At 41.7% G+C, this 144,179-nt stretch overlaps 1 protein-coding gene and 1 long non-coding RNA gene across 3 annotated transcripts; one reads left to right on the top strand and one right to left on the bottom strand.

Annotated features, from left to right (window-relative positions):
* Positions 1-33,009: 33,009 nt before the first annotated feature.
* On the top strand, positions 33,010-100,764 carry RIC8A (RIC8 guanine nucleotide exchange factor A). 2 transcript variants are annotated; one of them, XM_075840212.1, is made up of 10 exons: positions 33,010-33,201; positions 46,793-46,840; positions 65,902-66,516; positions 73,226-73,320; positions 73,814-73,964; positions 75,633-75,728; positions 76,208-76,352; positions 78,492-78,636; positions 79,454-79,573; positions 99,682-100,764. In XM_075840212.1, exons 1-10 carry the CDS (start codon positions 33,118-33,120, stop codon positions 99,800-99,802), a joined length of 1,620 nt encoding a protein of 539 aa, XP_075696327.1. In that variant the 5' UTR covers positions 33,010-33,117; the 3' UTR covers positions 99,803-100,764. The 2 variants fall into 2 exon arrangements, with proteins under 2 accessions (XP_075696327.1, XP_075696328.1); XM_075840213.1 differs by lacking the exon at positions 33,010-33,201 and adding an exon at positions 42,031-42,049.
* On the bottom strand, positions 69,184-133,118 carry LOC142662182 (uncharacterized). The gene is made up of 3 exons (XR_012850880.1): positions 132,976-133,118; positions 84,969-85,050; positions 69,184-70,077 (listed from the first exon to the last, which is right to left on the bottom strand). It is a non-coding gene; the product is annotated as an uncharacterized LOC142662182 (long non-coding RNA).
* Positions 133,119-144,179: the final 11,061 nt, after the last annotated feature.

Here is a 144,179-nt window from a genome sequence, read left to right as displayed (position 1 = left end):
TTACTATTATTTTCAAACTTTATGAATAAAAATTCTAAAATCGCAAAAAAGGTGTGTATAAAAACGATACAAAATGAAACCTGCATTGTCTACGGAAAAAACGTCGCAAAAACCACGTAGTTAGCCCAACAAATAAAAAAGTTATAGCCATTTAACTAACACGTGCTAAAAAGGGCTAAACAGTGTCTGGTCCTGAAGGAGCAAAATAGAGCAAAAGACATGTATCCCCTATCCACAGGACATGTATCCCCTCTCCACAGGACATGTATCCCCTCTCAACAGAATCTCCACAGGACATGTATCCCCTCTCCACAGGATCTCCACAGGACATGTATCCCCTCTCCACAGGACATGTATCCCCTCTCCACAGGATCTCCACAGGACATGTATCCCCTCTCCACAGGACATGTATCTCCTCTCCACAGGACATGTATCCCCTCTCCACAGGACATGTATCCCCCTCTCCACAGGACATGTATCCCCTCTCCACAGGACATGTATCCCCCCCCCCCCTCTCCACAGGACATGTATCCCCTCTCCACAGGACATGTATCCCCCTCTCCACAGGACATGTATCCCCTCTCCACAGGACATGTATCCCCTCTCCACAGGACATGTATCCCCTCTCCACAGGACATGTATCCCCCCCCCCCCTCTCCACAGGACATGTATCCCCCTCTCCACAGGACATGTATCCCCTCTCCACAGGACATGTATCCCCTCTCCACAGGACATGTATCCCCTCTCCACAGGACATGTATCCCCTCTCCACAGGATCTCCACAGGATAGGGTATACATGTGTGATCGCTGGCATTGATAGGGAGAACGGGGGACTGAAAGTCCCCTGAAGTTCTCCATCACAAACCTCAGACTTCCGGGGTCTGTGTCGGCAGCTCCGTAGAAATGAATGGAGCGCCGGTCGTGCTTGTGCGCATGCGTGACCAGCGCTCCTTTCATTTTTATTGAGCTGCGCAGACGCCGGAAGTCAGAGGTTAGTGATGGAGAAGTTCAGGGGACTTTCAGTCCCACGTTCTCCCTATCGCTGCCAGCGATCACTCATGTATCCCCTATCCTGTTGAGATCCTGTGGATAGGGGATACATGTATTTTGTAGGACACACTGTAGGTCGCATTTTTTTGGGATGGGGGACGCTGTATGGCGTTCTCTACAGGGGGGCTGTATGGCGTTCTCTACAGGGGGATGTATGGCGCTATCTACAGAGGGGGGGCTGTATGGCGTTATCTACAGGGGGGGGGCTGTAAAAAAGGCACTATCTACAAGGGGGGGGGGGTTGTGTGACACCCAGGGGAGGGGGGGCCCCAGTCAAAAGTTTGCTATGGGGCCCAGTCTTTCCTAGTTACGCCCCTGGTCCTGAGTAAAGCGCTAGCTGATGCTCCGCTTGGTACTCAAGAAATAGGCAATGTGACAGCCCCTTGCGGTCATGTTCACGAACAGCACATGAAGCAAGAGCTCCAGCACTTCCTGAATAATTCATGAGGTTTGAACTGCACCATTTAATACAGATTTTTTAATTAAAGTATATTAGTAGGTTACTTCGTTTCACATAAATATATTACTGCAATGCAATTTTTGGTCCCCGGATAACCACATTATAAGTGACCTATCTCCTACATAATCTTAGAGGCGCTGTAATGTAGATAACAGCAGTGGTTTTTATTTTGAAAAACTATCAATTTTGAGCAAGTTATGAGCAATTTTAGATTTATGCTAATTAGTTTCTTAATAGACAACTGGGTGTTTTTTTAACTTTTTACCAACTGGGCGTTGTAAAGAGAAGTGTATGACGCTGATTAATCAGTGACCAATCAGCATCATACACTTCTCTCCATTCATGTCCATTTGTATTCACTGCACAGCGTGATCTCGCTGTGCTTTCACATACACCCACGTTAACTTTACTGAAGTGTCTTGAGAGTGAATAGACATCACCTCCAGCCAGGACGCGATGTCTATTCACAATTCCGATACTTCGGTAAAGTTACTGTGAATGACAGCACAGTGTGATCTCGCGAGGTCACGCTGTGCAAGTAAGTCCCACAGAAACTTTACGTAAGTGTCGGGAGTGTGATTAGACATCGCATCCTGGCTGGTGGTGATGTCTATTCACTCTCAAGACACTTCAGTAAAGTTAATGTGGGTGTATGCGACAACACAACGTGATCTCGCGAGATCACGCTGTGCAGTGAATACAAATGGACATGAATGGAGTGAAGTGTATGACGCTGATTGGTCAGCGTCATACACTTCTCTTTACAACGCCCAGTTGTCTATTAATAAACAAATTAGCATAAATCTAAAATTGCTCATAACTTGCTCAAAATTTATTGTTTTTCAAAAGAAAAAACACTGTTGTTATCTACATTACAGCGCCAATCAGATTATGTAGGAGATAGGGCATTTATAATCTGGTGTCAGAGCCTCTTTAAGGAGAAGTCGGGCAGGATGGGTGTCAGCCAACAAATATTACATGTCTATGGCCTACTTCAAGGTGAAATTCCAGCTTCAACAATTAAATGTTATTCTTTATAGAAGGAAAAGTTGTACAATTTTCTAATATACTTTCTGTATCTATTTCAGCCAGTTTCAAGATCTCTGCTTGCTGTCATTCAATAGTTATCTTCATCATTTACTTCCTGTGGATAAAAATCTCTCCTGGTCATGTGATGATCACACAGGTGACAGCTCGTTACAGTATGTGTCTCAGAGCTGTGTCTTTTAATGACCCCAGCACCTGTGTATCCATCACGTGACAAGGACATAGTTATATCTATTGGGAGTAAACAATGAATGTTCCTACTGATTTTCAACAAGCAGAGATCTTGAAAACTGTGAGGAATTGATACATAAAATATATTGGAAAATTGTATAACTTTCCACTGTACAGAAATAACATTTATTTGCTGAAACTGGAATAAACTTTTAAATCCTTTAATTAAAGGCAATTTATCTTTATCTTTAACTTTTTTCCTAATTAAAACCAGATAGTGACACATATTCTTTATTTCTAATCTGTTTTTAGTTTTTTATTTGTACATTTTTTTATTAGATTTTCTGTACATGATTATGGGGGCAGCCATCTTGCCTGAGCTGCTGTTAAAGGGAATGTGTCGCTAGAAAAAACATTATTTTTTTTTTTAGTTAAACAATTAGTGTATGGGTGATTAAACATTGTTCTAATTTTTTTCATTTTTTCACGAGTCAGGAAATATTATAAATTAGATTCTAATTTATAACTCTTCCCAGCGCTGGTCACTAGATGGAGCAATTCCCAAAATTGCAGCATTGCATGTGGTAAAGCAACCACATTGCTTTATGCTGCAAAATTTGAGAAAACTCACTCTCTAGTGAGCTCTCAGAATCCCCCCTCCTTTATCCTGGCTAGTGCCGGAAGAAACAAAGGGATTGAATGGTCAAACCTCCTACACTGTGTGTCGCCTTTTTTGAGCTAACACACAGTGTAGTAGGTTAACATACAGTAGTAAACACACAGTAAAACACGAATATACACAGAAATAACTTACCTGCTCCTGCCGCCGCCGCTCCCTCCGGTCCGTCCGCTCCGTCTGCTGCCGCTGCTCCAAGTGCACAAGTCCGGAAGCCACGACCCGAAGTAGTAATCTTACTGTCCGGCCGCGACTTCCGGTCCACAAGAAAATGTCGCCGGACGTCGCACAGTTCAATTTGGACTGTGTGGGAGCGGCGCATGCGCTGTTCCCACACAGATGGCGTACAGCATAGTGGATGGAACGGGCCCCGTTCGCATTCACTATGGGACTGTATGTGCCGTATTCCATGTCTGTATGTGTCGTTAATCGACACATACAGAGATGGAAAAAAAATGGCAGCCCCCATGGACAAGAAAAAGTGAAAAAATAAAAAAAAGTAAAACACAAACACACAAATAAATATATTTTTTTTAAATAAAACACTAAAAGCAAATTGATATAAAATTTTTCTTTTTCGTGACACTGGTCCTTTAACAGCATTTAGAGATATTCTTCACAGTAGCCACATGGACTATAGAAACCTGTGAACAGGAGGTGACCCATTGACTTAGGCCCCATGCACACGACAGCAAAAAACCTCTGTTTTTGCGGACCGCAATTGCGGTCCGCAAAAACGGAGCCATTCACTTTCCTTGAACACTGACACCTTTCCGTAGCACTACGGAAGGGTGTCAGTACCGTGGAAATGTTCCGGGAATTATGGAACATGTCCGTTCTTTCGCATTTTGCGGGCTGTGCTCCCATACTTTGTATGGGAGCACGGCCCGAAAATGCGGCTGTCAGTCAGCGGCCGGCCGTGCCCGCAATCGCGGGCCGTGATTGCGGGCACGGTCGTGTGCATGGGGCCTTATATGGGAGTGTTTTCTAGGCATGTGATGTGACCTGTGTAGAGGTCATTGTGCAGGGAGGGGGAGCAGGGGAGCTGTGTCCATCACGTATTGTCACTGGTGGAACCTGTGTTATCTATATATAGGTGTTAACTGTCATTGTAATCCTGCCTGTGATGATAATGAGATGACTGCTGAGAAGTGATTTCTACAGAACAGGAAGGGTCAGTCTATTATGAATGGTTGATCATGTGTTATCTATCTATCTATCTATCTATCTATCTATCTATCTATCTATCTATCTATCTATCTATCTATCTATCTATCTATCTATCTATCTATCTATCTATCTATCTATATATGTTACCTGTCAGTGTAATCTTGCCTGTGATGATAATGAGATGACTGCTGAGAAGTGATCTCTACAGAACAGGAAGGGTTAGTCTATTATGAATGGTTGATCCTGTGTGATATATATATATATATATATATATATATATATAGGTGTTACCTGCCTTTGTAATCCTGCCTGTGATGATAATGAGATGACTGCTGCGAAGTGATCTCTACAGAAAAGGAAGGGTCAGACTATTGTGAGGCTCAGTGGCAAGAGTGAAAACTGCAAGATTTTAAGATCATTTTTTAATGAAGATAATGACATAGAAAATGTAAAAAAACTCATCAAAAATGTAATTTAAGCAATAGGTAATTTTCTGATGACACATCATCTTTAAAGCTTGTGTTGCCTAATGGAGGATAAATGTAATAAGGGAAATATAAAGGCGTTGGGATCATGGCTGCTGCTTCTCAATTCCTTGCTGAATAATAGAATGATGGACTGGTTTTTAGAGGAGACATTCATCTGGCTCAATAGCTTATTATCCTTTTGAGTTTCTTTTAGCATGGCGCCGCTTGCCTACCCTTATTAGCATTAGAGACTTCATGTTACTTGAGCTTGAATTTTCTATATAAACTGCTCAAATCCCAACAATGATGGAGATATAGTGAAATTCCTCCAGCATTCGATAATCCAAAAAATCTGGTAATCCGGCACTTGTTTCTGGCACAAAAACTGTGATGTAATGTAGAATGTCTCAGACTCAGAAGACTGAATAGAGGGAGCAAATTAGGAAATTCCTCTGATTTAAAAAACAAAGTTGTAGCAGCAAAATTTCTGTTCATATTCTATTGTAAAATTTCTTCTGATGGTTCAGTATTCTTGCAAGGGATTTATACACAGTGTAAGCAGAATACAAATCTTACCAGATGCCAGAGCCCACTAGGTTGGGGACGGATCCATGGTCATTTGGGTAAATATCCTCCACGCTAAACAAACTGAGCCTATGGTAGACAGGGTCACATATATCTGGGGCCAGCCTTGGGATTATATATTCTTATTTATGACCATCCAATAATCCAGAATATCAACAATCTGCCACCTATCCAGTCCTGTTAATCCTGGATTAAAGAAATCCAAGACCCAGACTGATATGTAATTAAAATAAGGACAAGCATGGAGCGCTATTATCGTATTTTATATCTCCAAGCATATAATAATGGAAGACAGAACATCAATTATACAATTCAGAACTAGAACTAGACTCATAAAGTGATTGGATAATTATTCTGACACATTTCTTTGAAATTCCTCAGGTGCATGAATATAGAAGAAAGAAGACAAAACTTCCAGTACAAATATAAGAACATCATAAATTGGTGCTTCAGTTTAGTGACTATGTCCTGCAGGGCAAAGAGAGGAAAAGCCCCTCAGGGTTATTATAGGAGTACACGAGACTTCCCATACTAAATAGCAACATGATATTGCTAGTAATTCCAATTCCTATTAAAATAATTAATAATAAGTGACTTTTTAGATAGAACTTCATTTTAAAGGGAATCGGTCATCAGAAAGAACCCCTTCATAAAAGCATTTACTAGATGCTTATAGAGTTTCTGCTTCAACAGGTGCTATCGGCCACTGCCACATGTGACGCTCAGCAAATAAGACCTGGAGGGGATGTAATTAGCATACAGCATTCACTGAATGGTGGATCGAACGGATTTTGGGGTCCCGCTTATTTTATAGATGTCACAGCAACATATCAGAAGGTTTGATCAGCAGGGGTCCTGGTGCTGAGAGCAACCACCATTGCTGAAACTAAGAGACAGAAGTTTTCGGCTGGGCACTCTACATATTCGGCGCTCGTCAATAGGCTGATGAGCTCATCTTCAGGCTCGCGAGAAGGGCCGATCACAGCCGATCACACTCGTAGGTGCAGATCGTTTGGCTGAGCACTTTTGCCCCTTCATTTAAGCATGGTGGTGGTCTTAGCATCCAGACCACCACGGGTCAAAACCTCTGAAATGTCACTTTGACATATCAAAAGTTTTCTGAAAGTTCACTTTTTAACTAATAATGCTTCTTCATGTTACCGAATAAACTCCTTTTACCTACGTTCGTCTGGTTATTGAAGATGAGGTGATTCGCACATTTCACATTAGTGTAGGGTATTGATCAATCACTTTGTGGGTGTGGATCAGCTGTTTACATGCATCCTCTTGATCGCTTCCATTCCATACCACAATGTCCCAACATTCTCAGCACCCTGTCACTTATTGTCACAAACAAATACACGGTAAACAGTGAGGTCCCTGTTCTTCCCAAACCTCTGTGCCTACCTACTTGTACGACCCGACCTAAACGAGGGCGCACAACTGGGCGACGTTCCCTATACTAGTACAAATGAAACTGACAAACGGATAAGACAGAGACAGTACGAAATAACAAAGGGTCACCTGTGAAGTACACGGAGGGAGAGGCAGGGCAATTGCGCCACGGACAAGTCCGGGCGCAAAAAGCGGAGTCAGGCAGGCAGGGTCAAACCGGGAGAGTGCGGAAAAACAAAAATCAGAAGGCAAAGAAAAGTCAGGAGTCCAGCCGGGGTCAGGGGTCACAAAGGAGTCAAAATGCAAGTCGCTCAGGGGAGTCTGAAACAAGGGAAAGCACTAAGGCTAGGTAACTCCTATTACAGGCAAAGTCCTACTACCCCAGGCTGAAATAAATAAGGAGAGAGCGGGTGCTCAGGAACATCAGCCAGGCTTTAATTGGCCTGACGTTCCTGAGCTCCTATTGGCTGCAGGCTGCCTCAGTTTGCCAGGCCGGGCGACGCCCGATCTAGGGACTCTCGACGTCCTGGAGACCGAGGGAGCCGAAGGAAGGGAGTACGTAACACTTATTTATTTTTTATTTGTTTTTATCAATCCCTTTTTAATAAATAGATTTTTATATTAACATGTAAAACCAAAGGCTACACGATAAATGAAGGAGGAGGTCAATCCAGAAATAAAAAAAAAACAAGGCAACGGACATGTAATACATAGTACAAGTAGTCAAGGATATTACACATCAGGTCATCACCTATAATATGGTCATTGATTATAATGGCCCTTTGTTTAGACTGTTGTGTCTGTTCTAGTAACAAAAATCTCTGAGCAGTGCCAAAGGGGATTTAGCGCCCTATAGAGCTCTTTCATTCTAGAGTTAAGTGGTAGCCCGAAACCTATTTGTACCCATATCACATTGCTATTTACAACTCCTAATAACATATAAGTCCAGTCTACCGCAGGGCTCAGTGCTAATAAGAATGTTGGACTATTGGTTGATTATTTTAATTGGATTTCCCCTTTGAGCTAAACATATGCGTTATACATGGTAGAACTATGGGCAAACACAAATATTTCCAACCAAGCTTTATCCAATTAGATATGACATCGTTTTGTCCAGTGAAATATAATAAAATATGATCTATATGCAGCTTTTTAATCCGATACATATATTTAGTGGGTTTATGGGGAGGGGGATCAGAATACCAATTGGGGTCTATACATTTACACTTACGTGAAATTAAAGGCACCATGTTGGGAACCAGGTTTGCCCATTGTTACCAATTAAGTATGGCTTCATTTATAGTACAAGTGAAACATTGTAGCTCCCATTCCGTGTTTGGTGGGTAGCAGGTGGGTGGCAGCAGATAGGTTTAGGACCCTTATTTGCCTGGCCCCCTGACACGAGTACCACCTGTGCTGCCCTGACGGCAGCCCTGACCTCACCGATTCAATTTGTGGTTCGTTTAAAGGCTTATGTACACTTCCATATCTCCGTAATACAATGCCATATGGAGGAAACATATGGAGGCACACAGATTGTCTACGGCACTGTAGTATGGAGCCGTGGGGACTCAATGTGCCATCGTACAGACTCCAAGGCATGGGAATAAATTGGGAAAATCTGATTTCAAGTATGATGCAACCTGCAGTGCTGTCCATTTATCTACATGTTGATGACTACCATTCTTACATTGCCTAACTCACTGACTGTTAAAGCTTGGCAGAGATTTTATGTGAAATAGTTGCTACTCTTGTAATGGCGGGGAAGGGAGACAGACAGTTGAGCCCTAATCTACCCGCCACTCAGTCCCTGCCTACTTGCAACGGCCCATCCTAGGCGACGGCGTATAACTGGGCGACGGTCCCTACGCTCAATAAGTGCATGACAGACAAACAGACAAGGGTACACAGAAGTTAAGGGAAATGGGGCAGTTGCCCACGGCAACACCGTGAGCAACAAGAGTAGTGAACGAGCCGAGTCAAACCAGGAGTGTACGAGGTACCAAACGCAGAGCAGGAGAGTAGTGAACGAGCCGAGTCAAACCAGGAGTGTACGAGGTACCAAACGCAGAGCAGGAGAGTAGTCAGTAAGCCAGGGTCAATATGAAGCAGGGACAAATAGTTCAAGCAGCAGCAGCAGAGCCAGGAAACAGGAGAATCACAGGCAAAGGAGGAGCAGGAAGTGAAGGTATAAATAGACAGAGGGCGGGAGCTAGCTCCGTCTGGCCAGGCTGTGATAGGCTCTCCCACTCCTCAGCCTCCCAGCCTGATTGGTAGAAGGAGGGGTCACTCGATCAGACTTAGGAGCAGGTGCAGACTGACTAACCACGGGCGTCGACACAGAAGCTGTGTCTGGCAGATCCTTTACAGTAACCCCCCTTTTATGAGGGGCCACTGGACCCTTTCTAGGTGGACCTGGCTTATTGGGGAACCGAAGATGGAACCTCCTGAGCAATACTGCAGCGTGAACATCCCGGGCGGGTACCCAAGTCCTCTCCTCAGGCCTGTATCCTCTCCAATGGACATGGTACTGGAGAGAGCCTTGGACCATCCTGCTGTCCACAATCTTGGCCACCTCGAATTCTACCCCTTCAGGGGTGAGAACAGGGACCAGAGGTTTCCTCGAGCGAGCCAAGGATGGGGAGCAGCGTTTCAGGAGGGAGGCATGAAACACGTCGTGTATTCGAAAAGACGGGGGTAACTCCATTCGGAAGGAGACAGGGTTAAGGACTTCAATGACCTTGTACGGCCCTATATACCGGGGAGCAAACTTTTTGGACGGGACTTTAAGGCGCAAATTTTTTGAAGACAGCCACACCAGATCCCCGACCACAAACAAGGGGTTAGCAGAACGTCTTCTATCTGCCTGAGTCTTTTGCATGCTCTGGGACTCCTCTAGGTTCTTCTGAACCTGGGCCCAGACTGTGCACAGTTCCCGATGAACGACATCTACCTCAGGATTGTTGGAACCACCAGGTAAAACGGAGGAGAACCGTGGATTAAACCCAAAATTACAGAAAAAGGGGGAGACCCCTGACGAGTTACTGACCCGGTTATTAAGGGAAAATTCGGAGAGGGAAATGAAGGAGACCAAATCATATTGACAGTCAGAGATAAAACACCTTAAATATTGTTCTAGAGACTGATTAGTCCTCTCCGTTTGGCCATTAGTTTTAGGGTATGTTCACACGGCCAAATTTCAGACGTATACGAGGCGTATTATGCCTCGTTTTACGTCTGAAAATATGGCTACAATACGTCGGCAAACATCTGCCCATTCATTTGAATGGGTTTGCCGACGTACTGTGCAGACGACCTGTTATTTACGCGTCGTCGTTTGACAGCTGTCAAACGACGACTCGTAAAAATACAGCCTCGTCAAAAGAAGTGCAGGACACTTCTTTCAGACGTTTTTGGAGCTGTTTTCTCATAGACTCCAATGAAAACAGCTCCAAAAACGAGTTGGTAAAAAAATGAGTTGGTAAAAATGCGAGTTGGTAAAAAACGTCTGAAAAGCAGGGTCTGTTTTCCCTTGAAAACAGCTCTGGATTTTCAGACGTTTTGGTTGACTACGTGTGAACATACCCTTAGGATGGAAGGCTGAGGAGAAGGAGAGATCAATCGATCAGACTTAGGAGCAGGTGCAGACTGACTAACCACGGGCGTCGACACAGAAGCTGTGTCTGGCAGATCCTTTACAACTCTAGATCAAGATTCAACCAATGGCACAAGAGACTCATATGACTCTCAGGCCCCCTTAATGTGGTTTCCTAGATGTTGGCAGCTGCAAATATTATTAAGCACCAATGACACCAAGGATTGCATCACTGAAATTTGGCGTCAGGGTCATAGTTTCAGCTGGACGGATCCTGTGGGTCCCTAAGACATAGGTATTGTAGCGTCCATGGCCGCGGACCGTCGGGATTACTCACCCCCGGCAGCCGCAGCCATGGATCTGTAAGTGCTGGCCCGCATCTGCTCCCCATGAGATGCCAGCGCTCACTTCCGCTCCGGTCCGCTGTGTCACGTAGGGTGCGTGCGCTCGCTCGTGCCCGGCCTTAAAGGGCCCACGCGCACACATGGGAATCATCATCAATTAGCTCATGATCACCCTGGACTATAAGAAGGACCCCGCCTTAGCGTTGTTAGTATTCCAATGTTAGTATTTGCAAATCGTCCCTTAGTGTTTGCCCTGTTCCCGTTGTTCCCGTGCCCTGCTGCCTGTTACCTGTATCCCGTGCTGTGTTGTTGTTCCTGAGCCTCTTAGAGATTGGAGTCTTGTCCTGCTGCTTTTGCTGCCATCTGCCACATCTGGCGCAACCTACTGCACCTACTGTCGTCCACCATGTTTTGCATCACCTGCCGCCAAGGTCCCATCTATGCCGTTGCTACTGTCTAGACTATTCAGGTACCTTTATGCTGGACTTTGTATTACTTGGGTGCTCTGTTGTTTGGCCAGCTGCCTCCCCGCTAGGGAGGTGCGACCTAGTGGTTCCACAAACCCACAGATCGTGACAGGTATCAACAGATTCTTATAACTTTTTACAGTAGTGCACGGACCTGAGCCTACAAGTTAGTTGTTTTGAAACAAGTCATGAAAAAGTAGATTTCAGTTTTAGGAACTTCAGAAAATGACTGAGATTAGGACCCTTACGTAAACTGTGCCGCTCAGCTGTCCATATAAACTAGAGTTTTGTTGGTAGATCCTGTTCTTTACGTTAGGATCTGTCAACAGTCATGCATTATCAAGATAAAGAAGGATCTGTCCCTCTTCTGTCCATAGTGATTAGATGTCAGTTCAGCTGAGTTGAATGTGCGTGTTAATGGCGGTATTTGGGGTATTGATACTGCACCGCTTTTTTCGGCCAACAGCTATTGAATGTGTTATCTGTTTTTTCCCCCACATTTACTATGATTGTATAATCGAAGTCATAAAGTTCCTCATTGAACAGAATTGTCATAACTGACTGCAGTCACTCCTAGTCTCAGAGGCTTCGGCATCCTGTATTCCCGATAACATATCATCAAGGCAGAGTATGTTAATTGATTGAGCAAATACCCCCTCACGCTTTACCAGGTAATTATGTTTGCAGAGGGTGGAGAAGATAAAAAAAATTAACTAGATGACCACATCAACATTACCGTATCGACCTGCGCCCTCCATATCACTCAGGTACCTTATCTGCTCCAGAACTGTATTAATGCTTAATTATAATGTAATGGCGCAATCATTGCACATATGACTAATTAATGCGGAGTGGGACGTGTGGTACCGAGAAGTAGAGCGCCATCCCCGATGATGCACCAGTCTGGTCTGTAAACTGTATAAATAGTGAAATATCTGCTGTCCTGTCATCCTCATTCATCTCAGAGACAAGTAGTGGAGCCTCAGAGGAGTAGTCCTTCATCTCCCAGTGAGTAAGTACCGTTTTTTTTTACACTTAGGGCTTATTCAGACGAGTGTATTATACGTCCGTGTGCTGTGCCTTAAAAAAATTAACAGCACACGGACCCATGTAATTCAATGGGGCTGTTCACACGGCCATTGTTTTAACGGACCGTGTGAAGGGCCTGTGAAAAAATATCACATGTCCTATGTTCGTCCGTTTTCACGGATCCCTCAATAGACTCAAATCTATGAGGGAACCGTGAAAACAGGTCTCGGGAAGTCTGCGACTTGGACGTGAAAAACGTCAGTTTCTCACATATTTTCATCTACTGTAGCACCTATAGCAATGTTCTTCCTGTTCTTCCTCGTTCTTTAAGGAGAATCTGTCATGAAGATAGACTTCTTTAAATTAGGAAATCTAATAGTGCTAATCACAGTGGTATTGGCAGAGTCTGGGGCACGGGTAGAGGTGAGAGAATGCATATACAATTATGTATGGTTATAGCTGGTGCCAAAAGACCCAGAACATCAGGAAAAAGACCCAGGGACTGTGTTTCTGGTGCCATGTCTAGCACAAGGTTTCTCAAAATAATTCTACTGGGGTCCCACTGGTCAGAACATGGTGATGCCTGGGCCTTCGCCACCTATGGTTAGTCAATGCTACTTGGGACACTTGTAGAGGGGAAGAACACAGATATAATTACATATGGTGATAGCGGGCGCCAAGAGACCAAGGACAATAGGCAAAAGACCCAGGGAATTTGTCTGGTGCCAAGTGCTAGAAATTATATTGTCTAGCACAGGGCTTCTCAAACTATTTCAACTGGGTACTCACCCGCCAGAACATGTTGATGCCTGGGCTTTGCCACCCATGGTTGAAGTCAATGTCAAAGTTAAAAATATTGCTCAATTTAACCCTCATTTGTTTCCTAACCCCTGTATAACCTTAGAATAAGCATCAAAGGAATCAATATGTTACTAAAACAAGAGATGGGTGCAGCCAGAGAAAGTCCTGTGCAGCTTTTGATGATCTGTCAAAACTGCCTGCCCAACAGTGCCACACCCACAACTGTGGGCCGCCTCACCGTTTGAGTAGCATTGGTCTAGTAGGTACAGCACTCATTAAACAGTGCCTATACTCCCAATTGTGGGGCAGTAAGAAAAAACAACGCATCTTTCTTGCTCATTGTCTTAGAGGGATTACATGACTGGTTCCTTGGCACCTTTCCAGGTCAAGGGGTCCCTCTGCTAAGGGTTCCAAATATGTACTGTTTTAATATACAGCGCTTGCATCCTTATCTACCCCATAAGGATTTTGCAGGGTCTGTCCATGGGTGCTATTTAAAGACAAATGCCCTTTTTTTTTTTTTTAAAGGAAATGTATCCAATAGATACATGTGAGATACATTATCTCGGAGCATAACTGAATACCAGAATGAATGAGCTAAATGCCCTTTGACACATCTCATAGATTTCTCTTACTTAAAATCTCACTTTTTAAGCAAAGGAGGATTTCAATAAATAGCAAGTTGCTACGTGTCAGTAATAGAAATCTCTGACTAGTACCAAAGGGGTTTGATCTCTCTAAAGAGCCTTTTGATTCTGGGAATCAGTGGTGGTCGGAGATCACACGGACCTCATCTATGTCATCTTCTCACATGTATCTATAACATATCAGATCATTTTACTTAGATTTCCTCTTTAATTGGATCTGTCACAGTCACTAATAATTTTTTATATAATTCTGTATTGTACAGAATTGCCAGAAATGGTGAGAGCCTGGCTGTTTACTGATTGAGGAAAGTTATGCACCTTGTAATTGCTGCCATTAGTGGTTGTCTCTCCGCCTCTGCAAGGATCCAGATGTTTTCTTCATTTGCCTGCCACTTAAAATGTATTTATTTTTCTCTTCTTAGAATCATGGCTGTAACAATGGTGTTCAAAGCATTGATGGTTCTTGTGTTCTTCCTGCAATTATCATGTTCATCTGCATTACCTGGCAGGTAAGTGTATACAAGACGAGCACATTTACTCACGCTACAAAAGAAAAATCCTTAACGAAAAAACAGGGTCAGTTCACACGGAGTTTTCTGGCACTGATTTTGACACGGAACTCACTCCAAAAAACATCTAAAAATCGCCCCCCATTGATTTCAATGGGAGGCAGAGATATTTTTCCCCGGGCGGCTTTTGGCTGCTTGCAGGAAAAAAAAAGTGGCATTTCCTTTCTTGCTGAGGTTTCCCCCTCTGACCTCCCATTGAATTAATGGGAGGCAGAAAAACCTGCGAGGCCCGTTTCTGAGCGTTTTTTTGCTGCGTTTTTTTGCCCTCGGTCCTCGCAGTAGCTTCAATTACCACAGGCAAAAAAAACAGTGAAAAAAAACATGGAAAAATATGTGCAGGCAGTTCAACATCTGCCTCAAAATTCCTGAAGGAATTCTGAGGCACATTTTTTCTGCCTGCAAAAACATTCTGTGTGAACATGGCCTAAAGCAGATCTCCAGGATCCTCTCATGTACAACAGTTACTTTATAGCCCTCTTTGTCTTTCTGGTGGTTTAGTTTCTTGTAATTTATAATAACTCTGCTATGGTTGGCCTTTTGGTAAACTCATGTTGAACTGGTACATATACACAGCAGCCAATCTAAGCAGTGTGTGTTGCAGTGTAAAGCATGGGCAAAAGACTGCGTACCACAGACTACCTTGGACATTAGACAATAAATACCTTAACGGTGTTATCTCATGACAGACAACTCCTTTAAACTGAGAGATGCCATCACGATTTGGTGATGATGCGGTCAGCTGCTCATTTCAGATGAATGGCCACCCATGTATTACAGAGCGCAGAGTCTGTTTGGGCTCATAGAGGGGACGAGGTCTGAGCAGGAGTCTTTCGTTTATGACGTCCATATGCCCTAATAAAGCATGAGAACAGAGGTTGAACTGATGGGACGATCCCTTTAATGGAGCAGAAGAAAAGAACGGTCAACACTTGAAAGAGTTTTCCAGAGAGTTAAAATGAATGGCCTATACTCAGGATAGGCCATCAATATCTGATCGGTGGAGGTCTGACTCTCAGTACCCACGTTGATCAGCTGTTTTGGAGGCGCGGCAGCGCTCATGCAAGTGCTGCTTCCCATTCATTGCTCACACTGCTCCATATTGTACAACACCATCACGCTTGTAGCGGCAGTTCACAGTATTACAGCCTTCTCTTACAAGTGAATAGGAGAAGGCTATAATACAGTGAATCGCCAATACAAGTATTTCAGCGTTACACAGTATGGAGCGCCGCGGCTCCTACAAAACAGCTGATTGGCGGGTTGCTCAAAGTCGGCAAATCCACCGATCAGATATTGATGTCCTATCCTGAAAATAGGCATTCAATTTTATATCTTTGGACAACCCTTTTAAGAAAATTATTTGCATCTAATTTTAGGACCATACCTAAAAAGCAACTTTTATTCAAAAATGAAGAAGCTAAGGGCCTGTTCACATCAGCGTTGGGCTTCTGTTCAACGGTTCCATTCAACCTTTCCGTCAGTGGAACCGATGAACGGAAAGCCGAACGGAAACTATCGCTTCCGTTTGCATTACAATTCATTTCAATGGTAATGCTTCTATTTCAGTTTGTTTCCGTTCCGTAAAGTTTCCGTCTTTTTTCACGTAAACAATAGTGCTGTCGACTGCACTGTTTCCGTGAAAATAACGGAAACTTTACAGAATATATACTGAAACGGAAGCATTACCATCAAAATCATTGGTAATGCAAACGGAAGCGATAATTTCCGTTCGGCTTTCCATTCATCGGTTCCTCTGACGGAAAGGTTGAAAGGAACCCGAACGCTGCTGATGTGAACAGCCTCTAAGAGGTGTGCGCCACAGATACCATATGAAAAAAATTCTCTAAAAACATTCACTGCCGTATGTACTATTATAAAATATATAGTCAATAAGAATGAGCTTCCTGTTGTCTGAGTGGGAGGGTCCTGAATCAATCTGTGCAGCACTGAAATGCAGTCTGTTGTATAGCAAACACAACCTCCGTACATGTACTCAAAGGATGGTCATCCAGACAAGCAGTCAGAGTAAGTCAAGTAAACTTTCCTGCATGTAAAATACATAGGGGGGGGGGGGGGTGTAAGAAAAGAAATAAATATAGATTCTGCAGCCGTATGTTATATCTACAGGAATTCTGTGTTTGCAAACAGGACCAGGAGACATGTAGATGGTATGTTCACCAGTGAATTCAGTCGGGCCAGAGGATCGGCAGCAATCAGGAAAATTATCAACTCTGCTTTAGCAGGAAAAAGGTAAATGTCAGCAGTTATATATTCAGATATACGCACTCACTTGTGAAGTAAAACTGTGTTGTGCTTAATGTGGGTGTGGGGCTAAGGCCAGGGGCGTAACTATAGGGGATGCAAAGGTAGCAGTCACACTTCGGCCCTGGACCCAGCAGAGGCCCTAAAGGTCTCTCTACCCCATATGAGAAAGCCAGTATTATAATTTACGGGTGATAGTTGGGGGGGCACTGTCAGAGATTTTCCATTGGGGCCCAGCAGCTTCAAATGATGCCTCTGGTTAAGGCTATGTTCAAACTGGTGTCATGGCCTAAGTTTTTCCAAGATTTTTGACAGATATGACAGATCCGTTTTCACTGTTGCAATAGATCCTAACAGATCCTGATGGATCCTATTGACTTATAGTGAATCACATTTTTGTTTTTTAATGAAGAACTACGCAAATCTGTCCACCAGGGACTGCAGAAACCTGTAGGAACGGAACCATGATGCCAGTGTGAACAGAGTACCAAATTTTAACTGTGATTTTGTTTTTTGTCATTTGGCGTTATCATAATTTTTTTGCAGTGTGACACAAAAAGTATTCAATGCATTTAATGTTCTTACCAAAAGACGGCGCTTTCGATTATTACACTGCATAAGCCAGAAAAAAATTGCTTTGTGCTCTAAAATTTCCATAAGCGGTTTCTCCCTAACAGCGCACCACGTGGTTAGGCATGGTATTGCAAGTAGAATTTACATTGTAGTCATGCTGTACATTATTACTTAATTATATCATGATAAATCACTGCATCCTAAATTTGATCTGGGTGTTATGTAACTATAAACACAGTTGAGTCTGCCATTATTCTATGGTTTTCCACAGCTGACTTTCAGTACAGATTATGAGGAAGCTTTAGATATCCCCCACTGCTTCTCCTTCTGTTTCCATTGAGAAGCTTTGCAGCCTACTGAGCTCTCATCATTTATTTACATCATTTGGTTATGCAGATGACTATGTCTCCCTAGAGTTATAAAGGCTAGACATTAATTATACATATATCCCATCAACGGAAATATTTTAATATCATGTTGTTGACGGAGGCGCTGCATGGGTGGTGATTATAAAATTTGCTGAAGGTTCATATCGGAAAAATTAGTTAAATTAGGTGAACATAATAAACCTTTCTTGAAGTCAAGGTCCTAAAAACTGAGATTGTTGAATTTTTTTTAAAAAAAATTTCAGTGCATTTACAAAATGCAGCAAAAAAGCACCATAAAAAAAGGCTTTATAAGAAATTTAGGTCTATGAGTGGAAAACGCCCTAAAAAATACCCCACCTAGAGCTTGTTACTTTTTGGAAAAAATGGCACAGGTCTAAAATCGCCAAAAACACACACGCATGGGCCTCATTTGTCCATAGAGCCGAACAGAAAAACTGACCTTGTTGCCCACAGCATAAATTAAAGAGGTCTATTAAATACTTCCCCGGTCCATCCCCAAGAGTTGTGTGCGACAGATTTATTAACAGGGCAAATGTTCTGGTGATGATTCCGGGGTAAGCTGAAAACAATGGCAGGTCGGATGTTAGTAAATGAGTTGTGTTCGATGCAACTCTAAAGCCCCACCCACTTTCCAGACACATTTGTTGGTGTCGGAAAAAGTGGCTTTATAAATTTATTTTTTTGCGGGTTTACCCCACACTGCGTGTAGAGAACTTTATAGTCATCTTTTGACTACCAGAAAACTTTTGGCTGCTGCGATTTTAGGAACCAAAAAAAACCACACTAAAACACATCAAAAACCTGACCTAAATGTTGTGCCTAAATCCAGCCTTTTAAAACCAGTGTTCAAAAAAGTGACTAAGGGGTTTTCATGCCATGAATGTGTGATCTGTGGGAATCCGACATTTGTGACCTCTCACTGATCCCAACAATGATTGTAGGCTTCCCAGTGACCAGATCACAACTAAAAGATGAGTGAATTTTTTGAAATTAGTTTCAATTGGATTTGGTCCGAATAAATTAGCTGCAAATCTCAAGTGCCCTGATTGCCCTGTCTGACTTTTTGATGTCTTGTAGGACTGTATCCAAGCTGGATACAGGCAGGACAATTGAGGTACTCGTAAAATAAAAAATACCATGCTTCTCCTCCCGTGGTCTTCCGTAGTGACGCCTCTCTGCCGGCCTCCTGAGATTACGTTGTTTTGTCGCATGTGACCGTTGCAGCCTGTGATTGGCTACAGGGCTCACATAGGACAAAATAACATCATCTCAGAAGGCCGGTAGGGACACATCGATATGGGATACCAGGGTGAGTAGTTTTTTTTTTTTTCAATCTGCTCTTCTCCACTTTTTTTCTATAATCAGTGAAATAGCAACCGGTACTCACCGGCAGCTGACATTTTAGTGATATGTGCGCTGCAAACCCCGAAAGTTTTGCATCTCGACCAATCCAAAACTTTTGGGGAATTCGGGCCGTATATCTCTAATCACCACCTATTTAATTTACATTCTACAATTATAGCTTCTAGTACAGCTCCTTCCACTACAACAGAGTCACCCATTATAAACAATGGACAACATGGGCATCCAATGATAAAAATGTGCGTCTTGTTATGTTTTAGTTCTGTGAGTATTATTATTACTATTATTATACCACACCTAACTCAGATGAATATTTATTGTGCCATCAGAGATGTGGAAGAGAATAGTTATCAAGCGGACACTGCAAATCTGAACCTACAAGATGATTCTCCAGCTCTGTCTGGATTGACTTACAAAACCGCATCAGAAGAAAGGTAAATTATTATAATTATTATATCGCAAACGTACTTGTAAAATACAACGGGGCACCCGCTTGGTTCAGACTTGAGTTTTTACTTTGTCTCTTTTGCTCTACAACCAGTGTCGGACTGGGGTTCCTTGGGCCCACCAGAGGAGATGATTCTGAGGGCCCACCCTCCATCTGTATAGGACATGGACATGTCTACTTTTCATTTCATCATAGTCCTTGTTGTTATCATTGTACACACAGGACATCAATAAGGTCTCTTAGGTTATTTGTGATCATCCCATAAGAATTAGACCCTAGTGACAAGTGCTTTGCTCCAACGAGCTACAGATAGGGTAGTCTTCTGCTGGACATTTAGGACCTATTATTGTGTTAGAGCCTGTGTGGAGGATCCTCTGGTTCTCTGGTAGGTCAGTCCAACCCTGTCTACAACTAATATACACAGATAGAAAAACGAGTAATACATATTGACATGCATTGCCGCAGAACACAGGTGTCACAGGTCAAGCTTTTATGATGAAACAATAAATAAAAGTGCCCCCCCCCCATTCAGCAGGCCCATAATCTCAGCCACAGTTACCCCATAGCAGTGTCGGCCATAGTTTCCCCATTACAATGGCAGCAATTATCATAGTCTTAAAGGGAAGGTGTCATGAGTTTTTTATTTTTATTATTATTATATTGCTTTTAATATGATATTAACGTAAATATTATTTATTTGTGTTCTCATGTTCTACTTTTTACTGTGTTCTTACTTTTACTTCTCTATGGGGGCCGCCATTTTTTTTTCATCTCTGTATGTGTCGATTAACGACATACAGAGATGCTATACGGCACATACAACCCCATAGAGAATGCGAACGGGAGCCGTTCCCTTCTCAGAAGCGTGCGCCGTCTGTGTGGGAACGGCGCACGGTGAAAAAAATTAAAAAAATGAAAACAATGTGTAATCACTTAAATACTAATTGTTTAACTGAAAAAATAATATAATAATTTCTAGCGACACATTCCCTTTAATACTAATGTCTATGGGGTAACCCCCCCCCCCTTCCTCCACGAGGATAAGCTTAAATATAAAAGCCGCTACCTAATTATGGCTTACACTTCTCCTCTGCACTAATCTATACATTTTCTCTTTTGCTCTATTTTCCAGTACAGGATTTGTCTGGTTTACAATCTATTTTACACATGAATAATCTAAATATTTTCTTCCTGTAGCAGATTACGAGATAAGACTCCCATTGATATAACAGATGGTCAGCTGTGCTCCGCAATCTTGGATCTTCTGTATAGGGCACCATATCCATCACAGCAGCAACGCAGGACCCAGGTAACGGAAATAGACCGGCTGTAAGACGTTCTTGATATGAGATAAACATTAGTAGGTTTTCCTAATGAATAATTGCAAGGGACAACCCTATAAATAACTGTATGAATAAAACATAAAGGCTGTGGAGGACATCGGGCCTTCCAGACGTCTCAGTGCAACTGCTTCGTGCCTAATGTAATTCCGCTGCTGGGTTATTATGGAGTTCCTCTGTGGCAGGCACTTAAGGTGGATTTCTGTTCTATCCATTTTAGGGGGTATACCGGTGTCTAGGTCAAATAGGGGGCAAACCTGTGTTGGGGCACTTAAAGGTGTTTTCCATATCACAAAAGGATCGAACAACGCTAGGATATGGCATCACTTTCTGATCGGTGGGTGTCCGACCTATGAGATTCCGCACACGGCACGGTAGCATGGCCGCATTCAAGTGAGGTTTTTGGCCAAGAGCGGCCCTGGTAAGGAAAAAACAGTGAAAGGGCCACAGTGCTATACCAGCGCTGTGGCTTCTTCATTTCCAGGATGTCAGGACTGTACCCCTGACATAGGTATATTCCATTAAGTGGTTGAAAAAGGTATACCACCTAAAGTGCCCGTCAGTGGGGAACCCCCCAATAGCCCAGCAGTGTGATTAGATTAACATCTCGGGATCGGAAGGGGTCCCTGGAGTCGGCCCGCCACATATCAGACAGTGATGGCATATCCTAGCGTCACATGGGCATATTCACATGTGCCATCGCTGCCTCATTGCTATCATACATTGCAAGTAATTTTAAAAAAAAACTGTCAATTATCTGCATTTGTTCAGCAGTGTGTGGGATGAATCAACAAACGCCAATTGTCTACACAGTTTTAAACATGCGTTTCTTTGTTAGCGTATTTCCTGTCATAAAAAATACCCCTTTACACAGCAGATAATGAGATTATTTTGTGACAAGTATGTCAAGGAAGCAGATAATGATATAAGGCGATAATCTGGTAGGCAGCAGCACCCCCCCCCCACCCATCTCTTGTAGATCGGACACGTGCCTTCTGCATTCTGTAATATAAGCCGGTAGGATTAATGTCTAAGTGGTGCCATGGGGCGGGCTGGATGCTGGGATAGCTTGCGTCTGTAACAACTGCTGGACAAGGGCCTGAATAATGAACATTACATGTGATCGGCAGATTGTGTATAGACACTATTGAGGAAAGACGAGTTGCAAACTATTTAGGAGCAATTCTAAGCAGATATAGAAATTCTTCTTCCTATCTACATTCATATTCTTGTCCATAAGGTGCAGTATTATAGTAGTTGTGCCCTATAGGAACCCCTATAAGTTGCCGTCTGGGTAATCATCCCATCCCATTAAAAGTCAAAGAGATCCGTCGGGCACCGGTGGTATACATCATATGACGGACTTGCCATGGTGTTCTGGTTCCCGTTATACAATGGAAACCGCAATGCTGGTGTGAACAGAGTCTAATAAAATTTCTATGTGCTTTTGAATGTTCCTGTTCTCCTAATAAGTACAGTATTTTACTCCAGAGCTGCTAGGTCTTTGGAACCTCCAACCATATTCAGCCATTATGGAGAACTGTCCTTGCTCACGTGGTCACCCAGTCTGCATATTTGCATACACAGACTCTCTCCTCTCTCTCATGTTTATCCTTTCCTTTCATGTATGCCACACATGTAAACTTTGCCTACGATCTCATAAATGTTCTGACATTTTTTACAGGAAGGTTTTTTTTAAAGGAACATACACTGCTATTTTGCTGCAAATATAATTACACGGGTTGTCTGCTTTGGAAAATCCCTTTTTCCTAAAACGGCACCCCGACCATAAACTGATTACAGGAAGCCCCAACGATCACCTGCAATCTGTGTGGAAACTCAGAAGCAAATGTTCAATTTCCCTGCAGTGCCACCACAGGTGAAAATAAGCATTACACATTGAAATCAAAGAGCTGTCTATGTAATTCAAGGAATGCTGAGTCCTCCAGAGAGAGAGAGACAGATGGTCTCTGCAGCTGCTCTCTCTCTGCCTACTAGATAAGTGGTTCTGAATGGGGAGCCCCCTTTATTGACTCAAAATTCCCTAATAGGGTTTTTGAAAATGGGTTTTCTAAATCCGACAAACTTTTTAAGTGCATTGCTTCACATGTATTTCCTTGTATATAAGACCTAAACCCGTTACAATGAATGGAACACAATTCAATCAATTAGAACCAATAAACATCATGATAATTATTCCTGGTATTCTTTTATGGTCGGAGTGTTAACCTCTATTGTTGTGTTAATAGCTGATTCACTCCTGTGCCTACTTTAGCTAGGGTACAAGTGGAAGACACTCCTGCACTGAGATACCCACATGACAGCCCACATGCATGCCCTGAGACTAGCAGTGAATACTCTTTATAGGCTTTTCTCTTGTTTCAATGGAGGTCACAGTCTGGGAGCCTAAAGGCATATCCCTCCAAGAAATGTCATAGAATCAGTTGATACATTTTAAGCTTTTTAGTAGTTTTCATTTCGATGTATTGATCCTTATTATATTTTTTTCCCTGCACAGGATTACTAGACTTTTTTCAAGATGGCTAATATAATATATGGAAAATTTATTAGAGGAAACACACAAGAATCATAGTCCACGTTCATCTACATTGCCCGCAACAAATTAAGGATTGAAAAGTTTAGTTGTTTCTACCCCAGCAGCATTATATTATAACAATGGACACCAGCAACCCTCTGCTATGGAGATGGGCAATATATTGTATATTCACCAACACGCCTTCGTGGATGGATTGACATGGAATAAAGGAAGAACACAAGCTGCTATAGAATAATTAAAGAGGTTTTTCTAGCATTCATTGCTGAACATTGTACTTCAACCTTTACCACCGATATCAGAAACTCTTGTGGCTCTCACCTCATATATTAAATCATATTTGTTTGTCAACTAGATTTTTACTACAATTTATTGATGTTTTTCATTATGAAAAATGTTGGTGGAAAAAACACCAATCTCAATATTTTAAGTCACAATTAAAATGTTGATAGGAGAGCTTTAAAATAAAAATGGTTACCACCTGAAGTCTTAGGTATAGTGATCGGTAAGGAAGGGTTAGAAACAAAATGGAAGGATCGTCTCTAGAAATCAATGTTATATGCTTCATTGCTTGGTCTGTTTAAAATAAACTCTAAGAATATAAATCCCTATGTTCCTGACTGAGTTTAATTTTCATTATTGGTCTATATGAATGGTTAGTAGTTGACAGTCTGGTGTGATATGTAATACTTGAAAGAAGGGGGCTCCCGGTTTACGTGGACTTGGGCCACAGAGTGCCAGTGGGTGCACTTCTGCTGCACCTTCTTGGATAGATTTAGGATTTACCAATCGTGAACTCATACCCACTTGATGACAGCTGTAGGGTTGCTTGCTTACAATAGTGCATTGCTGAGTAATTGCCAATGTGTTCCGTACATATAGCATAAGGGGTCCTATAACCACCAAGTTCAAATGGGGTCCACTGCTGGTGCTGCTTCATAGCACCATGTCCCACTATCCTAGTACAGCCTCAATTACATAGGCTAAAAATAGACACAGCTCCATCAAGTCCAACCTTTCACAATCGATTACATGTCTTTTATTGCTAAATTAATTATAACCCTCAATGTCATTAGTCAATAAAGAATAATTTAGCACTTTTTTTTAAAATAAATGCTGACATACTATCTGCCATCACTACTTCTTGGGGTAGGGAATTCCATAGTTTGACTACTCTAACTGTAAAGAATCCTTTCCTATATTGATTTCTAAAACGTCTTTCTTCCACGCGCAATGAATGTCCCCTAGTCCCTTGTAAAGTCCTTGGAAAGTACCAATTATGTGCTAGTTCTTTGTATAGATCACACATATATTTATACATTTTAATAAGATCACCTCTAAGACGTCTTTTTTATGTAATGAACAAGCCCAATTTGTCTAGTCTTTCATTGTATGAGACACCTATCATCCCATTTAATAATATAGTCGTCCGCCTTTGAACCCTCTCCAGTTCTCCTATATCTTTTATACAATTTAGTTGTTCCTCCCTCTACTCTGTCCTTGTGCTGTAGTTGAGAAAGGTACCATGACTCTTATTTCCCCATTAGGATGAGATATGTTCCTCAGAAAGTCCATAGAAAAAGTGGATAGATTGAGTTGGGCCCCTTTTCATGGCCCCCGTAGCTGCTGCATGGTCTGCTTCTATAGTATATACTCCCTTGACTGTAGTTGATCAATAAACTCCAAATGAGACGCCAGAGATTGTAGTACCTGCTGGAGAACCAGAGATCAATATTGTTGCTTGGTCACCAGGGATTGCATTGTCTTCCGAACTGACAAAAGTTACAGTTTCCACTGGGCCACCATGGATAAAAGTCCCCTCTAGTCCATCAGGGACTATAGTGCCATCTGGTCCAGCAGGCCGCTGCGGAAATCATATCATCACCAGGCCACTAAGCAGGTACCAAAATCACGAAATGATCAAGCTGTTAAATGTTTGACTGACCACCAGGGAATCAATACATTTGGGTCAATCAACCATTGTGCCACGGTGCGAGGCGTGGACCCACTGGGCCGTACCGCGTAGCAGGATAGCAGCTGGCCAACTAGGTACAAAACAATGTCTATAGCCCAGAAAGGGTACCTGAGGCAATGTAGACAGTAGCGGTGACACAACTTGACTTTCACTGTAGATGGTACAGTAGATGCAGCGGAAGACACGACTTGACTTTCACTGTAGATGACACAAAGGCACAGTAGCACGGGATACAGAGTACAGGCAGCAGGAACGGGTAACACTGGGAACTCGAAAACACTGGGAGACCATTTGCAAGACAAACTTTAGGTATACAACAACGCTCAGGCAAGGATCAAGTAGGCAGAGCCCTTTTTATAGTCCAGCAGCATTCTGGGCTAATTACTGATTAATAACAACTGGATGCGTACTGGCCCTTTAAGGCCGTGCACACGCGCCCTGCGGGACACAGTCCCAGAACCCGGAAGTGAGTGCCGACGTCTCCCTGGAGGGAGATGCCGTAGAGAACACAGACGTCCATGAATGGGGGCCGTCAGAGGGTAAGTCTGAACGACGGCCATCAGCCATAGACGTTACACATAGTTTATAGGGCACTATCATGACAATTTCCCAAGACCTGATTTTGTCTAAAACTGGCCCAATATGAACCCTCCAAAATTTTCAAAAACACTGTTACTTCTCTCTCTGCTAATATTTGCAAACGTTAATATATATAATCCCATTAGAGCTGGTGCTATACCAGACACGTTGTACTGTTATTTTTCCTAGTCTCACCATATAAAAGGATTTCCCTCAATGGCCGTCTCTGTTAATTACACTATCCTTCAGATCCTCCTCCCTCCCCCTCAGCTTTGGAAATTCCCTGGTATTAACTTGACCTATTTAATTGATATTTAACAAGCTTTTTTTTAAGTCGAAGCCCTTTTTTATCGTGGGATATAAATAGCCATCAAAAGACATATAGTATTCACAAGAAGACATACGTAAAGTTATCTGCCCGAATAGCAATTTGCCAACGATTAATTGACCATTCTGCTGCCATTAGTTCATATTGGGAAAACCGATTCATAGATTTTGTGATTTGCCCATTGGCTTTGTGAAGGAATGAATGAATACTGGGACCATATAAATGAAAATAAAAGTAAGTATAAAGAGAATATATTTGTAAAGGATCTGCCAGACACAGCTTCTGTGTCGATGCCTGTGGGTAATCAGTCTGCACCTGCTCCTAAGTCTGAGAGAGTGACACGATCTTCTACCAGTCAGGCTGGGAGGCTGAGGAGTGGGAGAGCCTATCACAGCCTGGCCAGATGGAGCTAGCTCCCGCCCTCTGTCTATTTATATCTGCATTTCCTGCTCCTCCTTTGCCTGTGATTCTTTCCTGTTTCCTGGCTCTGCTGCTCCTGCTATTATTATTGACCTTGCTTCATTTTGACCCTGGCTTTACTGACTACGCTCCTGCTCTGCGATTGGCACCCCGTACACTCCTGGTTTGACTCGGCTCGTTCACTACTCTTGTTTCTCACGTTGTTGCCGTGGTCAACTGCCCCATTTCCCTTAGCTTCTGTGTACCCTTGTCTGTTTGTCGTGCACTTATTGAGCGTAGGGACCGTAGCCCAGTTGTACGCCGTCGCCTAGGACGGGCCGTTGCATGTAGGCAGGGACTGAGTGGCGGGTAGATTAGGGCTCACCTGTCTGTCTGCCTACCCCATCATAACAATATTCGTTATACAGCGCCAAGGACTATGTCAGCAATATACGAGTTATGGTTTATAAGTGAATGTCAAAAAATGGTTAAAAAGGAACAGGTAAAATGGCGATAAAATGTAGTTTCCCGGTTGTGTCTCTGCTGCATTATTAATATGAGAACATACGCGGTACAATGTGTTATTCTGTCTCCCTCGGAACATGGAGTGCGTCTGTTAACAGCTCAGTGTAATGTGTACATTTGGTACGTGTCTTTAGGACATAAACTTGCTGTATACCACATACGGCATCCGCAACTTCTCAGGAAATATTTCCAGCTGTTCTGTTACCTTGGCAACAGAGTGTTTCCCTAGGAACCCAGCCAACTGCGGGCAGCATAAGGATAATGATTGTTATGTGTACCAGCTCATTATACACTGAATTGGTATAATTTGAATATGAACTAGGATGGCGATGATGCCAAGCCGCTGTTTTGTGATACCAATCGGTCATGATGAGTCAGTTACACACTGCGCCTCATAGACAGGGAATCAAAATTCGGAATTCCTGTTGTACGGCGAGAGCAAAGTCTGTTGATAAAAACTTCTGGCGTGTATTTTTTGCCAACGGTAACAGATTCCTTGCATTAAAATTGTATAATGGTTTCTACATTTTACAATATGATCTCTATGTTTGTAATAAGGGTGTGGACTGTATATTACTGCCGATACCTCACTGTAATGGTGGTATTGGTGTTAACTCCGATCCTGGCTGTTTAACCCATTAGTGTAGATGCCATGGTCAATAGTGGCCACGGCATCTATGTGTTAGAAAGAGGAGAGCCCCCTCTGGCACTCCATTAACCACCGCGATTGCGGGACGCTGATGGTTGCCATGGCAGCCTGGTGCAGTTCCCCAGCTCTGCCATTTTTGTGCTCCTATTAAAGGGGTTTTAATATCAGGGACATTTATGACATATCCACAGGATATGTCATAAATGTCAGATAGATTCGGGTGACACCTATCTCTAGAATGGGGTCCCCTAAACCCCGTTCTAGCTTTTTGTGCGGACGCTGACTCCCGGCCACGTCCTGAGTACGTTTCCGTAACTTCTATGGGAGTTACGCTGTTTTAATCTTGCATGGTCGGAAGTCACACGCGTCAGCCACAACACAGAGCAGTAAAACAGGGTTTAGGGGGGCCCCGTTCTAAAGATAGATGCGGGTCCAAGGAGTGGGTCAGGTACAGTGAGGTATCGGCTGTAATATACAGTTTACACCCTTATTACAAACATAGAGATCATATTATAAAACGTAGAAACCATTATACAATTTTAATGCAAGGAATCAGTTACCATTGGCAAAAAAAACATGCCAGAAGTTTTTATAAATAGATTTTGCTCTCGCCGTACATCAGGAATTCAGAATTTTTATTCCCGGTCTATGAGGCGCACTTTGTAACTGACTCATCATGACCGATTTTAGATCATGGTATCACAAAACAGAGGCTTGGCATCATCGCCATCCCAGTTCATATTCAAATTATACCAATTCAGTGTATAATGAGCTGGTACACATAACAATCATATACCGTACCTCCTTATGCATCTATCTTTAGAAAGGGGCTGAGCGTATTTCGCATGCTACGCTCTTTTTTGTGAGATTCCAGCAACGGATACGAAATCTCGCGAGATCTCGGAGCTAAACGAGATTTGGTTTCACTTGCCGGAATCTCACAAAAAAAGATTCAGAAGTGTCAGGATTGTGAGTACACATGACGTCCAGGCTGGATTTCATGTGTATTCATTATCAGGACACTGTAGTAATGTTAGTGTGTGTGTATGTAGCTGTACATAGTGATATAACTATATCGCTAGTGCAGTGTAAATGAATGGAGAGGAGTGCATGATGCCGATTGGTCAGCGTCATGCACTCCTCTGTACAACGCCCACTTGGTCGAAAGTAAAAGTATGCCCACTTGGGCATTAAGAAAGCTCATTAGCATAAACTTAAATCGCTCCTAACGTTGTGAAAAAAGTACAGAAAAAAATGTGAAAAAAATCCTCCAGCTCACCTTGTCACAAGAAGGGTATGGGAATCAGCACACGGATCCTCGTGTCGGCACACGCAAGAAATACTTCATAAACAGGGGAGTTGGATCCAGCGCTGAGAGTGCAATTTCTGTTAAAACGGGAATCTGTTCCCAAGTTTTAATTTTGTCTTGGTTAAAACCGTAGCAGAGAGGCTACGAGCAACAGTTAGTGACAAGTGGGTATCGTCCAAAGTACAGAGGGAAGAAGAAAGATAGGCGGTAGCCTACGCGTTTCAGACCTTCACTAGGTCCTTAGTCATGGCTTATGGTCACGCGTTTCAGACCTTCACTAGGTCCTTAGTCATGACTAAGGACCTAGTGAAGGTCTGAAACGCGTAGGCTACCGCCTATCTTTCTTCTTCCCTCTGTACTTTGGACGATACCCACTTGTCACTAACTGTTGCTCGTAGCCTCTCTGCTACGGTTTTAACCAAGACAAAATTAAAACTTGGGAACAGATTCCCGTTTTAACAGAAATTGCACTCTCAGCGCTGGATCCAACTCCCCTGTTTATGTTGTGAAAAAAGATCGTTTTTTAAAATAAAAAGCATTACTGTCACCTACATTACAGCGCCCATCTCCTTATATAGGAGACAGGGCACTTATAATGTGGTGACAGAGCCTCTTTAATATATTCATATAAAGGGTTATTCCAAACTAAGATATTTATGGCATATCCTCACCAGGTGGGATAGGGGTTGGGGGACCACCGTTCTTGACATAGGTCCCAGAGTTGGTACCTTCATCAGACATTTATGCCATAGATGTCTTAGTTGGGAATAACCCTTTAAATATATCATTGCAAGATCGGACTGGTCAACTAGATTATCAGAGGGTCTTCCAGAGGGCCCAGACTCGGATACCGGGTCGATTCATGAATAGCCTATTAGATCTCATTGATTATGTGTCCTGCATGTGCAATGATAACAACAAAGTTCTGTATAGATGTTGAGTGGGCCCTCAGAATAATTGACTCTGCTGGACCCAAGGAATTCCAGTCTGACGGCTTGATATTTAAAGCGGTTTTCCCATGAGAGACATTTATGACCTATCCACAGGATAAGTCATAAATGTCAGATAGATGTGGGTCCCACTTCTGGGTGCGGAGCCCCCTAAACCCCGTTCAGTTGCTCTGTGTTGCGGCTGAATGAGGTGAATTCCGAAAAAGAAAAATGTTATATGGTCGTGAGTTATGTAAATCGCGTAGTTCGCTGAGCTATGCTGTTTCCGTAACTTCCATTCAGTTTTATTGGACTTATGGAAACAGCCTAGCTCAGCGAACTACGAGGTTTACGTAACTCACGACCATATAACCTTATCCTTTTTCGGAATTCACCTCATTCAGCCGCAACACAGAGCAACTGAACGGGGTTTAGGGGGCTCCGCACCCAGAAGTGGGACCCACATCTATCTGACATTTATGACATGTCCTGTGGATATGTCATAAATGTCTCTCATGGGAAAACCCCTTTAAGCCTGTATATCATATCCTGTGATCTGGTGTTCAGAAATACTTTGCATAGTTTTTCCAACAATAAAAAAATGACGCTTTCCCCAAGCGACATGTTATCTCCCACTGTTCTAAATAAAACCTCCCCACTCATTGCAGAATTAATATTTATAGTACAGCAGCATAGCTGTCAGTGCCAGCTTGTGTTATGTGTGCCTGCCCAGGCGTCAATGTCACACTTAGGGGATTATCTATCCTCTTTAACAATACAAACACATATTCCTATATGGCTGCCCTACACTTTTAATCATATCATCAGACCAAACAAAAAATTACATTGTCCCATTTATTAAAATCTAAAGAGAAATTGCAACAAAAAAATAATAATTTGGGTAGAAGCAAAATAGACACATAAACAAAACACCCCGGGCCAATCAAAATGTTTTTGGCACTGATAACTTGTACTGGCATTCTCAAATCAGGATGTACCCAATGTACTGAACACTCTGTAAAAAAAAAAAACTCCCAGAGCTAGCTGCACCTAGCAAAAATACAATGATTGTATGATTCTAAAAAAAAAAGTGCCCCTGTCCGAGCAGGTGAAGTAAAGCCGACCATTAAACTTACAATAAATAGAACCTTTTATTTGATTAAATATAATGTCTTAATAAAGAGAAGTTTGTGACCACTTCTTCACCTGTGAAACTGCCCCTTAGTGGTCCTATTGGTAGGCCCCAGTAAATTGGGGAGCTTTTACCTCTTGGCCAGTCAGAAGTGCTGAGAGAGCTCAGGGTTTGGCTTCTTTAGGTTTATTCTGAGCCCTCTTGCCAAGTCACATAAAGTCAAGTAATTGCTCGGCTGTGGCTAATATGGGCACCAGGGGCAGATAATGTAGGGGTACCTGGGGCAAACGCTGAAGAGGCAATTAGGGAAGATTATGAAGAAGGCATCTGGGGCAAACAAAGAAGCACTTAGGGACAAACACTAAAGGGGAACATGTGGGTAGGTACTGATGGGCGCTTCGGGGCAGACATTGAAGGGGGCATCGGAGGCAGACAATGAAGGGGCAGAGATGGCAGGAAATTAAAAAGCATCTGGGGAAAATACTAAATTGTAACCTGGGGGAAGAATTTCTTGGTGCAGACACTAAAGGGAAACATGTGGGTGGGCACTAAAGCGGCAACTAGAGGCAGACATTGAAGGGGGCACTTGGAGCACTCAATAAGGGGTGACCTGAGGCAAACACTGAAGGGGGCTCTGGGAGCAGACAGTAAAGGGGTATTTGGAGGCAAACATTGAAGCAGCAGCTTGGGGGTACCTCGCAGCAGATCCTGAAGCGGGTACCGGGGCAAATACTGAATTAGCACCAAGGGACAGACACTAAAGGAGGACATGTGGGTAGGTACTGATCTGCATTTGGGGGCAGACATTGAAGGGGCATCTGTGGCAGACAATGGAGGGGGTAATACTGGCAGAGAATGAAGGGATATCTGGGGAAAATACTGAATTGAAACCTGGGGGACGTATTTCTGGGGGCAGACACTAAAGGGGAACATGTGGGTGGATATTGTAGCGGAAACTAGAGGCAGACATTGAAGGGGGCACTTGGGGCACTCAATAAGGGACACCTGGGTCAGACACTGAAGGAGCACCGGCAGCAGAAATTAAAGGGATATTTGGAGGCAAACAATGAAGCAGCAGCTTGGGGGTACCTGGCGGCAGACCCTGAAAATGGTACCGGGGGGAAACACAGAATTAGCCCCAGGGGACATACACTAAAGGAGAACATATGTGTAGGTACTGATGTGCACTAGGGGGCAGGCATTGAAGGGGGCATCTGGGGCAGACAATGAAGGGGGCAACACTCATAGGAAATTAAGGGGTATCTGGGGAAAGTACTGAAGCAGAATCTGGGGGAAGGATTCCTGGGGGTAGACATTAAAGGGGAACATGTGGGTGGAGACTGAAGCGGCAACTAGAGGCAGACATTGAAGGGGGCACTTGGGTCACTCAATAAGGGGTGACCTGGGGCAGACCCAAAAGGGGGCACCGGAAGCGTATCTGGAGGCAAACAATGAAGCAGTACTTGGTGGTGGGTACCTAGTGGCAGAGAACATGTTGGAAGACACTAAAGGGGCACTTGGGGCAAACACAGAAGGCTATATAATTTCTCAATTTTCTGCTGGGGGGTGCACTTATTTCTAGGGTATATTATCCTTCCAATCCATGTGAAGGGAGAATGTCAGCAGAATTGCCAGTACACAGACTTGTGAATCATACAGCTTAATGCCTGGCTGTGGTTATGACAGCAGTGGAAGCACATTGGCAGCCCTGTGCCCCTCATCCACACACGTTCCCTGAGCTGCAGCCATGATTGACAGCTCATCCCCGGGCAAGCCCCGCCCCTGGTGACATCACTGTGTCAGTGGTGAGCAGAAGGAAGAGAAGCAGAGCCTGGTCCACTTCCTGCAAACACAGGGCAAGCAGCAGGCACACACTCTGCCCTCCCAGCCATGGATCTGGATGCCATCCTAGACAAGCTGGAGACTGGAGAGCAGGAGCTGGTGCAGAAAGCATTGCTGGAGTATAATAAGGAGGTAAGAGCTGCACCAGGGCAGTGATAAGGATGGAGGGAGGAGAAGGAGGTGGTGGTGGTGGTGGTAAGGATTCAGCAGGGGATTGTTTGCTTCTAACCCTAGAATTAGGGGTGGGGGATTGCATGCAAATACCCATTACATGAAGCTTTTTTTCCAATCCACCCAGTGTGAGCTGATCAGCGGTAAAGTGATTATTCACAAGATAGGAATGTCAGAAAATGTATTTTCTATGCATAACCTTTATAACTGGGACGTGCACGTTACTCGTGGGTAATATGGCAAATTCTAATTTTGTATTCGTCCCGTAGGGGCATATTTTGCGATAAAGTGGCCCTTTTGATGAATTTGCTCAAATTCTTACAATGCCTTGTTCTGCGTATATTGAAGCACGACAATCGCAGGGATTTTGCGGACTTGGCAATCCTTGACTTTGGGACGGGGATCACTTTACTACTGAGCGTGTGAGAACTGTCCCGATATCGTTCTGCAGATGGGGTCATAAGGCACGCGGTCAGGCCAAAATTTGCGGTTGCCACGCGGGCACAAATAATTCACCTGTAATACGCTCGTGTGAAGCCGTCCGGTGTTCTGTAATTTTTGACGGAAAGAATAATGCGGTCTCCTGCGCTAAACTTTCCCTGCAAGATACTGAAACCACATCAGAAACCTGATAAATCTTCTTATAAGTCATTGGGATCCCTTTAAAAATGGATCTGTCATGGCTGCTTTATGAACGGAGGCTATGATGCTAGTGTGAACAGAGCCTGAGGCCTTATTCACACGAACGTGTCCGTTTTGCGCGCGTAAAAAAAGCAGAGTTTTTTTCTGCGTTGCAGTTCCATGTGAAATCAGTGTATGGTTCGTCTGCGTTTGTTTTACGCGCGTATGTCATCAGTATGTCACGCGTTTCACGTCAGCAAAATAAACTGAAGGAGGTGTTTTTCTTTTTCAAAATCATTCCTTTAGCATCTGTTGCGTGAATCGCGCACAGCACACAGATGTGCGTCCGTGTGCTGTCCGTGATTTTCACGCACCCATTGACTTGAATGGGTGCATGATGCTCAAAAAATGCACAAGTATAGGACATGGAGTGAGTCCGCTGCGTGAAAAACATTGAATGTCTAAATGGCCCCGTTGACTTGCATAGGTCCGTGTGACGTGCGTTATTTTCACGCACGTAACACGGACGTAAAATACGCTCGTGTGAATTAGGCCTGATGGTTGTATAACGGTTGAAGAGGACTTGTTATATTCGGTAATTGCATAAGAAGCCATTTATGATCACATTATGTTTAGGGAATTGTTAGTTATGTATTTCCTCAAACTTTTCCTCGATTTAAAGGAGTATTCCAGCCTTTAGCATTTTTACATAACCACTGGATAGGTGAAAAATGCTAGATTGAAGGGCTCTGAGTGCTGGGACCCACACTGATCGCCAGAACGGGGAAGGCCACCGGTGTCCCGTTTCCCTTCGCAACCATAAGATGGCGGCTAGGAGGTGTTTGAATAAAGCGGAGGCCGGGCATGCGTGGTGCCACTCCATTCAAAGGAGGTGAAAATAAACTTTTAGTGGAGTCCTTGTCTCATGGGGCTCAGTGTTTTCACCAGTGGCCAGCTTTAGGCTGAGTTCGCATTGGGGTGGATACGTTGCGTAAAAGGACGCAGCGTATCTGCCCTGTGCGCCGCAGGAAATTACGGGCAAAAAAAACGCACCAAACTGTGGTGGTTTTTCGGCTGGAATGTCCGCTGCAAAGAACTGCAGCACTTAGCCGGCCTGCAGCGGCAGTCACATGGGATGAAGCGTCATCTCAGGAGGCCGGTCCTCTGACGTCATCCATGCTAGCCTCCTGGGATGATGTATCATCCCATGTGACCGAGACTACAACCCGTGATTGGCTGCAGCAGTCACATGGGATGAAATGTCATCCCAGGAGGTCGGCCTAGAGGAAGAAATACAGACTCCTGGGTAAGTATAAGATATTTATTTTTTTTGAGTTGCGTTTTTTTGTGGCGGAATCGGTGCTAACCTGCCGCAAAAAAACGCAACAGCTGCTATTTGTTGTGGGTTTTCCTCCCCATTGAATTCAATGGGGAGAACCTGCAACAAATAAGCAGCGATTACGCAAATACAATTGACGTGCTGCGGAATAAAACTCACAATACTAAAAGTATTTAGTGTGAACTGACCCTTATGGTCACAATTGGCAGGGGTGCAGCTATAAGAGGTGCAGAGGTAGCAGTTGTACATTGGGCCTTATGCCTAAACGGCCCAAAAGTCCCCTAAGAAGACACCAGTGTTATAATTGGCACATGGTACGTGCGGGACCAGGTTACAGATTTTTACATCGGCAGGAGCTTCAAGTTACGGCTCTGACATTAGGTGCCTGGAATCCGCTTACCCTTTATCCTTTATCCGCTATAAAGGTTGCCCCTATTAAGCAATATGGAGGGTAGTCCCCCTATTAGGGACTCTTCTCAATTAGCCAGTGCCGAGAGTGACTACAAGCAAGAGGTGCCACCGTCTATTTCACCTGCAGCTCTCCCTGGTGATAGCTACTGTCGAAGTTGGGGTTTCGACTACTGAAACACACGATTAGCTCATCATCGGGTGATCTGCAAAATGAAATACATAAGGGTATGTGCACACACACTAATTACGTCCGTAATGGACGGACGTATTTCGGCCGCAAGTACCGGACCGAACACAATGCAGGGAGCCGGGCTCCTAGCATCATACTTATGTACGATGCTAGGAGTCCCTGCCTCTCCGTGGAACTACTGTCCCGTACTGAAAACATGATTACAGTACGAGACAGTTGTCCTGCAGCGAGGCAGGGACTCCTAGCATCGTACATAAGTATGATGCTAGGAGCCCGGCTCCCTGCACTGAGTTCGGTCCGGTACTTGCGGCCGAAATATGTCCGTCAACTACGGACGTAATTAGTGTGTGTGCACATACCCTAACAGTTGGCGTGTTCTTAGGATAATTGCTGGCTGCAGTTTACTTTGGCAGGCATGTTTACGGCCACCTTCAGGGTTTGTTGAGCAAACAGGACGTGACCCGATCCCGTCTTTGGCACTTAATATATGGTTCTTGCTAGCGTGTCTCCTCGGTGTTATCCCAAGTTTTAAGATTCTGTTTCTCTCTTTGTTGTAGAACTAAAAGTCTCAGGATCCATATTAGGTTTCCTATCTTAGGTTTCAGTAAACTGTTATTTTTTTTTATATATAATTAAAAATGTTTACATTTTCCAATATACTTCCTGTATTTCCTCATTGTTTTCAACATCTCTGCTTGTTGTTAGTCAGTAGGAACAGTCATTGTTTATTTCCAGTGGATAATATTCTGTCCATGGTCATGTGATGTACACACAGGTGCTGGGATCGTTAGAAGACACTACTCTGATACACCTACTGTAACGAGCCGTGCACCTGTGTGATCGTCACATGACTATGTAACGAGCCGAGCACCTGCGTGATCGTCACATGACTATGTAACGAGCCATGCACCTGTGTGATCGTCACATGACTATGTAACGAGCCATGCACCTGTGTGATCGTCACATGACTATGTAACGAGCCGAGCACCTGCGTGATCGTCACATGACTATGTAACGAGCCGTGCACCTGTGTGATCCTCACATGACTCTGTAAGGAGCCGTGCACCTGTGTGTCCATCACATGACCAGGGACAGAATTTTATCCACTGGAAGTAAACAATGAATGTTCCTACTGAATAAAAAGCAGAGATCTTGAAAACTGTGGTTAATTAATACAGAAATTATATTGAAGAACTGTATAAAACTTTGAATTATACCAAAAATAAGATTAATTTGCGGAAACCGGACAATCCCTTTAACTGTACAAATAGCGAGTGCTGTAGATTTGCAGTTATAGTAGGTATTTTCTTCCATTCCGGCCCCTGCAGTCCAGTAATTTATCATACATGTCTAGGCACACAACGCTTTTAACAGGTTTTCTTCCTTATGATTAATGTGCCCAGCGTGAGGACTGGCACTGTGTATGATCCGTGCGCTGCGTTAATTAGGTGTAGAGGGAAACCGTGTGGGTGGAGAGAATGGGATTGGATGGTACTCGGAGCTGATGGTGTGGTCTGAGCGGAGAATACCCACTTGGGTTTAGTAGTCCATCACATACGAGACATTTCCGGGTCAGCTGGGCTATGGATAAGAAATGGTCTCCCTGAATTATTCTGACGGGTGCATTTGATTTGGGGGCACAGATCGTTCTGCCATTCATGCAGATTAGGAGGTCCACTGTACTGTTGGGAGAATATTGTAATTTTTAAATTCCTTTGATAAATTTAGTTGGCGTCAGAAAAACATCCATTGTGGACAACCGATTAACGTATAACGGACCCCCAATGATGAGCTGTGAAATCTCCGAGGTCTCACTTTACTGCAGGAAAAATGAATCATTACACGCCACCTAATAATTGGAATTCACGGGTGTGCCGCGTCCTCCACATGGAGAGCTTCTCTTTATAATAGCTCTCCGGTCTGGCTAATAAAGTGGGATCCCATGCAGGGGGTGATCCCCTCTATTACGTCATACGCCCTTATATGATATTTGGTTAAGGGGTAGTTAAAGAGGACCTGTCCTCTCTCCTCGCGTCTGTTTTGGTAAATACTTGCATTTCCACATAAAATAAAAATTCTGGAGCACCATTTATTTTTTTTAAGGCCGAATTCAGACGAACCTGGGGTTTTTCACGTCTAAGTTGCCCCTGTGCGGGTCCCGTTTTCACAGATCCCCATAGACTTGAGGCTATTGAGGGATCCGTGAAAACAGAACAAAATAGGACATGTTCTAATTTTCAACGGACCCTTCACATGGTCCGTTGAAACAACGGCCGCGTGAACGGCCCCATTGAAATACATGCGTGCGTGTTATGGCCGTTGTTTTAACGGCCGACACACGGATGTATACTACGGTCGTATGAATTCGGTCTAATTCTGAGATCTACAATCATTTCCAGGAAGAATAAAAGAGGAATGGCACAAGTCAATTGACAACTAGGTGTTATTTGACACAGGGAATGGTATTCCATGTGTCAAAAGGATTTGTCCCCACAGACTGTGACACTACAATCAATGCTGACCTGTTACATTTCCAGGAGGAATAATAAAGGAACGGCATAATGCAGAGTTTTAAGAAAAGATGATCCCGCATTATTTCAAGGAAATAACGAAAACATACATATCAGACGAGCTCAGCAGTCCTTTTTAAGCCCACTTCAGATGGGCATAATGTGGTCTTGTTTTAGGGTCTGTACTTCAGCTGCACCACCGCGATCAAGATCAAAACTTCAAACAGTCTTTTGGGTCATTATGTTGTGGCCATAATAGCGTATCTGAAATGGGCCCTAACCGAAGCATTTTAAAGGGGTCGTACTAGAATCCACAATTATCACATACCCACAGGATAGGAATAATTGTCTGATTGCTGGGGACCCCATCGATCTTGAGAACAGGGGTCTCTTTACTGCACCCCTGCAGTGAGGAGGAAGTTGAATGAAGCGGCGGTTGAGCATGTGCCTGCCGCTCCATTCTATGTCTAGGAGAATGACGGAAAGAGCCAAGATATCTACTCGGGTGTTTCAGTCAGACCCCCTAGACTTGCAATGTTCTCCTTTCTGCAGTTGAGCAGTGAGGACGGACGGGGAGTTAAGGACGAAAAAGGTGGGGGTCCCATCGATCTGACAATTATTACCTGTATGTCTGCTAGTATCATTAACCATGTACCAGGGATATTGCTTAGCCCATGAAAATTTGTAGGTTTATATATTTTTACACCAGTGGGGCATTGGTTGTACAGTGGCGGTTGCGGTGTTTGCCGGCCTTGGTTTGTTCTGGGAAGAGCCCTGTGCGACTGGTGTGACCGCGCCTAAGGTTTACATACCCTGGAAATCTTACCACAGTGCTCCTAAAATAACAATCTCCTGAGTACACGTGTGCAGGATTTTGACTATTGTTCAGTAATGGCAGCATTGTCTTTTGAAGCCGAAAAAGAGTCGGATGTAACGTTGTGCTGAACACTTCAAATCATGAAATATTTAGAGCCGCTGTAGAGGAAGCATCGTCTGTAGTGGTATTTTATCTGTGAAGTCTGGTTCTGATATGTTCACTATGAGGCCTTATTTACACGAGCGTTTCGCATCTCGGACATGAAAAACTGCAATTTTTCACATCCGAGGTGCACTCGTGCTTGGCGCTGCGGGATGCAATGTCACGCAGCCCCCATAGTTGAGAGTTTATGGAGGGATGTGTGATGCGTGCAAAGAACGAACATGTCCTATTTTCCCACGGACCCTTACACGGTTCGTTGAAACAACGGCTGTGTGAATGGCCAAATTGAATTACATAGGTCCTGCGCTCCCATAGAGAATGAATGGAGCGGCAGTGCGCATGAGCGTGTAACTGGAATACTCCTTAACGAGGTATTTGACAGCCGCGCCTAGGTAGTGCCAGCACGGTTGTTGGCCACATTGTGACCATGTCAGGGCCGCTCCGTGTGGCCTTACCATTAATGTGACGGCCATTTTTGCAGTAGTGACGACAGGAAGTGTGGCCATATTGGTTGTTGCTTTGAATAATCTTCTCAGCAACTGACGGTAAAGGTGTCACTGTGGGGGAAATTTATTAAGACTTCATATGTTAGTTAAAAATTTTTAGATGGCGTAAAATTCGATACGTTTATTAACAGGTGAAAATCTCTTAATAGATGTCGCAACTATTGGCAGGGTCGTGCACCACAATTGTGGATCAATGACCACAGTCATGCGCCATCCATTCCCACGTTGGCTATCAAATAAACTCCACTCCGTATGGCGCAGCTCACATACCGTACTGTGTCAGGGCCCAAATGCAATGCGGCACTTCAACGTAATCAGCGCTGCGTCACATACCAAGTCCTCATGCTGCCTGGTGTCAAAACGTATGAGCTGCGTCTTACGGACGGAGGGAAGAAGAGCGGTGAGTATAACTTTTTTTTTTCCTTTCTAATTATTTAACCGTCCAATGGAGAGGGGGGGGGGGATAGAGGCCCATCACGGGCCTCTACCTTGCTACGTCCCAGAGAGTGAAATCTACGCCAGCTGGGAGCTGGTAGAAATTTTCAATATCATTTACGACACTTTTCTGGTAAAAATTATAATTTGTTGGGCCACTATGCCAGTTCACTTTTTCTAAGCCACACCTTATTTAAACAAAAGGGATGGGGGCCGTGTAAAAAAAGAAAAAAAGGCAAAAATTGCAAAATTGGGCTCTTTTTTTACTTTTCTCCACCAGAAGACTGGTGTAAAATGTTGATAAATGACCCCCTTTGTTCTTAATAGAACACGCTGACAAAATGTCAGTAAGGAGCTGTTCATATCTGCGCCGGAGGCAACGTTAGGAGCTTCCATCACAGAATCCATCTTGACGGTCAAAAGAACGGAAACCCATAAGAGAGACCCAATGCAACCCATTAAAGTCAATGCGTTCTGTCGGGCGCCGTTAGTTTCCGTCATGCAACAGATCCCGAGATGAACAACGGAACCTGGAATGCAGATGTGAACGAGCCCTAAGTCCCTGAAATGCTAATTCAAAAGTGACGACTAATATGGCTGCACCTGCAGTAATGGCCGCAACTACAAGACAGAAAAATCCTGTTAGTAAGGCCTCCTTCACACACACAAACAATTTCTGGCAATTTAAACCATACCAAAAAGTGCTTCTAAAAACGCTAGCGTTTTTTAAATTGTAACATTAATTTTTTCTGCTGTTTTTAGTGATGTTTAATTTTGTATGTGAGTTTTTTTATATCATTTTAGAAGTTCTATAGAGAAACCTATGGGAAAACCGCGTTTTAAAAAAAATGCATGAAAATGTGACATACCGTGGTCATGCTGCGTTTAAAAAAAAAAAAGGAACAGAAAATTGCCTCACACGCCATAAAAAACGCTACAAAACTGTGTGTGGGAATCCATAATGGGCAAACTTTCCTCTAATTCACGATTTACTAATATGTCGGCAATTTTAATTTTAGCTGGAAACCGTCTATAAAGAGAACGTGTTACAGTGACAGATCTATTACATTAAGGACGTCAGTATGATACCCATATAGTTATACTAGCGGGTACAAATACACCCACTAAACAGTCCCCAAAGTGTCTAACAGGGAAACTGAAACTAGAGCACTTCCTGGTTCTGTGGAGGTTACATGGTGTCACATGATCCCTTTCGGCCAGTCAGCAACTCTGAAAAAGATCACGTGATATATATTCTGTGACTCTTGTTTCTGAGAGATACACACTGCCATTGTGCCCGCCGGGGTTGGGGAGACAGCTGTTGTATACAGCCAGATTCCTGCAGATGAGTGCTGGGGATGGTGTTACTATGGAGACATCTCTGGGGACCTTTGTCTGGTCCCAGACTGTCTTTTGTAAAAGCCTGATGGGGCATACCAGTGCTAATTCTATGCAGAGGCACAATATAATGGCATACATAAAAAATATAGCAAAATTAGTCATTTTATGGGACTAAGAAATATAAAGAAACTTACAAAAAGAGGACACCACGTTTTGTTTAAAGGATTTTTTTTATTTAATAAAACACGTACAGTAATATAACCGTGACTAGATCAGGTCAGCAATGAATGGGGAAAAAAACATGGCGCAGTGTATTTGTTTTAATTTTTTTTGCTTGTCTGCCCAAAATTAAATTATTAGAAATTAAACGCTTGCATATACGCACCCCAAAACAGTACGTGTGGAAACTACTGGGGGCATTACCAGGCGGAATTGATCAGGACTTAAATGTCCTGATTTTGGGGTATTTACATATTGGTAAGTATATTTTAGGCCACATCCACCCAATGCCTGTTACATGCAGATTTGCCTGCGGCATATTCGCAGCGTAATACCGTACCAACAAAGTAAATAAGATTTTGAGTAATATCATCTACACGTTGCAGAATTTTTCCGCACACAAATTCACCTGCGGATTGTATTTTAAAAGCATATCAATTTATTTTGCATTTCCGTCTTAGAATTGTATCTGACAAGTTTATTTAAAAAAAAACGCATCAAAATCCGCATCCTGTTTCCGCATCAAAATGTAAAATCCGCACCTAAAAACGCATAAACCTGCAGATTACCTGCGTTTATGTAGCCTTCATGACTCCCAGGATTTCCCTGTATCAGAAATAAAGCAGAGGTGTTCTCATTCGGCTCTACACAGGATTCATATTGAACATTGGGGGGGGGGGGGGGGGGATTTATGAAGCCCTCTAAGGTAGATTTCTGGCGTAGAGTAGTCGCAAAAACTATTTTTGGCCGACTTTTCTATTTTTACCCCGACTCCGCCACTTTAAAAAAAAAAGTGTGGCTTAGCGGGAGGGGCGATGAATTTACTATGATTTATTTCAGAACATTGGCAGAAATTAGCGCAAATCTAGAGTAGATTTGATTTTCTGGCGCACGAACGACCAGAGACGTGAGCGTTTTGATAAATTAGGCGCATCTTACCTCAACTTTCTTTAGATTAACACTGGCGTATGAAACGCCAGCCTTAGTAAATTTCCCCCATTGTGTACAATTATCAGGCGGTTACCGTTCCAGGCCTCAGGCCCGTCTACCACGTTGTTATTGATGTTTATTATGGTCTGCATATGGTCGGCGTGAGTTTCGCTTCTCTCCTTGCTTCGCTCTGTTTTATCTATGAATAGATACATCTGTTCGGCATAAATCAGGTTTAATTGTTCCCCGCAGAACGCTCAGGATAGAGATACCCTGTGATTATCTTTACCTCGTGTGGATAGACACTTTTTGGCAACAGATTCTTTTTTTCTTAATATCAAATATTAGATAATAAAATGAAATTTGTACTTTTTTTTTACTATTTATGTCTAGACGCGTTTTCTTTTGAATGGCAAACATGTATTGGAAAATTAGGTTTCTCTTCATCGTTGATACTTCCTTTAGGCAGCCATTTTTCTAGCAGAATCAATATCCATCCAGTCTGTTAATTCCCCAAAGGTCCTAGACATACCTGAGGTACTTAAAGAGGTTCTGTCACCAGATTTTGCAACCCCTATCTCCTATTGCAGCAGATCGGCGCTGCAATGTAGATTATAGTAACATTTTTATTTTTAAAAAACGAGCATTTTTGGCCAAGTTATGACCATTTTCGTATTTATGCAAATGAGGCTTGCAAAAGTACAACTGGGCGTGTAGAAAAGTAAAAGTCCAAGTGGGCGTGTATTATGTGCGTACATCGGGGCGTTTTTACTACTTTTACTAGCTGGCCGTTCTGATGAGAAGTATCATCCACTTCTCTTCAGAACGCCCAGCTTCTGGCAGTGCAGATCTGTGACGTCACTCACAGGTCCTGCATCGTGTCGGCACCAGAGGCTACAGTTGATTCTGCAGCAGCATCAGCATTTGCAGGTAAGTAGCTACATCGACTTACCTGCAAACGCTGATGCTGCTGCAGAATCATCTGTAGCCTCTGGTGCCGATGTGTCCTCGCTCGTCTGACACGATGCAGGACCTGTGAGTGACGACACAGCGTGATCTCTGGAGAACACGCTGTGTCTGCACTGCCAGAAGCTGGGCGTTCTGAAGAGAAGTGGATGATACTTCTCGTCAGAACGCCCAGCTAGTAAAAGTAGTAAACACGCCCCGATGTACGCACATAATACACGCCCACTTGGACTTTTACTTTTAAACACACCCACTTGTACTTTTGCAAGCCTCATTTGCATAAATACGAAAATGGTCATAACTTGGCCAAAAATGCTCGTTTTTTAAAAATAAAAACGTTACTGTAATCTACATTGCAGCGCCGATCTGCTGCAATAGCAGATAGGGGTTGCAAAATCTGGTGACAGAGCCTCTTTAAAGGGAACCTGTCGTGTTGAACGTGCAGCATGTTATAGAGCAGGAGGAGCTGAGAAGATTCAAAGTTACACTCTTTTCCCACAAAAATATATATCAGAGTCTAGGAGTCCAGTGGGCGGTCTTAATCAGTGCTCTATAATATGCTGCCGCAGATTGAACTACATTTTCAATGAGACCGGTTCCCTTTAAAATGTTCTTATTGTTTTGTTTTTTAATCCCTCCCCTCCGCAGCCATTTTTTTGGATTTTCATTTTCGCTTTTTCCTCCTTTTATATCCAAAAGTCGTAACTTTTTTCATTTTTTTTTTTGTTTGTGCGAGGTGTGTGTTTTTGTTTTTGAGGTTTATGAATTTTTTTTTATATTCAAAAAAACTTTAACCCCTTAAGGACACGGCCAATTTTGGCCTGGAGGACAGAGCAATTTTTTTTACATTTCCCTCTTTGCATCCCGACGCTCATAACTCTTTTATTTTTTGTACGATGTAGTTGTATGAGACTTTGTTTTTTTGCGGGACGAGTTGTACTTTATGTAGGTACCATTTTTTGGTACAAATACATTATCGTTTAATTTCTATACATTTTTATTTTGGCGAAAATGCTGAAAAAAAGCAGTTCCGCTGCAGTTTTAATATTTATTTTTTTACACCATACACCGATCATCATAAATAATGTTATACATTTGTTGTACAGGTTGTTACGGTCGGGGTGATACCAAATATGTCTGTATTATTTCATGTTTTGGGACTTATATTTTAAAAAGCTTATTTATTATAAAAAAATGTGTGTTTCTGTGTATTTTTTTTATTTATTTATTTATCATTAATTTTTTTTTACATTCATTTAACTTTTTTTTTTAATCCCATAAAGGGATTTATCATTTTGATTTTTATTTTGTAACTCTAATGTACTGGCATAGATCTATATGCCAGTACATTAGCCTGGCATATAAGTGCTCGCCCCTCAGGACGAGCATACTCGTCCTGTGTCGGCAACCATTTATTTAACTTCTTTTTTTTATTAGTCCCCCCCCCCCCAGGGGATTTGAACCGGTGATCGTTGGATCACATACACTACGTACTTCAATACTAATGTATTGCAGTATATTGCGATTCTTCTATTTAGGAGTACAAAGCTGGCAAACCTGGGGGCCTTCATTAGGCCCCCAGGCTGCCATGACAACCATCAGCACGATGGGGGACGCCCCTGTTTTTTTACAGCTTAGATGGCGCGGTCGCTATTGAGCATGGTATCTAAAGGGTTAAACTAGCGGAATCCTGCTCATTACACTGCAGTGTCAGCGATACATACAGCCGACACACTCGTTATATAGAGCAGATTTCTTTCGGAACGTTCTCTATTGTTAAAGATTTTATTTCAATTCTTTGACGGTTCAGGATATCCAGTAATTTAGCATCAGGTCTCATTGGTGCCTGATTGAAATATTTTTCCTGTATATTCTTGTAGGGGCTGCAGCTTTGTTTTCCCGCTATGGGAGTCAGAGAGTTGAGGGGTTACTGGACTAAATAATATCAGATTTATAAATTAAAAAATGTCATAAACCGGCACATACCTGGTTTTGCAGATGGTGCATTATCGGAATCTGTCATGGCAGGACACATAACTATCTCTGCATGTTTATATATGAATTTAGGAGTCTTAGGGCCTGTTCACATCAGCGTTCGCTTTCCATTTAGGGGTTCTGTCAGAGGTTTCCGTCGTGGAACCCCTCAACCGAAAGTCAAACGGAAACCTTAGCTTCCATTTGCAACCCCATTGATATCAATGGTGACGGAAACATTGCTAATGGTTTCCGTTTGTCACCGTTCCTGGAATCAATAACGCAGTCGACTGGTACTTTTACACCGGCCAAGTGTGGCCAGGGCAACGAGCGCTGATCAACAAGACAGCTCGTTGATCGGCGCTCGTCTCCTTTCACAAGGGGCTAGTATGGGGGACGATCGCTCGTTAATCCTATCGTTCGGCCCCATACATTTAATATCGTGTCGGCAGCACATCTCCCTTTATACGCACCAAGATGTGCTGCCGACAATGATAATAATTGACACATTTAGAACATTTACACATTTGAAAACGATACTATTTATCTATATTATATTTATCTATCTGGTATGTTATTGTTAGCACATCCACATCCACACAATAGCTTCAACGTGAGCTGTGAAGATAGTCAAGTGCCAGATTATCTGGTAAATTCCTCCTAATCTGCCATGAGACTATTTTTGGCACATGCCAGATTAGCAGGAATTCCTGTAAGTATAGTCAGAATTATAATAAACATTTATTTACTCGAATTTGCTATTTCTACAGCCCTTCACTTCTAGCAAGTGAGAGGAGATCTAAATATGTTCCACTAGATCATACGGGTTAGGCCTCATGCACACGACCGTCATTTTTATCGGATAAAAATACTGATCCATTCATTTCTATCGGGCACGAACACCTTCCTGTATATTTTCGGGTGTGTGTCCAGGCCGTAGAAATGAGCCGCAAAAAATAGGACTGTTCTCCGGCCCGCAAATACGGGTGATAGTCCGCGGCCCGTCTGTGCAGTATTGACTGACCCTAAATACTGCACGGCCGTGTGCCTGAGGCCTTATTATGGATATTCAATAATAAAGTTGATTTTCAAAGTAAATGTATAGTAATGTCCTTTTCTTTTCGCTTACAGAATTCCCAATGTTTCTTCTTCAATGCAGAGCAGAGAGAACAAAGAAAGGTGAGAATTGTATTAACATAATGTTAAATTATTTGCCGCCCCTCAATAAGCGAGTACACATTGTTAAAGATTCTAGTTTTATTTCTTTTACCTTATTCGTTACACCTCCCTCTTAATGGCTCATGTACACGACCGTGTGTGCCGGTTGGAACCCATCCGTGATCCGTAGAAAGATAGGACATGTCCTATCTTTCCATGGATCGGAAAGTCGGGTCCATGAAAGTGAATGGGTCCGTGAAAACTATTGGGGGCCACTCGGATGCCGTGAGAAACGGCCAGCTTGGCACTCGGTCGTGTGGAACTGCACTAAATGTATTTAAGTTATGTTGCCTAGCAACCAGTTGTTTGGATCTGGGTGACCACCATTTGAGTGCATGTAGCTAAATTATTTTCTATACAATACACTGCCTCTCTGTGATAAAATAAAAAAAGAAAAAGATAATTTCGTTTCAAAGGGTAACTAAACTTTTGACATACCATCTTGACATGTCACACGTTTTGATCGGCGGCGTTCCGAGAACTGAGACCCCCACAGATTGCTAAATCGAAGCAGCAGTAGCGCTCAGGTGAGCGCTGTGTGGACTCGTAGACTCTCCATTGAGCCCGTACACCGCTCCAAGGACAGCCGATCAGAAACAAAGTGGCACAACGCTCATCCTAGCGCATCGGACGCTTTGATTTAGCGATCATTGATCAAAACTGCTGACGTGTCACTATGAATTCACGCTGCCGCCAGAGGTTTAGTTCGGAGCTTCTGTCGGCAATTTTGTGATATTTGACGAGAAGAATAGCACAGCATGCGTCGCTTTTCTTCCTGTTAAGATGACGGACACTACGACAGAACCCTGATGGACCCCTTTATAGTCAATGGGGTTTGTCAGGCACCGCCGGTGTCCATTGTGTGACGGATCTGGCACTGCTGTCATGGTAACAACGCAAACCATGACGGCAGTGTGAACAGAGCCTTATGCCGAATTCAGACGAACGTGGGGAAACTCGGACGTGAAAAATGGCAGTTTTTCACGTCCGAGTTGCCCCCGCGCGGATCCCGTTTACACGTATCCCCATAGACTGAGTCTATCGAGGGCTCCGTGAAAACGAAACAAAATAGGACATGTTCTATTTCTTCATAGACCCTTCACACGGTCCGTTTAAACAACTGCCGTATTACCAACCCCATTGAAATACATGTGTCCGTGTGACGGACGTATACAACGGTCGTCTGAATTCGGCCTTCGTATACACTGTTCAGCTACAGTTTTTTGTGGCGTGCCTAATGAAGAAACCAAGGTAGTTTGAGAAGATTGTATTCTCCACCAATCTAGTTCAATAACTACAAACGCTCCTTTATTGATGGCTAACACGGTACAACACTCCGCTAATATTGTGTTTATCTGACATTTTAAGAGAGATCTGGTTATTTTTATATAATTGTTGAAATCGGTGTTAAATGTGGAAGTCAACAACGGGGCGGGCATGGTCATATCGTCTTATTTTATAAACAAGCTATCAATATTAAAGGGATTGTCTAATAAAGACCACCCCTTTTTAAGAGGAAGCCAATGCAGCGATCAACTAATGAGGTACGGCTTCTCTAAACCCTGATGATCCGCTATTCAGGCCACATCCGGCTGTGTATATAATGTGTGCATTTAAAGGGTTTTTCCAGGATTAGAAAGACAATGCTGCTTCCTTCCAAAAACAGCATCACATCTGTGGAGCTGAGTTGAAATATCAGTCACAACCTTTGGCCGGGTGTGGCGCTGTTTTAGGAATAAAGCAGTCCTGTTTTTCTAATCTTCGACAATCCTTTAATTCTCTTACCGAGTGACTCTCTGTTCTGGCTCATAGATGTGGGTCCTGAGTGGGGGGTCCCCTTTATAATATTCATATGCCCTAATATGGACATGGGTTGTCTTCATGAGGCAATCTCTTTTAAAGGAATACTGCCGCATTATTCATCCTTGTCGCACGGATCCATAACACGGCGCCTATGGACTGTAATGGGGTCAAGCTATTTTCTGACATTATTACATTACCCACCCCATTCTTTTCTTTTCCTTCTCGGATTTACTTATTTGTCTAATGTTTAAATTGCAGCGCCAGGAGCTGGAAGAGGTAACATAATGCAATAGCCTAGGAGTAGACTGCGCCCTCCCTTAGCGCTGTGCAGCCTCTATATAGACGCAGTAGTTATGTATGTACAGATATAAATAGCCACGTACGGGGATATATGTGAATGGAGTGAATCCTATAAGTCTTGTCCATTTTCGCATCTTTGGCCATTTTTAATCATGTTTATCAGAGCAAATAATCACATAGAAATCACGCCTTCTTGATTGCCTGTTTAACTCTTGAATTATGGGGTAATCCGCACAATTTCTGGTTTGTTGATTGGCTGATTGATTTAGAGCTTGTCTGTCATAGGGATACATTGGACGAATTGATTGGTTTGCTTTTTGTGAATTGAAGAGAATAATGGGCAAATAGATTCACCCATTGTATTTTATGGGTTACCGGACCAGGCGAATCAAGTGGATCAACCTGCCCATCAGTAGCCTTCTGCTAGCGATCCACAGGGATAGATATAGAACTGCCGTTTTCTTGACACCTTGTCGTTCCTGGTTGTTCTGTGGAGATTGTGGTTTTGGACGACATTGCTATAAATTAAAATGACGTTGCTGATCGATCTCTGCCTTGATTTGTGGTCTGGTCTGGGCTTTCTATTGATGGGATCATATGTTGTTTGATACAAACGACTTTCCAAATAGAACACCCCGACACTATCGGGAAAATCCAACACGGCAGATCAGCCATGTTGGATTTTTTGGGTCGGTATTTGCCTCGCTCGTTCACTTCACAAATATGCACCAATAATATGCAAAAAATGGTCTTAATTGGCCTTTTTGGACGTAAAAATTGGCCAGCTTAAGGGCTCATTTAGACGAATGTGAATAACGTCCATGTTCTGCGCATGAAAATCACGCGCAGCGCACGGACCCATTGATTTCAATGGGGCCATTCACACATGCAGGAGTTTTCACGCAGCGAGAGTCCGTTACTTGAAATTCACTGCATGTCCTATATTGGTGCGTTTTGACTTCAATGGGCTCATAGGTGCTTGAAAACAACGCACCACACAAGGATACACATCCGTGTACTGTGCGTTTTTTGCGCATCAATTCAATTGAAAATATCTTTTTTTTAAAAAGATGTGTTTTGCGAGTGCGTGAATAACGCATGCCCCTCGCAGAGCACACTGATGCAGAACGGAACACACACGGAAACGCGCGTGAATCTGATACGCTTGTGTGACTGTAGCCTTAGGGTATGCTCACATGTGGCAGATATGATGCAGAGTTTTCATCCAGATATTTGGGTGGAAGATACACAGTAATTTATAGTAGTAGCAAAGTGGATGGATTTGAACAAATTTCATCCACATCCAGTGGCGTAGCTATAGGGGTCGCAGCGGTCGCCACGGGCCCCCGTTGCCATACAGCATGCTTCCTAACTAAATCTTCTGTGCCGTGAAGCCGGCACTTCCTGGTTACGGTCATGTGATCGCAACTTGGGTCACGTTACGCCTTGATCTCCATGCAGGTTCAAATCGATAGGTAGGACGAGCTGCTTGGAGAAGTAACAGATACACTGAGACGTTTCTCAAGGTAAAATACTTCTAATTTATTGAACTACAACGTTCATACTTATAGCATCAGACGAACAAAGAACATTCCATAACATATGAGTCATCTGTATATTCTAGCCTTACAGCTTCCTTTCCCATAAAAGCTCATTGGTGGAGCACCAGGTATTCCCTTATGTTTCCTTTATGCTTAGGGGGGTGGTCAAGTGATTGACCACCATCTGTTTGCAATTTCAAGGGACGGCAGAGCATCTGCAAACTATTTCTTCTCTTAACCTTTCTAAAATACCTTTATATTGTAATACATGTTCTCCTTTATAACATTTCACTCCTTATGGTCCCAAATACATTATATATGTATATTTATACCATAACAATCCCTCCTTTTTTGATTTTACCAACACCTAAATTCCAATGCTACTTCTATCTCCGGATAGCAAGGCTTCGATCCATTTCTTCACTTGATTCACACAGGTATGTAGGTGGGGTAATCTCACAACATTCTTTCATCATAATGTATAGGCCTCTGATTGAATGCTTCCCTTATTTTACAAAATGCATAACAATTAAAACATGTAAGCAATACAAATAATATCATTAAACAAATCAATGGTTGGAAAAGCACATGTAATATTTTAGTAGCTGTAGGTGAGAATCCTGTAAAAACGTCATACCAGTGATGGGCACTAGCATCTTTTATTGCTGATGACAAATGTATCACTTCCCTAGCTGCTATTGTAGCCAATATTTTCACACTACTTAGAGTTACATTATGGGCTTGGATTAGTTTTTCAACTTCTCCTGATCGTTGTAACACCTTTTTCAATTCGTCTAAAGATAAACTAAAATTTCCATAGGGCAAAGGTTCAGGTACCCATATAGTGGACATTATTTCTTCTAAAGTAGGCAGGAACACTATAGTTTGGTTCCCCCAAGTCAAATGCGTCACATTGTATAGACATCCTGAAAATGGTCCTGTGAGATTAAACTGGCTAAGGGTCTGCTTGTTGTTAGTTATTAAACATACATGCTGTGGACCTACTTCAATATAAACCTGTAAGTTAGCTTCTGGGATTATAGTGAGTGCGCATACATTATCCTGGTGCTGCATTAGACAGGGTTCATATATCCCTGACTGTTGATTACATACATATCCTTGCTCTGTTAATTGGCACACATCTATATTCCTTGTCTTATTTTGAGAATCTATGTGTGTTCCTTTCATTTCCGGCATCCAGTATTGTCCTAATAATGTCACCGGATCAATCATTACCATTGGCATAACAATAAATTTGCATAATAGAGTAGGATTTTTCACATGAAATGCTATTAGTCTTCCTGCACACCATTTAGGTGTACACTCAGTATACTCAGGCTGTAACAATAAACACGTATCATTTCTCTTTCCTATGGGCAGAATGTCTGTCCATTGCCTAACATGACTACTAAACAATTTATTCTTCAAATTATTCATCTGTTCTTGTTGCCACATCGTTTTAAGCGTACATACTGTCCAATTTAGTTGATACATTCTGTAATGTTCTATATTCGGTTAGCATACTTTCATTAAAAACATTTAGAAACAGTTCATCTATAGCTAACCCTTTTTGCTGTAAGGCAAAGGTAGTAGGTAACCATGACGCACCTCTCCTTAATGCAGTAGATGTGTCATCTCCCACTGAGTTTAATTTGTTCATAACTGTTTCTAACTGTATACCATTCAATACTCCTAATCCCGTTCCCGCCCCTCCTAATAGCGTGTCATACCATTCTCTTTTTTGTCTATGACAGCTGGGGGATTCAGGGAAGGAAATATTGAAGTGTACATTCTTTTTCTGCTGTTGGGTTACAGCGCTCTTACAAGTGTGTGGGATTCTTTCCAGACTTTGTACTGTTATATGTGGCTTAAAACTATCTCTTAAAATTGTTATCAAGAATAGAAAATATATTCTATTTCTTATTTGGCTATTATTCATACATAATATCATCCCATCAGTTTATTTTATTACAATCGTAGAGTTGAGCCTCTCCTTGTTGCATCTTTCATAAATCTTATTTATCATTTCGTTTCTATTTTTACTGGTTGTATATTTCTGTAGATACTGTAAATCTGGTTCATAACAACAAAGCAACAGCCCCGGCGTCTCTTCTTGTATGCTAATGTTGGCTGTTTTGTCTATGTGAAGGTACACAGTCCCTCCATGTGGTCCTTTTTTCCAAGTCCCTTCGGTTGTAGTCACATTTGTAGTATAACACGGGGCATTGGCCTTACAGGTGTAGTTACCCTGCTTTCTATCCACTGTGGCCTTCGCCCACCCTGTCCTGAACTGTTCCAGTGATTCTGTACTGATTACGTGTACAGGAGTAGCAGTTCTGCCTTTTTGTATAAGAGCACACGCAACAACCGCCGCAACAACCGCAAAGATCTTCATTCTTCTGGCTGAAGAACCTTTTTACAATGACTGGCGTGAATCCAGCTTGCCTTTCCTTCGAGCTTCACTGAGGTGCTTGTTGTGAGTAGGACTTGAAACGGTCCGTCAAATCTTGGGTCTAGACTTTTCCTCACGTGTCTCTTAACGACCACCCAATCTCCCGGTTCTAACTTATGCGTCCCTTCAACTGAATCAGGATCTGGAATGGAAGCAAAGACTTGTGCATGCACCTTGGTCAATTGTTTGTTCAGCGTTGATACATAATCTGTTAGTCTACCATACTGCATTTGGAGCACCTGTGGAAAATAACATCCTAATCTGGGAGCCGATCCAAATAAGATCTCATATGGGCTGAGACCTGTTCTTTTTGTTGGAGTGTATCTTACTGAGAACAAGGCTAATGGTAGACACTCGGTCCATGGTTTCCCGGTTTCTACCATTGCTTTTTGGATTTTCAATTTGAGAGTCCCATTTAGTCTCTCAACCTTCCCACTGCTCTGTGGATGGTATGGTGTATGTAGGGCTTAACTTATGCCTATAGCTGACAACACATGGTTCATGATTTCACCCGTAAAATGAGTTCCTCTGTCGCTCTCGATCACCTCTGGAACTCCATATCTGCACACCACCTCGTTGATCAGTTTCTTTGCTGTGGCTACGGCTGTAGCTTTGGTTACTGGAAATGCTTCTGGCCATCCTGAAAAGCGATCAATACAAACAAGCACATATTCATAGGTACCGACTTTTGGTAATTGAATATAGTCTATCTGTAGTCTCTGGAATGGGTAAATTGGCTTTGGGGTGTGTTTTTGTGGCACTTTCACTGTTCTCCCCACGTTATTGGTGGCACATACCATACACCCTTGTACAAACTTACTCGCTACAGTGCTAAACCCTGGAGCATACCAGGTTTTGTTAACCAAGTCCATCATTGCTGTTTTTGACTGGTGTGTCTGTCTATGCGTTACCTGTGCCATCATAGGGAACATTGTTTGTGGCAGACACAGCTTATTTTGTTGTTGCCATAGTCCATCCGCTCTCAGGATAGCTCCCTGATTCTGCCATCTAGTTATTTCTTCTTTGGATATCTGGTTTTGCAGATTTTGTAGTATTGTGGGGCTGATGTTGACCACGGAGTCTTCAGGATGTTGGTACATCATAACTGTTACTGGACCTACTGGCTTTAAGGCTGCTGCTTTTGCGGCTTGGTCTGCCAAAGCATTTCCTTTTGTCTCTGGTGAACTCACCTTAGTGTGAGCTTTAATTTTTACTACTGCTACTTCTGTGGGTAACATCAGGGTCTCCATCAAGTATTTTACAAAGTCTGCATTCTTTACAGGTGTACCTGCAGAGGTCAAAAACTGTCTAGCCTTCCATATAGGGCCATAGTCATGTGCAATGCCAAAAGCATATCGAGAGTCAGTGTATATATTTGCTGTCTTTCCTTCTGCATGTTGGCATGCTGCTGCCAGGGCCTTAAGCTCCGCTTCTTGTGCTGAGCGCGACGCTGGTAAGGAGGCTGCTTCTAGGACTACATCTTCGGTGGTTACTGCATATCCTGTAAGAAAAGATCCTTCTACAAAATACCTTGAACCATCCACAAAGAGTATTAGGTCTGGGTTTTGGAGTGGGGTATCTTTTACATGTGCAAACCCCACTGTTTCCTGGGCCATAAGGGCCATACAATCATGTTCATCAGTTTCAGGCAAAAATTGTGACCATACTTTACCTACGTCTTCTCCCCCTTGCTCCAAAGGCAGTAAGGTAGCTGGGTTCAATGTAGTACAGCGGCGTAAAGTAACCTGCTCAGGAAGAAGTGCACAGGTTAATCTCAAATGTCTTGCTGTTGACAAGTGCTTCGGCTGTACTTGAGTAAGAATAGCAGTAATATCATGTGGTGCAAAAACTTGGACTGGAAATGCCAGGACCAAATCTGAGGCCTTGTTTAACATTGAATTTACAGCAATGATAGCTCTCACACATGATGGGGAACCTCGGGCCACAGGGTCTAGTCTAGCTGAATAATATGCTACCGGGCGCTGCTGTGGTCCATGACTTTGTGTGAGAACTGCAGTGGCATGTCCATTTTGTTCAGTACAGTACAACCTGAAGGGTTTGTCATAGTCTGGAGTACCAAGGGCTGGAGCTGTTTGTACTACTAATTTAAGGCTATGAAAATTCTCTTCAGCTTCTGGGGTGAGTCCGAATGGCTGACTATTTAGGCAATCATACAGGGGCTGCATGAGGATCGATGCTGATCTGATCCAGGGCCTGCAATAGGATACAAGACCCAGGAATGTCCTGAGGGTGTTTAATGACGTGGGCAATGGCAATAGAGTAATGGCTTGAACCCTATCAGGAGTAAGGTGTCGTGTGCCTTGAGCCACACAATGTCCCAAAAATACCACTTGTGTGCAACAAAACTGCAACTTGTCTTTTGATGCTTTGCAGCCATGGTTAGCTAGGAACATGAGGAGTGACACAGAAGCCTCTGCGCACTCTTGTTGGGAGGGACAGCAAAGGAGTAGATCATCAACATACTGTAATAATACTATTTCCTCGGGAGGCACCCATTCTGCAAGTACCGACTGCATTGCGGCCGTATAGGTACTTGGAGAGTTATGTGCTCCCTGGGGCAAAACAGTCCATGCATACTGTTTTCCCTCATGTGTGAAAGCAAAAAGATACTGACTATCTGGGTGCAATGGGACTGAGAAGAAGGCATTTGCCAGATCCACCACCGTGAAATGCGAAGATGCTGCTGGGATCTGAGCCAATAATACATTTGGATTTGGCACTATCGGTGTGTTAAAAACTGTTGCCGCATTTACTGCCCTCAGGTCTTGGACCATCCTATATTTTGCAGGTTGGCCTTTTTCTGATTTCTTTTTAACAGGGTATAAGGGAGTGTTACATGGGGACACTATTTCCCTTAGTACTCCTGCTTGTAGGAAGTCCCTGATGCTACTGGTTATAGCATCTGATTGGGCTTGGCTGAGGGGGTATTGTTTCTTTTGAGGTAGTGGATGATTGGGTTTCAGTTTGACCTCTACCGGGGGTACTGGCAGTATGCCTACATCTGTAGGACTTTTTGACCACAACTTGTGTGGTACATATTTCAAACATTGTTCTTGCTCTGTGGGAGTATATGCTTGGACGTATGCTTGCGTAGAGGTACTCCATAGATTGGTGTCACAAGCCGCTACCAAACACAACTCCTCCTCATTCAGCTGGCCACATAGTTTTACTGTCCCATACGGCAAATACTCGATGGTGGCCTGTAATTTTTGTAACAGGTCAGCACCAAGCAAGCAAGCGGGAGTAGTATCACAAGTGACCAACCTAGTAACGAGCGAGCTGTGTGGTCCAAATTGGAGTGTGACAGGTTTACTTATTTGATTTTTCACCACAACTCCTCCCACACCCACACATTCTTGATAATCTGGGGACAACATCTCGGAAGGAAGTAATTGGGTTTTGATGACAGTCATGGCTGCTCCCGTATCTATAAGGAAGGGTATGGAGGGACCTCCGTTTATCTTTAACGGGACCGTAGGAGCGGGACCTAAGGAAACTACTTGTATCTGTGTTACTATCCCTTCCTCAGGATTGCCACTGTCCTATGCCTGATATGTTTGCATTTGTTGTGTCTGCGGAGGTGCCGTAGGCTGCGCGCCCTCCACTTGCGGGAACTGTCGTGGGCGTTTTGGACCTCTACAGTTCCTGGCTATGTGTCCTTGCTTCTGACAATTATAGCAAGTTATATCTTTCCGTAATGGCCTTTGTGCCTGTTCCTGTTGCTGCTACTGAGGCTGGTATACTCAAGCACCAACAACTTGTTTCTTTCTTTGTCCTTGTGCTTTTTGACCCTGCTCTATACCTTGTGCTATTTTTAACAGGTCTCCTGGGGCCAAACTTCGGTACTCGGGTCTAGCTACTAACAATGCGTCTTTTATGTGTCGTTTTAGCCCGTCTACAAAACAGTTTGTCAGTAGTCTAGTATCTAGTTGGTTGTCTCTTCTGTATTCCATATTTTTCCAGCTTGTCTGGAGTCTAGCGTAAAATTTCTCCACTGTTTCACTTCCATCTTGCGTAAGGTCTGTCAGGTTAAGTCCTAGCTCTGCCTGCTTTTTCACTGCCCATTCTTTCAATTGATCCACCATGTTCTGCCCCGATGGCTCTGTCTGAGCCCAATTCCCTCCTACCGGGGGATCCAAATCATCCATGACTGTAGAGCTATAGATTCCCATTTTGGTATGTATGAGCTGCACTAAGTCTTCCCATGTTGCTGAATACATTTTCTGAATTTGTTCTATATATCTCCAAAAAGGGACAGGCTCTGTCTCCGGGTCGGGGGCTTTCTGAACTAAAGTCAATGCATCCCTAGGGTTCCATGGCTTATATTTATGTTCCTTATCTTTATTAAAATTCTTGTCAGCTTCAGTCGCAAACAGGTCTGTCAACACTTGTAACCTTTTTCCCACGTTTTCTAATGCTTGCGTCGTATCTTTTGACTCGGGAAGCTTCCTTGCTGCTTCTGCCTGATCCATATTACGCTGATGTCTTTCCCTTTCCTCTTTCTCTTCTGCCTCCTCTTTTTCCCTTTTCTCTCTATACGCTCTAGTTTCTACTCTTTCATCCGTTGAGCCCTCGGCTCCTCCTGTTACTGGGGTTATTCCTGCCAACACTACAGGGGCCAAACCTATTGTTTGTTTATATGGTACTGGTTGAGGTGAGGGGGCAAAGGGGTTTGTGCTACTCATTTTTGGTACCACTGGATATATCCCTAGGGGATTTTGCCCTCCTGGTCTTGCTGCCCCACATGCAAAACAAGTATCCCTCCATGCTTGATTCTGCTGACCACACACTCTACACGTCCATCCCCCTGGTCCCTGCGTCGTGACTACCCCATACCCCGGTGGGCTACTTGCTTTTTCCTTTCCTTGTTTACCACCTTCATTATAACAAGTGTAGTAAAACTTATCTTTACATTCTGTTTCCCTGAAACCTCCTCGTACTACTTCTTCTGACACTTTTCTCCATGCTTCTGCTTTCCCCTGTAACTTTTTATCTTTCAACCATCCACGTTTTGTGTCACAACATTCATTCCATTTTTCCGGATCTAATCTTCCCGCTTTTCCCATTCCACATGCCTTCATTAACTGATTTGTTCCTTTTGTCACATCCTTTCCCTCTCTTTCCGCCACTACCTGTTTGGCTGTCAGTCCTTGTGGGTGCTCATCTCGTAATAGGGACACCAAGTTCCCTATTGTTGCCTAGTTATAAGTGGTCGCCTATGGGCAGACCCTAAGTTATGTAGGGGGTGATTTTCCTGATAGGTGAATTCCTTTCTCACCTATTTGAGACAGTTACTTATCCCCTCGAAACTTCTTTTTAACCTTCTTCTACTCTGGCCAGAGAATTAAATTCCTTTTATAACTAGCTTACTTTCTTCGTCTGAGACACCACTCGAGTACGTGCCCTCCGCACCATAAGATTAATATGACAAATATTCCTAATCCAAATAACAAGGCAAACGTAAAATCAAGCTGTTCATTTGACATGCCGGTTTATCGGACTGCAGAAAATTCTGGAATTTTGAGCTGAAAATCAGCGCATGATAATCCCCGCAAGTACTCCAATCGTGTACACACGTTCTCTGTATTTTGCCGGATTATCGGATTTTTCCAAAAATTTCTTATTTATTTTCTCCCTAAAAACTCATTTGTGACACAAAACTATCGTCCTAGCACATTCACACAAATACTGCCATGGAGATCAGGCACTTTATCCTGAGGGTAGGATTACATATAGACTTGACCAGATTTTTACACTAAAATATCCCTCTTTTGTGGACCTTTTTGCCTGGGATTAGTACCGGGAGGGGTGGCTCACCAGACAAGAAAATGCAGAGCAAAGTTGTAAGAATTAAGTGCTTCTTACCTTGCTGCAGCTGTGGTCTGCCCGTTCCTTAGTCTGGAGAGTCGCCACTCTAGTCCCGGTAGGTACCCGGGCTGGGTACCACTTAGTCTGGTCAAGTCCCTGTTCGGGCGCCAATTTCTGTGATCGCAACTTGGGTCACGTTACGCCTTGATCTCCATGCAGGTTCAAATCGATAGGTAGGACGAGCTGCTCGGAGAAGTAACAGATACACTGAGACGTTTCTCAAGGTAAGATACTTCTAATTTATTGAACTACAACGTTCATACTTATAGCATCAGACGAACAAAGAACATTCCATAACATATGAGTCATCTGTATATTCTAGCCTTACAGCTTCCTTTCCCATAAAAGCTCATTGGTGGAGCCCCAGGTATTCCCTTATGTTTCCTTTATGCTTAGGGGGGTGGTCAAGTGATTGACCACCATCTGTTTGCAATTTCAAGGGACGGCAGAGCATCTGCAAACTATTTCTTCTCTTAACCTTTCTAAAATACCTTTATATTGTAATACATGTTCTCCTTTATAACATTTCACTCCTTATGGTCCCAAATACATTATATATGTATATTTATACCATAACAGTCACATGGTACACTTAGTGTACCATGTGACCGTGTTGTCATGTGACACGACTTCCAGACAGAGCGGAAGAGTCGGTGCGGAGGACTCCAGGTAAGCTGCAGTGTAATGTATTGTGTTGTAATGTATTGTGTTGTGATGCCTTGGAATGTATTGTGTTGTATTGTGTTGTTTGCGGTGGAGAGGGAGGGGGGCGTTAAATCACAGCCCCCCCTCCTCTCTCCACCGCAAACTGCACAATCCAACACAATACAGTATAGTACACATGACTGTATGAGAGCGGGGCTGCGGCTGTGTAATACAGTCACTGCCCCGCTCCTGAGTCCTGACATGTGCGCGGGGTCAGGATGATGCGATGCGGCTAGCATAATGACCTGTGGCACTGAAGACAGAACATGGCGGGCGCGCTACAAAACACCCCCATGTTCTATCCTCAGTGCCTGAACCGCCGCTCATTAGTGCAGCGCCGGCCGCATCTCCTCATGCTGACCGCGCGTGCACTTATGTCAGGAGCCGGGCAATGGCTGTATTACACAGCCGCAGCCACGCTCTATAACGGCGGAGATCAGAGAAACCTCTTATCTCCGCCGATATTCTCCTGCTGATTGTGATTGCAGCATTCAGGGGAAAATGAGAAGGGGGGATGCCCCTGGATCGCATCACAGGGAATTCCCTGTGACGCGATTGAGGGACATACCATATATGGGCAGACAGCCCAGGGTCCATTGAAGGACCCCAGGGCTGTCCTTCCATATTTCCTGTTAGGGCATACTGAGGTATGTCCTAACAACTGCCTGTGTACTATCCGTACACAGGCTAATGTACTGGCATATAGCTATAGGCCAGTACATTGAAGTTTAAAAATAAAGTAAAAACAAAGTAATGTTAAATAAAAAAAATACACATACACCTTTTTTACAATAAACATTAAAATAAGTCTCAATACATAAAACATACACATAATCGGTATTGGCGCGGCCGTAATAACCTGCACAACTATTTTTTTGCATCATTTATGATGTGTACTCTGTAAAAAAATAAAATAAAAATTGCTTTCTATCACTTAGGCCCCATTCACACGACCGTGCCCGCAATCACAGCCCGCAAAATGCAAAAGAACGGACATGTTCCATAATTTTGGGAACATTTCTATGGCACGGACACCCATCCGTAGCGCTACGTAAATGTGTCCGCGCTCAATGAAAGTGAATGGGTCCATTTTTGCGGACCGCAGCTGCGGTCCGCAAAAATGGAGGTTATTTACGGTCGTGTGCATGGGGCCTAATTGTGAGGCACAAGGTGCGATGATGAATTTAACCTCCATGTGCCTCACATTAATAGTAATTAACCCCATCATGTACCTTACATATTAACCCATTATGACTGAGAAACATGATGGGGTTAATTACTATTAATGTGAGGCACATTCAAAATTCATCACACCTCGTTCCTCACATCAGAAAATGGAAGAACTTTTTATTTATTTAATTACTGTTGGCAAAGTAAACGAGGTATCGGTATCGAAGTCCAAATTTTGGTATCGTGACATCCCTACACTGTGGGTCGCGTCCCCCTGGGGGTTCGTGAGTCACTCACCGAGGTCCCGGTTCCAATCAATGCTGGAGCAAGGAGCTGACATCTCCTTGATCCAGCATTCACTGTGCCCTGAGCGGCTCGACGCAGGCAGGCGGGATGTAGCGACATCATCACGCCTGCCTGCGCTGAGTCACTCATAGCACAGACCGGAGGAGGAGAAGGATCCTCCACCCGACGTGGGAATGGGGATAAGTAAGTAATTATGCTATTTTTATATTATTCACATATGAGGGCATTATACTGTATGGGGAGCTGATATTGCGGGGGGGCGGGGGGGGGGGAATTCTACTGTATGGGGGGCTGATATGGGGGGGCATTATACGTTATGGGGCATTATACTGTGAGGGGGCAGCTATGGGAGCATTATACTGTGGGGGCATTATACTATGGGGGCTGTTGGGCAAGGCGTCTGGGCATAGGCGCGCGCAGGGGTCTGATGATGATGGCGGTGTTGGGGAGTGGTAGGGGGGCCCAAGCTGAATTCTTGCACCCGGGCCCATGAGCCTTTAGCTACGCCCCTGTCCACATCTTGTGGTTTACATTAATCCGGTACCAAGTTTTTCCATTGCAAAAAAGATACATGTGAAATATAACATTGATTGCCTAGCCTTACGAATGGGGCGGAACTGCAGTACCCGATCCAGCAGCACAGACATGTTCAGTTCTTTGTCCGATACTGCAGTAAAGGATCCACAGCCCCTATTCCTGCCGATCAGTGGGGGTACCGAGGGTTAACCCCACCAATCACACATTGATAGCACTTAATGTCTAGTATAGGACAATTATTTCTAAATATCTGAAGGATTGTTTTGGTACCGAAGATGCATGATTTTATTGATCCGTTAAGGGGATTGTCTAGAACTCAAAAATATCAATAATCTATCTTAACATGGGTATTTTTATCTCCATATGGTGACTAAATTGGAATGGGCTTTACATTAGAAAAATGCTAATTTTGGGTTCTAGAGATCCCCTTTAAAGGGAACCGGTCACCAGCATTTCACCTATTAAACCAGCAATACCTAGTGGAAGTGGGTGAAAAATAATTTTTATGTATCCTAGAAGATAATTATAAGTGTTTCTGTACCTTTAGTATTCAGTGGTTTTAGTGTTCCAGCACCGTATGCTAATGAGCATAAACGAGTCATATCTTCATTCGAGGAGAGTCATGTCTTCATTCTTCAAGCCTTTCCGAGTTAAACCCGCCTCCTTAATTTTGATTGACCGCTCCTCGCCTTCCCCCAGCACACATGAAATCCTGCACTTGCGCATTGATGCTCTGTTCTGGCGCGTGCACACAACGACACACCATAGCGGCACATGCGCAGTAACTAGATTTGAGGCCCGGACGGAGCATGCAAAGGTACGGTCTATACATAGCGCGCATAAGCTCGTCATCTCGGACGAGGTTTTGCCATTCAGGGCTGGCCAGTTTTCCGGCAGTGGGCGGGCATAAGAAGAGGAACGAATGAGATTGCCGATTATTACAATAAAAGGTGCAAAATGCTGCAGACCGCTATTTCAGTCGGAGGGGTTTAGGAGAGGGGATAATGTCAATGAACTTTTGACAGCAGCGGCCAGCGAGGGTTGAGTAGAGTTCAATAGGTGAAATGCTGGTGACCGGTTCCCTTTAAGTAATTGTATTAATATTTGCGTTATCTCGCACTGATCAGGGTGGTTGCATTTGTTTGTTGTGTTGTTAGAATGGACTTGACTATAAGGTGGATTTTTACATTGAAATATTCTGCGTAAGTGTTGGATATGTTTATACAGACGTTTGGACGTCAAACCATTGTAACACACAGCAATAGACTGCAGCTTATGAAACAGAACAGACGTCATTTGTTTTTGTTCTGGATGATGCTGCCTGTGCTGTGTCCTCGATGATCACAAAGTGGTGTCGTCATTGTTATCCCTAAGGTTGTGAAGGATGAGATTTCTATTTCATGGCAATGCAAAATGCGTCAGTTGAAGATTTGGTTAATGTCAAATCCACTCTACAGTACAAGGAGTGTTCATTCACTGGTCAGCGAGAGGCAGTAAATGATTCCAATCCGGCCGAATCAGTATAGATTGAGGTAAGAGGAGCAGGAAAAACAGTCTTCAACTATAATTTGCGTTACGTTCACATGCATAAAATAGGAAAACACAATCGGTCAACTCACTGGGAGTACAAATTGGCCATTATGGTGTATTCGGTTTAGAACGTGCATGTGAAAACCTTTTACTCGTCGGACCGCGAGGCTCTCAGTACCCACTGTACGTGTTGTGTATAAGAGAACTGAAAATTTAAAGGGTAATTCCACCATATTTTATGAATATTAGTGATGGTTAATTTCTGGGATCCTCGTCCTCCCTTGAGATATTTCCATAAATTAGAACATTTGACATCTATATGAGGTGCACCAATATAGACAAGTCTCTTCTCTCTATGAAAGGTGCAACTGGATTGATGTTGCATATACCGGGTCCCAGCTTTCATACTAGGGCCGTTTTAATTTTTGGAAGTAGCTATGATATCCTGGAGCTTCAGAGAGTATTAGTAATTGCATGAGTAACTTTGGCAGGACCGGCCGACCGTCTAATGTGTATGGCGGTGTCCCGACTCCCCCGACGGCAGATGTCGGGGGACAGCAGGGTCATGCATGTTGAATTTCATGCAAATAGATAAGCTGCTGCCAGACGGTTCGGGCAGCGTTTTTCTTACTTCTCATAGTTGACAGTACATGCCGAACCTAGTAGGCTTGTCTATGGGGAAGTGGTTCAATCAGTTGACCGCTATCTCAAGTGTATGGACAGCTTTAGGACTGAGTGAGGAGTGAGTCTTGGGACCTGCCCGTTATTCAACCAGGTACAAGTCACCATGGTACCTGTCAAAAATAGTGACTTAATTGACCTCTAAGGGAGTTCTGGGCAAATACGAGTAGCCAGGTACTCTGTCCACCTAGAAACGGGCTACTGTCCAAATTTTTTAATTTTTTTTTTTAATATGTTATTGCTGGGCCACTTGTCAAATTAAACCCTGGAGAAGTCTATGAAATTTTGTTCATATTTGCATAAGGGAAATAAAAAAAAAAAATAAAACAAATGGTACCAAAAGTTTTTTTTGTTTAGAGGTTTGTATGTGTGGTGTATATTTATATCATAATGAGGATCCCTCCACACCATCTTACTTACACCAACGTGCTCCAGCCTCAAATCAAGCATTGGGAATTGCACCTTTTTGAGGTTACATATCAAAGTTTAATGATAGGAGTTGACTCGTCTACAGGTCCCGTAATGGCTGTTTTTTTATTTCTTTATACAGACTTCTACATTTTGCATTTTTAACCGTCACGAGAATTGTAAATCAATTCATTAGATCAATGGATAGAAATCTATCGTGTGATAATCCCATGCTAAAACAGAATGACCCTAAAATCCATTTGATGGCTATTAAAATAACTTACATTTTTTGTTTTTCATGAAATAATGCCGGATTTTATTTTTTTAAATAAAACACGTAAATTGTACTTAACGCTTCAGTAGAACTACATGTGACTATTTTTGCTGCTGATGTCCATGTCTACTGCGCTTATTACTTATTCCATTGTCAGTGTCTACTATGCTTTTATCTCCAATTCCTGCTAAGTGATGGGGGTTGTAGTAGAACTATAGGTGCTCTCCGCAATCTTAGAACTACTGATCCTTTTTGCTGCTGCCCACTCGCATCAATCCCCATTGTGTTCCATCTTCATTTTCACCTCCATTCATACCTGTAGTTCAGGAAAAAGAAATTCCGAGACTGGGCCCACAAGTCAGACTATGACTTGGATTATTCGGAGGATCAGGATGTCAAACTACGACAGGTGAGACTGGGTAAATGATAGATTCAGTCAGTAAACTGTATGATGTTCGATCTTTAAAAATTTCTCCTGCCAAAAATTTATTGACTGGTTAACGTAATTGGGGCAATACATTAGGTAAGTCTCATAATGGGTATTCCTCTTAACAGGTCCTAGTATAGGATATCCCAAGGAGACGAGAGGTAGTTACTGTCTGGTCATCTCCAGCCAATGGAAACTTGCAGTTACCTATTGATGGCGGGTGTGTAAACAACCCCAATGGCCCTGCTGTACTAAAATACAAACCCATTAAAAGTTTTTACCTGACGTAATGGTGTAGTACTCCTTATGCGTCCACACTTACCCTAAGGTTGGAGGCAGTGGTATGTGCACACGCTAGCTTCCTTTTACGTCCGAAAAGACAGACTGTTTTCAGGAGAAAACAGCTGCGTCGTTTCAGACGTAAAAGCTCCTCCTCGCATTTTGAGAGGCGTCTTTGACGCCCGTAATCTTGAGCTGTTCGTCATTGACTTCAATGAAAAACGGCTCAAATTACGTTTCAAAGAAGTGTCCTGCATATAATGTATATAAGTGTCCTGCACTTCTTTGCCGAGGCAGTTATTTTACGTGTCGTCGTTTGACAGCTGTCAAACGACGACGCGTAAATTACTGGTCGTCTGCACAGTACGTCGGCAAACCCATTCAAATGAATGGGCAGATGTTTGCCGACGTATTGTAGCCCTATTTTCAGGCGTAAATCGAGGCATAATACGCCTCGTTTACGCCTGAAAATAGGTCGTGTAAACCCAGCCTAAGAAAGAATCTTCGGTTTCATATTCGCAGATTGTAAAAAAATTGATTGGAGTCTTTCAGCTTTCCAATATTTTGGTTCCGAATATTTTTTACAGCGGCTTCTAAAAAGGAGCTTCATTTTTTGATGGGATTTTCTACAAACCTTATAGAACGTTGTCATGAAGATAAATGTATCTGGTTTTATTCTCTCACTTACTCTCCACTTGTTTTGTTTTTTTGTGCCTTTAGAAACTTGGAGAAGTTGTGATTAAGTTCCTAGAGCGGGATCTGCAGCCGTCCTGTCAAATGGCCTGTTTAGAAACCATCAGAATCCTTTCTCGAGATAAATATGGATTAGCACCTTTCACCAGCCTCTCTGCAATGCAAATCTTGGCCAGATATGCTGGTTTGGACTACTCGGATGAGATGGAGGTGCCTCGTATCCCGGACAGTGAGAGCGCAGTGGAAGCTTTGAAGGGTCTCTGTAATATTGTTTACAACAGTGTTGAGGCCCAAGAGGTGGCCACTGAGTTACGTCTGGTGTGTGGCTTAGCTCGCCGCCTCAAGCTCTACAATGAAACCAGGTCCTCTCATGAGAGCAAGTTCTTCGATCTTCGCTTGCTCTTCCTTCTCACAGCTCTCAGAGTAGATGTGCGGAGACAACTTGCTCGAGAGTTGAGAGGCGTTAGTCTTCTAACCGATGCTTTGGAGAGCACTCTGGCCTTGAAATGGTCCGACATCTACGAGGTGGTAACGGATCATCTAGCGTTACCTTTAGGCAAAGAAGAAACGGAAAGAGTAATGGAAATACTAAAGACTCTCTTCAACATCACCTTTGATATCAGCCGCAGGGAAGTCGATGAGGTGAGTGTTAAACTTTTTACATAAAAATTAAAAACTTTTATGCTGCATGTTTATAGTGATTTTCCGCTTCCTTTGTAATACTGGTCATACTTGGATGGTACCTTCATGATGTTTCCAACTCGGTAAAAGGAAGATTGGTGTTCACCATTAATTTTTGTTAGAAAGATCACGCCGGGTCACGGGATAAGTCGATCCACTGTCCGAGTGTAGGGGAAGCTATAAACTACAATGGACACGGGTGGAAACCCTATTGAATATTATGAGCCACTGGAGTGTTTCCCGGTGATCCATAAAAATATACATACAATCCTGTTTATCCAAGTCCTATTGGTGGGGGGTCTGACCTAGGACTAAGCGATTATGACCTAAATCAAAATCATGATTAATTGAACATGTAACCTCGATTACTATTATTTAGGCCATTCCCCTTTTTACATGCCATGCCGCCTATTCGCATGCCATTCTATTGATTTAATATATATTCCCTGAGCCTGCTGTATACAATATACCCCCTAACACTGCGTGCCACACAGTATAATGTTACTGCCCCCACACTGCATAATGTCCCTATTGTGCTTCCCCACATAGTATAATGCCCCCATACAGTAAAATACCATATAGCTGCCCCATACAGCCCCAATAGTGCCTAAAAAAATAAATACTCACCTAACCCTCTTCCCACAAGGAGTGGAGGAGATCCCTCTGCTTCTCCAGTCTGTGCTCTGTGTGGCTCAGCGCAAACAGGCACGATGGTGTCACTGCATCACGCCTGCCTGTGCTGAGACGTTACATATTAAATAGTGGAGCAGGGAGCTGACTGCTCCACCATTTGGGTTCAACTGTATCTGCATCCTGAGGACGCAGATACTGTGGAAACCAGGGAAAAAAACGAATGAAAAAGACTAAATGCGCAAGATGACGCCGGTTATCTGAACTGAATTTAGTTTTTTTCCGATTAGTTGCTCAGCCATAGTCTGACCACTGGGACACCTACAGAGAACGGGATTGTCTAGTTCCCATTGCTGGTGAAGAGGTGGAAACATATGCTTGCTTACTCTCCATTACCATGAAAAGAAGATATGTGAACATCATTAATATGATGGGAAAACCCTATTAGGCTGTGTTCGCACACTGCGATAAAACAGTGTTTGCTTTTTACTGCAAATCGCATCGAAACCGCGCCAGTTTGTCGTGATTTTACAAAACACGCAGCAAAAAAACACATTTTGTCCATGACAACTGAACCCAACCTTTAAAAAATAAAATTTTTAAGTGCAGTGGAATTCCCCTGTAAAACCCGCTGCAGTCAGCAAGCCGTTTTACATTAGTTTTGTTTGGTTTCTTCGCATAGTGCAATACTCTGGTAATATTATTTGGACTTTTTACCCCTCCTCGGCCAATAGAAATGTATGGTTCAGGATTCGTAATTGCGGATAAAAATTACGGTTGAGCGCATGAGGCCTCAGCTGTGAGAAGTATTAGGTCTGTGCAAGTTTTTAGCATCTGGGTGTAAACTAGAAAATTCCCATTCCCATTCACTGACAGCAAGTCAGACCTTCATTCATAATTAAATTTTGTATCTGCATGACTGATTCTCTTTGCGATATCTATGGGTAAATGTCCTATTTTTGGCTGCGTCCATACCACGTCTATGTATTCTGCCGTTTCTCAGACCTAATTATCTGGAAATTACCCAAAGCAATTTACATTAATTACGGTCATAATCAGTCTTATTAATGAGAGCCTTACAACGCGGAATTAAAACATTAAGAAAACCTCTTATGAGAGGTCGACATAACGCCTTTCTAGCGAGACTGACTGAGGAAAATTGATGCACGTAAATATTATGTCATTCTGCATTGATGGTCATCATGAAATTCTTGGAGACGCAAACAATTTCCGTGTTCATTTTTCCGTCGCATTCCAAGGGTTATAACTAGTTTTTTTTCGGTCGATGCCGTATGAGAGCTTGTTTTTTTTGTGGGACAAGTTGTATTTTTCATTGGTACTATTTCATGTACCGTGTAAAGTACTGAAAAACTTATGGAAAAATATTTTGTGAGCTGGAATAGAAACAGAACAGCAATTCCTCCATGGTTTGTTGGGTTTCTTTCTTACGGCGTTCCCTGTTCGGTAAAAATGACATGTTCGCTTTATTCTGCGGGTAATACAGTTACGGCGATACCAAATTTATATCGTTTGTTTTATCTTTTACAACGTAAAAAAAAAAAATCGTTCGGTCACCATAATCTGAACTTTTTAGTTTTTTTTGTTGAGGGAGCAGAGTGAGAACTTGTTTTTTGTGGGGCGAACTGTAGTTTTTATTGGTACTATCTTAGGGTAAATATGGCTTTTTGATCCCTTTTTATACATTTTTTGGGAAGAAGCGACGTGACCGAAGAAACAATAATGCAATTGTGTAATTTTTTTTTCCCTACGCCGGTGGGATAATTAGCGTGATATTTTCATAGTTCTTACTTTTATGGATGTGGCGACAAAAATGATGCTTACATTTTTTATAAATTTCATTATTTTGTGAGAAATATGGGTAAAGGTGTGTTTTGTTGTTTTTTTGTAACTTTTAGCTATTTAAAAAAAAAAAAGAAAAAAAAATATTTTTAACAATTGTTTTTAAACGTTTTTTTATTTTATTTTTTGTTACCCTAGGGAACTTTACCATACGATCGTTAGATTGCTCATGACATATACTGCAATGTATTGCCTTTATCTGTGCCTCTGGCAAGAGTTAATAGTAGAGCACTGATGGCAGACCAGGGGCCATGGCAACCGATCGGCACTCTGCAATTTCTTCGCTGTTTGGCGTGCTCGCTATTGACCGTGGCTTCTGAGGCGTTAAACTGATCCGAGTTGTTTCCGATACTCCAGGACTACATATTCTGTGTTAATTTTCTTCCTTTTTCCTTGTAACATATTAGAGGATTTTAATAAGGTACTAATGAGTCTGAGGACTTTCTGTTTCTGAATTAGTCCATGGGGTGGAGCTGGTAGAGTTGTCCGGCAAGGGCTTTGACCAACCACAGTTACTGTTGCTTAGCAGTAAATGTGAGGTCAGATGACTGACCAATCAGCTCTCAGCATATAGAGAAAACGGTTAGGTTCTGTGAAGTGATGTGAACCCTCCCTAATAAATATTCATGAGCAGCTATTTTTATTACAAAACATAAATGAAGCCAAGAGGATCACAATATGTTATTAGAGATAATCCTCACATTGTGCAAAATATATTTGCTAGATTATTCTAAAATGATTGGTTCTAAAACCGCATATTTTACTGACTGTTGCCCCTTTAAAAAATATTTCTCTCTAAAATAAAAAAAATTATCATCCGTAAATATAACGGCGAATTTGGTTGTGACACCGGTTACTCGGACAAACATAGCAGTGTCATGCTGGCTGCGTCGCAGTAATAAAAGTGATTGTGGCCGCGTTGCGATCTGCAGGTTGCTGATTGATCCGGCATCTGTTCCTGCAGTTTGAACTCTCCAAGATGGCCGCCTCTGTCTTAGAGCTTATTTTTGCGTCCTGCTGCAGCCAGTAGTCCTGTAACCAAACACAGGATTGTGAGGATAAATGGCTGATATCCTGGAACATATAAGGAAGATTTATTTTTATCTTTTTTTTTTCTCAAATCAGTTACAATATGAGACAAAATAGGGGCAAAGAAAATCCGGAGATTAAGGCTATGTTCACACAGGGCGGATACGCTGCGTAAAGGTACACAGCGTATCCGCCTTGGCGGCCGCGGGGAGTTCCAGGCTAAAAACTGTACCAAATTGTAGTGCAGTTTTTCGACCCGAATGTCCACTGCGGAAAACGGCACATTAAAAAAAAAACACAAAAAAAAAACACGTTCTTACCTTCTGACGTCCTGCGGACCGGCCTCCTGGGTTGACTTTTTACCCCATGTGACTGCTGCAGCCTGTGATTGGCTGCAGCAGTCACATGGGATGAAACGTCATCTCAGGAGGCCGTCCTGGAGGGAGAAGCACAGAATTCTGGGTAAGTTGTTGTTCTTTTTCTTTTTAGGAGTTGCGTTTTTTGTGGCGGAAATCGCTGCTTTTCCCCCCGCAAAAAAAAGAAAACGCAAGATCTGCTATTTGTTTTGCAATTTCGGAGTGTTTTTTCCCGCTCATCATATACGCAGCGCGTGGATGAGATTTGTTCAAATCTCATCCACTTCTCGGCTACTGTATCATGCTGCCGGTTTTCCACAACCAAATCCCTTGCAGAAAATCTGCAGTATTTACACTACGTGTGAACTGACCCTTAGAGCAAAATTGCTGGTATTTTATTTTATTGTGAATTGTCATTGACTTATGTTCCAATTATGGGCACCTTGCAATTCTCTATTTCCCCTTTGGTAGCGCTATAGGAGAATTTACCATTTTTTTTAAAGTGTCTTCCTCAGATTACAGTCGATCGGGGTCCCAGCAGCAATACTCTGTCGTCATCAACTTCTAAAAAGAGATTTCACAAAGCAGAAAATCTTGGAACGCTGGGTGACAACCAATATGGCCACCATTAAATCCTCCACAGAAATTATCACTAAGCTATTGCAGTCTTCCTAGTTTGATATGTGATATTTTTTTTTTCCTGTGTTGCTGCATAAGTTCAAATATTAACAATTCAGGACTTAACTTTATATTATTTTTGCCCTGTGCCTTCATTTTTACTGTTCGTCCAAAAATAAACGACCCAAAATAGGCCAAAACCTCCGAATATAGTGTAGAACGCCCCCCCCCTCAAAAATGTCCCCTTGTTTCGTCTTTTTCGTAAAAGGTGTGACCAGCTGACAAAAACTGGAGAAAAGGAAATGTTTCTTCGTTTCTACGTTTTGCTTCCTAGCTTGGAGGTCTTGTGAAAGAGGAAATCCTATTAAAAAAGAACCTGTCAGCAGTTTTGACTCCCGCTAGAACACTCTATGGGACTAGAGACATTTCTAAACATGTGTGCCAGCAATAATAAAGCGTACCTTTCGAAAATTTAGTTTTAATAACTCCTGAGCCATAATAAAATTACTTTAGAAGTGTCCGCTGGGCGTTTCTTTAGCAGGGTAGTGCCGTGCGATCTCGACAACCCCTCCCATCTGGGCTTGATTGATATCCCTGACGTCTTCTGCGCCATCCACTGTCCCCTGCAAAGACGTCAGTGTTCAGATTTGATCTCTCTAGCCCCTATATAGCGGTAAAGGCGATTTAGGGGATGGTCAAAATTGCAGACAGGTTCCCTCTAACCAGAACCAGCTGGATCATGAATCTTTGGCGGGTTATATCACATAAGTTGCACAGTAGTCTAGTGGGAATTTTACAGTGTCACATGATTGATGATTTATATTTTTCTAATGAGCAATTCCCCTTTAAATACAAAACAAAACACTGATCTGGCAATTGGCTGATCGCAGTAGGTATGGCTTCTTTAACCGGAGATCAGCTGTTAGACAGAAAGATGAAGTATTAGATGGCACCTATATTAATGAAAAGGGATGGCCAGGCTGAGTGCGCCAGAGAGGGAGAGCAGCTCTCACTTAGACTCTGTTTATGACAAACACCACGGACCCATTAACGGATCTGTCCTATGACCGATTTATTATATTGGATTCTATCGGGTTCCATTAATTTGATGGTAAAACGTTGCATGCAGTACTGTTATTCCTGTTAAAACAGATGGCCATGTAAACAGGGTCTTAGTGAGCCTCCGCTTTGGCTTACAGAAGGGGGTCTCCGGTGCAGAAAACAGGAACGGTTCAATTACTTTTACAGCTAACATTTCCTTTTTTCTGAAATTCTCTTGTCAGCTTTGCTGTGTAGATTGGGACAGAGTCAGCAAAATCATTCATTATAATTAGGGGATGGGAAATGTAATGACTGTACGCATGTTCTGTATGCAACTACCCCGCCACTCTGGGGCAGGGCGACATACTCCATCTCTTCCTAGGGACTGTATTCGTCTATTGACACATTTTTGACTATTAGGGTATGTTCACACGGCCTATGTTCGGCTGTTTTTCGGGCCGTAAACGCCCGAAAAATCGGAAGCAGAACGACTCCAAATATCTGCCGATTGATTTCAATGGGAAAAACGGTGTTCTGTTCCGACGGGCAATTTTCTTACGCGGGCGTTTTGAAAAACGGCCGCGAAAAGAAGTGGATGTCACTTCTTGAGACATTTTTGGAGCTGTTTTTCCACAGACTCTATTGAAAACAGCTCCAAAAACGGCCGTAAAAAATGCCGCGAAAATCGCGAGTGGCTTAAAAAAACGTCTGAAACCGTATTTTCAGACGTTTTTAAGTTTGTGTGTGAACATAGCCTTAAAGGGATTGTCTCATGAAGGCTAGCCCTTTCCATTTACCCTATTACTTAGTTCTAGCCTATAAGCCTGTTGTGTTGCAATGTCCAGCAGATGTTTTATAGCTCTAGCCTAACTCCGCTGCAATTTTATTTAGAAACTTGAATCTTCTACTGAAAATTTTAAAAGGTCATTGTTATAAACACACCACTCAATCCTTGTTTATAAATTTAAAGGACAATTGAAAATTATAAAAAAAACTTTATAAAACCAGTATTATTGACATTTACAACTATGAATTTAGACCTTTCAGATAGTAATTTATTGTTCTGTCACTTTTATTTCCACTTTTCTGCATTGTCAACTCATATTTTTATTTTATTCTGTTCCTGATGATCACAGGAAGATGCAGCTCTCTATCGCCATCTGGCAGCTATCCTTAGGCACTGCTTACTCAGACAAAGTGACGGAGAAGACAGGACAGAGGAATTTCATGGGTAAGAGTCCTGACTGGCACTACAAGGTGAAAATTTATCAGTGACCTAATATATTTGGCGCAACTTCCTTGGGTTCTTTAGACACATTGGGGCAGATTTACTAATGTGTCTGCTCCCGGAATTTGATGTAAAAATACACTTAAATTTTGCACACTTCTTTTAAGAATAGATGTTTGCACCAATCTAGACCCCCCCCCCCAAAAAGCTCAGAAAGGGGTGGAGCTTAAAGGGGCGTGGCTCAAATACACCAAATTGCTCCAAAGACCTGGCGTAATATTCTGTCTCAAAGCCAAATCAAAGGCGGTATAAGGATGAGGAGAGGACTCAAGACTTTTTCTACAAGTCCTGGCACGCTTTTCACTATGATGGGGGGTGTGTGTGTGTGTGTATATATATATATATATATATATATATATATATATATATGTGTGTGTGTAAAATGTTTTAATGGTCTTCACATTACATAGGTAATAACCTCTGTATTCTTGTATAGACATACGGTGAATCTTCTGGTAAACCTGCCCCTGATGTGTCTTGACGTTCTGCTGAGTCCTAAGGTGGATCTTGGCTCCGTGGAGTACATGGGAATGAATATGGACACTGTGGAGGTTCTGCTTCAGTTCCTGGACAGGAGGTTGGACAGGGTCAGTATAGAGGACTTTACTACTTATGACAGAGAGGACCCTGACAGGACATTTCTCAAGAAACACGTTCATGATTACGGTAACCGTCCTTCTAGGTTGCCGGTCTCCTTTTTCGCTTAACTCCCCAAACCATAAATTGTTTAATTAAAGGGGTTTACTCACCATAAGCATTGATAGTATATTCATCGGTGGCAGACGGACTGCTTGGGCTCCACCATTTCTGATTGCCGCAGCCACTGAGATAGTTATAGTGAGCATACAACAATCCATCTATCTATCTATCCATCCATCTATCGTCTATTCCTTCCTGTCTTTCCAGAAAACCCCAATAAATCTTTTCATTATTTACGGTTCAGTAAGTTTGGCTGCAGATAAAAGGCAGCAAAAAGGATAAGGCTGTGGTAGCTTCTTATTTTCTTCTGCAAAGTGCAGGAGCAGAAGTGACAGTGGAGTGATACTAAAGGTCCTTTTACACCGGCCAGTTATCGGGCAAGCGAGCGTTCACAGAAAACTTGTTTCCGATAATTGCCTTGTGTAAACAGGGCAACAATCAGGGGCGTAACTAGGAAAGACTGGGCCCCATAGCAAACTTTTGACTGGGCCCCAGGGTATCACACAACCCCCCCCTTGTATATAGTGCCTCCCTATAGATTCCACCACACAGCGCCCCCCTATAGATCGCACCATACACAGCCCCTGTAGATAACGCCTTACAGCCCCAAATCCCCCCTGTAGATAACGCCATACAGAGTCCCCCTGTAGATAACGCCATAGAGTCCCCCTGTAGATAACGCCATATAGCCCCCCTCCAAAAAAAAAACGGCCTATAGTTTGTCCTACAAAAGACATTCATCCCCTATCCACAGGATAGGGGATACATGTGTGATCGCTGGGACGCCCAGCGATAAGGAGAACGGGGGACAGATAGTCCCCCAAAGTTCTCCATGACAAACCTCGGACTTCCGGCGTCTGCGCAGTTCAATAAAAATGAAAGGGAGCGCTGGTCACGCATTCGCACAAGCGCGACCGGTGCACAATTCATTTCTATGGAGCTGTAGACAGACCCCGGAAGTCCGAGGGTTGTCATGGAGAACTTCGGGGGACTTTCGGTCCCCTGTTCTCCTTATTGCTGGGCGTCCCAGCGATCACACATGTATCCCCTATCCTGTGGATAGGGGATGCATGTCTTTTGTAGGAACAACCCCTTCAGTGGCGTCGCGCTGTAGCAGCAATAGCAGCTGCTAGCGGAGCCTCCGGCCATGCGAGGGGGCCGTGCTGGCGGGTGGCACGTGCCCCCTCATGCTGCGGGCCCCGTAGCAGCCACTACGGCTTCTATAGCGGTAGTTACGCAACTGACAACAATCATCGGCTGATTGTATTGTTTATGCAGCTTAAAATATTATCATTGTCGGATGAAAGGAGCAAACGAGCGCCGATCAACGAGCTGTCTCGTTAATCGGCGCACGTTTACACGGCCCTCGTCGGGCCACGTAATCGGACCCTAACGTGCACAACGACATGCAGATACTTTTGCGGTCACCTCTGCCTGTTGCAAAACACGTTAGCTAAAGGCTAAACACGTTGGAGTGTTTTTCACCAGTACTTGTCATGTTTCTTTTTTCTAGCCCTTTTTGTTATAATAGTTATTTTTCATTTTCGTCACTGTAGGGCCACAAGTTACGAGAGACGCTCACTCCTGTTTTGAACCTTCTTACTGAAAGTTCACGCGTCCATCGAGAGACTCGAAAGTTCATCCGGGCTAAGGTGAGACCGTAATTAATTATTCCCCATCAACATCACTGAACCCAAGCGGTTAATTACATTTGAAACAATGTAAACACACACACACGTCATTATCCGAGTAATCATGAGGCTAAAGGGAGTGGCTTCAATAATAACGTTATAGAACTAAATTTTAGTTTAACGGGGGTTGTTTGGTTTGGAGAACATTTGTTTTTGTAAACTTCCTTTTGGGGAATTTTGGTTAAAAAGGGGGTGGGGGTCCCCATTTAGGACCCTCATCTATCACAAATGCAATGAGCTCTTAAGGACCTAACACATCCATACATTACCTAGTCAGCCCAGTGATTTCAATGTTCACTGTGTAACGCTTAATTTCCCCTGTGGGGGTGCTGCAGGGAAATTAAACACTGCCAGGTTCAGGGACCACAAGTTGCTGAGGTTCCCAAAGGTAAAGGTACTCCTTTAAAACTACAATGCTTACCAGGATGTTTGACTTTTAGGTGTTACCCCCTCTGAGAGATGTAAAGAACCGCCCGGAGGTTGGAAATACCTTGCGCAATAAGCTGGTTCGTCTGATGACCCACGTAGACACAGATGTAAAACATTGTGCGGCAGAATTACTTTTTGTCCTTTGTAAAGAAAATGGTGAGTTGCGGAAGACCCTTGTAATCATGAGTTTATATCTGTTCTAGTGAGAATGTAAAGGGGCAAAATCATTATATATTTTTTGGGGGTTTCAGTATTACTTTATTGAAATACTGCAAGGATTTTTTTTTTCAGGTCTGTTTATATAAAAATAATAATACATGTTAATATATTAAAGGGGTTATCCGGGGACCAAAAATTGCTTTGCATTCATATTGTTATGTAAAAAGAAGTCACTTACTAATTTACCTCAATTAAAAATTTGGTACTAAATGGTGCCGTTCAAACCCGGTGAATTGTTCCCGGAAGTCCTGGGGGTTTTCTAATATTGATGACGCGCCAACACGGCCCCGCGTGACTGAGGGCTTGCTTCCTGTGCTGTTCGTTTCGGCGTGTTATCAATGGCATGACCGCAAGGGGCTGTCACCGAATTTTTAGTTAAAGTACATTAGTAAGTGACTTCTTTTTACATATAAATATGAAAGGAAAGCAATTTTTGGAATTTTTGGTCCCCCCGGATAACTACTTTAAGGTTTTTACATGTGCTGCCATCTATTGGCCGAGCAGGCTACACTGCAGACTGGGACAGAAACAAGTATCTCGTTTTACAGCCTACAGTGAAATTAAACGCTTTGATTATAACTGATAGGCAGAAGATAAATGACGAAATGATAGTTGTATTGGACTGACTCAGAAAAGACCCAATAAGAGTGAGGGGCATGGTTATCTAGGAGGGACGAGTGATGTCACAGTTAGAAGTGAGTGGGTTTATTTGGGAAGTGCTGCTGATGTCACTGCCCCTTTTAAAGTTCATTGAATTTTAAGCATCTCTCCTGCTGTGAGGAGGGGATAGAACTTTACTCTTAACCCGTTAGTGACCAGCAACATATCTTTTCACGTTGGTCACTAACGGGGCTTTTGCTGGGCCTCTGCCTTTTCACGGTGGTCTAGTCTAAGTCCTGTAAGGGTGTCCTGTGTGGGCTGGAGAGGGCGTTCAGCTGTCAGACAGCCAGGCTCTTGCCCTAATGGCCGGGATCAGAGTTACCTCTGATCCCGGCCGTTTAACCCCTTAGATGCCATGGTCACTAGTGATCATGGCATATGAGCGGTTTCAGAGGGAGGGGGGCTCACTCTGTCACTGATCAATGGCCCACTGTCACCGTTCGGCAGCCCCCAGGCCTGCATTATAGGAGTGATCAAAAGATCGCATTGTGAAGTGGGACTAAAAAAGAATGAGTGTGAAATCAAAATTATTGAAAAGTAAAAAAAAAAAAAAAAAAAAGTGAAAGAAATTTTTTGGGCCATAAAAACATGCTTTTATTTTGTAAAAGTGTGAAGAAAATTACATTGTATAAGTATAATATATATTTGGATCATAATGACCCGAACAATGTTCTTTAAACCGCAAGGTGAACAGCATAAAAAAAATGGCGAAAATGGAGAAATGCGACGATCGAAAAACAAAATATTTTTGTTAACTTTTTTTTTTTTTTTAATTGTACAGAAGTAGTAAAACTTAAAAAAAAATTGTACGTATTTGGTGTCGCTATAATTGCATCGACCCAGAGAATAAAAGTAACCTGTTATTTTCGCAGAGTGAACTGCATACATTTAAAACGCAAACAATGGCGTTATTGCTGGCTTTCTTTTTTTTTCCATTGCCCCCAAAAAAAGTTGTTAAAAGTTCATCAAAAAATTACATTTGGCGCTACTACAAAATTAGACTCATCCCACAAAAAATAAGTCCTCATACAGCTATGTGAAAATAAAAAAAAAAGTTATAGCTCTTTTAAGTCATATAAATCGGCTGGTCATTAAGGGGTTAAGAGCTGCCTTCAGGAAGTTAAAAACAAAACAAAATACAAAACCAAATTCAATTGTGGGAAAAAAAAAAAAAAAGACTGAAGCAGGAGACACGCACGGCGCTATGTGCTGCCCCCTACTGGTCACTTCTGCAGGGAGAAATCTAGCCTGGCCTACAGCTGAATTCATGAAGTGCAGGGAGCATAGCGTGGTCACCAGGGCCGATATTTCTAGTTGCTATGGCGACCGTGCGACTAGGTTTAGCCCAGCTCTGTTATAACATATTACCTAATATTGATTATAACGACATGATAATTTTTCCCTTTTGGATTACAGTGTCTCGTTTTGTGAAATACACCGGATACGGTAATGCTGCTGGCCTGCTTGCTGCCCGGGGATTGCTGGCGGGTGGACGTGGAGAAGGGCGATACTCTGAGGATGAAGACACGGATACAGAGGAATACAGAGAAGCCAAACCGAAGTCAGTGCACCTCACAGTATCATTGTGACCAGCAGAATACCATACGCGCTTAGTGGGGTGACCACATGATGGAGCAAAAACCACGGGAAAAAACGGCTAAAATTGTGGAGGCGTCTTTTTTTTTACCGCGAGCAAAAAAACGCTTGCGGGAAAAATAAGCGACATTCCTGATCTTGAGCCGTTTTCTGCCTCAAAAACCCCATTGAAATCAATGGGAGATGGAAATAAACTGGTTTTTTTTGTCACGATTTTTTACGCATTTCTTGACGTGTTTTTAGTAAAAAACCGCTTGCGGTTATTCCATCTTTCTGTTGAAGAGATAGGTAAAGAAAAAAAGCTTAAAAAAACACGCGGCGAAAATTTTTCAAAACCGCAGTATGCTTATTCTTTACTAGACGTTCGCTACAGATTTCTACAGCAAAATACTCACATAAAAACTAGTTTGCTGCGGAAAGATAGGACGGAAATACCGCTAATGTGAATCCAGGCTAATGGAAATATTTGCACATCTTCCATGTTTTGGACCCCCATCAAGCTAATGAAGCCCTGTTCTGTCCTAGTCATGTGATGATCACACAGGTGCACGGCTCGTTATAAGACACCGCTCTAATAACTGTGCACCTGTGTGATCATCACATGACAGATTTTATTCACTGGAAGTAAAATATTAAGTTTTCTATTGAAAGACGGCAAGCAGAGATTTTGAAAACCTTGAGAAATTGAGACACGTCAAGAATCACAAGACAGGATTTTGCGGTAATTTCCTTTTTGTCCTTCTTTCCGTTTTTAAAGTCTTTGTTTTATTCTATGTGTGCAGCATTAACCCTGTGACTGGACGTGTGGAAGAGAAGCAGCCCAACCCTATGGATGGGATGACGGATGAGCAGAAGGAGTACGAAGCTATGAAGCTGGTCAGCATGTTTGACAAGTTATCTCGGTGAGAGATCCACTACTTTGGCTGTCCTTTGTCATTTTTATTTTATGCCGGAATTCAATAGGATTTACAGTAACTAATATGCTACCATGGTATAGTGTATGCAGCTCTGGTTAATAGTATAAAACAGCCAAGTGCACGGTGGTCGGACTCCTATCCCCTTAGGCCAGGGGTCTCAAACTCGGCCGGGTAAGTGGGCAACATATAGAAAAAAATGTGACGTTGACGGGCCGCATTACTTTCAAATTTGATACAATACAAAATTATTGTTAATCAATTAGTTATTTGAACTACTATAATAATACTATATTACTAGAATAATAATACTACATGACTATAATACTACATTACTATAATACTACATTACTATAATACTATATTACTAGAATAATAATACTACATGACTATAATACTACATGACTATAATACTACATGACTATAACACTACATTACTATAATACTACATTACTATACTAATACTACATTACTATACTAATACTACATTACTATAATACTACATTACTATAATAATACTACATGACTATAATACTACATTACTATAACAATACTACATTACTATAACAATACTACATTACCATAATAATACATTACTATAATAATACTACATTACTATAACAATACTACATTACTATAATACTACATTACTATAAGAATACTACATTACTATAATAATACTACATTACTCTAATAATACTACATTACTATAATACTACATTACTATAATAATACTACATTACTATAATAATACTACATTACTATAATAATACATTACTATAATAATACATTACTATAACAATACTACATTACTATAATACTACATTACAATAACAATACTACATTACTATAATACTACATTACTATAACAATACTACATTACAATAATAATACTACATTACAATAATAATACTACATTACTATAACACTACATTACTATAACACTACATTACTATAACAATACTACATTACTATAACAATACTACATTACTATAATAATACATTACTATAATAATACATTACTATAACAATACTACATTACTATAATACTACATTACTATAATACTACATTACTATAATAATACTACATTACCATAATAATACATTACTATAATACTACATTACTATAACAATACTACATTACTATAACACTACATTACTATAACAATACTACATTACTATAACAATACTACATTACCATAATAATACATTACTATAATAATACTACATTACTATAACAATACTACATTACTATAACAATACTACATTACTATAATACTACATTACTATAACAATACTACATTACTATAACAATACTACATTACTATAACCATACTACATTACTATAACAATACTACATTACTATAATAACACTACATTACTATAATAACACTACATTACTATAACAATACTACATTACTATAATACTACTACATTACTATAATACTACATTACTATAACAATACTACATTACTATAATACTACATTACTATAATAATACTACATTACTATAATAATACTACATTACTATAATACCATAACAATACTACATTACTATAATACCACATTACTATATTACTATACTACTACATTACTATAATAATACTACATTACTATAACACTACATTACTATAACACTACATTACTATAACACTACATTACTATAATACTACATTACTATAATACTACATTACTATAATAATACTACGTTACTATAATACTACATTACTATAATACTACTACATTACTATAATACTACTACATTACTATAATACTACTACATTACTATAATACTACTACATTACTATAATACTACTACATTACTATAATACTACATTACTATAACAATACTACATTACTATAACAATACTACATTACTATAACAATACTACATTACTATAATAATACTACATCACTATAATAACACTACATTACTATAATAATACTACATTACTATAATACTACATTACTATAATAATACTATATTACTATAATACTACATTACTATAACACTACATTACTATAACACTACATTACTATAACAATACATTACTATAATAATACTACGTTACTATAATACTACATTACTATAACACTACATTACTATAACACTACATTACTATAATACTACATTACTATAATACTACATTACTATAACACTACATTACTATAATACTACATTACTATAATACTACATTACTATAATAATACTACATTACTATAATAATACTACATTACTATAATAATACTATATTACTATAATACTACATTACTATAATACTACATTACTATAATAATACTACATTACTATAATAATACTACATTACTATAATAATACTACATTACTATAATAATACTACATTACTATAATAATACTATATTACTATAATACTACATTACTATAATACTACATTACTATAATACTACATTACTATAATACTACGTTACTATAATACTACATTACTATAATACTACATTACTATAATAATATTACATTACTATAACAATACTACATTACTATAACACTACATTACTATAATAATACTACATTACTATAATACTACATTACTATAATACTACATTACTATAATAATACATTACTATAATAATACTACGTTACTATAATACTATACTACTACATTACTATAATAATACTACATTACTATAATACTACATTACTATAACAATACTACATTACTATAACAATACTACATTACTATAATACTACATTACTATAATACTACATTACTATAATAATACTACATTACTATAATAATACTACATTACTATAATACTACATTACTATAACAATACTACATTACTATAACAATACTACATTACTATAACACTACTATAATACTACATTACTATAACACTACATTACTATAACACTACATTACTATAACACTACATTACTATAATACTACATTACTATAATAATACATTACTATAATAATACTACGTTACTATAATACTACATTACTATAATACTACATTACTATAATAATACTACATTACTATAATAATACATTACTATAATAATACTACATTACTATAATACTACATTACTATAACACTACATTACTATAATAATACTACATTACTATAATACTACATTACTATAATACTACATTACTATAATAATACTACATTACTATAATAATACATTACTATAATAATACTACATTACTATAATACTACATTACTATAATACTACATTACTATAATAATACATTACTATAATAATACTACGTTACTATAATACTACTACGTTACTATAATACTACATTACTATAATAATATTACATTACTATAACAATACTACATTACTATAATACTACATTACTATAACACTACATTACTATAATACTACATTACTATAACACTACATTACTATAACACTACATTACTATAACAATACTACATTACTATAACACTACATTACTATAACAATACTACATTACTATGATACTACATTACTATAATACTACATTACTATAATAATACTACATTACTATAATACATTACTATAATAATACTACGTTACTATAATACTACATTACTATAATAATACATTACTATAATAATACATTACTATAACAATACTACATTACTATAACAATACTACATTACTATAATACTACATTACTATAACAATACTACATTACTATAACAATACTACATTACTATAATAATACTACATTACTATAATACTACATTACTATAACAATACTACATTACTATAATACTACATTACTATAATACTACATTACTATAATAATACTACATTACTATAATAATACTACATTACTATAATACTACATTACTGTAATACTACATTACTATAACAATACTACATTACTATAATACTACTACATTACTATAACAATACTACATTACTATAACAATACTACATTACTATAATACTACATTACTGTAATACTACATTACTATAACAATACTACATTACTATAATAATACTACATTACTATAATACCACATTACTATAATACTACATTACTATAATAATAATAATACTACATTACTATAATACTACATTACTATAACAATACTACATTACTATAATATTACATTACTATAATACTACATTACTATAATAATAATAATACTACATTACTATAACAATACTACATTACTATAATAATAACAATACTACATTACTATAACAATACTACATTACTATAATACTACATTACTATAACAATACTACATTACTATAATACTACATTACTATAACACTACATTACTATAACACTACATTACTATAATAATACTACATTACTATAATAATACTACATTACTATAATAATACTACATTACTATAACACTACATTGCTATAATAATACTACATTGCTATAATAGTACTACATTACTATAACACTACATTACTATAACAATACTACATTACTATAATACTACATTACTATAATACTACTACATTACTATAATACTACATTACTATAATACTACTACATTACTATAATACTACATTACTATAATACTACATTACTATAACAATACTACATTACTATAATACTACATTACTATAATACTACATTACTATAACAATACTACATTACTAAAATACTACATTACTATAATACTACATTACTATAACAATACTACATTACTATAACACTACATTACTATATTTAAAACATAAAATGTACCAAAGGGAAGCCTATTGGATTTTTCGACTAAATACCAGAGTACCACACGGTCTGAACTTAAGAAAGGAACTCATGTTCCACTACTAAAATATCAATACATAATAGTAAATCAAATAATGATTGCCCAAACAATGCGCTTAACATATCATATAATCACAGGAAAATGTAATCTCCCATACATAACATCAAATTATTAGTTCATTTACAATCCTAAAAATGAAGGGAGACACATAATCCAATGAAACATACTTTCATAACTACAAAACTATATAGTCAAGATAACCAAGGTTTTTTCACCCCCACAAGAATATTATCAATTTATAATTATATTTAATTCTGTTTTAACCAGCCATATAGATCAACAAGTACAAACAAAAACAACACCAAAGAGATATATATGCCTTTTTAGCCTTCCACACACATTGTCCTTTAATAAAAATCTAACTTTTAATTTTCCCTTCGTTGCTATTCAGCCATCATACACACCACACTGACTATATGCGATTTAAAAAATGCAAGTGAATTTTTTATACACAGACCCGCTCCTGCACTCATCCAAAATGCACTACTAGTTTCAATATATGTTATATATACATACGTATGATCTATTAGTTGGAAAAGAGAAAATACATCTTATAAATACAACAACAAGTAACAATGAGTATTGAAAATAAAAGATCAAAATACTTACCAACCAGACGAATCCCGAGTTCATGACTGAATGGGGGCGGGCAGCAGCAGACTGACGTTTGCGTTCCAACAGGGGAAGTTTCCTGAAACGCAATCAAATAAACAGATGTCACCCCGGATATATAAATTCTACATTCGCAGTCAGTAATCACAAGCCATGATTAAGAACGCAAGTGGCGTTCGAAACGCGTAGGCCATCTATTCTATATACCCATTTCTTGGCAACACAGGACATTTCTATTCCATCATTTTTTCTATTGATCCTCAATTTTAACTAATCAAATTAAAACTTGGAAAAAGTTTATTTTTACAATTTTTTCAGCGCTGGATCTACCTCTTTTTCCTTCACTACATTACTATAATAATACTACATTACTATAACAATACTACTGCACTACTATAATAATACTACATTACTATAATACTACATTACTATAACAATACTACATTACTATAATACTACATTACTATAATACTACATTACTATAATACTACATTACTATAACAATACTACTGCACTACTATAATAATACTACATTACTATAACACTACATTACTATAATAACACTACATTACTATAATAACACTACATTACTATAATAACACTACATTACTATAATACTACATTACTATAACACTACATTACTATAACACTACATTACTATAATAATACTATATTACTATAATACTACATTACTATAACAATACTACATTACATTACTATAATAATACTACATTACCATAATAATACATTACTATAATAATACTACATTACTATAACACTACATTACTATAATAATACTATATTACTATAACACTACATTACTATAATAATACTATATTACTATAATACTACATTACTATAATACTACATTACTATAATACTACATTACTATAATACTACATTACTATAACACTACATTACTATAATACCACATTACTATAATACTACATTACTATAATAATACTACATTACTATAATAATACTACATTACTATAATAATACTACATTACTATAACACTACATTACTATAATAACACTACATTACTATAATAATACTACATTACTATAATAATACTACATTACTATAATACTACATTACTATAATAATACTACAATACTGTTTTGGTGTAACTTGGATAATGGATAGCAAGATTGGAGGTTTTCTTCAGTGCACAGTTTGTCATATGTATACACGACTGGAGCCGGAGTTCCAGGGTGAATATCTCTGTGGCAGATGTGAGCATGTTGTTCACCTGGAAGCTCGCATTAGAGATCTGGAGGAGCAAAATGCAACACTGAGGAGGATAGACAATTTTGAGCGGAGCTTGCTGCTCACAGAGCATGCAGTTAGTGGGTTAGAACTGGAGGGTGAAGACATGGGTGAGCAGGATCAGGTAAGTAGCTGGGTTAATGTAGTTAGGGGCAGTAGAAAGGGGTCAAAGACAAGGAAGGCCGATCCGGTTTCTGGCATTCCAAGCAAAATTGCCAGGTTGGGTGATGATGCGAGGGTGTCAGTCTCAGAAAAGGCAGCCCTAGTGGATACTGATCTCCCTGACAGCCGGGAGAACAGCCCAGCTAGTAGTCGGCGGGATGGTAATGCAGGTAAGCCAAGACAATTGATAGTTGTAGGGGATTCTATAATCGGGAAGACGGATAGAATAATTTGTCGCCAAGACCGCCTCAACCGAATGGTTTTCTGTCTCCCTGGTGCCAGGGTTCGGCATGTGGTGGAACGGGTGGACAAATTGCTGGGAGGGGTGATGATCCAGCTGTCGTGGTCCATGTCGGTACCAACGACAGAATAAATGGTAGGTGGAGGAGCCTTAAGAATAATTTTAAAGAACTAGGCTACAAGCTGAAGGGAAGGACCTCCAAGGTTGTATTCTCAGGAATACTGCCTGTGCCATGCGCATCACAGGAAAGACAGCGGGAGCTCAGGGAGTTAAATGCATGGCTGAAGTCTTGGTGTAGAGGAGAAGGATTTGGGTTCCTAGAGCACTGGGCTGACTTTTCATTGGGGTACAAACTGTATTCTGCAGATGATTTGCACCTAAATGGAAGGGGGTCCGCTGTGCTGGGGGAGAGAATTCTAGCTGGGGTGGCGGAGTATTTAAACTAGGGCTGAGGAGGGAGGTCAATGTAGAAAAAAAAGGGGTAGCCAGGTTAGAGAGGGGTCAGACTATATTGGTGGGGGGAGAAACAGAATGTGGGGAGAGGACTAGACAACAAGATAAGGAGATCCTTTCGTTACAAAACATCAGTGTAAATAAAAAGGACCGATTAATGTCAAATCACATTTCTGATAATAAAAGTGAAAAACTGACAGGCAAGTTAAAGTGTATGTTCACAAATGCCAGAAGTCTAGCAAGCAAAATGGGGGAGCTGGAGGCCTTGATACTGGAAGAAAATATAGATATAGTTGGTGTTGCTGAAACATGGCTGGACTCTTCACATGACTGGGCTGTAAATCTACAGGGTTTTACACTTTTTCGTAAAGACAGGACAAATAGGAAAGGTGGTGGTGTATGTCTGTATGTGAGAAGTGATATGAAGGCGAGTGTGAAAGAGACAATAGTGGGTGAAGACTGTGAGGAGGTTGAAACCTTGTGGGTGGAACTAGAAAGGGAGGTAAACACTGAAAAAATTACTTTTGGTGTAATCTATAGACTCCCCAATATAACTGAGGAGATGGAAGGTCAGATATATAAACAGATGGAGCGGGCTGCACAGGCGGGTTCTGTAGTGATAATGGGAGATTTTAATTTCCGGGATATTAATTGGTGTCATGGTTCGGCTTCAACTGCAAAGGGGAGACATTTCCTCAACCTGTTGCAGGAAAATTTTATGGGCCAGTTTGTGGAAGACCCGACTAGAGGTGAAGCTCTGTTGGATCTGGTCATTTCTAATAATGCAGATCTTGTTGGGAATGTCAATGTTCGTGAAAACCTCGGTAACAGTGATCATAATATAGTTAAATTTTACCTATACTGTAAAAAACAAACGCAGGCTGGGAGGGCAAAAACATTTAATTTTAAGAAAGCCAATTTCCCCAGGATGAGGGCTGCAATTCAGGATATAGACTGGGAAGAACTAATGTCAAATAATGGTACAAATGATAAATGGGAGATTTTCAAATCTACTTTGAGTTATTATAGTGCAAAATTTATTCCTACAGGTAATAAGTATAAACGACTCAAATTAAACCCCACATGGCTTACACCTTCTGTGAAAGGGGCAATACATGACAAAAAAAGGGCATTTAAAAAATACAAATCTGAGGGTACAGCTGTAGCCTTTGTAAAATATAAAGAGCTTAATAAAATCTGTAAAAATGTAATAAAATTAGCAAAAATACAAAATGAAAGGCAGGTGGCCAAGGATAGTAAAACAAATCCTAAAAAATTCTTCAAGCATATAAATGCAAAAAAGCCAAGGTCTGAACATGTAGGACCCCTAGATAATGGTAAGGGCATGACCACACATGGCGGAATTCCTCCGCAACTGTCCGCATCCATGCCGCACAGAATCTGCGTTGCAGATTCTGCTGCGGATCTGCACAAAATGTGCAGTACATTGATGCGGACTAGCTGCTGCGGACTGCGGGAAAAGTGCTTCCCTTCTCCCTATCAGTGCAGGATAGAGAGAAGGGACAGCACTTTCCCTAGTGAAAGTAAACGACTTTCATACTTACCGGCCGTTGTCTTGGTGACGCGTCCCTCTTTCGGCATCCAGCCCGACCTCCCTGGATGACGCGCCAGTCCATGTGACCGCTGCAGCCTGTGCTTGGCCTGTGATTGGCTGCAGCCGTCACTTACACTGAATCGTCATCCTGGGAGGCCGGACTGGAGACAGACGCAGGGAGTTCTCGGTAAGTATGAACTTATATATTTTTTTACAGATACATGTATATTGAGATCGGTAGTCACTGTCCCGGGTGCAGAAACAGTTACTGCCGATCGCTTAACTCTTTCAGCACCCTGGACAGTGACTATTTACAGACGTCTCCTAGCAACGCTCCCGTCATTACGGGAGCCCCATTGACTTCCTCAGTCTGGCTGTAGACCTAGAAATACATAGGTCCAGCCAGAATGAAGAAATGTCAAGTTAAAAAAGCAAGACGCATCCGCAGCACACATGACATGTGCATGACAGCTGCGGACTTCATTGCGGAACTTTGAATCTCCATTGAAGTCAATGGAGAAATTCCGCCATGAGTCCGCCACTGCTCCGCAACAGACAGAGCATGCTGCGGACACCAAATTCCGCTCCGCAGCCTATGCTCCGCAGCGGAATTGTACGCATCGTGTAAACGAACACTGCTAAATTAAAGTGAAAGTCAATGGAGAAACGGCTCCGCTGCGGATTAACGCTGCGGAGTGTCCGCAGCGGAATTTAAGTGAAATTCCGCCATGTGTGAACCCGCCCTAATGGGGAGTTGATCACAGGGGATCAAGAGAAGGCAGAGTTACTAAATGGGTTCTTTAGCTCTGTATATACAACAGAAGAAAGAGCAGCTGATGTAGCCGGTGCCAGTGCTGTTAATATATCAGTTGATATACTGAATTGGATGAATGTAGAGATGGTCCAAGCTAAATTAAATAAAATAAATGTGCACAAGGCCCCGGGACCAGATGGGTTACACCCTAGAATTCTTAAAGAGCTTAGTTCAGTTATTTCTGTCCCCCTTTTCATAATATTCAGAGAATCTCTAGTGACTGGTATAGTGCCAAGGGACTGGCGCAGCGCAAATGTGGTGCCTATTTTCAAAAAGGGCTCTAGGTCTTCCCCGGCTAATTATAGACCAGTAAGCTTAACATCCATCGTGGGGAAAATGAGGGGCTATTGAGGGACCATATACAGGATTATGTGACAATAAATAGCATTATAAGTGACAGCCAGCACGGTTTTACTAAGGACAGAAGTTGTCAAACTAACCTAATCTGTTTTTATGAAGAGGTGAGCAGAAGTCTAGACAGAGGGGCCGCTGTGGATTTAGTGTTTTTGGACTTTGCAAAGGCATTTGACACTGTCCCCCATAGACGCCTAATGGGTAAATTAAGGACTATAGGTTTAGAAAATATAGTTTGTAATTGGATTGAGAATTGGCTCAAGGACCGTATCCAGAGAGTTGTGGTCAATGATTCCTTCTCTGAATGGTCACCGGTTATAAGTGGTGTACCCCAGGGTTCAGTGCTGGGACCACTATTATTCAACTTATTTATTAATGATATAGAGGATGGGATTAATAGCACTATTTCTATTTTTGCAGATGACACCAAGCTATGCAATATAGTTCAGACTATGGAAGATGTTCATGAATTACAGGCAGATTTAAACAAACTAAGTGTTTGGGCGTCCACTTGGCAAATGAAGTTTAATGTAGATAAATGTAAAGTTATGCATCTTGGTACCAACAACCTGCATGCATCATATGTCCTAGGGGGCGCTACACTGGCGGATTCACTTGTTGAGAAGGATCTGGGTGTACTTGTAAATCATAAACTCAATAACAGCATGCAGTGTCAATCAGCTGCTTCAAAGGCCAGCAGGATATTGTCGTGTATTAAAAGAGGCATGGACTCGCGGGACAGGGATGTAATAATGCCACTTTACAAAGCATTAGTGAGGCCTCATCTAGAATATGCAGTTCAGTTCTGGGCTCCAGTTCATAGAAAGGATGCCCTGGAGTTGGAAAAAATACAAAGAAGAGCAACGAAGCTCATTAGGGGCATGGAGAATTTAAGTTATGAGGAAAGATTGAAAGAATTAAACCTATTTAGCCTTGAAAAAAGAAGACTAAGGGGGGACATGATTAACTTATATAAATATATTAATGGCACATACAAAAAATATGGTGAAATCCTGTTCCTTGTAAAACCCCCTCAAAAAACAAGGGGGCACTCCCTCCGTCTGGAGAAAAAAAGGTTCAAGCTGCAGAGGCGACAAGGCTTCTTTACAGTGAGAACTGTGAATTTATGGAATAGCCTACCGCAGGAGCTGGTCACAGCAGGGACAGTAGATGGCTTTAAAAAAGGGTTAGATAATTTCCTAGAACAAAAAAATATAAGCTCCTATGTGTAGAAATTTTTCCTTCCCTTTTCCCTTCCCTTGGTTGAACTTGATGGACATGTGTCTTTTTTTCAGCCGTACTAACTATGTACATTACTATAACACTACATTACTATAAAACTACATTACTATAATAACACTACATTACTATAATAACACTACATTACTATAATACTACATTACTATAATAATACTACATTACTATAATAATAATACTACATTACTATAATAATAATACTACATTACTATAATACCACATTACTATAATACCACATTACTATAATAATACTACATTACTATAACACTACATTACTATAATACTACATTACTATAATAATACTACATTACTATAATACTACAACATTACTATAATACTACATTACTATAACAATACTACATTACTATAATACTACTACATTACTATAATACTACTACATTACTATAATACTACATTACTATAATACCACATTACTATAATACTACATTACTATAATACTACTACATTACTATAATACTACATTACTATAATACTACATTACTATAATACTACACTACTATAATAATACTACATTACTATAATAATACTACATTACCATAACACTACATTACTATAATACTAAATTACTATAATACTACAAGACTATAATAATACATTACTATAATACTACATTACTATAATAATACTACATTACTATAATAATACTACATTACTATAATACTACTACATTACTATAACAATACATTACTATAATAATACTACATTACTATAACACTACATTACTATAATACTACAACATTACTATAATACTACATTACTATAATAATAATACTACATTACTATAATAATACTACATTACTATAATACCACATTACTATAATACTACATTACTATAATAATACTACATTACTATAATACCACATTACTATAATACTACATTACTATAATACTACATTACTATAATACTACATTACTATAATACTACTACATTACTATAATACTACATTACTATAATACTACATTACTATAATAATACTACATTACTATAATACTACACTACTATAATAATACTACATTACTATAACAATACTACATTACCATAACACTACATTACTATAATACTAAATTACTATAATAATACTAAAAGACTATAATAATACATTACTATAATACTACATTACTATAACAATACTACATTACTATAATAATACTACATTACTATAATACTACACTACTATAATAATACTACATTACTATAATAATACTATATTACTATAACAATACTACATTACTATAACACTACATTACTATAACACTACATTACTATAATAATACTACATTACTATAATAACACTACATTACTATAATACTACATTACTATAATAATACTACATTACTATAATAATAATACTACATTACTATAATACCACATTACTATAATAATACTACATTACTATAACACTACATTACTATAATAACACTACATTACTATAATAATACTACATTACTATAACAATACTACATTACTATAACAATACTACATTACTATAATAATACTACATTACTATAATAATAATACTACATTACTATAATACTACATTACTATAATAATAACACTACATTACTATAATACTACATTACTATAACACTACATTACTATAATAACACTACATTACTATAATACTACATTACTATAATAATACTACATTACTATAACAATACTACATTACTATAATAATACTACATTACTATAATACTACATTACTATAATACTACATTACTATAATACTACATTACTATAATAATACTACATTACTATAATACTACACTACTATAACAATACTACATTACCATAACACTACATTACTATAATACTACATTACTATAATACTACAAGACTATAATAATACATTACTATAATAATACATTACTATAATACTACAAGACTATAATAATACATTACTATAACAATACTACATTACTATAACAATACTACATTACTATAACAATACTACATTACTATAACAATACTACATTACTATAATACTACACTACTATAACAATACTACATTACTATAATAATACATTACTATAATAATACTACATTACTATAATAATAATACTACATTACTATAATACTACATTACTATAATAATACTACATTACTATAATAATACTACATTACTATAATAATACTACATTACTATAACAATACTACATTACTATAATAATACTACATTACTATAATAATACTACATTACTATAATACTACATTACTATAATAATACTACATTACTATAATAATACTACATTACTATAACAATACTACATTACTATAATACTACATTACTATAACAATACTACATTACTATAATAATACTACATTACTATAATAATACTACATTACTATAATACTACATTACTATAATACTACTACATTACTATAATACTACATTACTATAATAATACTACATTACTATAATACTACACTACTATAATAATACATTACTATAACAATACTACATTACCATAACACTACATTACTATAATACTACATTACTATAATACTACATTACTATAATAATACTACAAGACTATAATAATACATTACTATAATACTACATTACTATAATACTACATTACTATAACAATACTACATTACTATAATACTACATTACTATAACAATACTACATTACTATAATAATACTACATTACTATAACACTACATTACTATAATACTACATTACTATAATAATACTACGTTACTATAACAATACTACGTTACTATAATACTACATTACTATAATACTACATTACTATAACAATACTACATTACTATAACACTACATTACTATAATACTACATTACTATAACACTACATTACTATAATAATACTACATTACTATAACACTACATTACTAGAATACTACATTACTATAATAATACTACATTACTATAACAATACTACATTACTATATTACATTACTATAATAATACTACATTACTATAATACTACATTACTATAATACTACATTACTATAATAATACTACATTACTACATTACTATAACACTACATTACTATAACACTACATTACTATAACAATACTACATTACTATAATAATACTACATTACTATAACACTACATTACTATAATACTACATTACTATAATAATACTACGTTACTATAATACTACGTTACTATAATACTACATTACTATAATACTACTACTTTACTATAACAATACTACATTACTATCATACTACATTACTATAACAATACTACATTACTATAATACTACATTACTATAACAATACTACATTACTATAACACTACATTACTATAATACTACATTACTATAACACTACATTACTATAACACTACATTACTATAATAATACTACATTACTAGAATACTACATTACTATAACAATACTACATTACTATAATATTACATTACTAGAATAATACTACATTACTATAATACTACATTACTATAACACTACATTACTATAACACTACATTACTATAATAATACTACATTACTATAATAATACTACATTACTACATTACTATAATACTACATTACTATAATACTACATTACTATAATAATACTACATTACTATAACAATACTACACTACTATAATACTACATTACTATAATAATACTACATTACTATAATATTACTACATTACTATAACAATACTACATTACTATAACACTACATTACTATAATACTACATTACTATAACAATACTACATTACTATAATACTACATTACTATAATAATACTGCATTACTAGAACACTACATTACTATAATACCACATTACTATAATAATACTACATTACTATAATACTACATTACTATAATAATACTACATTACTATAATACTACATTACTATAATAATACTACATTACTATAACACTACATTACTATAATAATACTACATTACTATAATACTACATTACTATAATACTACATTACTATAATACCACATTACTATAATACTACATTACTATAACAATACTACATTACTATAATAATACTACATTACTATAATAATACTACATTACTATAACAATACTACATTACTATAATAATACTACATTACTATAATAATACTACATTACATTACTATAATACTACATTACTATAATAATACTACATTACTATAACAATACTACATTACTATAACACTACATTACTATAATAATACTACATTACATTACTATAATACTACATTACTATAATACTACATTACTATAATAATACTACATTACTATAACAATACTACATTACTATAATAATACTACATTACTATAACACTACATTACTATAATAATACTACATTACTATAATACTACATTACTATAACAATACTACATTACTATAACAATACTACATTACTATAACACTACATTACTATAATAATACTACATTACTATAATATTACTACATTACTATAATACTACATTACTATAACAATACTACATTACTATAGTAATACTACATTACTGTAATACTACACTACTATAATACTACATTACTATACTACTACATTACTATAACACTACATTACTATAATAATACTACATTACTATCCGAAACATCTGAAATACATTGATTTGCGTAAAAAAATTGTGATGATGCATATATGCTGCTCACCACACTTTTAAAAAATGGGGAGGTGCTCCGCAATAGGGGTGGGGCCACCCATTGACTATAATTTACGCCAGAAACTGGTGTTTATTTCCCTTTCTAGAGCACTGACTGCAAGAGGCGAGTGCCCCTTAATAAGTTAGGCTTTCACATCTGCGTTACAGCAGAACAACGAAAAACTGGAAGCGCCGAATCAGTTGTGTGACTGACGCCAACGACGCCTGACTGAACCCATTGACTTTAATGGGTTTCGACTGGTTTCCATCACGGTGTCAGTCGTTTTGCAGATGTGAACAAACTCTTAGGCCCCATGCGCATGACCGTAGAATTTGTCCGTAATTATGGTCCGTAATTACGGACCCATTCATTTCCGACTGACACCTTCCCGTATATTTAGGTGTCCGTGCCGTAGAAACCTTCCATAAAAAATACGACGTGTCCTATTTTTTATTTTGCAGACCGTGCTCCCATACTTTATAATGGGAGCATGGCCCGCAAAGACACGGTCGTGTGCATGAGACCTTAGGCGCATTTTACTCCAGCGATCTTTATATTGAGACGTATGAAACGCCAGTCTGAATAAATTTGCACAATTATCTACGGGCCTGTAACAGTGCCACCTAGTGGTCAAATTATAGAACAGCATTTCACATAGAATAGCTATTAACCCTTGTATAAATAAGTGTTCTAAAAAAAAAAATACAGGACTACATGAGTGAGTTATACAGCCTTTTCCTTACCCCATCTAAAAATTTAAATTGCTGATAGATCCTATTTTAATTAGTAGGACCCGTGTATGGATGTCTCAGGAACTGCACCGCCCAGCAGGCACTAGCGTCTCTCCATGACGGTGTCCGATCAGACTAGAGATCAGAATTGGAGGGACACTTTAAATAATAATTCCTTAATATAGAAATGTTGGATATGCTTTTTTTTGCCACGGGAGCTTCCCATCCGGCTGTAGGCATCAATGGACTCCAGACTACAAGGCAGCCGGTACGCCCACAGCAATAGCATTACTTGAGTTATATTATTACTACGTGGTGTATACGGCAGTTTTCGTATTTCCTATAGAGTTCAATGTAGAGAGTTGCACGCCTGCTATCATGCCTGAAAACGGCAGCCAATGGCCGCCTCGCTTGCCGTACTAGTTGTCAGGGGACTACCGTTCTAATAGCTGGCGGTCCTAGAGGTGATAGACCCCCTTTAACCCATTCGTGCCGCAGCCTTTTTTCATTTGTTTCTCCCCACCTTCCAAAAGCAATATTTAAATTTTTTGTCAGTCTATTATTGCCGTACGAGGACTTGTTTTTTTGCAGGACGAGTTGTAGTTTTTCATAGCACCATTTATTGTACCATAGAACGTACTGGGAAACGGAACAAATATTTTTGTGGGGTGGAATGGGAAAAAAAACCTCATTCCTCCATTGTTTCTCGGGTTTCGTTTTTACGGCGTTCAGTGCGGTAAAAATGACGTTAACTTTTTTTTCTGAGGGTGAATAAGATTCCGACTATACCAAATTTCTATCATTTATTAGGTTTTACTACTTTTACAAGAAAAAAAAAAAGAATTGCTGAAAATAAAATTTGTTTTGTGTCCCCATATTCCGAGAGCTAGAACTATTTTCTTTTTCCATTGATTGAGCGGTGTGGGGGCTGTTTTTTTGCGGGGCGAGCTGTCATTTTTATTAGTACCATATTGGGGTGCATACATTTTTTTATTTTTTTTTATGGGAGGTGAGGTGAGGTGAGGTGAGGTGAGGTGTGGTGAGGTGAGGTGTGGTGTGAAGAAACAGTCATTCTGGTGGTTTTGTTTTTTTTTTGGTTTTTAACTCTGTTTATCGTGCGGGTTATTGCATGTATTGCAGTATATTGTGGTATTTTTTTTACCGACTCCGCACTGAGGCATGGCTTAATAGGTGCGGAGAGATGGCAGACCTGTGGGTCTTCATTGCGACCCCAGGCTGCCAAGACCACCATTGGCAGCCTAGGATGGGGGAGATGGGGCCATAGCAGGGTGCCGCTCCCTCTTTCTAACGACTTAGATGCCGCGGTCGCTATTGACTTCGCCAAGGGGTTAAATGAGGGGGGATTAAAATAATCTGCTGTAACACACAGTTGACAATTGCATTTTATGGAGCGGGCTCAATACGTGAGCCCACTCCAGTCCCTCCCTCCGCCGTACATTCATATATATATATAGTGAAGGAAATAAGTATTTGATCCCTTGCTGATTTTGTAAGTTTGCCCACTGTCAAAGTCATGAACAGTCTAGAATTTTTAGGCTAGGTTAATTTTACCAGTGAGAGATAGATTATATAAAAACAAAACAGAAAATCACATTGTCAGAATTATCTATATTTATTTGCATTGTGCACAGAGAAATAAGTATTTGATCCCCTACCAACCATTAAGAGTTCAGCCTCCTCCAGACCAGTTACACGCTCCAAATCAACTTGGTGCCTGCATTATAGACAGCTCTTACATGGTCACCTGTATAAAAGACTCCTGTCCACAGACTCAATGATCAGTCTGACTCTAACCTCTACAACATGGGCAAGACCAAAGAGCTTTCTAAGGATGTCAGGGACAAGATCATAGACCTGCACAAGGCTGGAATGGGCTACAAAACCATAAGTAAGACGCTGGGTGAGAAGGAGACAACTGTTGGTGCAATAGTAAGAAAATGGAAGACATACAAAATGACTGTCAATCGACATCTATCTGGGGCTCCATGCAAAATCTCACCTCGTGGGGTATCCTTTATCCTGAGGAAGATGAGAGCTCAGCCGAAAACTACACGGGGGGAACTTGTTAATGATCTCAAGGCAGCTGGGACCACAGTCACCAAGAAAACTATTGGTAACACATTACGCCGTAATGGATTAAAATCCTGCAGTGCCCACAAGGTCCCCCTGCTCAAGAAGGCACATGTACAGGCCCGTCTGAAGTTTGCAAATGAACATCTGGAGGATTCTGAGAGTGATTGGGAGAAGGTGCTGTGGTCAGATGAGACTAAAATTGAGCTCTTTGGCATTAACTCAACTCGCCGTGTTTGTAGGAAGAGAAATGCTGCCTATGACCCAAAGAACACCGTCCCCACTGTCAAGCATGGAGGTGGAAACATTATGTTTTGGGGGTGTTTCTCTGCTAAGGCACAGGACTACTTCACCGCATCAATGGGAGAATGGATGGAGCCATGTACCCTCAAATCCTGAGTGACAACCTCCTTCCCTACACCAGGACATTAAAAATGGCTCGTGGCTGGGTCTTCCAGCACGACAATGACCTGAAACATACAGCCAAGGCAACAAAGGTGTGGCTCAAAAAGAAGAATATTAAGGTCATGGAGTGGCCTAGCCAGTCTCCAGACCTTAATCCCATCGAAAACTTATGGAGGGAGCTGAAGATCCGAGTTGCCAAGCGACAGTCTCGAAATCTTAATGATTTACAGATGATCTGCAAAGAGGAGTGGGCCAAAATTCCATCTAACATGTGTGCAAACCTCATCATCAACTACAAAAAACGTCTGACTGCTGTGCTTGCCAACAAGGGTTTTGCCACCAAGTATTAAGTCTTGTTTGCCAAAGGGATCAAATACTTATTTCTCTGTGCACAATGCAAATAAATATATATAATTTTGACTGTGATTTTCTTTTTTTTTTTTTTATATATAATCTATCTCTCACTGGTAAAATTAACCTAGCCTAAAAATTCTAGACTGTTCATGTCTTTGACAGTGGGCAAACTTACAAAATCAGCAAGGGATCAAATACTTATTTCCTTCATTGTATGTATGTATGTATGTATGTATATATATATATATATATATATATATATATATATATATATTATACATGGTGAATGTAGGGAAGGGGTTAGTAGATCTCTATTATGTGTCACTTCTTGACTATGACCGCTGCTACAATGCTCTGAAGCCATTTATATCATCACATATATTTTTTTTTTATGGCGCAGAGAACAAATCATCCAGCCCATGGGAGTGACCTCTGATGGGAGACTGGAGGCTCTAGACGAGGCGGCGCAGAGGATGCTACAACAACAGGAATCTTCTGATCTGGAGACGGACTCGGACTAAAAATCTTCCCAAGTCGAAAGCACGTGTAAGAAGTCCGAGCTGGAAGGAGAGCGACTACAAACGGCTTTACGGGCACCATAAGCCACAAGGGAAACTAAATGTAGATTACTGTAGACGTATCTCAGCAGTAGACCAGACACCGGGACATTTTATAGTATAATATGATCCTTCCTAGGATTTCCTTCAGCTACTGAGGACATAGAGATGTGAAATTCCAGCTGTTTCCCAAAGGCCTTGACACAGAGTGCTAGCTGCTCTTCTTGGGTAGATGTGCTGTCAGACTAGTGAGTGTTGTCAACCGTCTTAGAAAGTGGGTGCTAAACATGCGGTCACCACTAGAGGCCAGTGCTATGACACAAAGAGCTTCTTATACACACTGCCACCAGAGGGCGACTGTTTTAATATTAGATTTCAGTAGATCCGAGAGATTAATTTAGTGACGGAGAAGTCTTGATCCGTCTAAAAATAATTCCCAAGAATCCTTTAAAGTTCCTAAGAGAACACAAAGCCTAGGGGTGCAGGATACACTAAAACTACGTAGTATGAAATAAAAATGTATTAAAAGCTTTCTGTCAGTCCAAATACAGTACGCATTAGTTACACATTTACTGTTGGGATTCACTTCTACCAACATAGTGATGAGAAAATGTGAAGAAATATGTTATAAATGTGTTTATGAACCGGAAACCCCAGTAGATATATATATATATATATATCTCAATGTGACAGCTGCTAGAGAAGGAATGTGCAGGATATTCTATGATGGATGTACATTTAGGAATTTCAATATTCAATGTCTGTGAATGGTTAGCGACGTTACCTGGTATATTACATGGAGATGTTAGAGTTAGTGGAGAAAAAGTATCACTATGAAGAGACAACCCCACAAGAGATTCTAAACACGGATTAAAACCTGTAGTGAACTATCCATCGTCTATTTTATAAAATAGCCAAATATTTCATTGCGGTGCTTGTCGTGTTTTCTCTGCAGATAAGTGACAACCTGGGAATGATGGGATATGTTCTTCTCTCTAGGAGTAGTTCACATGTAGCGGATTTGGTGGGGTAAAGATCTCCGCAGAGAAATCCGCACCAAATAAGAGTGTCTAAAAAACAAAACACTACTCTCCTGCCCTGGCAACACTTCCCTAGTCCCTGTCGGCCTCCATACACCCATTACCAGCGATAACGTATGGTCAGGTGTGACCGCTACAGTGGTCATGTGACGACACATCATCGCCGGGTGTATCGGGACCGGTCGGGACTAGGAAAGAAATGCCAGGGGAGGGGAGTATAGTGTATGTTTTTTTTATTTTAAACCTCACAGACAATCTGGATGTGCGGGTTTTGCTATTCCGCAACAATTGGATTTGCTTGCGGCTTTCTTCTTCCCCATTAAATTAAACGGGGAAAATCCGCAACAAATCCATGATCTTTCCACAACAGAAATTGTCATGACGTCATTAACTGCGCATTACGTTTTCGCAGCATGTGGATGAGATTTTTTCACGTCTCATCCGCTTTGCTGCTTCTGTTTTCTGCTGCAGATTGTCCGAAGGGAACTCCGGAGCAAATCTGTCACATGAACAAAGCCTTAGAGGAACACTCTACGTAATACAGTATTCGTTTTTCCAGAGTGCAGGGCCTAAGGGGGTGGAGCATGACACAGGAATTCAAAAACACTGACGTTAGAGCCTCTGTGTCATGTTCTGCCCCTCTGGTCCTGCGCTAAGCTGAATACAGTGTAAGTTTTGCCCTGGAGTGTTCCTTTAATTCACACCGTCAGCAGTATAGTGGGTGACAACCGCCGTCTTCACAGGTTTTCTGAAGATCCAGGGTCGTCGTTTGTGGAAGCTTTGGATCCCAAATATATTCCATGCTCGGCTAACAATACACATATTAAAAAAACAAAAACACACGTCTGAAGGAGGCCCCGCTTTCCCTTTCAAGAATATACACACAGTGTTTCCTGTAATCTGGCATTTTATATTCCAGAAACAGAGTGTGAAGCTAATCTGAAGCCTGAGTTCATGTCTCGGATATATCGCATGGTAAAGGGAAACGGTTGATACGATAGACCACTAATGAACGACCGCTGTGACCCCCAACAAGTCACTAGAACAAGGTGGCGGTGGCACTAGGTAAGCACCGCTCCACTTAGTCTACGTACTAGATCTGCACGGATTTCTCCGGAAATGGCCAACCATGTGGATGCCCGGAGAAAGCCGTGCAAAGCCAACACACGACGTGGCGCGGTGCTTTCTTAGTGCGACTGCGTTCTAACGATCAACATCCTATCGATAGGCCACCCATTTAATCGTTCTTTAATAAAAACCTCTTTCTGTGCTCATTTTTTTTTTTAGATATATACTTGCTGTCAGTGAATGCAAACCTTCTTGGTTACATCCATAGGATGCAACCCGTACAAATCTAGTACTTCTCACAGCTGAAGGTTTGCTGCTATTGTACCCAGTCCAGGCAATCCTTGGACTCCACATTGATGCATTTTACCTGCACTGGCACATTGTAACAAATTATCAGAACAGGAGGGAGATTTTTTTTACTAATCATGTGTAGAGTTTACAGAGGATTAAAAAGACCCTCATCTGTGAGGCATATTGCTTCAAGATGGGTTTTCAGCCTCTATATGTAAACAAAAAGGTTTCCATTCACTGACAGCAACCTGGTCTTAAATTATGAGGAATTGAAACAAAGTTTATTAGAAAGTTACAGAGCTTTTAAATAGGCAATGATTAAAGCTTTATTTGTATAATTTGCCGAATTTCCTTTTTTTTTTATTTTTAATTAGAATAAACACTTTTAAGAATTTGCACCTCATATACAAGCCCGATCCCGCGGCGCCTCAAAAATGTCAATGTCACATGCAGTCTGCATTTTCTCCCAAAACTACTGCTTTTTGTCTATGGTGAAGCTTTTGCTTTTTGAAAAATTAAGGCCTTTCAAAGAATAAACGATTTCTGAGTAAGAGCATCCCTTTAAGGGTTAATGGCGTTACCCAATATCAAATAACTGGAATTTCTTGACTGCGGTTTTTCCGTTAGAGGGAAGTTTTGCAGCGTCTGTTCTGAGCAGTTCGATAATTCTGTTCCTTTGGGCTTGGGAGCGGTCACGTTCATCAATGATACCTGTGCCTGCAGGGGGAGATTGCACCAACGCCTCAAATTTACGCTGCCCTTGATGGTACTGCGTACTCTTGCCTGCAGCGCCATCCTCAGGAGGGGTACGGTCACATTGACAAACCAATCCTGTACTGTGACCAGAAATAATCACAAACCTCTGAACACAGTGCTCGTATTGATGCTCAGGCACACAATCTGCGTTACCCCAAACATACACGAAGTACCCCGGATGGTTGTGTTTTACCATTTGCAGTTGTTGGTTGGGCTGAGCGATTATGCGCTAAATTCCGATTCATTGAACATGTAACCTCGATTTCAATCAATGAACAATTTAGACCACGCCCCCTATTTGCATTCCACGCCATTGAATTAATATCTGAGCCTGCTGTATATAATATACTCCGACACTGCCCCCACACAGTATAATACTCTATAGCTGTCCCCACACAGTGTAAGGCCTTATTTACACGAGCGTATTTCATGTCCGTGTTACGCGTGAAAATGCCGCACGGACCTATGCAAGTCAATGGGGCCATTCAGACATTCCGTGTTTTTCACGCAGCACGTGTCCGCTGCGTGAAACTCACTGCCTGTCCTGTACTTGAGCGTTTTTTGCGCATCACGCACCCATTGAAGTCAATGGGTGCGTGAAAATCACGGACAGCACACGGACGTACATCCGTGTGCTGTGCGTGATTCGCGCCACAGATGATAAAGAAATGATGGGAAAAAGAAAACCACCTCCCCCATTTCATTTTGTAAACGCCAAAACCGTGTGACATAAGGATGCCATACGCACGAAAATAACGCAGACACGCACCAAACACTGATGACACGCGGAACTGTAACGCACGCAAAACGCTGCGTTTTATACGCGAGCAAAATGGACACGTTCGTGAGAATTAGGCCTAATACTCTATAGCTGTCCCCACATAATATATTAACCCCATAGTGCTCCCCACATAGTATAATGCCCCTATAACTGCCCAACATACAGTATAATGCCCCCATACTGCCCCCATGCAGTATATTGCCCCAATAGTGCCCCCCACACAGTATAATGCCGCTATAGTACTCCCACACAGTATAGTGCCCGCCACACAGTATAATGCCCTATAACTGCCCCACATGGTAGAATGCCCCCACACAGTATAATGCCCCCTTAGTGCTCCCCCCACAGTATAATGCCCTATAGCTGCCCCACACAGTATAATGCCCCTATAACTGAACCGCACACAGTATAATGCCCTGATAGCTGCCCCCTCACAGTATAATGCCCCCATACACAGTATAATGCCCCGATAGCTGCCCCCTCACACAGTATAATGCCCCCATAGCTGCCCCCTCACACAGTATAATGCCCCCATAGCTGCCCCCTCACAGTATAATGCCCCCATAGCTGCCCCCTCACACAGTATAATGCCCCCATAGCTGTCCCCTCACAGTATAATGCCCCCATAGCTGCCCCCTCACAGTATAATGCCCCCATAGCTGTCCCCTCACAGCATAATGCTCCCATAGCTGCCCCACACAGTATAATGCCCCTATAACTGCCCCACACAGTATAATGCCCCTATAACTGCCCCACACAGTATAATGCCCCTATAACTGCCCCACACAGTATAATGCCCCTATAACTGCCCCCTCACAGTATAATGCTCCCATAGCTTCCCCCTTCACACAGTATAATGCCCCCATAGCTGTCCCCTCACAGCATAATGCCCCAATAGCTGCCCCCTCACAGTATAATGCCCCCATAGCTGTCCCCTCACAGTATAATGCCCCTATAACTGCCCCTCCACAGTATAATGCCCCTATAGCTGTCCCCTCACAGTATAATGCCCCCATAGCTGTCCCCTCACAGTATAATGCCCCCATAGCTGTCCCCTCACAGTATAATGCCCCCATAACTGCCCCTCCACAGTATAATGCCCCTATAGCTGTCCCTCCACTGTATAATGCCCCCATAGCTGCCCCCTCACAGTATAATGCTCCCATAGCTGTCCCCTCACAGTATAATGCCCCTATAACTGCCCCTCCACAGTATAATGCCCCTATAGCTGCCCCCTCACAGTATAATGCCCCCATAGCTGCCCCCTCACAGTATAATGCTCCCATAGCTGCCCCACACAGTATAATTCCCCCATAGCTGCCCCCTCACAGTATAATGCTCCCATAGCTGCCCCACACAGTATAATGCCCCCATAGCTGCCCCCTCACAGTATAATGCTCCCATAGCTGTCCCCTCACAGTATAATGCCCCTATAACTGCCCCTCCACAGTATAATGCCCCTATAGCTGTCCCTCCACAGTATAATGCCCCTATAACTGCCCCCTCACAGTATAATGCTCCCATAGCTGCCCCCTCACAGTATAATGCCCCCATAGCTGTCCCCTCACAGTATAATGCCCCTATAACTGCCCCTCCACAGTATAATGCCCCCATAGCTGCCCCCTCACAGTATAATGCCCCTATAGCTGTCCCCTCACAGTATAATGCTCCCATAGCTGCCCCCTCACAGTATAATGCCCCTATAGCTGTCCCCTCACAGTATAATGCCCCTATAGCTGCCCCCTCACAGTATAATGCCCCTATAGCTGTCCCCTCACAGTATAATGCTCCCATAGCTGCCCCCTCACAGTATAATGCCCCTATAGCTGTCCCCTCACAGTATAATGCCCCTATAGCTGCCCCCTCACAGTATAATGCCCCTATAGCTGTCCCCTCACAGTATAATGCCCCCATAGCTGCCCCCTCACATCCCCAATAGTGCCTACTAAAAATAATAAAATACATACCTTAGGCCTTATTCACACGAACGTGTCTGTTTTGCACGCGTAAAAAATGCAGCGTTTTCCTTGCGTTGCAGTTCTATGTGACATCCGTGTACAGTGCGCGTATGCATTTTTTAAGCGCGTATGTCATCTGTATGTCACGCGTTTTTTACGTCAGCAAAATAAACTGAAGGAGGTGGTTTTCTTTTTCTCATTTCTTTAGCATCTGTTGCGTGAATCACTCACAGCACACGGATGTGCGTTTGTGTGCGGTCCGTGATTTTCATGCACCCATTGACTTCAATGGGTGAGTGATTCGCAAAAAACGCACAAGTATAGGACATGCAGTGAGTTTCAGACAGTGGACACACGCTGCACGAAAAACACTGTCTGAATGGCCCCATTGACTTGCAGAGGTCCGCGTGACGTCCGTTGTTTTAACACGCGTAACATGGACGTGAAATACGCTCGTGTGACTAAAGCCTTACCCCGTTCCAATGACAAATGGAGGAGATCCCTCTGCTCTGTGCGCCTCGGCGAAATGACGTCAGTCACTGCATCGCGTCCGGCGAAACATAGTGAATGGTAGAACAGGGATAGAAAAAAACTTAGTTGTGCAAGACGACGTTGGTTAATTGCGCCAAATTTAGTTTTTATTTTGATTAATTGCCCAGCCCTAGCTGGTGACTCGTTATGAAACCAAAATTCACAGAAAGAAGAAGGATAAAACGTCCTTCTTGAGTTACCTCAGCCTTGGGTTAGATATTTGCCGGATGAAACTAAGGGTATGTTCATACAGAGAGTTCTCAGTCGTATTTCGGGGCGTTTACACCTTGAAAAAACGGAAGTAGAACGCCTCCAAACATCTGCCCATTGATTTCAATTAGAAAAATGGTGTTCTGTTCCGACGGGGCGTTTTTTTCACGCCTCGTTTTCCAAAAATGGCGTGTAAAAAGACGCCTGTGAAAAAGAAGTGCATGTCACTTCTTGGGACGTTTTTGGAGCCATTTTACATTGACTCTATAGAAAAAGCTCCAAAAGCGCTTGTGAAAATCGCGAGTGGCTTAAAAAACGTCTGAAAATCAGGAGCAGTTTTCCCTTGAAAACAGCTCCATATTTTCAGATGTTTTTGATTTTGTGTGTGCACATACCCTAACTATATATAGAGGTATTTACACCCTGTGGCCCCTGCAACAAGGGTCACTGAACTTGTTAGAAGAAAGAAAAAAACAAAAAACCGCATGCTATTAGGTGTACTACAATGGTGACATCAGTGAGGAAGGAAGTAGCTAACTTCTCCTGCTTACATATATCTGCCAGCCTGAGCTGGAACCCCAGACAGCCTATGGACAATAGTGGCATTGATTTTTTTGGGGGAAAAAAACAAATTTTTACTAATATTCTACCCTTTTAACTGAAGGTACATTAAATGAATGATGTAAAAGCAATTTCATCATAGTAACGGATTGTAAAGCATCGTGTCAAAGGGAATCTCCAGTCCAAAGCTGAAAACTCTGTTTTTGCTGGAGGTTTAACCTTGAAATACTGCCAAGTCTTCCCTATTGGGAATCGATTAAAAGAGGGGGTAGGTGGGTCCAGGCCATGCAATAAACCAGGACTCTTATTACACCATGCTTCCTGCAGCCCTGCTCTGTGCATAACAAAATACTAAGGGGAGGTTTGGTGCATCGTGGTTAATCTGTGCTGCAAAAACAGTGCAGAAATTTTTGAAGGTACCGTCGTCGGTGATAACAGTGTTGGTGGATCTCGTGATTGGGGTCAGCGTTGTTTATTGAGAACACTTCATAGCTAATAGTAATGAGCAGGTCTGTACTAGTCCCGACTGTTCCTGCGGTGTGCTGTGGAATGCGATGTATCGCCGCGCAGGTCACCAGACAAGAGAAAAACTAAAAACATACATTAGAATGGACAAAAACAACATTGAGAAGTCGGATGGATAATCCTGTAATGCTACATTCACATGGCTTTACTTTGTAAGATTCATATATTTTTTTCCAAAACACAATCTGGATCCAATATGAAGGAGGAGCCACAGAGTGGAAGGGGGGGGGGAGAGAATGGAAAAAGCAGGGACCATGCGTGTCTTGGAAGCCTGGGTGACCAAATGATAACTCCATAGCTGCTAAAAATGGCTACTTTCTGGACCCCTTGTAACAGGTCATGCTACAATGAAGGTGCATATTACATATCTGCTCTGTCCTTTCTAGAGGAGTTACCATACAAGATGGCGAAGACTCCTCCTCGTCATGCAGCTACCAAGACATACCACCGTACATAGAAGTACTGACGTCATTACAAGTACACAAACTTTTGAACAGATCGGCAAGTCTGTTCACCTCCACTCTCAGCGTCATTGTGGGCAATCAGCAAGGGGCCTGTCACGAGTGGTAAGGATGAGTGGATGGAGGCCCTGGTACAACTGTCCCTTTTGCTCCAGCCTTAATGCGGACCTCAGTAACGTCCAGATGACTAGTGATCAGAAAATAATCTCTTATTCTAGCAGTAGATTTGATAAATTGTCAAATACAAGGACACGATTATGTCATTGTTTATGGCCTGCTTAAAGGGATCAATAATTGGGTGTACTCTTAAATTTTTAGATGGTGACAGCATGTCAGACCAACAGGACAATTGTGTTGCTTCCACTGTGACCCCCACCTGTGACAGTATGATGTCATCATCCCTGTGACATCATCACTTATGATGTCATTAGCCCTGTGACATCATCGAATACACTGGTGCCCTACAGGTAAACCACCAGCCCATGTACCGGACAAGACCCTGCCACTGGGGTACTTTTCACTATGACAGGTGAATAGCGACACTCTAATACAGAAGTATGCACAGCCCTCCATTCACCCATTTTGTCCTTGTATTAACAGGACTAACCACTTAGTGGCATCTTACTATTGAGTATTGTGTTATACAATTTGCTACCTTACATCGAAATGACAGGCAATCAGTGAAAAAAATAAATGGCCTATATCAAATATTTATTGTGAAGACACAATCTTTAACATTTACAATCACAAGACATGATCATAATGGTATTTGTTCCCCGTCAGTTTTTGGAAAACTTTTTGGATCCAACCCTAGCAGTCAGCAATCTCATGTCTGTAGAAATAGAATGACTGTCCCCCAATATCTAATATTGGGGGAAAACAGGGATAAGACAAATCGGATATACTTGTCCGATCGTTTGTTTTCCCCAAGATAGGTGATGACAAGGGTGTTTGTTAGCTGCTTAACCCCCAACCTCCGTAAGGAGCTGAACAGCCATGGTAATAGGGGAGTTAGGGAAAATAGTTATCTCAATAGTTATATACACGAGCGTAATACGGGTGCTTTCTTTACGTATTACGGACCTCCTGCGTCTCATGTAAACCGGATGTGAGCACCATTTGTATTCATAAATCTGGGAAAGCTGGGTATTAACCTCTGTGAGAGCAAAGTGGCCATATTGGTTGTCACCCAACTTACCTAAAAGCAGATATACTTAAGAAATGGCTGAATAGAATTTGTAACCACTCAAAGAAAAGGACGGCTAAAGACTTATCTGATTGGATGAAAATTTGGCCATTTACTTTTTCCCATGGGAATCTGGGTGTTGGGTAATGCAGTCGTCATTTAGAGGGGTTGTCCGGTTTCAGCATATAAATGTTATTTTTTTTGTATAATTAAAAGTGAGACAATTTTCCAATATATTTTCTGTATTCCTCACGGTTTTCAGGATCTCTGATTGTTTTCATTTATTAGGAACATTCATGGTTTACTTCCAGTGGATAAAATTCTGTCCATGGTCATGTGATGTACACACAGGTGCTGGTATCGTTACATGGACATGTGATGGACACATAGGTGCTGGTATCGTTACATGGACATGTGATGTATACACAGGTGCTGGTATCCTTACAAGGTCATGTGATGTGCACGCAGGTGCTGGTATCGTTACATGGTCATGTGATGGACACACAGGTGCTGGTATCCTTACAAGGTCATGTGATGTGCACGCAGGTGCTGGTATCGTTACATGGTCATGTGATGTACACACAGGTGCTGTTATCGTTACATGGTCATGTGATGGACACACAGGTGATGATATCCTTACATGGTCATGTGATGTACACACAGGTGCTGGTATCGTTACATGCTAATCTGATGTACATGCAGGTACTGTTATCGTTACACGGTCATGGGATGTACACACAGGTTCTGGGATCGTTACATGGTCACGTGATGGACACACAGGTGCTGGGATCGTTACAGCTACAGTATATGTATCAGAAACGTGTCTTCTAATGATCCCAGCACCTGTGTGTCCATCACATGACCATGTAACGATCCCAGCACCTGTGTGTCCATCACATGACCATGGACAGAATTTTATCCACTGGAAGTAAACAATGAATGTTCCTTTTAAATAACAACAAGCAGAGATCTTGAAAACAGTGAGTAATTAATACAGAAACTATATTGGAGAATTGTATAACTTTTAATTATACAAAAAACATGAATTTGCTGAAAGCAGACAACCCATTTAAAAACCTGTATAAGGCTATGTTCACACGCTGAGTCAAAAACGGCTGATAATTACAGAGCTCTGATTTTCAGCCGTTTTTGAAGCTGAAAAAATTTTTTCAGGCGTTTTTTTCAAGATGTTTTTGGAGCTGTTTTTCCATTGACAATGAAAAACAGCTCCAAAAACAGCTCAAGAAGTGACATGCTTCTTTTTACAAGGCCTTTTTTTACACACCGTTTTTTAAAACAGCGGCGTAAAAAAATGCCCCGTCTGAACGAAACGCCGTTTTCCCATTGAATTCAATTGGTAGATGTGTGTAGGCATTTAGCTACCATTTTCTTCAGGCGTATTTCAGGGCGTTTACGCCCCGAAATACGCCTGAAAACTCTGCGTGTGAACATTCCCTTATATGATTATTTAGGTTCCCATTGTCTATTATTCCATTTTATTACAATTATTATATTACTGCAGAAACCGTTCAGTATGATAAACATATTGAACACAAAAAGGGGGCAAATACTTTTTCCTACAGCTCTATATTTAGCAGAGCTGAATGGAGCATATAAGGTAACGCATGAATATCACCTGGAAGAAGCCGTAGCGTCCTTCAGTGTGAAACGAGGACAACTCCAGAACATAACAACATCTCTAACTCTGCTTAATCCTTAAAGTGAGTCTTCAGTTTATGATAATTACCTAAACGTGGATCAGTGTAATAAGACGGCACATGTCAGGCTTGACGGTTTTTACATTCATGTGTTGTAATTATCGGCAGCTATACCCAAGTTCTGAGGCTTAGACTTGTCATAGACGTCTACCTAAATCAAGGAAATCTTCCAACTCTATTAGTAAATTATAATGTCCTCATTTAAGGTTCACCAAAGGTGATATGGGAGGATAATGGCATAAATAGCAATTCCACAATATATGCAAATCATGCGAAGGGCACCCTTTACAATTAGGCTGGATTCACACGAGCATTTTCGGTCCGTAAAGGACGGAACGTATTTCGCCTGCAAGTCCCGGACCGAACACACTGCAGGGAGCCGGGCTCCTAGCATCATAGTTATATACGACGCTAGGAGTCCCTGCCTCGCTGCGGGACAACTGTCCCGTACTGTAATCTTGTTTTCAGTACGGGGAGGTAGTCCTGTGGGGAGGCAGGGACTCACAGTATGGCCTTAGAAGTAGGGCCAGATTTTGGAAAATGGGGCTCAGGGCAAAAAAACAAACAAACAGCAAAGTAGATCCTTCTGCTCCCCGTTTTTAACACTTCATACTGCTATATGCAGCCTAGATAATAAATTCATACAGTGCCTAAATAATATTACCATATAGTGCTCAAATAATATGCAATATTCAAATGATACTCCCATACAGCACCTAGATAACCCAATATTATGTCCACATGATACCGACATTCAATGCCCAAATAATACCAACATACATTTGAAAAATAAAGACTGGGTACGGTGGTGAAGGAGTCATTAGAAACGTCCTTGGTGATGTAGTGTGATGTAGGGTTAATGGGGTTGGTATTTCCATCTAAGAATACTATGGTATATTGTTAGGCTGGGACATAACATTGTGATTTGTTGGGTCTGACCGCCATGCCCCTCACCAATACCTAAAGTGAAGGGATAAATGTCCCTTTGGCAGTACCCCTGCACAGTGGCGACGCAGGGAACTACAACACAGCTCCATTCAAGTAAATGGGAAAATCAGTAAAGGAGCCACTGTACTAGCTCCTTTATTGTGAGGTTCGTGGGGTCCCAGCAGATGTACCCTCACCCATTAGGAGGGGATGGCATATCCTAGTGATATGCTATCCCTTCCTATAGTGGCGAAACCCCTTTAAAGGGCAACTAAACTTTAAAATACTTTTTGATGTCATAGTGACATGTCAGAAGTTTTGATCGGTGGGTGTCCAAGCACGGAGACCCCCACCGATCGATAAAACGAAGTGGCAAAAGTGCGCTGTGCCGCTTCGTTCCTGATCGACTTTCCTCGGAAAGCCGAACAATCGGTGCACAGACTTATAGATTTTCTGTTGAGCCTGTACACCACTCAGCGAGCGCTTTTGACGCTTCCTTTTATTGATCGGTGGGAATCTTAGTGCTCGGACCCCCACCGATCAAAACTTCTGACGTCAAAAGTTTTTTAAAAGTTAAGTTACACTTTAATGATAATATCCCTGGTCAACTAGGGTAATGAATAGGTAAATGGAGATATCCCTGGTGGTCTAACGTATTGAAGAGGTGAAGTCCCTGGTGGCAGCTGAACGGTAAGGGTAAGTTCACACATTGCAGATTCCTTGCAGAAATTTCAGAAACTAAAAAATTCCTTCCATACATCTAAAATGGGGTGCACAGATTTTGGAAAACAACATTCAGATCAGTCGCAGACATTTCTGCAACAAATCTGCCATGTGTGAATTCACCCTTTGACTCCGTCAGACTGATCACAGCCATCTTGCTCTTCTTGTCCTGCACAGATCAAAAGTGATCTCTATGATCAGAGCAATTCCGATAACGGGAATGTATTAGAGAATCACTGTATTAGCCGATCCATACAATATAATTAATATATCAAAGGGTTCCTAAAACGTTTGACATGCCATCTGTGAGCGATGATCCCCACCAGAGGAACGTAGAAGTCTTGGCTCATGTGCATTGCAGCCCAATTCTAGCCAATGGTAGTGCCATTAACACTAGCCCGGAGACGTGGAGACCACCAAGCCAATGCCAAAGGAGCTCAGCACTTGGAAGATCTGTTGGGTCCCAGTTTAGGGATAAAGACTTTCCATACATAATGTTTACATGCACTTTAAAAACAAAAACGGTCCCAAAAGAAATTTTTGATGGTCATGCAGTTTGGGACCGTGATGTTTGGAAATGGAAGCCACATTCAAACTTCTAGTCTTGGACTTCCAACACCCTTGAATGACAATGACACCAAGAGAAGCCAATGGAAATTTCATGCAAAAGTTGTGTGACATTTCAGTTGACTTCTATGGAAGTAAAAATGGCGGAAAGTCTGTGACTAATGAGAGGTGCATCGTGTGGCCCAATATGGCACCATTTTTGTTATGAGCTATGAAGCCACAGTAATCTGGAATCATGGACTTTCCATACAGCTTATAAAATCTTAAGGTGGCCACACACATTAGATGAATGTCGGCAGAACGCGGACGACAATCTAATGTGTATGGCAGATATCGGGGGAGAGAAGGATCGGGATGTTGGATTTCAATATGCCCGATCCATAACGCCATACAGACCCCCCTGTAGATACCGCCATACAGCCACCCTGGTAGATAACGCCATACAGACCCCCCTGTAGATAACGCCATACAGCCACCCTGGTAGATAACGCCATACAGACCCCCTGTAGATAACACCATATGGAACCCGACTGTAGATAACACGATACAGACCCCCCCTGTAGATAACGCCATACAGACCCCCCCTGTAGATAACGCCATACAGACCCCCCCCAAAAAAAAACGGCCTATAGTTTGTCCTAAAAAAAAAAAAGAGATGTATCCCCTATCCACAGGATAGGGGATACATGTGTGATCGCTGGCAGTGATAAGGAGAACAAGTCCCCCGAAGTTCTCCATGACAAACCTCGGACTTCCGGAGTCTGCGCAGCTCAATAAAAATGAAAGGAGCGCTGGTCACGCATGCGCACAAGCGCGACCGATGCGCAAGTCATTTCTATGGAGCTGCAGATAGACCCCGGAAGTCCGAGGTTTGTCATGGAGAACTTCGGGGGACTTTCGGTCCCCCGTTCTCCTTATCGCTGGGCGTCCCAGCGATCACACATGTATCCCCTATCCTGTGGATAGGGGATGCATGTCTTTTGTAGGAACAACCCCTTCAGTGGCATCGCGCTGTAGCAGCCGCTAGTGGAGCCTCCAGCCATGCTGCAGGCCCCGTAGCAGCCGCTACGGCTGCTATAGCGGTAGTTACGCCACTGACACCACATGCTGCCCATACAGCGCTGGTGCCTCAGCCAGGGCGGCCATCAGGGGTATCTGGGCACAATACAAACAAATTGTCTGGGTGCCATGGTCTCTTCCGTATCTTCCATTTTAGACCCCATCGCATGTTATGGTCATGGACATGCAAGTTACTATCATTCTTTTCATGCATAAAAATGCCATGTATCTGCTGGATTACTGGGAAAAGGGGAAACAATTTTATTGCCTTTTCTCTTAAATTATATGGGTCCCATTTTAACCTATTAAAAAGGGAATTTCTGAAGATCCCATGGGATGACTACTGGGCAGCGGGTGAAACAGGTTAATATTGACCCCTGTTTGGACTCATTTGCCCAGACCCCTGACAGCAATCTTACCTGTACTGCCCTGATGGCACTTTCTCTGCCTTGTGTATCGCTCATTACAAGGGGGTATAGAAAGGGTTACCCAACGTAGGAATGAAACCTCTCCACCGCCAAGTCTGAGCTGGCACAAACATACTATGAAAAATACATTAGGATAATAAGCACCTTAGAGATCACACATGTCCCTGGAGGAAGCAATAAATAGAATGTCATAATAGCAGAAGGGGCTTTCCTGAAACGCTACAGATGTGCCAGGAGATGGGAGAAACAGGTAATTATTAGCTGAACATGGCTATAATAGAACCGTGAGCACTGGTGCCTACTAAGAAGATTACCCGCTTTGGAATCGACTCGCATAAGAAGCTTTTGTACAGCGCTGCAGAATATGGGGGTGCTTTGTCAATAGAAGATAATGTATATGTGACAATCTAATACTCTCAAGCTTGTTTTAGGCTCCGGATTATGTTAAAGGTTTGTGTCTCGGAGTCTACAATAACACTGCTATATTTACTTGTTAAAAATCCCATGTTTTACCATTGCTTGCAAGCTGTTATGTCCCATGCTGGCAGCTATCCAGAAGCTAGCTACTTCCTCCCTCCATCACAAATTAGATTATTGGACTACACTTCCCACTATTTCCTCTTTTACACAAATTAAAAAAAAAAAAAAAAAAACCTTGTGACACATGCCTGAGGGACAAATAATCATTTGGTCACTGGTACCAGATCACGTTTTACACTCTACAGGTATACATTAAAGGCGGCGTTCACATGTTGCGGCTTGGTCGTGAATTTGACGCAGATCTCACCCTGCACTCTCATCTGCAATGAAAATCCGTGACCTGTAAACTCAGTCTTAAGCCCTATTCAGACAGCTGCATTCAGTTCGTGATATATGGACCGTATGTCGGTCGTATTTCCCAGACCGACCACTGGTCGGGGAGCCGGGCTCCTAGCATCTCAGTTATCTATGGTGCTGTGAGTCAATGCCTCCCCGCGGGACCACCGTCCCGTATTGAAAACACGATTAAATTATGGGACAGTATTCCCGCGGGGAGGCAGGGACACCTAACGTCATAGATTACTATGATGCTAGAAGCCCGGTTCCCTAAACTGTGGTTGGTCTGGGAAATACGACCAACATACGGTTCCTTATATCACGGACTGAACACAGCTGTCTGAATTATGCCTTAATCAAGTATGTCTCTGCACTGTAAGACGGATGAACATGGCCGGCCTCAGGATTGTGCGACCTATGCAGTCGTAGAGGGCGCATCAGCCCCCTCTGCTAAAGGGCGGGCCTCAGGGGCATTTGTAACCACCAGAAATCTCCTTAATTGTATAGCAGTGTTATTAGATTACACATGGAGCTATTATTTGGTGACTGTATGTTGGTATTACTTGAACACTGTATGGTGGTATTTACTTAGGCATTGTGTGGCACTGCTACTTAGTGTATAGTATATTATTTGTGTAGTGTATGGTGGTGACGGCACTGGTATTGTCATTTAGGCAACTGTACATATGACAATATATGGTACTTGTAATTTCTTATGGTTATTTGTACACTGTATGACAAAATATCATATGGGAAAGGGTGGCACCAAACAGAAGGGACCACACAGGGCAACGTAAGGCCGCACCTGGGGATGTGGAAGATGGGTCTCACTGCAACTAACGGTCAGGTAAACTTGTCAGAGGAAACTCCCTTGTAGGACTGGGTGACAGAGAAATTAGCTCCATGACAGTTAATATGGCTGACAGGAATATTAAGTGTCTAAAAGATAGGGGCATGTAATTTTGCACATTATGGGAGCAACACAGCCATTCAGTGCCCAAATAATAGCTCTACGTAGTGCCCACATACCAGTGTCATACAGTAGTGCCATAAAGTGCCCAAATCGTAAGGGGGGCAAGCTTGGATGGTGCATCAGCCTTTCCAATAAATAGTCTGCCTGAGATGGTGCTGCCCCCTTCAAGGATACATGAGTGAGAAGTAATCCATATGGCCCCTCATGTTCCAAAGTGTGGAACATGCCCTAGCACCAGCATAAGGGCCACTTTTTGTTTTTTACTATGGGTCCCCTCTATTCTGAGCACATTTCAAGCAGGTGAATTTGGTGTCAAGTTTGACCTATTAAAATGTTTTACCTGGACAGCGTACACTTGTTGGGCCCCTGATAAATACAGCTGACACATTGTTCTTCAGTTCCGTGGAAAGCTGGCTGTGCTGTCATTCTAGACATGGATACGTTATTAGTTATGGTAGTAAATGCTCATGGCCTGTCTATTTTTAGTGTACTCTTGAGATATGTTTATATCCCTGGGGCAGTATATGGGTTATAAGTGCAGCAACACCCTCCGCTCCTGTTCTACTCTTTCTACGAGATGTTATCAGACAGCCTTTCTCATCTACTATTGCATTTAGATTGCAGGGACAGGCATTCAGTAGAGTCTTGCCCCTGGTGCTAATAATACAGATCATAGTAATAGTTGAGGAATGTTCTGAATTTTTGCAGGTCCCGGCTTGCCGGTGTTGTAGTTGGGCACATAGAACTTGCATACCGATACTGATCGCTCACAGGCAGGCGTATCTCAACCCCTGGATGAGAGATGAATATGAGATACGGAGAGGTAGCACACACATCATGTAGATAAATCAATAAGGAAGTCACCTACTATAATTCATGGGTCATTTTCATAATACCGCTGTGTGGTATATATACACCGAAATGGCTTCTAGTATGGCTAGAGGTAGGTGACTGCTTGTGCCAAGGGTATTACTAGGCTTGTATGATCCAAGTCACTTATACCCCGTCACACTTTGGAATAGAAACTGCACATTCATGTCGATCATACTCATTTTCCATTAAACTTTTTGGTGTCACATTTGGTGTAAACGTTTTGGGTGTCTGAAAGTCAGTGCCAACTCTTGGGACCCATTGGATCATGCATAATGTGGGATTCATTGCACTACTAAAGAACAGAACATGTCCTGATGGCCTCTGCTTAGCATCGGACTGGGGTTACTTGGGTCCACCAAAGGAGATGATTCTGAGGGGCCACCCTCCATCTATATAGAACATGTCCATGTCCACTTTTAATCACAGTCCTTGTTGTCCTCATTGTACACATAGGATACATCATCAATAAGGTTGAATAGGTAATTTGTGAATCATCCCATAAGAAATAGACAATAGTGGCAAGTGATTGGCTCTAAAAAGCTCCAAATGGGGTTGTCTTCTGCTGGACCTTCAAGGCCCATTATTGTGTCAGGATCCTCTAGTTTTCTGGTGGGCCAGTCCGACCCTGCCTCTGCTATGTACCAACATCTCAGACATTGACAATGTTTTAGATTGTCATCTCTCACATCAGTGCCTGTTTCCGATAGGGCTCACAGTCTAATCTCCCTGTTAGACATATTTACTATGGGCAATTTCATAGGAAACCAATGAACCCAGAGGAAACCGTTGCACGGGGCGGACATACAAAGTCCCTACAGATGTTGTCCTTGTCTTGAATCGAACCAGTGCTGCAGGACAACCACTGAGCCGCCGTGCTAATCTCATCCACAGTAGCTCGAGCATTAAATACTTTTTGATTTTGACAGCCATTCCAACCAGGGCCGGATTATGGAAAGGGAAAAAGGGTAAATGCCCCAGGCCTCGGCTAATTCTGATTATTTCATACACTACAGTCCAATTTTCTTCTTTTACCTATTGTAATGCAGTATGTGAAAAATTACTTTAAAAAGGTCACCCTGGGAAAAACTGATGTACGGTGTTATTCCAAGTGCAGGGCCACAGGGGGCGGAGCATGACAAAGTGTTCACTTTGATGTTTTTGAATCCCTCTGTCATGCCCAATCACCTCACCTATACATGCACAGAGTTTCAGCTGTTGCTGGAGTGTTCCTTTACGTCATCTTAAAGGAGTTGTCCAGTTTTAGCAAATTAATGTTATTTTTTTGTATAATTAAAAGTTATGCAATTTTCATATATGCTTCCTGTATTAATTCCTCATGGTTTTTAAGATCTCTGCTTGCAGTTATTCAGTAGAGTGATTCATTGGCTACTCACAATGGATACAATTCTATCCTGTTCATGAAATGGGGACACAGGTGCACGGATTGTACTGTATCAGAGCTGTGTCTTCTAATGATCCCAGCACCTGTGCGTCCATCACATGACCCTGTAATAAGCCATGCACCTGTGCGTCCATCACATGACCCTGTAATAAGCCATGCACCCATCACATGACCATGTACAGAATTGTATCCCCTGAAAGTAAACAATGAATGTTCCTACCGAATAACAACAAGCAGAGATCTTGAAAACGGTGAGGACTTAATACAGAAAGTATATTGGAAAATTGTGCAACTTGGGCGTCGTTCACATCTGCGTCGGGGCCTCGTTCAGGGATTCCGTCTGAGCTTTCCGTCTGGGGAACCCAAGAACGGAAACCAAACTGAAACAAACCATAGGTTTCCGTTTGCATCACCATTGATTTCAATGGGGACAGATCCGGTGCAAATGGTTTCCGTTTGTCCCTGTTGTGCAAGGGTCCGTCAGTCTGACAGAATGAATAGCGCAGTCGACTACGGGATGGATTCCGTCAAAACGACGGAACTCTTGCAGAACGGGGACAAACAGAAACCATTTGCACCGAATCCATCACCATTGAAATCAATGGTGATGCAAACGGAAACCTATGGTTTGTTTCAGTTTGGTTTCCGTTCATGGGTTCCCCAGAAGGAAAGCTCTGATGGAACCTATGAACGGAGTCCTGGCGCAGATGTGAACGAAGCCTAATTTATACAAAAAAATAACATTAATTTGCCGAAATCGGACAACCCCTTTAAATGCCTTTATTTTGCACACGCACAATTCGGCATCTTGCACCATCTGGGCGGTACTGTAAGAACCCATGCACGATTCTGTTCAGATTAGTACATCCGCCTCGGCAGCGTGCAGCAGCGTTTCTCCACGCCCAATATCAGATCAGGTGGGAGATCGCCACTGGAGGTACACTTAAACTTTGGGTAGGAACTGCTCCCTATCAAGCTGGGCACGCGCCATATAGCCCGTACACGTAAATCACATGCGGCCCATGGGTTGCTGATTTGCCATTACTGGTAATTTGTAATGACAGTATTTCTTCCGCCTTGCCAGGACACATATTCCGAAACAATGTCCACTCTTACTCAGTAAAACATTATCCCACTACTGATTCTCAGTCAGATTACAACTAGAGGATTTCTGATTACAAAAGTTTCTATTTATTTCATTTGTTAATAAAGGTTACAGAGTCATTATACAAATCGGTCTGTCAAAGCAAGTCTGATCCTGTGTCCACCCCACCGAGCAATGTGTATAGCGTACGCCTGATTATCACATGTAAGACTGTTTCTCCTGTGAACCGTAGGTTTACGTGCCATCCTGGTGACTGGAATACCAACAGGAATTGGGCCAAGAGGAGCTGAAATTGGGTGGGCCATGTGGACGGGCAGGGGCTACTTTTATAGTAAGTGTACCTAGTATAATATACCATGGGGCTTTTTGGAATATAAAAACACCTGGGGCACTTGGGGGCAATGGTCGACTGGGCATGAGGTGCCGGAGGGATTGGCCGTTATCTATGGGGATGTTCTATAGCATCAGAGGACACAGATAAAATGGAAAATGGTGATATCCTGGATCTCTGAGGAAAAGGACTAACAACAAAATGGCACACATAAAGTGGGGCACCGTACGACTGGTATGGGGTCCTTGTAGAGGTGGCACAGCCCTAGTTCCATCCCCTTTGCTACTGGATTGCGAGAACCTGTGCAGGACTACATTCTCCCGAGCAATGCATGGTTAGCAAACAAGGGGGTAATTGGCCCATGGAAAGGGCATGGAAGGGGGAACAGGTTCTTCTGTCCTGGGTGGCAAAAGAAGACACCTAAGGCCTTGTTCACGTGTCCGATTTCCATGGCAAATCTGATACACATCCGATGAACAGAAATTAGGTTTTCGCTACCGCATTCACATGCTGCAGAAAGTTTCCAAGTGGACTTTTGTTTGCACTGACACAAAAGAAAAATCTGTGAGAATATGTGGCATACTACTTATTCCCATGGATTCCGCATGGAAAAGCCAGCGGCTTTCCACTCCTGAATTACCTCTACTGAGGCTATTCTTCATGTGGATCCGTGGCACATCAAACTGCACATCTGCGGCAGAAATCCGAATCCTGTAGTAAATAAGTGTTCGGTTTGCCTATGGCAAATTCGACCCGCGTGAACAAGGCCTAATGGGGGACCATTTTGCTCTGAAGCCCCCTCTCTTCTATGTACACTACTACATACACACATATATACATACACACACCCCAATACTTTAGAATATTTCCCCGGGTCAGCTGCAGGATTGTTGACCGTCGTAAATTCCTGGACAGTCTGTAAAAACAGGGCACTTTTTTTCCAGCGTCCGTAAAAAATATATTTTTTGTGTCCGTTATTTCTTTGAAGTTGAAGGAGTTTGTACAGATTATTGGGATTGATATAATCAGTTTAGAGGTCTCCGTACATGCTGCTTATATCAGTATTCTAAGATATAGAAGAATATTACTTAGCATTTTTATGAATCCGCATTGTTTTCGAATTTGGCCATCAAAAATGTTGCGTGAATGTCATTTTTGGATACATTTTCCTTAAAAAAAAAAAAATTAGGTTGGCAACCCTGGTCAGCTTAAAAGCAATTCGCTATTATAATGCTACATTGTGGAATCCATATAGTAATAATCATCATCATAAGGGGGGGGGGGGGTCAAAGCTTTTACAGTTAGAGAATACTTGTGTTTTTTTCACTGGAGTGACCCTTTAAGCTCCTTGGTCTTTACCCTTAGGGTATGTTCACACCTAGTCAACAAAAACGTCTGAAAATCCAGAGCTGTTTTCAAGGGAAAATAGACCCTGCTTTTCAGACGTTTTTTTACCAACTCGCATTTTTCGCTGCGTTTTCACGCCGTTTTCGCTGCGTTTTTTACGTCCGTTTTTGGAGCTGTTTTCATTGGAGTCTATGAGAAAACAGCTCCAAAAACGTCCAAAGGAGTGTCCTGCACTTCTTTTTACGAGGCGTAATTTTACGCGTCGTACGGCAATTACGCGTCGTGTGGACAATACAGCGTTATACCCATAGAAAGTAATGGGCAGATGTTTGACGACATATTTGAGACGTATTTCCATACGTAAAAACGAGGCAAAATACGCCTCGTATACGTCTGAAATTTGGCCGTGTGAACATACCCTTAGTTCTTCAGTGATAGGTAGTCCTACCCAAAAAACACCAGACCCGTCTGCATTGCCTGTAACATGTAATACCGGTTCCAGTCATTATTTAACCCCTTAATGACCGCCGATACGTCTTTTTACGGCGGTCATTAGTGGGCTTTATTCTAGAGCGCCGCCAAACTACGTCGCTGCATTAGAATAAAGTAAACAGAGCAGGGAGCCGTGAAATCTCCCTGCTCTCAGCTGCCAGAAGCAGCTGAGGGCTGGGGGCGTCCCTGCTCTGCCGGGTGAGATCGATATTAGTATCGATCTCACCCGTTTAACCCTTCAGATGCGGTGCACAATAGCGAGCACCGCATCTGAATGGTTTTGGAGAGAGGGAGGGAGCTCCCTCTCATCTCACTGACACCCGGCGATAAAATCGCCGAGTGTCTGTGTCTTCTATGGCAGCCGGGGGTCTAATAAAGACCCCCAGGTCTGCCTGCAGCGAATGCCTGCTAGATCATGCCGCAGGCATGACCTAGCAGATGCCTGTCCGTTTTAAACGGACAGGCAGTAATACACTGCAATACAAAAGTATTGCAGTGTATTATAATAGCGATCGGAAGATAGGGAAGTCCCCTAGTGGGACTAGTAAAAAAGTAAAAAAAGTTTAATAAAGTTAATAAAAAAAAAAAGTGAAAAAAAAAAAAATGAAAAACCCAGCTTTTCCCCTTACAAAATGCTTTACTATTAAAAAAAACTACAATAAAGCAAAAAAGTTACACATATTTGGTATCGCCGCGTCCGTAACGACCCCGACTATAAAGCTGTTACATTATTTAACCCGCACGGTGAACGTCGTAAAAAATAAAATAAAAAACAATGGAAAAATTGCTGTTTTCTGTTAATCCTGACTTTAAAAAAATGTCATAGAAAGTGATCAAAAAGTCGCATCTACTCTCAAATGGTACCAATAAAAACTGCAAGTCGTCCCGCAAAAAACAAGACCTTATACAGCTATGCCGACGCAAAAATAAAAAAGTTACAGCTCTTCGAATGTGACAATGGAAAAATCTAAAAAATGGCTTGGACATTAGGGCCCAGAATGCCAGCAGGGGGAAGGGGTTAAGATTGTAATTTTTCTCACTATTACTATTTTGTTGTGTAACTTGTTTCTTATGCAACTGTATGAATTCCTAGAAGTGACGAGTGTCAGAGAATCGGTCTCCTGCCAACATCATTTTCCTAATAATTTTCACCTTTCTTATGATCACTTCCGGGAGCGCTCAGCCTCAACTTGTTCTGCGTCTCTAAAATTAGTTTTATAAGAAAAATGACAGGGAGGAAATAAGTCACGTAACTCCCACCCTTTCAGATTTGAAAGAATTTTCTGATTTTCTAAAAATAGAGCTTAATCATTCTATAATAAGAATGATTATTATATAATTTAATAAATGGTTTCCATTCTCCACTTAATCTTTGCTTACGGTCAGTGAATGGAAGCAATCTTCAGATGCAGAAAACCCAACCTGACGTGCTTATTTCACACTGCTGCAGTTTGTTTCAGTGTAGGCAATTCTCTGTAAGGCCTGATTCACACTGCACTTAATCTTTCCATCGAAAGTATATGGGTCGGGAGGATTCCCGACCTTTACCTTCGGCAGAAGGTAGATACATATCCTACTGTATAGGCATACAGTGGGATACGTCGCCCGAACTCCTCTGGCACAGCGCTAGTTAAAGTGCTGTGTATAGGGAAGCCCCTGATGTCACTGTCCACATATGGACAGGGATGTCAGGCGCTTTCAAATACGAAGGCCCCGCCCAGAGCATCACAAGCGCTCTGGCCGGGGACTCCTGTCTTGGGATAACCATTGACGTCACAGTCTATATATGGATAGTGATGTTAGGAGCTTTGATATACCGGACGCTCTGTCTGGGGATTATGCTTCTGGAGGAGCCCCTGACGACACTATCCATATATGGACATTGACGTCAGGGGCTTCTTCAGGGCCGGAATCCCCAGGCCGTGCGCTACTAAATGCTCTTCCCGGAGACTCTAGCCCTGGGGAAGCTCCCTGAGGTATACATTTAATGTATGCCTCTGACGGATGCCATACAATGGTATTCGTCATACATGAGCTCCCATGTTTAAATAAACTATAGCGCACGGCATTCTTTATTTTAGCGGTATCCCGCAGGACGGAATAGCGCAGTCTACTACGTTATTTCATCCTCCGAAAAAAAGGCATACCGACGTATATCAGCCTGACAGAGGCCAAAAGGACACTCTTTTGGTTTCAGTCGGGCTAATGGAGCCCTATGTCCCGATGTAGATGATAAACGTAAGTAACAAACGTTATGTGAATCAGGCCTAGAGATCTAGGCTTGTTCTCAATGAATGGGAATATTCTTGTTTACATCCAGAGACTGTAAACGTTTACAGACCTAACCCCTTCGCAACCGCCACCTGTCTAGATGGCGAGCGATACAGGTCCTGAATCTACAGCAACATCTTTTGGCTGAGGGTATGTTCCCATGGCTTATTTTCAGACGTTTTTTGGGCCGTAAACGCCCCGAAAAACGGCTGAATATACGGGGGCTGAACTCCTCCAAACATCTTCCCATTGATTTCAATGGGAAAAACGGCTTTCCGTAAAAAAGAAGCACATGTCCGTTTTGGGGCCGTTTTCTATTGGGTCAATAGAAAACCAGCTCCAATAATAGCCGTAAAAAATTGCATCAAAAAACGCTTGATGCCTAAAAAACGGCTGAAAATCAGAGGCTGTTTTCCCTTGAAAACAGCGCCGTATTTTACAGCCGTTTTTGACTTTCCGTGTGAACATAGCCTAACAGCTCCTGTACTAAGGGAAGTCTCCTGAATACTCTCGGGATCGGAGGAACCTCTGAACCAAGCCATTTAACCCTTTCATCACCACGGTCCGTGACCTGCGGCATGATCAAAGTGTATTCCCCTCTTCAATTGTGTCACCGGGTTTCCTGGTGACCTGATCGGAGGCTGTCTGTTTTGTAAGTCTACTTTTAGGGCTCAGTATGTATTGTCCTAACAGCAGCCTGTGTCATAGTAAGGCCGGATTCACACGAGCGTGTGCGTTTTGCGCGCGCAAAAAACGCGGCGTTTTGCGTGCGCAAAAGGCACTTAACAGCTCCGTGTGTCAGCCCCGTATGATGCGCGGCTGCGTGCTTTTCACGCAGCCGCCATCATTATGACACTCCGTTTGGATATTTGTAAACAGAAAAGCACGTGGTGCTTTTCTGTTTTCATCCATAGTTTTACAGCTGTTGCGCGAATCACGCGCGTCCCACGGAAGTGCTTCCGTGTGGTGCACGTGATTTTCACGCACCCATTGACTTCAATGGGTGCGTGATGCGCGAAATACGCTCAAAGAACGAACATGTCGTGAGTTTTTCGCAGCGGACTCACGCTGCGTAAAAATCACGCCACTGTCTGCACGGCCCCATAGACTAATATAGGTCCGTGCGACGCGCATGAAAATCACGCGCATTGCACGGACGTATATCCCGTTCGTCTGAATAAGCCCTAACACAGTATAATGTACTAGTATACAGGAGTAAGAATAAAATAAAGTTGTTAAAAAGTTATGCCTTCATGGAACAAAAAATAATATTAAAATTATTTAGTATAAAATATTTTATTGCCCATGCATTACCTAAAAACAAAAAGATACGACATTAAATATTTACACAACCGTAATAACCTAAATATTTCATTTAATTGGTTATTTAGCTTGAAACGTGAATGGTATAAAATAATAATATAAAACAATAATACTGAAAAACTATAAATAATGAACACAGTGATTTGTTTGTACTCTGGAAAAAAAAAATAGAATATCTCCCGCATAAAACAAGGCCTCGTACAGCCACGCCAATGAGAAAAAAAAAAATTATGGCTGCTGAAAGAAAGAAAGGCAAAAACTAAAAAAAATGTAGCTGGTCATTAGGGCCTTTTCAGGCCTGGTCAATAAGGGGTTAAAGTGGTTTCAAGAATTAGAAAAAAAATAGCTACTTTCTTCCAGAAACAGCGCCACACCTGTAAATGGGTTGTATGTGGTATTGCAGCTCACATCCATTGAAATCAATGGGACTAATCTGTAATGCCACATTCAACCTAGGGACAGGTGTGGCGCTATTTTCAAAAGAAAGAAGCCATGTTTTTGTAATCCTCGACAACCCCTTTGATACTCCTCACAGCTGGGCGTTTGTTCCAATTGTATCCAGTCCTCTGTGATCTAAACCGAGGACTGTAACTTCGGATAAATGAAATTTGTATAATGGTCAGGTCCTAGCTGGCAGAGTTAAAGATGCACTTCCAAAGCCAGGATTGTATCAACAGCAGGGGGCGCTATTCATCCAACAACAAGGTCATCTCTCTCATCTCTCTTTCAGATGTTTTTGGTCACTGCGTGTGAACATACCCTTACATATTGAGCATGCCAGGTGCGTAAATAGAGATGGTGTAGAAGTTGCACTTGCGCCCGGACCCTGGTGCCCAAACGCCTTTCTGCCCCATATGAGGACACCAGCACCGTTACTGACGTGCCATAGTAAGGCTATGTTCACACGCTGAGTGAAAAATGTCTGAAAATATGGAGCTGTTTTCAAGGGAAAACAGCTCCTGATTTTCAGACGTTTTTTAAGCCACTCGCGATTTTCGCAGTGTTTTTCGCTGCATTTTATATGGCCGTTTTTGGAGCTGTTTTCCATAGAGTCTATGAAAAACGTCTCCAAAAATGTCTCAAGAAGTGACATGCACTTCTTTTTCGCGGCCGTTTTTTTACGCGGCCATTTTTCAAAACGGGCGTGTAAAAAAATGGGCCGTCGGAACAGAACGCCGTTTTTCCCATTGCAATCAATGGCCAGATGTTTGGAGGCGTTCTGGATCAGATTCCTCAGCCGTTTTTCGGCCGTTTACGGCCCGAGAAACGGCTGAAAATAAGCCGTGTGAACATACCCTTACAATTTTTGCACTGGGGCCATGAAGCCTAAGGGTATGTGCACACACACTAATTACGTCCGTAATTGACGGACGTATTTCGGCCGCAAGTCCCGGACCGAACACAGTGCAGGGAGCCGGGCTCCTAGCATCATACTTATGTACGATGCTAGGAGTCCCTGCCTCGCTGCAGGACAACTGTCCCGTACTGTAATCATGTTTTCAGTACGGGACAGTTGTCCTGCAGCGAGGCAGGGACTCCTAGCATCGTACATAAGTATGATGCTAGGAGCCCGGCTCCCTGCACTGTGTTCGGTCCGGGACTTGCGGCCGAAATACGTCCGTCAATTACGGACGTAATTAGTGTGTGTGCACATACCCTTAAGTTACGCCTCTGTGACATGCTATGGTTTATGCCACATTGTGCCATTACAAATACTGGTGTCTTATGTGGCAGTGGGACGTTGTGCGCCTTCAGCCATCAGGGCTCGGGTGAGAATGCTACCTCTGCACCCTCTATAGCTCCGCCCCTGCATGTTACGTATGCTAATCGCATCGCTACCCAACCTGATTGGCCAAGAGGCATGACACAGTCGCGGCCACGGCAGAGGAGTTGCAGCCGTGATGATCTGGTGCCTCTCGGCCTGTTGGGATTGATGAAGAACAGTATACTCATTGGGATTAGAAAAGTAGAAATCTGTATCTCACCCCCTCCGGGTACAATCTTACACTCTGCCAAAGCTTAGGGTATGTTCACACGCTAAACTAAAAACGGCTGTAAAATACGGAGCTCTTTTCAAAGGAAAAGCCTCTGATTTTCAGCCGTTTTTTGGGGAAAAACGGCTCAAGAAGTGACATGCTCTTTTTTTTTTTACGTGCCGTTTTTCAAATGGTCGTGTAAAAAAATGCCCCATCGGAATGAAACACCGTTTTTCCCATTGAAATCAATGGGCAGATGTAGGGAGGCGTTCAGCATTAAGAAGTTTTTCGAGGTGTTTATGCCCCGAAAAACGGCTGAAAATAAGCCGTCTGAACATATCCCTATTCTTGATGCTTCTCCCTGGATATAGACTGTCTGTGAAGTATATAGCACATCACTATATGAAATAGCTGCATACACCTGATAGGCCAGGTAACATAGCCCCATGTTATATGATCTGTGTCAGGTTCAACGTGGGGGCTAACAAGCAGAATCATCAATGGCTTCCATGGCCCCTTTATCCTTTAGGCAAAAACCTGAGTTGGTTTCATTCCTAAACTACGATTCTCTTACTCCTGAGAATACGCTCCAGGTTTTATCTCCGTTTAGAATATGAAATCTCTAGTTTGTCATTTAACCCTTTAGATATAGTCCAGATTCAGGCACAATTGTATTTTTCTGTGATCGTTAAAAGGAGAAATCTGATAATTAAAATAAGCTATATCAATCATGTCTGAAGGGTCACGTTGGGGGTTGTCTGGTTGCTGGAACTCCTCCAGATGTCCAGAACTCATTGGTACCAGTGCTGATTTCTATGGACAGATGACCGTAAAAGAGCCGCCATCTGAAATCAATGCACCCCAATGATCAAATAAAATAAGTCTCTTCTTCATCTCTTGGACAACAACCCCCTCGTCTTACCCCAAACATACAATGACAGCGAGACCACTGGATGTAAAAAAGATTAGTTATCTCACCCCCAACCCAGCACAATTCTCAGCCTGTGTGTCAGATCAGGCCGAAACATTGAGACGTATTTTCAGATGTAGACAGTACATAGAAGTTACAATTAAGATGCCACAGACGTAGTTACCAACATTCCAGAATGTGAATGGACTATTCCTATTTTTTGAGCGAAATCCTGGCAAATGTTTGTCCCTGGAAATGACTCGCAAATGCAGGGGCGAATTTAAGGAGTTCGATCACTCCCCCAAAACTACACCTGCAATTTTTTTATTTTTTTAAGTCAGTCGTTATCAGTTGAGTTAATCCAATACATTGGCCGATCTCACTCACCGTATCCTCCTCATTTTTTTGGCCAGCGTCAGAACTTTGTGTGCCGAGACCCCAAGAGCTGAAGAGGACCCCGAGCTGCTCAAACGGAGCGAGGAACAGTGAGTAAATAGAGGGGGCCTGATATTTATTTGGGGGTTTAGTCTGGTTTAAAAAGGGTTATCTGGGCGTTTTAAATATTGTACTTTTAGCTGCAAACGGTGTAGTTGAGTAAAAAAAATGTAACACACATCTTCTAATCTCCTGCTGCTCCAGCGATGCCAGTCCATGGTCCCCCGCCAGTCTCTGCTTACAACGGCTGGAGTTGTGATGTCAGTACTATCTGACATGTCACCACTCCAGCCAACGACTGGCCAAAGTGGTCATGTGCCGTACTTCCTCAGATTGTCGATCGTAATCCCTCCCCATATATAGCGATGACAGTATACAGGGAATACTCGAAAAAAGAATCGGCATTCAGACAATACCCACCTTACGGCAAGCCACAGCCAGACAAACGACACTGTCAAAGCTGCATCCTGTGATGCCCCAAAATACAAGGTTGGTCAGCACCGTATAGATCTTAAATTCCATTCCTGCTATGTTCACTATACTTACAAATGTCAGGTTCTTAGTGCACATTTTGATTAAATTGTGTGAGCCCACCTGCCACAAGACGACCACTTAAGTGAGTCCCTAACCTAAACAGACCCCTCTCTTCTGCGCCTAAGACTGCAGAATGAACTCAGGGTTGGTAGGAACAGCTTCATCTTTATGAAAACCCCTTTGAACAGGTGGAAAGGGTGAATGACACAAAAAGTCCCGCCGCAATGCTTCAGATTATGGTCAACTACCAAAAGATCAAAATGTCAAGAGACACTCCAGTGAATTTTTTTCTATTTTATGGCCCCCGTTTGTAAAGTAAAAGGTAGGGCAGGTTACCCTCTTACCGGTGCATTGTTACCGAACTATGCCGTCCGCAATTATGTCACATGCCTGGCCGATTCCTACAGCGTCTGCTGTGTGGACCGGAAATCTCTTTCACGGTGCATTCCTATGAGACTCACATTGAGCGTCTCAAATGAATGTATAGTGAAAGAGACTTCCGGTCCACACAGCAGACGCTGTAGGAATCAGCCGGTCACAGTGCGATCACGTGACATAATTTTGGCCGGGATAGTTCGGCAACAATGCGCCCGGTAAGAGGATGACGTGCTCTACCTTGTACTTTACAAACGGGGCCACAATAAAATCATTCACTGGAGTGTCTCTTTTATCTTGTCCAAAAATTGGCATCCAAAATGTAGGATTCTGGCTCCGCATTGTTGGACAATATTTTTGTAGGGCGACCATTCATAATCTAATCTAAAGTTTATTTTGCGTACACCTGACCGGTGGCCAGTTGGACTTTATGAAAGAACATTTCCAGAGGTGATGGTGATGTTTGTAATACTAATCGGCCAAAAGTACGGATTGTCATTGATCAGATGCCCATTTTCTCGCTCATGTCTATGGCCAACTTCGCAGTAACTGAATTCAAAATCCACAATAAAACGTAATAAAAAAAATTAAATCAAAGAGAAGTGTGGGCAGGTGGCATTCTTGAAAGATGGGCATCAAAGAGGTCCAGCCTACTAATGAGGGGGCACTATATGTCACTAGGATGAAGCCACCTGACCACCTCCAATTAAAGACGGGCCCATCCCTTTATCTCTTACCCCTTTTTAATCAGAAATTGGCCCCATGCATCGTGGTGCTAATCCAGAAAGTTGGCAACCCAGTAGGTCTTCTGTTCCTCAGGGCCCTCGCCTCTCTGTTTGCCTATTGCTGGATTTGCATGCCAGTCTGTGTGTATGTTGTGGGTGTGTGCACTTGTGCGAGTGATTGTATCTGCTCTCCAGCTATGCTGTACTCTGGCGCTCGTGTATCGTCATCACTCTCTTGCGTGCTTGTATAGATGAACACGTTACACCCGGGGCTCTTAGAAAAAATTTGGTTTCACAGTTTATCCAATGCATGACCGGCACATCAAGCTTTAGATGGGGTGGGGGGGGGGGGGGGGCAAGCGTTTACTATATAAAAATGTACAAAGAAATACATTCTTCCCCTGAGCGTTTAGAGGACTGCAAGCTGCGACAAGCCCTTGTATAAGAGGGACAGGCCTCAGTCACCGGCCTCTCATCTACTCTCCTTTTGAACCAAAGTCTTCACAGAAATCGACCTTGTCACTGTATTTTTTTTTTAAGAATACTAACCCTCAAAAAAGATCTTGCGAGACAGGTTTTTATTATATTCTCAATACCCTATTCAGCCATTTTTCATCTAGGTCTTCTACACCTGTTACAGATGCTGGGTGACAATTACTTATGGCATCCATTACACTGCCCAAAAGCGTTGTCACCACGCTTATAAGGGTATGTTCACACGTAGTCAACCAAAACGTCTGAAAATCCAGAGCTGTTTTCAAGGGAAAACAGACCCTGCTTTTCAGACGTTTTTTTACCAACTCGCCTTTTTTCCAACTCATTTTTTTACCAACTCGTTTTTGGAGCTGTTTTCATTGGAGTCTATGAGAAAACAGCTCCAAAAACGTCTGAAAGAAGTGTCCTGCACATAATGTATATAAGTGTCCTGCACTTCTTTTGACGAGGCTGTATTTTTACGAGTCGTCGTTTGACAGCTGTCAAACGACGACGCGTAAATAACAGGTCGTCTGCACAGTACGTCGGCAAACCCATTCAAATGAATGGGCAGATGTTTGCCGACGTATTGGAGCCCTATTTTCAGACGTAAAACGAGGCATAATACGCCTCGTATACGTCTGAAATTTGGCCGTGTGAACATACCCTAAAAGGTCTATAATGTGCACAGTTATACTGAATATGTATTCTAGAATATAACGCTAGGACCCCACCGATACAGGTTCAATCTGGCCCACCAGGGTACCAAAAAGACCCTCCGGTGGGCCCAGGCTCTGACATAATAATAGGCCCCAAAAAGATCCAGCAGAAGACAACCCCATTTGGAGATGATTTTGGAGGGAATCACTTGTCACTAGGGTCTATTTCTGATGGGATGATTCACAAATCACTAAAAAGAAGACGAAATTTATACCCCATCACTGAAAAAAAGCCATACTAAGGGTATACTCACACGGTATGAATTTTTGCTGAATTTACATACAGTTTTGCAATGCGTTTTTTTTATTTGTTGCGGTAATTTAGTGCAGTTGTTTGTCACGCAGTTTTGAGTGCGGTTATATGATCTTTTCAAGACTCTTCGGACGTACTTCCTTTCAATATGCAGGATACTAGTGGACTTACACGTATTTATTCAAAGCGGTTGCGCATCAGTAATTCCAACACGCCGTTTCAAAACGCGCCTCAACCGCACCGTGTGAATATAGAGTATATTCACATTGTGCGGTTAATTACTGCGATTACCTCATAACACAGCATTTTTTTTCAAAATCGTGGCAAAACGATTTCACGGTAATAAACCACATTTTAAACTGTACCCTCACTTACCTTACAAAAAAAATAGGGGAGTTGTCCAGACAAGGGGGGGGTTCTTACTGCTGACCTATACACAGGATAGCTCATCAGTATATGATTGATGGAGTCCGACACCCGGACCCTGCACCGATCAGCTGCTCTGACTGCCAGAAGAAATGTAGGGGTCGGTGGCAGAAGCAGATGGCTCCGGTCACAGTACAGCGGCCATGCTGCAGTACTGAGGATCTGCTTCCGGCACCGACCCCTACATAACATCCAGTGCCCTCAGGAAGCCGTAACAGCTGATCAGTGTGGGGTCCTGGTTTTGTGCCCCCCACCGATCATATACTGATGACCTATCCTGTGGATAGGACATCAGTATGAAAAACCGCCACGTGCCCGGACAACCCGTTTAATCTAGTTGCATGACTATTTTAGTCGCTATTTGGTTGCGAGTCGCACTCAATTTCGGCTTTGCGACATCTAAAAGACACCCAATGAAAGAAAAAACGTTGACACGTCACAAATAGATTGCAGAGTCGCATTGAAGTTTATGCTGTAAAAGTTGTGTGCGATTTGCGACCAAAAATGCAGCAGATGTGGATTTTTTTGCAACTGTGGTGTCGTGGTCGAATCACGTCTACATTCACAAGCATTACTAGCAACGTGACCTTGCGATCTTCGTGTCTTGAAATCCTCAGTGGTGGGTGTGAGAGTGGATGTTCATCAGTATTTTGCACTTGTGCCACCTCCCTCTTGTAAGGGTATATTCAGATGGTGCGGTTGTTGCTGCGTAGCCGATAACCACCCGCCAAAAACTGCAGATAGCAAAGGTGAAACTCATTAAAACCGTGGAAATTCACTATATAGCCGCACCCTAAAGGCCTTATTCAGACGAACCAGTTATATTTCCAACAGCCGTCACACGGACCTATATAATTCAATGTGGCCGTTCCCACGGCCATTTTTTCAACAGACCGTGTGAAGGGTCCGTGAGAAAATAGGACATGTCCTATTCTTTCACGCTTCACGCAAATCACACACAGTACACGGATGCGCATCCATGTGCCGTGTGCGGTTTTCACACACCCATTGACTTCAATGGGCGGGTAGGTGCGTGAAAACATGAGTGATTACAGCACACGGACGAGTTTTACGCGCGGCGGAATGAGCCCTTATGTTCTGTGAGTTGTTGTGTACATGTTCTGTATAGATGGAATCGTTTTCCCCGGTGAGCCCAACCTCAGTCGGATTCTAAAAACGAAGGCGGTCACTCAGGTGTGTTTATATCTCCCAATCACTTCTATAGAGACTAACCCTGTGTAGTTGAATCCCCACGAATCATAATTTTATGACACATCTTATTGAAATGTCCTTTAATAATTAATATTTATATGCAATTCAGGGCCTTGGTGACAACTCCAACGATTCAATTAATGGGGTTTCCTGGGACTTTAAAATAGGCCATCACTAACAGATCAATGGGGTTCCAACTATCGGCACCCCCACCGGTCAGCTGAGTGAAGGGGCTGCAGCATTGACTGCCCCCTTCATTATTTACCAGCCACAGCGCCATACATTTAGGGCCCATGCACACGACCGTGGAGTTGAGCTGTGGCCTGTGTTGGAGCTTGGTCCCATTCTTTTGAATGGGACTGAGCTGCAGTGCCAGAAACAGCCACAACTAAATGTATGGCACTGTGACTGGTAAATAATGAAGGGGCCTGTCAATGCTGCAGCCCCTTCATTCAGCCGATCAGTGGGGTGTCGGTAGAAGCGCAGCATCCCTGTTGTAAAACATGCCTCTTTGTTGCGGATTTTACCTCCGTACTGAATTCAGTGGGGAAAACCCGCAACAGAAGATCAGCGATTCCGCATCATAAATTGACATGCTGCGGATTAAAAAAAACTACACTGACGGTCAATTTATGAACTTTTTTTCTGCAGATGATTTTTTCCGCTGTGTGTGGATGACATTTGTTAAAATCTCACCCACTCTGCTGCTACTTTACTATGCTGCGGATTTTCTGTAATTAAATCCGTTGAGGACAATCCACATTGTATACGCCCTGTGTGTTCCTACCCTGAGGGTATGTTCCCACACACAGGATACGCTGCAGATGTTCTGCAACAGAAAATCTGCAGCAGAACCGCTAGAAAAACGCTGGTAAATCGGTTATAGAAATCCGCGCCAAATAGTGCGTTTTTCCTAGTCATATTGTTGCGGAAACACTGAGGTTTTTCCGTAGTGGTTCACCTGCGGATTTAGTGTTAAACATTCATTATAACAAAGTATATGTGCACCCGTGGATTTCCAGCGGTTTTTACTGCGTTTACGCTGCGTAAAAAAAACACAACAACATAAATCTATTGCAGAATTTTTGCTCCCCGTTGAAGTCTATGGGCCAAACACGCAGCATAAATTGACACGCTGCGGAATTGAAAAACGCACCACAGAACACTTTATGCACGACTTTTCTGCGGTTTTTTTTTCGCAGCTTGGGCATGAGATTTTCTAAATCGCATTCACTTTGCTGCTACTGTAAATGCTGCGGATTTTCCACACAGAATGCCGTTGCAGAAATTCCGCAGCGTTCACACTACGTGGGAACCCGGCCTGAGGGGGCCCAATGGCCTCTCTGCCACATAAAAAGACACCAGTGTCATAAAGGCTACATGGAAGGTGGGGCCCCTGGTACACATTATATTGGGGCCCAGTATCTTCAATTTCTGCTTCTGAGCATGTTTTATAGAACTATTATTACTCAATAAGTATATTCCAAACGCAGAGAGAGATAAATTCCACACATCCAATTTTTACAGTGATCTATTGCTGCTAAGCAAAATATATAAAATGAACATGAAGTACAAAGTAAACATTTTGATCAAACTGTAAAAGCCCAAATGCCTCTTCACGGCGACCCCTTATTAGTGAGTCCCTACTCTAAAATTAGGTGCAGTACCTTATATCAACCAAGCACCTGCATGGGGAGGACCCCTGTTAGCAGGCTAAGCCCCCTTGGCTTTGGACCCCATAACCCACAGCAACATAAAAGATCAAAACAGCTCACCTTTCCATGAGGCCTCAATCAACAAGCAGAGAGCAAGTAGGCCGCAGTCTCCTGACAAGTAAAAACACCTGTGCCAAATGGGTGGAGCGCTGGAACCAAAACCAAAAAACATGAGGGGGCAGACTATTGAAATCCATTCCAAAACAGAGATAGATAAGCCTCTGTTCACATCTGCGTTGTGTTTTCAGTTTAACTGCTCCATTATAGAAACCGAAAACCGGAAAAAACAACTATTGCAAACAATTGTGTATTTTTAGCCTTAATTGTTTCCAGTTCAGCTCTGTTCTGTCTGGTTTCCGTATTTTTGCAGGAAACAATAGCGCGGTCTGCTGCGCAATTTTTCCCGTCCAAAATGACAGAAAGGAGCTTTCCATTATTTTTTTTTAGAATTGAAGTCAATGTATGATGGATACGAAAGGAACGGCCTCCGTTTGTATCCGTAAGGCTTCATTCACATCTGCATTTGAGTCTTCTTTGCAGATCTGTTCAAAAATGTCGGACAAAATAGCGCAACATGCTGCACTATTTTGGCCATTAAAATGATGGACACCATGGTGGAAACCTGACTAAACCCATTGAAGTCATAAATAAATACAGAAAAAGACTAAGGCTCTGTTCACATCTGCATTAGGGGCTCCGTTAGGGAACTCCGTCGCAGATCCGGCAGAGATTACCGGAAACAATAGCGCAGCATGCTGTACTTTTATTTCCGGTAACACCACGGACACCATGACGGAAAGCTGATGGAATCCATTAAAGGCGATGGGTTCTGTAGGCCGCCGGTGGTGTCCGTGGTACAATAAAACTGTCACTTCCGGTTTTCACTCTCCTCTGACAGAGCAGAATAACGGAAACCCACAACGCAGATGTGAACAGGGCTTGGTAAGCAGGTACACAGTACTATTAGCCTAAATGGCACAACATTGTTTTTTACCATTCGGCTAACATTAGATGACAAAGAATGCAGCGGAATCATAGTTATGAGTCCGCTGTATTGATAAATGGAGCAGAATGGATCTAAGTAGCCACATAGTGGGCAGAAGTGGAACTGCACCTGTGTTAAAATTGTAAACTAGAGCAAGGAAATGTCCTGATATCAGAATTTTTTTATTTGTTTTTGTTTTATGTTTTCAATAGGCACATTATTACAGTACTGCAGAGACTACTACAAGATTCCCTTTCACTTTATGTTTATAAAGTTAGTGCTGTGATATGATGACCCATTGGTAATGTTAATATTCCATAGCATGTAACTGGTCATTTTTGCATTCCGTTCATGCACCATGTATCTCCATAGGACTCCATTGCTAACAAAATGAACTCAGTATGGACTCCAAAGAGAGATGTGACCCAATGTGACTCATTCAGGTCAATATGATGAGGGAAGACTCGTGACGTGTCAAATCAGTAACTATAGATAATAGATTTTAGTCTGAGTTTCCAATAGGAGTTTGTGACAACCTATTATCCAGAGAAACCTTCCCTGACAATTGGTTCCAGGGGAAACATGGGTAAAATTGAATTCCAATGCTTTTGTTTCCCATGGAGATGAGCGGCGCCAAGTGTTTATGGCAGCCTGCTCTTTTAACAAAACATGCATGCAAGGCCAAGCAGGATCATCTATAGATGAATATCTATGGCCAGCTCTGGACACGTCAGAAAATTACATTGATGGGGTCTAAGAATCAGGACCACCACTGATTACCTAAATGTAGGGGTGCTAGATGTTACCGTGAATGACTCCATGGGCCGGAGCAACCAAGCACAAAAACCCATTAAAATTACTGAAACAAATAATATAAAGGCAAGACAAAAACAAAAGTACAAATGATGACGTGCGGGAGATTTATGGTAAAAATGTTAAACTTTTTTTGTCACTTTGGAAATTTGGAAAGTGACAAGAAAAATCGGCATGGCCTCCAAGGCAGGGGCATTGATAGGGTCTTAAAACATCAGGGGCACAAGCCCTGAGACATATTAAAACATATAAAAAGAAATAAATTTTTACATACACATCGGAGATAGCATGAGACTAAGGGCAGATTCAGACGAACGTTGCGTTTTTGCGCGCGCAAACAACGCGGCGTTTTGCGCGCGCAAAAACCACTTGACAGCTGCGTGTGTCATCCGTGTCTGATGTGCGGCTGTGTGATTTTCGCGCAGCCGCCATCATAGAGATGAGGCTAGTCGACGCCCGTCACTGTCCAAGGTGCTGAAAGAGCTAACTGATCGGCAGTTAACTCTTTCAGCACCCTCGACAGTGAATTCCGAACACAATATCGAGAAACCTGTTAAAAAAAAAGAAAAAGTTCGCCTTACCGAGAACTTCCCTCCCGGCCGTTGCCTTGGTGACGCGCCCTTGGTGACGCGCCTCTCTTGACATCGGGCCCCACCTCCCTGGATGACGCGGCAGTCCATGTGACCGCTGCAGCCTGTGCTTGGCCTGTGATTGGCTGGAGCTGTCACTTGGACTGAATCGTCATCCCGGGAGGTCAGACTGGAGGAAGAAGCCGGGAGTTATCGGTAAGTCAGAACTTCGTTTTTTTTTACAGGTTCATGTATATTGGGATCGGAATTCACTGTCCATGGTGCTGAAACAGTTTAACTCTTTCAGCACCCTGGACAGTGACTATCTCCTGACGTCGCGTACCGGAAATTTTTTTGCCGGGTTCGGCCAAAACGAGTTCGGCCGAACCCGGTGAAGTTCGGTTCGGTTGTCCGGGTTCGCTCATCTCAAAGACACTCCGTTTGGATGTTTGGAAACAGAAAAGCACGTGGTGCTTTTCTGTTTACATTCATCCTTTTGACAGCTGGTGCGCTGTTTCAGTCGGTTCGCACGGAAGTGCTTCCGTGCGACCTGCGTGGTTTTCACACACCCATTGACTTCAATGGGTGCGTGATGCGCGAAATACGCGGAGATATTGAGCATGTCGCGCTTTTTGCGCAGCTGACAAACGCTGCGCAAAAAGCACGGACTGTCTGTACTGCCCCATAGACTTGTATTGGTCTGTGCGTGGCGCGTGAAAACCACGCGGCAAACCAATACGTCGGCAAACATCTGTCCATTACTTTCAATGGGTTTACGATGTTCTGTGCCGACGACCTGTCATTTTATGCGTCGCTGTCAAAAGACGCGTGTTTCATTGACTACATTGAAAAACAGCTCCAATTGCGTCCGTAATGGACGCCGCGAAAAACACGAGTTCGAGCAATTACGTCTGAAATTCAGGAGCTGTTTTCGCCTGAAAATAGCTCCGTAATTTCAGACGTATTTGCCGTTATCGTGTGAACATACCCTAAGGCTGGGTTCACACACCCTATTTACGGACGTAATTCGGGCGTTTTAGCCTCGAATTACGCCCGAAAATACGGCTCCTAAGCGTCGGCAAACATCTGCCCATTCATTTGAATGGGTTTTACTATGTTCTGTGCCGACGGTCATTTTTTTTACACGCCGCTGTCAAAAGACGGCGCGTAAAAAAGACGCCCGCGTCAAAGAAGTGCCTGTCACTTCTTGGGACGTAATTGGAGCCGTTTTCCATTGACTCCATGAAAAAACAGCTCCAATTACGTTCGTAATGGACGCAGCAAAAAGCGCCTGCACATGCCATTACGTCTGAAATTCCGGAGCTGTTTTCGCCTGAAAACAGCTCCGTCATTTCAGCCGTAACGGACGTGCATGTGTGACCATACCCTCAGGCTCCTATAGCTGCACTGCTGGATAGAATTAGATGCATTGTCTCAGCAGACAGTATCACACATGATAGGCTTAGGGTATGTTCACACGGCCTATTTTCGGCCATTTTTCGGTACGCAAACGGCCGAAAAATCGGAAGCGAAACGCCTCCGAACATCTGCCCATTGAATGGAATGGGAAAAATGGCGTTCTGTTCCGACGAGCCGTTTCTTTATGCGGCCATTTTTAAAAACGGCCGCGTAAAAAAACAGCCGCGAAAAAGAAGTGCAGGTCACTTCTTGGGACGTTTTTGGAGACGTTTTTCATAGACTCTATTGAAAAAAGCTCCAAAAATGGCCGTAAAAAACGCAGCAAAAATCGTGAGTGGCTTAAAAAACGTCTGAAAATCAGGAGCTGTTTTCCCTTGACAACAGCTCCGTATATTCAGACGTTTGTGAGTTTGCGTGTGAACATAGCCTAAGATACATGGACCCAGCAGACAGTATCACACATGATAGGCAGTAATGATGTTACACTTAGGCTGGATTCACACGAGCGTGTGTGTTTTGCGCACACAAAAGGCACTTAACAGCTCCGTGTGTCAGCCCCATATGATGCGCGGCTGCGTGCTTTTTGCGCCGCCGCCATCATTATGACACTCTGTTTGTATGTTTGTAAACAGAAAAGCACGTGGTGCTTTTCTGTTTTCATTCATCCTTTTCACTGCTGTTGCGCGAATCACGCGCGTCCCACGGAAGTGCTTCCGTGTGGTGCGCGTGATTTTCACGCACCCATTGACTTCAATGGGTGCGTGATGCGCGAAATACGCACAAAGAACGAACATGTCGTGAGTTTTACGCAGCGGACTCACGCTGCGTAAAAATCACGGAACTGTCTGCACGGCCCCATAGACTAATATAGGTCCGTGCGAGACGCGTGAAAATCACGCGCGTTGCACGGACGTATATGACTCTCGTCTGAATAAGCCCTTACCCAGGTCTTTGGTGCAGCGGAAGTCCCAACACCTTCCAGCGTCGTGACGTCATGCGCGGCTCACAGCGTCATGATGCGAGAAGACGTCAGGACTACTGCTGTGCTTGGGAATGAGGGTAAGTATTTGTGTCGTTACTATAGTAACAGGGGCCCGTGTATTTTATGACATAGGCCCCAGTTACTATACTAAGTTTCTATAGACGCGGTCGCAATCGCGACTGCTGCCCGGTCACAGTTGCGACCCCGGTAACGGCAGTCGCCTGGGGATCCGGGACACCGGGCCAAAGATCCGGGGCTTGGGCCCCCGGAAGTCCGGTGGTAGCCACGCCCCTGCTCCAAGGAGACATAATTTAGGCAAAACTTATCAAGGAAACAGTTAAAATGGAGTGAGTGTGCCTTTTAATAAAGTTGGTACAAATCCCTCCAATAACCTCCTTTACTTAGACTTGTGTAAAATTCTAAGTATGGGCTAAGGAGTTTTAAGGGGTTGTCCAACTGATATTTGTTGCGGGTTTTACCTCCTATTTAATTCAATAGGGAAAACCTGCAACAAATAAGCAGCGTTTACGCAAATACAATTGACGTGCTGCGGAATAAAATTCTACACCGCAGGTCAATTTTTTTGCGTTTTTTCAGTATTTACGCAGCGTGTGGGTGAGATTTGTTTCATCTCATCCACTTTGCTGCTACTGTATTTGCTGCAGATTTTCAACAACAAATTCAGTTGCGGAAAAACCACAGTATTTACGCAACGCATGAACTGACACTTCCAAAAATACCACACCTGTCCACAGGTTTGGTGTGGTATTGCAGCTCAGCCACCTTCAGTTCAATAGAGCTGAGCTGCAATACCAGACACAACCCATGGACAGATGTGGCGCTGTTTTTGGAAGAAGGCAGCCATGTCTTTCTAATCCTGGTCAACCCCTCTAAGAAAACTAGATGGGAATATGAGCGATTTACTATCTAGAATTAATATGTTCCTGCAAAGCATTTTTATGTAACACTAATAACTACTTCCCCTTGGCTAATGTCAATATTAATTAGTTCCAAAGCAGATTCCGCTCTTAGGGAATTTCATTGTTTAACCAATTCAGTCCTCAGTACTTTTGGTTGAGTTTTACATTTAACTCCTTCCTGAACGAACACTGTCTTTTGACATTGCTGTAGAAAAGGATTCACTGTATATACCTGTAACCCCTACCGTGATATAGTAGGGCAGCAGTAGAGAAATAGAATTCTCCACCCCTGCCCTCCAATGACTATCAGCACAATACAGATTGTAGCCTGTGTCCTGTTAATGTAGGAGCCGGAGAACGTTTTTGCGACATTTTTGGCCACTGTTTTTGGCAAAAAAAATTATTTAATTATTATTATTTTTATTTTATTTTTTAAATTGCGGCTGAAATTGCCACAAGTGAACATACCCCTACAACTCATGTCTGCCAATAGCGACAGTATGGCTGCTTTCACATGAGCATATTTTTCATCATTATTTTTATTCTCTCTGTAATGCGGTCATGTCCTTTTAGGCTCTGTTTACATCTGCGCTTTTCTTTCCGTTGTTCTGCTCCGTCAAAGGAGCAGCGAAATAAAAATACCGGAATCGCAGAATCCATCGAATGATGGACACCAACGAGGCCCATCGGAACCCAATAACTTTAATGTGTTCCTTCGGGTTTCCGTCATGGTGTTTGTAATTTTGCTGGACAAAATAGTGCTACATGCTGCGCTACTTTGTTCAGCAAAAATTACAGAATCTGCTACAGAGCCTCGGACGCAGATGTGACCGTTTCAGTGTTGAAATGCGTTACCTAAATAAATTTATATTACTGCTATCAATTTCTCCTCAACCCCTGATGTCATCAGTGTCCGCTATTCCTAATTTTTCATCCTCTGACTTATCTCCATTTCTCACTGTCCGACCATAGGAAGGAGCCGCAGCTGACTATGGGGTGCTGTTTCACTCTAGATTTTTGGTTGTCATGATCTGGTGAAAGAAGTCTAGGGGAACCTCAAGACCCCATTGCGGTACCCAAAGTGATAGGTCAACCCTAACCTGGTGCACAAACTGAATAGTTTTAATATAAAGGGAATGTTCTCCAGCTTGTCAGGAATATTGAAAGGGGTTGTCTGGTATAAATAAAAACATTTTCAAATATGCTATTAGGGCATTCTACGTTAATAAAGGGATCCCCCTTTCAGGGCCCTCCTCTATTAGCCAAAGTGGAGTGCTACTACAAAGAGCATTTCTGGATCTGGAGGATCAAACATGTCTATGCACTACATGAACGTTAGTTTTAATAGAAACTGTGCAATGCTTCATTTCCCCTGTGGTTGTGCTGTAGAGGAATTGAACACATTTGTGATCAGCTTCTCATCAGGCAATCTTTCTAATGAAAAGTGATTTTGGTTGTTTAAAAAACAAAACATTTTCCACCATAAGAACAAAACTGTTACATATCGTTTTTCTTTCCAATTATCTCTCAATTTATACAAAAGAGAAAACAAGTTATAATACATAAATTCTGTTTTAATTAGAAAAATAGCTTAATGTGCGGGTTAGAAAATCTGTAAAAAGTAAAAAGAATGTATCTACAAATAAATAACAGTTCCAGAATCAGCAATCACATGGTCAGCGTCAGTCATTATAGGCAATATGTCCTTTATCCAGAAATATCTATGTTTAACGTGCCATCCCATAATGCACTTAGAGATTGAGATGCTCAATGCTGATTCCCTGGATTTTAGACCGTTTATAGGCACAAGTCTTTACAGGTCAGGATAGACGCCGGGTAAGTGAGGGTCCTCGGTTCATGTTCTTCTTTCTATTTACATAGAGAATTGGCTCCAGTGTCAGACAGTTTCCATGATTCATGGATTTCTACATTCTTAGAAAAAAAAAAGGAAGTCCATCTGTGCATTGTGGCTCTATAGGTAACTGGACAAATAACTTACAAGTTTCAATGCAAATACATATATATATATATATATATATATATATATATATATATATATATATATAAAATGAGGAAAAAAATACATATATATCACAAGGATTTCCAAGTAACAGTGCTTTGACTAAAAAATTACAAAGAATTCTGGAGCGACTCCATATTAAATATTAGTTAGCAAATGGAGGTAGATATGTATAAATATTGCATAACCGGGGTGAAAATATGGGCCATTGGTTGCCAACCATTGCTCGTTTTATAGCTATATGGACCAGCCTGGGTCATTGGTTGGTAGTGCGTGAAGGGACAAGTGATAGCTGGTGAGACATGGATTGCCCAGGTCCAGTAGAGGCACTTGAGTATTGTAAAACTAGGGTGACCGTATGGGCAACCATGGGTAGTTTTTCTAACCATGTATCCGTGACTGATGGTGCATGTTGGGAAAAGTAGCTGTAGCTAGTCAACATAGGCTATACAATCCCAGTAGAGTCAACACTTTATTACATAACCAGGGTGTGTGGGTCATAGATCGGCAAAATGTATCATTTTTTTTACTATATGGATCAGTGTAGGTCCCTGACTGGCGGTAGATGTTAGAAAAAGTAGTTGTAGATGGGGGGACATGAAATGTTCAAGCTCAGTAGAGTAAGACACTTGAGTATTGCATATGTGGGGTGACTGTATAGGCCATAAGTAGGCAATCATTGGTTATATTTTAAAGCAAAAGGTCTGTGATCGGCAGTGTATTTTGGGAAAAGTAGGGTTAGCTGGTGGGACATAGAATGTTCAAGCTCAGTAGAGTTAGGCTGGGTTCACACTACCTATTTTCAGACATAAACTAGGCGTATTATGCCTTGTTTTACGCCTGAAAATACGGCTACAATACGTCGGCAAACATCTGTCCATTCATTTGAATGGGTTTGCCAACGTACTGTGCCGACGACCTGTCATTTACGCGTCGTCGTTTGACAGCTGTCAAACGACGACGCGTAAAATGACTGTCTCGTCAAAGAAGTGCAGGACACTTCTTTGAAACGTAATTTGAGCCGTTTTTCATTGAATTCAATGAAGAACAGCTCAAGATTACTGGCGTCAATGACGCCTCGCAAAATGCGAGGAGGAGCATTTACGTCTGAAATTACGGAGCTGTTTTCTCCTGAAAACAGTCTGTAATTTCAGAC

Source organism: Rhinoderma darwinii, chromosome 10, assembly GCF_050947455.1.
Source record: "Rhinoderma darwinii isolate aRhiDar2 chromosome 10, aRhiDar2.hap1, whole genome shotgun sequence".
Taxonomy (NCBI): Eukaryota; Metazoa; Chordata; class Amphibia; order Anura; family Rhinodermatidae; genus Rhinoderma; species Rhinoderma darwinii.
This window is presented reverse-complemented; position numbering and strand designations above follow the sequence as displayed.

Excerpts from the sequence above, each read along its gene's own strand:
- RIC8A (XM_075840212.1), top strand. The coding sequence starts at position 33,118 with ATGGATCTGGATGCCATCCTAGACAAGCTGGAGACTGGAGAGCAGGAG. Across the intron at positions 73,965-75,632 it reads TGGACAGGAGGTTGGACAGG|GGCCACAAGTTACGAGAGAC; the intron begins GTCAGTATAGAG and ends TCGTCACTGTAG. Across the intron at positions 78,637-79,453 it reads TACAGAGAAGCCAAACCGAA|CATTAACCCTGTGACTGGAC; the intron begins GTCAGTGCACCT and ends CTATGTGTGCAG.